The 141523-nt window shown below is 44.4% G+C and overlaps 9 protein-coding genes across 9 annotated transcripts; 4 read left to right on the forward strand and 5 right to left on the reverse strand.

Moving 5' to 3' along the window:
* Nucleotides 1-6587: 6587 nt before the first annotated feature.
* Nucleotides 6588-16744, forward strand: LOC119653693 (GDP-fucose protein O-fucosyltransferase 1). Its single transcript, XM_038058563.1, has 3 exons — nucleotides 6588-7124; nucleotides 7190-7311; nucleotides 15719-16744. Exons 1-3 carry the CDS (start codon nucleotides 7010-7012, stop codon nucleotides 16682-16684), a joined length of 1203 nt encoding a protein of 400 aa, XP_037914491.1. The 5' UTR covers nucleotides 6588-7009; the 3' UTR covers nucleotides 16685-16744.
* Nucleotides 16739-17881, reverse strand: LOC119653694 (N-terminal Xaa-Pro-Lys N-methyltransferase 1-B). The gene is made up of 2 exons (XM_038058564.1): nucleotides 17729-17881; nucleotides 16739-17673 (listed from the first exon to the last, which is right to left on the reverse strand). Exon 2 carries the CDS (start codon nucleotides 17669-17671, stop codon nucleotides 16874-16876), a length of 798 nt encoding a protein of 265 aa, XP_037914492.1. The 5' UTR covers nucleotides 17672-17673; nucleotides 17729-17881; the 3' UTR covers nucleotides 16739-16873.
* Nucleotides 17882-17945: 64 nt separating this feature from the next.
* LOC119653692 (golgin subfamily A member 2) lies at nucleotides 17946-29455 on the forward strand. The gene is made up of 5 exons (XM_038058562.1): nucleotides 17946-18123; nucleotides 18247-19023; nucleotides 27461-27694; nucleotides 27751-28369; nucleotides 28430-29455. Exons 1-5 carry the CDS (start codon nucleotides 18076-18078, stop codon nucleotides 29269-29271), a joined length of 2520 nt encoding a protein of 839 aa, XP_037914490.1. The 5' UTR covers nucleotides 17946-18075; the 3' UTR covers nucleotides 29272-29455.
* A 12908-nt stretch (nucleotides 29456-42363) lies between these two features.
* LOC119653455 lies at nucleotides 42364-74323 on the reverse strand. The gene is made up of 11 exons (XM_038058064.1): nucleotides 73815-74323; nucleotides 68111-68606; nucleotides 67579-67883; nucleotides 66993-67517; nucleotides 58168-58354; nucleotides 57053-57525; nucleotides 56674-56853; nucleotides 43619-43751; nucleotides 43452-43552; nucleotides 43256-43386; nucleotides 42364-43187 (listed from the first exon to the last, which is right to left on the reverse strand). The coding sequence occupies exons 1-11, from the start codon at nucleotides 74148-74150 to the stop codon at nucleotides 42581-42583; spliced, it is 3474 nt and encodes a 1157-aa protein (XP_037913992.1). The 5' UTR covers nucleotides 74151-74323; the 3' UTR covers nucleotides 42364-42580.
* An 86-nt stretch (nucleotides 74324-74409) lies between these two features.
* On the forward strand, nucleotides 74410-110334 carry LOC119653454 (sterol regulatory element-binding protein cleavage-activating protein). Its single transcript, XM_038058063.1, has 8 exons — nucleotides 74410-75162; nucleotides 75225-75560; nucleotides 90791-90965; nucleotides 91025-93145; nucleotides 93200-93368; nucleotides 93434-93621; nucleotides 93677-94031; nucleotides 109877-110334. Exons 1-8 carry the CDS (start codon nucleotides 74975-74977, stop codon nucleotides 110053-110055), a joined length of 3711 nt encoding a protein of 1236 aa, XP_037913991.1. The 5' UTR covers nucleotides 74410-74974; the 3' UTR covers nucleotides 110056-110334.
* An 8688-nt stretch (nucleotides 110335-119022) lies between these two features.
* Nucleotides 119023-120183, reverse strand: LOC119654146. The gene has a single exon (XM_038059308.1). It carries the CDS (start codon nucleotides 120181-120183, stop codon nucleotides 119023-119025), a length of 1161 nt encoding a protein of 386 aa, XP_037915236.1.
* Nucleotides 120184-121424: 1241 nt separating this feature from the next.
* Nucleotides 121425-130482, reverse strand: LOC119655017 (UPF0587 protein GA18326). Its single transcript, XM_038060689.1, has 2 exons — nucleotides 130230-130482; nucleotides 121425-121682 (listed from the first exon to the last, which is right to left on the reverse strand). Exons 1-2 carry the CDS (start codon nucleotides 130480-130482, stop codon nucleotides 121444-121446), a joined length of 492 nt encoding a protein of 163 aa, XP_037916617.1. The 3' UTR covers nucleotides 121425-121443.
* Nucleotides 130483-130673: 191 nt separating this feature from the next.
* On the forward strand, nucleotides 130674-131276 carry LOC119655016 (39S ribosomal protein L41, mitochondrial). Its single transcript, XM_038060688.1, has one exon. It carries the CDS (start codon nucleotides 130699-130701, stop codon nucleotides 131209-131211), a length of 513 nt encoding a protein of 170 aa, XP_037916616.1. The 5' UTR covers nucleotides 130674-130698; the 3' UTR covers nucleotides 131212-131276.
* Nucleotides 131133-132233, reverse strand: LOC119655015 (probable splicing factor, arginine/serine-rich 7). Its single transcript, XM_038060687.1, has 2 exons — nucleotides 131504-132233; nucleotides 131133-131447 (listed from the first exon to the last, which is right to left on the reverse strand). Exons 1-2 carry the CDS (start codon nucleotides 132131-132133, stop codon nucleotides 131367-131369), a joined length of 711 nt encoding a protein of 236 aa, XP_037916615.1. The 5' UTR covers nucleotides 132134-132233; the 3' UTR covers nucleotides 131133-131366.
* Between the last annotated feature and the right edge of the window lie 9290 nt (nucleotides 132234-141523).

Genomic DNA, 141523 nt, shown 5'->3' on the forward strand with positions numbered 1-141523 from the left:
CATGGACATCGAAGGTGCCTTCAATTATGCCTCATTTGCGGCAATTTGTGATGCGGCAAGACAGCATGGAATCGAACCGCTGCTAATCAGTTGGATCCTTCACATGCTAGAGTGGAGAAAAATCCACATATCGGTCGGCCAGAAGTCTATTGAAGCAGGATGTCTCAGGGGCTGCCCACAGGGAGGGGTTCTCTCTCCACTGTTATGGCTCTTGGTGATGGATACCCTGCTGTGGCTCCTGGAGGACAAAAAAGTCTCCGCGCAAGTATTTGCGGACGACCTAGCCGTAATAATTACCGGCAAGTTTGCGGACACAGTATGTGACCGCTTGAATGCAACTCTGCATGTAATCCACAGCTGGTGCCTCCGCAATGGACTCACGGTGAACGCTAGAAAGACTGGACTAGTTATGTTCACTAAGAACGTCAGGTGGGGCAGCTATCGCTACCCACCTTAGCAGGGGCGGAAATCCAGCTGGCACAAACAGTCAAGTACTTAGGAGTACATTTCGACTCCAAGTTAACGTGGAAGCATCATATCCAGGAACAATATCAGAAATCCTGCAGATTGCTCTGGTGCTGTAGGAATGCGATAGGTAAGACCTGGGGACTTTCACCTAAACGGATATATTGGATGTATACATCCATAATAAAACCCATTTTGATGTATGCATGCATCGTCTGGTGGCCAAGACTGAACTTTGCTAACAGCAGGAAGCTGCTAACGCAGATTCAAAGACTTGGTTGCCTAAGTATTACTGGAGCAATGAGTACTACGCCGACTGCGGCACTTGAAGCCATCCTAAATTTACCCCCCATCCACTTGGAGGTGAAACGGAAAGCAGCCAATGACGCATATAGGCTCGATACCATTGGGGCGTGCAAAGGCGGCCAATCCAACGGGCATGCGTCTATATGGAAATTCCTTGAAAAACATCCGGTAGCCCTGATGCCGACCGATCATATGGTTTCCAGATTCGTCTTTGAAAAGACATACACTATCGTAATTACCGAAAGAGAAGAATGGTCGACAAGTGGCCATGACTCTTTTCAGATTACAGACCTAATAATCTCCACCGACGGGTCAGTCACGGAAGATGGATCGGGTGCAGGCGTGTTCTCGGAGAATCTGATTATAGAACTGGCCCGACCCCTCGGAAAAATGACGACCGTATTCCAGGCGGAGATATATGCCATTTCATTGGCAGTAGAAGAATGTCTGCGACAAAAATGGAGGGGTCGCACCATTAGAATCTGTTCCGACATTCGGGCGGCATTATCAGCACTAAATGGCAACAACATATCAAGCCAGTTGGTGTGGAGTTGTCATCAGGTGCTGCTGAAACTTGGCCGACTGAACGAAACATTCCTGATGTGGGTGCCGGGGCACTCTAACATCGCCGGTAATGAGGGGGCTGATAGACTGGCTCGCCGAGGGTCTGGATCCACAATGGTGGGGCCAGAACCAGCTCTTGGAATCCGACCATCTACTGTCAAGTCTACTCTGAAGGGTGAAATTGCAAGGATTCACGCAACCGAGTAGAGAAATTTGGACTCTTGCCGGCAAGCGAAAATCCTTGTGAAGGAGCCTAGGGCCACTAGAACGGCATTTTTGTTGTCCCTTAAGAAGTCGGACATGAAAACCCTAGTAGGGCTTTTGACGGGACACTACCCCTTAAACTACCATATGGAAAAGATTGGGGTAATGGTTTCGGCTGTGTGCAGCCAATGTGAGGAGGAGGAGGAGACAGCCCTGCACTTTTTATGCAGCTGCCCGGCATCCTCAGATCTCAGATGAAGACACCTTGGCAAGGTTTTCTTCAATGAAGAATCTGCACACTCTCTGCCTCTTGAGAATGTTCTCAGATTCGCTAAAGCCTGCGAACACCGTAGGCGGGAAGCCATTGAATAGGCAACTTACGGGGATAGTACAATGGGCCTAATAATGGCCTGAGTGCTCGGAGCTGCGGCTCCCTCCATTTAACTAAACTAAACTAAACTACACCAAGTGGTTCACCAACTTGTGCTCAAGGTATGGGACAGCGAATCAATGCCTGACGATTGGCAATGAGGCATAATCTGTCTCATACATAAAAAGGGAGATATCACACAGTGCAGCAATTATAGAGGTATCACGTTGCTGAGTACCATCTATAAGATATTCTCCACTATCTTGCTAGGCCGGATAGCCCCATACGCCCAGAACATCATTGGCCCATACCAAAGAGGCTTCACTCCAGGCAAATCAGCAACAGATCAGATTTTCTCTCTGCGGCAGGCGATGGAAAAACTGTTGGAATATGGACAACAGTTGCACCACCTGTTCATCGACTTTAAAGCCGCCTATGATAGCATAGCCAGGGTAAAACTGTACACGGCCATGAGAGAATTCGGTATCCCGACGAAATTAATAAGACTGACTAGGCTGACCCTGACCAATGTGCGAGGCCAGATAAAAGCAGCAGGATCACTCTCAAGACCATTCGACATCAACAACGGTCTACGACAAGGGGATGCGCTATCATGCGTCCTCTTTAACCTGGCCCTCGAGAAAGTGATCCGTGATGCTGAGGTAAATGCAAAAGGTACGATCCTCTTCAAGTCCACCCAACTACTGGCCTATGCTGACGATATCGACGTCATGGGAAGAACCACCCGAGATGTACAAACTGCCTTCATCCAGATCGAGCAGGCGTTGATTGGCGCGAGATCTTGGGCTGCACATCAATGAAGGCAAGACAAAATATATGGTGGCAACGTCAGCACCGAAGACGAATCAACCAACAATATCAAACAGCACTGGTCAAACACGAAGAAGAATAAGGATAGGAGAATACAACTTTGAGACCGTTGACAATTTCTCCTATCTAGGGTCGAAAATCACAACCGATAACAACTACGATGATGAAATCCGCGCACGGTTGTTGTCAGCCAACAGAGCCTATTTCAGCTTACAAAGACTGTTCCGCTCGAAACATCTCACCATAGGGTCAAAGCTCTTACTATACAAGACAATGATCTTGCCAGTCCTCATGTTTTCCTCGGAAACTTGGGTTCTTAGCAAGAAAAATTGCGAACTCTTGGCCGCGTTGGAGAGAAGAATCCTCCGAAGAATTTTTGGCCCCCTACATGAGGATGGACGATTCCGTAGCCTATACAATCAGGAAATCTATGAGGGATGCCATGACCGTCCGATTGTGGACAAAATCCGGCTCAATAGGTTACGGTGGGCGGGTCACTTAATCCGTATGGATGAGGATGATCCCGCCCGGAAAGTCTATAAGGGCAATATCTATGGTAGAAAAAGAAGACGAGGCAGACCCTGCCTAAGATGGAGCGATGGCGTGGGTCAGGACGCCAGACAGCTTTTAAGGATATCGAATTGGTGGACCTCGGCGCAAAACCGGGATGTCTGGAGTTCCTTATTAAGGCAGGCCTAGACCGGATACCGGTTGTTGCGCCGTTGATGATGATGATACAATTGTGCTTATACCTAATTAATTAATCTGTCTTAAACTACGTCTATTTCTAAGAGATTAGATTTTCGTATGCTACTTGTAGCGCAGCCCAAAATTAATAGGCAATAGGGAGCTTCGTCCAAACTACATTTTATTTTTGGTTGGTAAACGTAAATATATATTTCGGGAGCGGCTTACCCTCTTTATCAGTACAAAGCTACTAAAAACAATTGCAATTATAAGATTCTTTTATACTTATCCACTAATTACTAATTAATTTTATTTTGAAACAATTAAACTTACCTGTTAATTACCGCGGCGAGTCTTATTAATTTCCAGGGACAGTTACCTGAATCTGTATTTAATAATCGCGTCGCTTCTTCTCACAATTGAGAAGAGAATTTCGAATCTAAGCAAACCTTGCCAGGCTTTGCATGAATGAAAACTGTTTTACGTTTCGGGAAAGATTCTACAAAGCTTCCACGGGATTAGCGAAGGTGAACCCCCTCTCGCCGTTACTCATTGGAAAGTTCATGTCATCAATCGAAGAAGAAATTGATTCGTGGGGAATAATGCCTAGAGAATGGTGTAGGTATGTAGACGACGTATTTGCGATTGTTAGAAGAGACGATATCGGCATGGTCATCTCCTCTATTAACAAGATTCATCATCTAGGAGATTAGATATTTGTCTGCTCCTTGTAGTCTAGCCTAAAATTGATAGACCAGGGGTAGCTTTCTCCAAACTACAATTTTTAGTTTTAAATGGAAATATATATTTCGCGAGCGACTTTCCCCCTTCATCAGTACAAAGCTACTTAAGTAGCTAAGTAAGCTGATGAAGGGAGTAAGTCGCTCCCGAAATAAATATTTACATTTAAAACTAAAAATTGTACTATTTTAGGAGTTTGGGAGTCCTAAGTCCGCATCCACTTAATGCCAGACCGGACCAAATGGAGAGCAACTTACTCCCACTCTTGATGGTCGACGGACTTCTCTTTTTGGGTTTAACACCCAAGTTTCCAAAATTAACAGAGGGACGAAAACGGCTGCGGTTTCTTACCAGGGCAGAGGCAACTCTTCAGACGCTGCCTCACTTCTGCCCTGAGAGCGGCGTGACCGAAACGGCTTTCAGATGTTATACGCCCCCTTTTATGATTCGCAAAACACGATACGGGTGCAAATTATAATCAACGTAAATCCGCCTACAGTTCAGACCAAAGCTTGGCCGGAGGTAGACAACTTTTTTTAGGGAGTTGGGAGCCCTAAGTCCGCATTCACTTGATACCGGACCGGATCAAATGGATAGCAACTCACTCCCACTCTTGGTGTTAACTCCAAAAAGAGGAGTCCGTGAACCATCAAGAGTGGGAGTAAGTTGCTCTCCATTTAGTCCGGTCCAGCATCAAGGGGCTGTGAACGCTATTAAGAATGGGTATCATCCTCAGACTGTTGAGAAGCTGCTCATAAGGAACATCAAGTAACACAATAGGCATGCCTATACAACACTATTCTCCCATCATAAGGAGGTCACAACGAGGTGGATAAGTATCCCATATTCCTGCCTATTTAAGAACATCAGGAATTGAATAAAAAAGTCTCAATTGGAAGTCGTAATCGATCGTACACCTTACGGAATTTACTGGGAAGCGTCAAGGACCCTTTGGCAGTGGAGGAAAAAAGAGGAATCTACCGAATAATGTGCAGCGATTGTAGTACGATATACTTAGTAGTTTGTAATACGATACACATCAAGGAAGCGGTAAGTAGTGTCCAGAAACAAAAGTCGGGCATAAGATCATCAGTTGCAGGGCATATAGTCGAAGAAGGCCATACTATTCAACGGGAAAATCTTGAGCTCTGGCGTCATACAAACCGAACAACAACCTTGGACCCTTGGGAAAGTTTAAAAATTTTGAGGGAAGACGTGACGCGATTATTAAACACAGAATCAGTTAACTACCCCTCGAAATTAATAAAACTGGCCGCGGTAATTAGGTTGATAGTGTAAAAATTCATGTCAGGTACTCATCATTCCTCACATAGGGAAACACAAAACATTTTATACCTGAAACGTTTAGCTTTTGGTTTGCCAACTTGTTTTAATTTGTCTTTGGTAGAACCTAGCTTAGTCCTCAGTTGTCTGTATGCCTTTGTACTTACTCAGAGGTGGTGGTGAGGAAGACGGGGCGGCAACCCTGTCGGTTGAACCAAAACCAATGGGTTCTTCGGTTGGTATGCACGGGTATAAGGCTTTTACATCAAATGATGCCAGATAGTCGCTTTCCTCCAGGGTTTTGTGTGCAGAAAGCTTCTTCACGCTATTTTTTACTGGATACTTGCTATGGTAATTTTCGAAGGTGCTGATTTCTTTCATAAGCCACTTTGCAATTTTATAGGTTGGGGAGTTGGTGTTCACTATGATTTCTCGTGTCTCATTACCTTGCTTATGGATTTTTGGCTGGAAACTCATTCTCGGTAAAGACGGGTTTGACATCCTCAGGTCTGCAATGTTTCATAGTATTTTCCTACTTTCAGTGAGAGCCTTTTCTACTCTTTTTATTGAGTCGGGGAGAGGATTATATCTCAACTTCTAAATCCCTGTTTTATTCATTTCTGCCCATTATTCAATTCGAGTTTCCTTTGTCGATTTTCGTGTGGAAAACATCCTTTTCTCGTAATTTCTTAATTACCGGGTCATATCTGTATGTTTTCTCACTTTTGTTTTTCTTTCTTTTCCTTTTGTCCTGAATATGCCCCACTTCTTTACGGACGATTTCCTTTGCTTCGGGGTCTAGATGCCAAATGGCTCCTTCTGCGTAGATAACTACGTCTTCAATTCGTGGTTTCGCATCGATTGCGAAATTGAGTCCGTTGTTAAGTAGTTTCAGCTTGTAAAAATGCAAAATTTGCAGAATAAGGGAAAAAACCTAGTTGGTTCCTTAATCTAAGTTAAATCCTATCAATAAAAATTTTCTTGTGAATTGTCAGAAACAGGTCTAATTACGTATTACTTTTACTCTTCCCCAATAACCCTCAAATTTTGCATTTTTTTTCCGCTCATCAAAGGTAATTTTAAAAAGGTTCATGCTCAGAATGAATGCCAATTGTGTCTCGACTGTCCTATTAGATTCGCTGGAGACCCAGCCAGCTGTCATCAGGCCGGCGACAGTTCGTTCTGTTCTAATAGAACTGGTTTTTCCGCCCTCTGTTTTGTCCGCAGATTAATCTGTGCTCCCAGCGACTATGCATTATCCATGATACTCACCTTCCGGCTCCTTAAAATATTGCGAAATCACTAGAATTGATCTAAATGATATATTCAAATCCTTCGGCGCGAACTTTATCCAATATATCTGTAAAATGTCACTTGTCTCCCGGCATTGTCGTTTGTAAACAAAAACTCTTTGCTAGCGCTCATGAACACGCGCATGCCTGTGCCGGTAAAACGAGAGTAAATTGTGATTAGAGGAAAACATAAAAGTGAAAGTAGTTCATAAATTGCCTGTAATAAGTTATAAAAGTAGCGCAGTTTTGACTGAATCGCACCAAAATGTTGCGATTGTTTTCCATATTTTTGGTGTTGGCTTTGAGCTCTGTTGGGAGCATTCAAGGCGTGGTAACCGATCCAGATCCTGCAGGGTATATCGCTTATTGTCCCTGCATGGGTGAGCTTTTAATTTATTGTTCATTTAATTCATTTTTAAATTTTTACGAGTCAATTTTGATGCAGGCCGGTTCGGAAATCAAGCAGATCATCTCTTGGGAGCCCTGGCCTTCGCGAAGGCGCTTAACAGAACACTTATCTTACCACCTTGGGTTGAATATAGAAAAGGCGAAATAAAATCGATGCAGGTAAGTAGCACGTTATATCTGCTGTCGATAATTCTCAGAAGCGTGGTTTATAGATCCGGAGTGGGTATCCAAGGTGACTATAGTGACCGCGACCCACCATTCACAAAGATAGTAATTATCGGGGTTTCACTCTCTTTAATAATCCATGTAGTAGACTATTTGCGCACTTATTCCCTCCCCATTGTCAGGATTAGCGTTCAACGCTCTAATTCGGGAAATATGGGTTGTAATATAATTTTCCACAATAATACATACATTTCATCGTCGTACGTTGGGAACAATATGAGCACATTTTCTACATTGATAGATTACGTTTAAATAATAAATCCAAAAAGGTAGTCAACCCCCTTGCTCTGGGTATTTGCAGTAATTGATTAGCGTCTGCATTTCCATTATGGGGTGGTGCGACCTGTGCGTCATACATCAAATAGGTGCTTGCCACTAGATAGTCCCACAAATTACCATTCGCGCGCCTTATCCTTATTTTTAATGTCACCAAATCAATCGAAATAAAATCATTTATTAGCAATGTCTGAATTTGGGATTTGGCGAATATTCAGAATGTTAGGGGTTTAAGAACCAAGCTGGGGGCCTTCAATTTACACGTGCTGGCTCAGCAACACAATGCCATCTGTATTTCCGAAAACTGGCTGGATAATGCCATATTAAACTCCTAGCTCCCCAAGGGTACTCCACTTTCCGCTATAACAGGGGCATCGTAAGTCTACCGGCGGTGGGGTCCTAATTGCGATAAAAGATACGCTCCCCACCGAACTCGCCCTCTCCTCCTCTGGCTCTTCTTTTGACTGTGTTGCTTTTTGTGCCTTTCCACCCAGCTTCCTTCCGTTCATTATATCTTGTGTATAAGTCCTCTATGCTTGCCCTTCTCACCTATATGAAGAATTGCTTGACAGTTTGACTGAACTCCTTACTGTCAGATTTCCTTCCCTCCCTTCCTTTTTTCCTGTGCGGAGATCTTAACCTCCCCTTGCTCCACTGGCCAAGTCATCCTAGCCTTCCGAATCCTTTTAACAACTTCGCCCTTCTATTTTCTGCCTTTGTGAACACATGCTTTGCCCCGGATTTCAATACTACCGAAAACTCCTTGGATCGCACTCTCGATCTCTTCCTTTCCAACCTTCCCGAGCGGCATCTCTCTTTATTTCCTTGAACATCCCGGTATATTAAAACTGACGCTCATCACCCCGCTCCCTCGTTCAAACTCCAAAATCGAGCGTAAATCTTCTAAATCCCCCCTCCCTGCTTCAACGCCGCACCTTCCTTGATATGTGTACTTTTTCTAACTCTGCAATTGCCTGATGGACTGTTCTGCCAACTCGGATATTACTTTCCGCACCGCCTCTGATAACACACGTAGTGTGGACATTTTTTAAGTACCCTTACCGGAGCTCGAGATTTACTTTCACTCCCCAATCCCGAGGCTATGCCGGTCCTACTACGCTCTACAGCTTGGGTGCTTTGGGTCCTCTGTCTCCTTCTATAGTTTTAATCGTAAGGTAAGTCATTTACTTGCTCCTCCCTCTGAGGACAATATGTAATAAGAAATTTGCTTCCGGTATATTGTCTTCATTAAATAATTGTTGGCGCAACAATCCAATTCATGTTCTAACACACTTCAAGACCTGGATCAGGGCCTTGAAGTGCATTAGAACATTTCATTCAAGACTGTAGCGGTGCACTATAGTACATTGTCGGAGTCAACGCGGTCAGCATTGCGCTGGCCCGAGATTATTACCATAATTTGACTCAGGTACTCATTCACAGCTGAGCCGACTGGTATCCGGCGTCAAATTACTATACAAATTCCACTACCGCCAGTGAGATATGAACCGCGACCTTCCGTACTCTAACCACTCAGCTTTTTGGACACACATTGTCTTCAATAAATAAATAAACAAATTCATATCTTTAGTTTGCCGGAGAAAACACCGTACTCCAACTTACCTCCTACGTTCTCAAATCCGGCTTTCTTCACTAGCCAATTCCCCTTAGTTAGCACACTTTTCATGAACCAGCTAATCTTTCATGCTAAAGGTTTATGAGGATTACCCTTTTCTATTTGAGTTGAAACAAGCCAAGATAACACTCCTCGTTTTAACTTCAAGCGCTTTGAAACAGTAATCATCTAAAGAGCTCGCTTAGAACCGATTACTTTCGACTTCTTGCTTTTAAGACGTCTGAGTCTCGAACTTGCTGACCAGCTCCACCGGACCCTCGTCATTTAAGATGTCCGCATTCAGAATTCAGGTAAATTTGATCACCTTCCTGAACTTTGCGACTCGCAATATAGCCCCATCCCATAACGTGGCAAGCGATATTGTTATGTAGGTCATTATCAAGACGCGTCTGTCCAAACAGCGACTCACGAACTGACGCCCAAGAGAGAGTTAACACTTCTACAACTCAAGAAGGATATCTATTTTCAATGCCTTGGTTAGATCCGCGGTCATCTTCTCTTCTAAAACCTTTTTTTTTATCGTCATCCCCATTTTCAGAGAGTAATGCTTCCCTGAAGGTTTCTCCAAGTGCTGTTCATCCCTCTTTTTATTCATGGTGGGTATTTTTGCTTCTGCTTGATTCGAAGTATCGTTGACAACGTCTTTTGGATGGTTTCCTTCTTTTCCCTGTTCGTTATATAAATTTTTGTCGACTTTGGGCTCCATGTAGCTTGCGTATGGCTTAATAGGTGCAAACGTAACGATTTTAAAACTCCTGTATCCGGGGGGACCCTCCACCCAGCCTCCTCATTTCTCGAAGCAGCTGACTGGGGGTGCGGTCGCCCAGCGTCGGCTCGTTTAGCAAGTGATTCAGATTCGCTTATCGAAAGCCGGTGTATGAGCTGCTCCTTTAGCCGGTCGTAGGGGCAGTCCTCCAATATGTTCGCGACTAGCCCCCTTCATTGAGACCGATAAGCACGTGGCATCCGTTGTGTGCGGGCGCAAATTTTACTTCGTATTGGCGGAACCACGTCGCCGGATTGTACCGCCCAAAGGAGGGCACCCTGATTGCGACCGCTACCACAGGGGGATCGCGTCTCCCGCCGTTTTGTCTTCAAAAGACATGTTTAATCTGGGTCTATCAAGCGAGCTGAGTGGCGGTGGAACATCGGGTCGGAATTAGACCAACGAAGCAGCGACAAAGAAATCGACCCGAGCGGAGACCAGAGCAGAATCTTCCTCTTAAAAACCACGCACCGGTTTTTGCAGTAAGTGTACACTTTTATTTACGAATATTTATATCGACAAACCATCTTCTTCTTTTTTGAGCCTTTGTCCCGTTCACAAGCGGGGTCGGCTTGTCGTGATCGGTTTTGTCATTTGATTCTATCAAATGCCTGATCTGGATGCAATAGCGAGGCTTTTAAATCCCCGTCTAGCGTATGTTGAGGTGTGATGGTCTCATAGGGAACCGCTTAGCAATCAGTGACGGTGGTAGAATGTCGGTGTCTTATAAGAATATAGTCGATTTGCGTTTTACTATTTCCACTATAAAATGTAGGAATATGAGACAATTGCTTGATGAATCATGTATTCATAAGTATTATACAAGGTCATGGGTATCCGCAAAATCGATTATATGCTCACTACCCTCATTGCGCGCTCCAAACCCTTTTCCCCCATGGCACCTGGTTCTGTCTGCCTTTTCACTCACATGACCATTAAGGTTGCCGGCAATGATGATGTGCCTTGCCAGAAGGCATCTTTCTGGGCATCAAGTCGACCTGTCTGTGGTGCGTACGCGGTGAAGAATAGAAGAATAGTGTTATCAGCTGATGAGGTGAGCTTCATCAGTCGGTCATCAAATCGTTCGACTTCTGTAATGGCATCATGGAAAACCTATGAGATGGCATTGCCAATACCGTATTGTGTGTGTGGGCTACCAAAATAGAGAAGTTTATAGCCATTTTTATCGCGTTCGCGTTCTAAGTCGCAGGTTTTGACACCAGACCATCAGGTTTCTTGTAGAGCACAGATATCAACGCGCCTTTTCCGAAGGGCTCTTGCTTCCTTGGTCTTTCCAGTTAGGGTGTCACGTATTTGTTTTGCTCGGACTAATTTACTTACGTCCTGACGTCGTCCATGCGTGAAAACCCCTTACCCATTTCTCGACAGGACAGGGGTCCGTCCTACCGCGTTGACTGGAGGTGGACGCCCTGGCATTTTTCCGAGGCTTGTTACTCGATGGGAACATGTTGTTTCTAACGACATTGGATGCATTTTCTTGGTCCGCCTGTCACCAAGAGAGATCAGGTAGGATTTATCATAGTGGAATAACTCCAACTATACTTTATTTATCTTTTTTCCTGATCTCAGCATTTTATTTCTGTTTTACTGAGGATAGTACAAAGTACGTTGCCTCAAAGCCCTTTCCTTTACCTGGGCTTGGGCATGGCGGAGTTTATACGCACAATGTATGTTGCAAATATGCACATGCAAAGTAAATATTTGCGTACCACAACAAAAAATAAACTTTTCTGTTATTCTTAAAGTTAAAAAATGGTGTGTTCCTGACAGATTACGCCGGGGTGGTTGATCACGGTGGCTAAGACCGTGAAGTCAGCAGCTCCGCGTGGTGATCATGTGGTGCTGTTCGTCGAATTTTCCAATCGTTAAACCAGTCGTATTGTTGAGAATCTGAATAGCCGTCATCTACCTTTTCATTTTGTCATATTATTTGGTTCCCCGCCGTCCACGATTGATTTTGGCATCAAGCTGGAAAATTTCTATCACAAATGCAACAATACCATTGAAGATGCGCAGAACGCAACTGCGATCTTGATTGCCCAGCAGACGTCATCTCTTTTGTCCCATAAAAATTCAAAGCTTGCCTAGGCAGTTACTCCTCCCATATAAATCTCCTTGGTCCAGCCGTAGTATTCGGATAGAATTCGGTTTAGACAAAAGTTGGATCCAAGGTATCCGGATGGGTCATCTCAAGCCACATATCGGACACAGTATTGGTAACCCACATGCAATCTATGACGGAGACAGACTTCTTCAAGTACCTAGAAATTCTGCAAAAAACTCATGTTCGAATTGTTGATTTGAAGGATGCACTGCTGTCCGAATTTCGGCGACATGTGAAGATGGTGCTGGAATCGCGTCTCTCGGGGAAGTATAAAATAAGGCGAGTTCCTTGCATGCAGCCGTATGTAAGACAGATTGTAAGCTGACTTCGCTTAACTTGAGGATCGATCTTTCAATCCTTTGAGTGAGGCAGAATCAGACCAAAAGCGGACCGATGAATGAAACTGAAAGGCAATGCACGATAAACATGTGAGTTTTCTCTGGCAGCCGTTTGTCGAACAGATGGCTGAGGACCATGCCGCCAGACTCTACATACCCTACATTTTGCATTGCCGAAACTGTGGAGAAGAGGGGGAAACCTTCAAGCACTTCCTTTTCAACTGCTCAGCTCTAGCTAGAGTCAGGCTACGGACATTAGGTAAGCCATTCTTTAGGGACCTCAGAGAGAATTCTAGCTGCAAGGTGAGAGAGCTGCTTTCCTTTGTGAATGCTAGGAGCTGGCTTAGAAGATCGGAGCCGGTTGGACTCTACCTCCATACTCTCATACAGCATTCATGGTTTTAGGAGTTTGTGGCATCAAAACCGCGCACCACAGCGATAATTGGACTCCTATCTCACACAATCAAAATTGTATCATTCCGCAAAATTGCTCGATGTCGCGGGCGTTCTCGGTGAATTTCCTCATTTCGCACTTAGTGCTAGTATTAGGTCAAATCTGGAATCCTTCTCCGAAATTGAGAGACAACTAAGAATAAAGAAACATAAAACGAAATACATCAGTAATATGAAGGTGAGACGTTGACGTGTTTCAATTTCCGTGTGCTTTTAACATATTGAATTCATTATCGCTTGAAAGGTGAAGATTGCTTTGTAAAAAAGGAAACAATTACTTGTTTAACTTCTACAACAACCCTACAAATATCGGGCACGATAACTAGTCTAATCAACAAATTATTCTAATGGAGGTCGTGCAATTTTACTGACATGTTGATGTGGTAAGTGCTAATAGAAACCGCGCGGACCGTGAATATTGTTTTGATGTCCCCACGTTGAAAACACAAAGCAAATGTTGACTACAGACGAGCTGTGGCATACCTCTCAGTCCCTAGCTGAAGTATTTGGCAAAAGCCATTTTCCGATCAACTTGGATACCCCTTAGAGTCTCTCATTAGCTTAATCTGCTCACTCAGTAATCTGACGGCCTATCGTATGATGCAAAAGATATCAGATTTATGAGCAAAACTCATCTTTACGATGTTTCGCCACATAACGATTCGTTTTTCATCACAACAAATCAAAGTCGAACACTTAGCCACCGAGTCGGCTTGCTCGTTCAAGGCCTGCACCGAGACTCCACTTGCTTTGCACAATTAACTTAAAATTTCTCACTGGCCCACAACGGCCATCATTTCAGGTACCCTTCCTTCACGCTTGCAAAAATTGCCGCGCGACAACAAAAAAAAGTTTAAATGACAGTACGCGTTGCGCATTTCCAGAAACTTACATATACAAGAATTTCTCTATTGCCCGTATCGAATCTTTAGACAACTTGCATCTGGTGGCATGCAATTAGAAGAAAAAGTTTTAAAGTGAAATCATTTTATCTTTTGAGTCGGGATGGGAAACAGAGAATTGAATATGGAGAAATGACGTTAAAAAACAACTACAGGGTGCGGCAGCATAACTTCCTTTTTTCAAAACTCAATAAAAACTATTGTATGCATCGGAAAATATTTATTTATTTTTTATAATGTAGGTACATGTCTAAAGTTTTTATTTACATTGTTTTGAAGATCAAATCTGTTAGGTGACGTCCCCCATTCTCCATACATTGCGTAAACCGATTTCTGGCGTTTGTCATGACTCTTGTTAGCATAGCAGGTGTTATGTTGGCAATTTCTTCTTGGATGTTGGTCTTCAAATCTTGTAGGCTTCTTGGACGGTTCACATAAACACGGGATTTCAAAAAACCCCATAGAAAAAAATCACAAGGGGACAGATCGGGAGAGCGTGCCGGCCATTCCAAATCGCCTTTAATTGAGATAAGGCGCTTTGGAAAGTGTTCCCTCAAAACAGTCATCGATGCTCTTGAAGTGTGTGCTGTTGCACCGTCTTGTTGGAACCAAGTGTCCCCCAAATCCAAATTTTCTAGCCGTGGGAAAAAAAATTCTGTAGCATGTTTACATACCGGTCCGAATTCACTGTCACTGTAACCTCATTTTCCTCAAAAAACCAGGGACCAATAATTCCAGCTGAGGAAATTGCACACCACACTGTGACTTTGGGTGAATGCAAAGGCTTTTGATGCAATTCTCGAGGGTTGGTGTCAGCCCAGTAGCGCATGTTTTGTTTGTTAACCGACCCACACAAATGAAAATGGGCTTCATCGCTAAAAAAACAATAGCACCCTCGGGAACGACATCAAGAAGAAACTCACACGCGTTCATCCGAGAATTGAAGTCACGTTCTGAACGTTCCTGCACTATCGCCATCTTATAGGGATGAAAATGAAGATCATCACAAAGAATTCTTCTCACAGAACGATCGGATAGTTCAAGGGCAGATGCGTGTTTGCGCGCAGAACGCCGTGGCGATCGCAACATTGACGCTCTCACTGCTTCAATGTTCTCAGGTGATCTAACGGGCCGAGGGACACCAGTTCTTCCTTTTGTCGCACTTGCAGTTTGTCTGAATGTAGTGAGCCATGTAACAATTGATTTGCGGTCTGGGACGGGAGCCAACGGGGCTAAATTAAAGCGATTCCGAAATGCACGCTGTGTTGCAATAATCGAACATCCGCTTGAAAAGTAAACCTCAACGGCAAAGGCACGCTCCTCACTATTCCAACGCATGATGGCGACTGAACCGTGTCGGGACAAAACTTTACAGTATCCCTCTTGAACGAGACCACTAGCGCTCCGCTATGACATCAACTAACTGAGTGGCGCGCATTTTAAAAAAGGAAGTTATGCTGCCGCACCCTGTATAATAGGAGTTTGCTGCATAAATATGGTTATAATTGGTATTCGATGTGATTATTGTCCGTCATTGCCAAATAAGGTCAATCCCCTGTGGGAGGTGTGTCCAGGTACCGCAGACGCTTCCTTCGCGACATTATTTGCACATTGTGCCATTCACCCACTAGCACGGAACACATAAAACTTTGAGCTGGGTTTACCATTACTTTCCCGGAACACATCCCCTACTAGGTCCTCCGCTCTTTCCAATGCAGATAATCAGAGATTTGCTATTTTAGTCATTGCTTCCGTTGGAATTTGATTTGATTCTTTCACCACTACTCATCTTTACCAATTCACTCCATGATTTCTAATACTAATTCAGTTTCTTTCTGGTTTCAGGTGCCTTTTAATAAGTACTTCAAAGTAGAGCCAATACTGGAATATCATCGTGTTATTACCATGGAAGATTTCATGAATGAAACTGCCCGAAAAATTTGGCCTCTCCACAAACGAATCTCATTTTGTTACATGGAGCGCAAAAGCCTCGACCCAAAGAACACCAAAAAGGATTGTAATGCGAAGGAAGGGAACCCATTTGGATCATTCTGGGATACATTTCGCATTAATTTTGTTGCCTCTGAATTCTTCGGTCCATTGCACTACGACGTCCACCATAGCGACGTCGCCTCAAAATGGGCAGACAATTATAATCCGAAAGATTGGCCAGTTCTCGCTTACACCGGAGCTCCTGGAAGTTTTCCCGTCCAAGCGGAAAATCGTAAGTTGCAAAAATATATTCAATGGAGCGACACGTATGCCACGAAGGCTGAGAAGTTCATAAGGACGAAACTACCGAAAGGGGCGTTTATTGGTGTTCATCTGCGCAACGGAATCGATTGGGTGAGAGCTTGTGAACATGTTAAGTCGAGCACGAACCTCTTCGCGTCGCCACAATGTTTAGGTTATAAGAATGAACACGGAAAACTCTATGACGAGCTGTGCATGCCGTCCCGCAACATTATAGTGAACCAATTGAAACGGCTGATAAGAAAGGTCAAGTCGGAAAGCCCAACGAATCAGATCAAGTCAATCTTCGTGGCTTCGGATAACAATCACATGATCGAGGATCTAACGAGAGACTTAAGAGAGGTGGACGTCTCGATCCACAAGCTGGAAACGAATGATCCTCACCTGGATCTCGCAGTCCTGGGGACCGCAAATTATTTCATAGGCAACTGCATATCCTCGTACTCGGCCTTTGTGATCCGAGAGCGCGAAAGCAGAGGTTTTCCTTCATATTTCTGGGCTTTTCCCAAGGCTGATATTCAACTCGGCGATGAATTTGCAAAACATGACGAATTGTGATAATCATTCCATATATTGTAAGACCAACGTTAAATAAAACTTTGACGATTTTAGCTTAAATTTTGTTTTATTCAGACACGAACAGTTTAATGTTTTTCAAGATTTCTCTTGGGTTTTCTAGACAGCGCGTGTCAATTTTGGGGAGTTTTCCTAAAATCGATGATTATCCACGGTAATTGACGTTACACACTAGCTTTTCCTTACCGGCCTCAGAGCCATCATGTAGATTGGGTACAATCCCTTTGGGAGATCTGTCTGTCGAATTGTCTTCACGATCCGCAAATTTGCTGACTGTATAATATCTTGGAACTTTCTCAAAGGCCTCGTTATCGACGAGTCTGTAGTGTCTACCTCTATTTCTCCAGACGAAGTGACATTCTCCTTAAGGACAATTACACCATTTTTCGCGAGGCCTACGGACGCGCGCTCTAGAAATGCTTGCAGATCTTCGTCGGTTAAGTGGCTTAAAACCCACTGGCACCATATCACATCATATTTCCCAGGTTCTGGGGTGAAATTCTGTAGTCCTATATTGTATATGGTGCCAAGTTGTGATGCATTCCCGCCCAAATACTCGCGCGCGGAATTGGCGAAATTTTCGTCCTGCTCAACCATGTCAACCGTTTGGAACAGCGGGAATAGAAGCGATTTCGTGACACGACCAATACCTGCACCACAATCGACCGCCGTTCGCCTTTCTACAGTTGGTTTCATCTTAAATATGTCTTTGAGAAACGATGATGAGCCTTTGATATCGCGATAGCTTATACCGCCAAAACCTCCGAGCATGCCGTCGACAGTTGCTGGCACCTTTGACCAATATTTCTTGGCATCATCGTAGAAAGGAGATTCTTTGTTTGAATCTTTCGAATCGGTTGCTTCTTCTTTTACAGGTGAATCCTCAGCCAAATTATTAGTGGTCACTATTTTGATATCTTGGATTTGTTCTGATATGTCGTCTGTGCTCGACTCGCCCGCGTTCTCCATTCCTATGAGCCAGGGTAAAGTTATCTAAATGTAATCTTCATCTAATTCCATTCCTACCTTGGCAAGACGCTCTTCGCAGCTAATTTTGATTACAAACGGCTGCTCTACGCATTTGACAACTTCACTTAACCTGGTTCGCATGCTTTTCCGCAAACAATTCCTCGCAAAACACTGAAAACATCAAGCCAATGTACACCTTTGCTTGTCCCAATGTCCTAAACTGAAACTCGTGCTTGGCAATGATGTAGTTGGTTGGAGGAAGACTGGCTGGCAAACGTCATACGTATTTCTGTTGCTCAAATGATAAAAGTGACAATGACATTTGACTGACAACTCAGACTCTGGTTTTTGATATTTTGAGCGGAAACAATTGCGGAAGGGCTAGTATTAGGACGAATTAAGTGATGGCAGATGATATTAAAGCCAGGAAACTGGCGGCGGCCAGAAAGAAAGTACGTTGAAAGGTTCCAAGGTGAAAATAAAGTGTTTGGCATTTGACACGTCAGACGCAGTGTTCAATATGTTGCTTGGGATGTCGTTTTCTAATTGGTTGAATCTTATTGGACTATTTTCAGTTGAAAGAGTATCAAGCGAAGGAGAAGGTCGTGGGCGGAAGTAAATCAGACCATGAACAGCATGAGAAGTTGGATGCCCAGGAGGTGCGCCGGTTGGAGTCGACAGAAGCCATCGCTCCGGTGAATATGAAAACTTCGGCTCCCCCGAGCACTGATATTTCTGTAGCGTCGCTGTCAAAGTCTAACGCATCCAGTTTCGACAGTGAAACAGCTTCAATCAATGGAACCCACACGCAGCATCCTCAACCAATTGAGAACTTCCTGCCGGCTTCCAACGACCTGGTTCACTCCAACACAATCGAACTCTTGATCAATGAGAAAGCCTCCCTTTGCTCTGAACTCGCACATTACAAGGCTATCAGCAAGGAAAAGTCGTTGGAATTAGAGGAGGCGAATATAAGGATTCAGGATGCTTTGAAAAGGATTGAAAAGCTGGAGAAGGATTTACTGAGTGGCCAGACACAAAACGCTCAATTGCAGGCTAACATTGAGCGTCTGAATGCATCAGCTGTGCAGTCGGAAAACGAAGTGGATAAGTTGAGGCAGGAAAATGTAGAGCTGCGGGATCACGTCGAGGAGCTGAAGCAAACTCTTCAGAAGGGCAACGAACAGATGAAGGTTCTTGAAGATCGACTGAAGGAGAAGGAATGCGAATTGGAGTTGAATCGAATCAGAATCAATCAAATTTCGGATGTGGCTTCGGTGGAGAATGATTCCAAAGTCGAGGCTCTCACGCAAACGAAATTCATGCATGAACAGCAAATTCGCGATTTACAGGTGAGTCGGTTTCTGAGTATTTTCTGTTTCCTATTTTGTGTTTAGAGTTAAGGAGAATACAAATTTCGAGGGTGTGCATGCTGATACTGTAGCTCTAGGGCACAGATATGATTTCGAGATCTTTGAGGTATCGAAATGCGATCCAACGAATATTATTGGTGAGGTGGTCGCATAAGATAAGTGTGCTTGTACATTGGGAGCTCTGCGCATTATCTATAGATTAAGGCGCTTCACATAAGCCGAGGTTCAAGAGGAATTTTGCTGTGGGTTTCTTAGCCGGGGCAGAATGGAAGACCGGCGATATTTTGCAAGTTTTTGACAGTATTCTTCACCGATGGATCACAAATGATTTGTGGAGTTGGTGCGGGAGTTTTCTCGTATACGCCTAGTGCAGTCGAGTAATACTATCTTCTAAAATTCGCCAGTCTATTCCAAGCGGAGGTACTTCTGATTCTGGAAGCCTCTCGATGCCTGGAACATGATCTAAGCACCAAGAATAATGTAATCATTAACAATGGTGCGTCGTCCGGAAGCATTGTTTCTTAACCAGCAACGCAAAATCAAGTGGCAACATTAAACCCACTTTATTCTGAGGCTTTGGAAAGCATCTGTCTCGCTTTAATTGTGTGCAGCGAAGATCCTCCTCGGCGATTCGCCGCAAAGTTTTTTACTCACATCAAAAACCGACGACAATTTTCAGATCGACTGAATTTCATCATCATCATCATCAACGGCGCAACAACCGGCATCCGGTCTAGGCCTGCCTTAATAAGGAACTCCAGACATCCCGGTTTTGCTCTGAGGTCCATCAATTCGATATCCCTAAAAGCTGTCTGACGTCCTGACCTACGTCATCGCCCCATCTTAGGCAGGGTCTGCCAGGTCTTCTTTTTCTATCATAGATATTGCCTTGGTAGACTTTCCGAGTGAGATCATCCTCATCCATACGGATTAAGTGACCCGCCCACCGTTACCTATTTAGCCGGATTTTATCCACAAGCTGACGGTCATGGTACCGCTCAGAGATTTCGTCGTTATGTAGGCTCCGGAATCGTCCATCCTCATGTAGGGGGCCAAAAATTCTTCGGATGATTCTTCTCTCGAATGCGGGCTTAAGAACCCAAGTCTCCGAGGAATACATTAGGATTCGCAAGATCATTGTCTTGTACAGTAGTTTAGTTTAGTTAACTGGGGGGAGCCGCAGCTCCGAGCACTCAGGCCATTATTAGGCCCACTGTACTATCCCCGTAAGTTGCCTATTCAATGGCTTCCCGCCTAAGGTGTTCGCAGGCTTTAGCGAATCTGAGAACATTCTCAAGAGGCAGAGAGTGTGCAGATTCTTCATTGAAGAAAACCTTGCCAAGGTGTCTTCATCTGAGATCTGAGGATGCCGGGCAGCTGCATAAAAAGTGCAGGGCTGTCTCCTCCTCCTCCTCACATTGGCTGCACACAGCCGAAACCACTACCCCAATCTTTTCCATATGGTAGTTTAAGGGGCAGTGTCCCGTCAAAAGCCCTACTAAGGTTTTCATGTCCCTCTTCTTAAGGGACAACAAAAATGCCGCTCTAGTGGCCCTAGACTCCTTCACAAGGATTTTCGCTTGCCGGCAAGAGTCCAAATTTCTCCACTCGGTTGCGTGAATCCTTGTAATTTCACCCTTCAGAGTAGACTTGACAGTAGATGGTCGGATTCCAAGAGCTGGTTCTGGCCCCACCATTGTGGATCCAGACCCTCGGCGAGCCAGTCTATCAGCCTCCTCATTACCAGCGATGTTAGAGTGCCCCGGCACCCACATCAGGAATGTTTCGTTCAGTCGGCCAAGTTTCAGCAGCACCTGATGACAACTCCACACCAACTGGCTTGATATGTTGTTGCCATTCAGTGCTGATAATGCCGCCCGACTGTCGGAACAGATTCTAATGGTGCGACCCCTCCATTTTTGTCGCAGACATTCTTCTGCTGCCAATGAAATGGCATATATCTCCGCCTGGAATATGGTCGTCATTTTTCCGAGGGGTCGGGCCAGTTCTATAATCGGATTCTCCGAGAACACACCTGCACCCGATCCATCCTCCGTGACTGACCCGTCGGTGAAGATTATTAGGTCTGTAATCTGAAAAGACTCATGGCCACTTGTCGACCATTCTTCTCTTTCGGTGATTACGACAGTGTATGTCTTTTGAAAGACGAATCTGGGAAACATATGATCGGTCGGCATCAGGGCTACCGGATGTTTTTCAAGGAATTTCCAGATAGACGCATGCCCGTTGGATTGGCCGCCTTTCCACGCCCCAATGGTATCGAGCCTATATGCGTCGTTGGCTGCTTTCCGTTTCACCTCCAACTGAATGGGGGGTAAATTTAGGATAGCTTCAAGTGCCGCAGTCGGCGTAGTACTCATTGCTCCAGTAATACTTAGGCAACCAAGTCTCTGAATCTGCGTTAGCAGCTTCCTGCTGTTAGCAAAGTTAAGTCTTGACCACCAGACGATGCATGCATACATCAAAATGGGTTTTATTATGGATGTATACATCCAATATATCCGTTTAGGTGAAAGTCCCCAGGTCTTACCTATCGCATTCCTACAGCACCAGAGCAATCTGCAGGATTTCCGGTATTGTTTCTGGATATGATACTTCCACGTTAACTTGGAGTCGAAATGTACTCCTAAGTACTTGACTATTTGTGCCAGCTGGATTTCCGCCCCTGCTAAGGTGGGTAGCGTATAGCTGCCCCACCTGACGTTCCTAGTGAACATAACTAGTCCAGTCTTCCTAGCGTTCACCGTGAGTCCATTGCGGAGGCACCAGCTGTGGATTACATGCAGAGTTGCATTCAAGCGGTCACATACTGTGTCCGCAAACTTGCCGGTAATTATTACGGATAGGTCGTCCGCAAATGCTTGCGCGAAGACTTTTTTGTCCTCCAGGAGCCACAGCAGGGTATCCATCACCAAGAGCCATAACAGTGGAGAGAGAACCCCTCCCTGTGGGCAGGCCCTGAGACATCCTGGTTCAATAGACTTCTGGCCGACCGATATGTGAATATTTCTCCACTCTAGCATGTGAAGGATCCAACTGATTAGCAGCGGTTCGATTTCATGCTGTCTTGCCGCATCACAAATTGCCGCAAATGAGGCATAATTGAAGGCACCTTCGATGTCCATGAATGCGCCTAAGGTGTATTCTTTATCGGACATCGCCTTTTCAATTTTTGCCGTAAGTTCATGGAGTGCTGTCTCCGTAGATTTGCCTTTTTGATAGGCGTGTTGCCTATGGTGAAGTGGCCATTTAGGAATGTGTGTATCCTTTATGAACCGATCTACTAATCTTTCTAGTCCTTTTAGCAGAAAGGACGTTAGGTGTAAGTGGGTTTTCCTGGTTTGGGAATGAACAACACCTTCACATCCCGCCATTTAATTGGAATATAAGCGTGTGTAAGGCATGCACGATATATATTCCGAATGTGTAGACCCAGGGCATCCATTCCTTCTATTACTAGCGCAGGCATGATGCCATCCGGACCTGCAGACTTGTATCTATGGAACGTGTTGAATGTCCATTTCACTCGCTCCAGTGATACCACTTTGCATGCCAGATTCCAGTCTCTCGGTTGAGGGCTGTATGCACCTGTTGGCTCTGAGATTAGATTTTGGATGCTGCCTGGGAAGTGTACTTCAAGCAAATGATTTGCCGTTTCTTCATCGCTTTCTGTGTACTTCCCATTCTGTAAACGTAAATAACCCAGTTTCTGGCTACGTTCTTTGACCAGAATCCGCTTCAGCTTTGAGGTTGCCTCAAGAGAGTTAGTCTCTTCGCAAAAGCGTCTCCAAGATGATCGTTTAACCGATCTTATGCTCTTCTTTAGAGCCTTCTGTGCCTCTTTATAGCGATTCCAGCTAGTGCTTGATTCACCCTTCAGAGCACCATTAAGGAGCATCCTTGTCGTTCTCCTCTGTTTTGCCAAATCCGAGTTCTACCATGGTGTTTTACCCTTCTTTGGCATCTTGAGTGGACAGCTTTCTTCGAAAGCTTCTCTCATGCTAGTTGTGATCATCTGGGTTGTCTTCTCAATTCCAGCAACGGATTTGGGCGCTCAATTCTGTTCGATACATTACCCAACCTGTCTTCCTCGGATTCCGAAATGGAGTGGGTGCAGGTAGATCCATGCCCATAACGAAATCAATGCGTCTGTGATCCGAGAGTGTGATATCGTTTAATACTCTCCACTCTCCGATCAGAGCCGCGATGTCAGGAGATGCCACCGTGATTTCGATGACCTCTCGCCTGACCACGTTGAAGAAAGTGGGTTCATTACCCACATTTAGGATCTGCAAATCGGTTCCTACTAGATACTCCGGTAGTCTCGATCCTCTTGTATTGATGTTCGAACTGCCCCAGCGTATCTGGTGAGCGTTGACAACACATCCTGCTATTACCCCCATGCCTCTACTTTTGGCATATTGGATAGCTCTGATGAATGTTTCACTGGGAACGTCTTATGCGTCGTAGGGGAAATATGCAGAGCACCATAGTATCGCTTTATCTCCCTGTTGACTTGTTATGGTTAGCTTAGCCGATGTGGTGTCACCATCACCTAGGTCGTTAACCAGGTTAGCCTGGAAGTCTTTGGAGACTACCATGCAGGCATACAATAGGTCAGCATGTTGGAAGTTTAGGCCCCTGACTGCCCCACCAACAACCCACGGTTCTTGTATGAGGTCTTGTACAGTAAGAGCGTTGATCCTATCGACTGCATTTGATCCTCAAAAATGAATCACAAAGGGCGTCCTGGAAATGGCTCCTTCAAGTATTTTTTCTTCACCAATGTTGCAAAAGTTTTGCGGGATTTCGTCAATTCAATGTATTTTACAATGACATTACACCCGGTCGGTCTCGGATACCTCAGGACCCGCATGATTTCTGTCTCCGAGCGGCCAGCGCGAACACTTTGGATTATTGCGGCTCTTTGACTATATTCCACCCTTGCTTTCAATATTTTGAGTGTTTCCAGATTAGGATAGCTTGTTTTTAATTACGCCCTTGTATCGATTGGTTATTGAGTCGACAGTCCTTGGTATCTTAATATCATCGTTTTTAACAAGAATGCGGTCAGGTGATTGCGATGATCACTTTTAACAATTTCCCCTCAAACAGATTTTTTGTTTGTATGGTATGTTTGGAGTAATTGTCTTGCTGGAAGGCCCATTTTATGGGCATTTCCTCATTGACACAACACAGCATGACGTTTTCCAGTATAACCACATGAATATTTTGATCCATTGTTGTTTTGATTCAATGTATGTGCAGTTGTTTTCTTTCTATATTGTATAGAAAGAAAACAACTGCACACCATAATGCCACCCGGAATTCGATCCTATTCATTGCATTTCTTGTCGTTAAGCGAAACCTGATTTCCATTTACATAAAGTTTTTGCTTATGCTTCCGAACGTCAATCAAGTGAAGGAAATGAGTTTGCGTAACATGTGGAAGTGTCTGGTTATTCTTTAAAACGGAGTTTGTGAGGATATTTTTTACACTCATCGCCTCGGGATCAAGTTTAATTCAGGCCTTCGTGCCCACTGTCTGTTTCTCGGATAAACATAAAATCTCTTCACCCAAGAAGGCGAAGAAAAATGCATCTATCCATCGGTCGGTCGCGGCTACAACACACAAGTTTCAGAGCAAAACATCAAATTGAGGTCATCCGGCCGAAACTCCCACGCTGACAGATTTGCCATAAATTTCGTTAATTGCCAAAATTTTATGTTCAAACTGAATTAACTCGTTTCCAGAATGATTACTGCAATCACACCACCACCAGCACTGGTTTTCTTTTAGGAAATTTGGGAAAAAGGTCGCCACTGACAGCGCCAACTAACACTTCCTGAAAGCCTTATATATTGACAATCTGTTCCTCAGTTCCCGGTTCAGCTGTTCTGCTGTCAATCGATCAGCCGGTCCCGCTAATTCCCACGCAAAATGCAATTTCACTTGCCTCAATCAGATCAATCGTTATATATGAACCGGTCAAGTTTAAATGCAAGGTTTATATTCCCTTTTGATCGTGTAGTAGTCAGAAAATTCATCTGAGCAATCGGATGATTCCGACGTAGTTCTTTGGCGACGAAATCCTTTGACGGAATCGGCGGAGGACTCAAGTCGATTACTTCGTTTATAGCTTGTCTCGTTTTAGTTGAATCTGTAGGGACATGGAGCGGAAAGTTTTTCTTGGAAAAAAGAAAAGAGTACTTTAATTAAAGGTTATCGGTGATACTTGCCGACCGATAAAAAGCAGTCAGCTAACTGCGGGCGGTGGCAGTAGCTAGATCTCTGGATTCTTGTCTCGCTGTGCGTTTCGACTGAACTGGATCTGTGAACTGTGACTGGCAAGTTAAACATTTTTGTAACTTGCGTTAATTCATTCAATGTATATCGACGGTATTGAATGGTACGCGAACGAGTGGAAACATTTCACTCGTGGCTAGATATCACCATGCAGTTCAACATGGATTTACTTCCAAACGGTCAATCTTTATCTATTCTTTCAAATCAGAATATGCACAACAGAACAGCCGAAAAGTTAAGAGTCATTATTCTAATGTTATAAGGAGGGGAAGCTATATGTTTGATATGAAAACCTTGTGCCACAATTAAGTTCATTCTCTTCGTTGCTTGTGAGAAATAATCCTTCAGCCAGGTACATCAAGCTATAGTCATAATAGGCAAGTTGTCTACGTGGAAGAGAAATAATAAGGAAGTTGTCTACGTAGAGAGAGAGTGAAGAAGAGAAAAGAGGACTACGAAACACTCTGCTGCTGTCAGGTATTGACGTTAAAGCCTCGAATAAATGGGTAATTGATGGGTTACAGAGGGGTTTCTTATTTTATTCTGGAATGCCTAGCTCCAAACAAAAAAAATACAAACGGTACATTTTTCATGTCTTCTCAGTTACCAACTCCAATTGCAAGCCATGCAACTAATTCAGGCAGGATGTTGAGAAGGGTCACATATACTAGCCGTCATAATTTCGCCTGCAAGATTTCCCATCAAGACCTCATAAGCTACTATTCTTATTATAACTGAGCAGAGAATCTTGGAAAATTATTTTTATTAATTGAAAATCTGACGGAATAATGAATAGATGACAGATCCATTTCTATAAAAGAAGGGGAGGCACACACTGACATTTTTGAAATTTTGTGACGAAAACTATATATTAGGTCATCAGGATCATAGGATGGCCACATAAACATATCTTGTGTTATACTTATCGCATCGGGTCATACTATACGGCGATTTGAAGACGACAATCTGGGCTACAGGTATCTCTTTGACAGTTTTATGATCGTACGTTTCAGTCTCAAGTTATAGCGCGTCAAAGATGGAGTCCACGAAGCAAGAAATTCGTCATATTTTACATTTTTACTACTTGAGAGGTAAAAATGCAACGAAGGCGGCCAAAAAAATGTGTGAAGTTTATGGGTCCGATACTGTAACGATTCGCACAGCACAGCGTTGGTTCGATCGATTTCGTTCTGGTGTAGTGGATGTCGAAGTTACACCCCGTACTGGTAGGCCAATCGTCGTAGACACCGATAAAATCGTCGAAATCATCCAAGTAGACCGGCATGTGAGCATTCGCTCGATTGGCCAGGAATTAGGTATAGACCATAAAACCGTTTGGGACCATTTGCAAAAGATTGGATTCCAAAAAAAGCTGGATGTTTGGGTGCCACACGAGTTGATGGAAAAAAATCTCTTGGACCGAATCAATGCCTGCGATGCACTACTGAAACGGAACGAATTCGACCCATTTTTGAAGCGGATGGTGACTGGTGATGAAAAGTGGATCACGTACGAAAATCTCAAGCGAAAAAGATCGTGGTCGAAGCGCGGCGAGCCGGCCCAAACCATCGCCAAGCCCGGATTGAATGCCAGGAAGGTTTTGCTTTGTGTTTTGTGGGATTGGAAGGGAATCATCCACTATGAGCTGCTCAACTATGGCCAGACCCTCAATTCGGTCCTCTACTGTGAGCAACTCGACCGTTTGAAGCAGGTAATTGGCCAGAAGAGGCCAGAATTTGTCAATAGGAATGGGGTTGTGTTCCACCAAGACAACGCTCGGCCTCACACATCTTTGATGACCCGCCACAAGCTACGGGAGCTCGGATGGGATGTCCTATCAGACCCACCGTATAGCCCGGACCTGGCACCAAGTCTCTTCCGGTCCATGCAAAACGCTCTTGGTGCTACTATGTTAGCCTCAAAAGAGAGTTGCGAAAACTGGCTGTTTGAGTTTTTTGCAAATAAGAAGGGGGGGAGGGTTTACAAGAGGGAAATTTCGATCACAAATACGACATTACTATTTCCCCAACATCATCTCTGAAATTCAGACATTTTTTACGTTCTTTTTGTTTTTCAAATCAATTCAAGGCGATGGTTCAGCAGTTGGAAACTGAACGTGAACAATCCAATCAGCAATATCAAAACTATGTCCAGCATCTTAACAAAGAGATCACGGCCTTCTCCGAGCGAAATTCAAAACTCACAGAAGAAAATACTAGGCTAGCCGAGCGAGAGCGTGGCTTAGTCGAGCATGTTGGTGAACTGGAGAAACAGTTGCAGCAAATTATAGCAAACCAGTCGAAGCAATCAGCCGTAGTTGAGGTAAGACGTAGAAAAATCCAAATTATTCACACCTTTAAAGCGATATATTCTTATAGCAACACGATAGTGATAAGAAAACAATTTCCGAAGAAGAAGTCGAACTTCGAACGAAGGAATTACTAAACGAAAAAAATGTGTTATCGGAAAAGGTCCAAGTTCAGGACGCTCAAATTGCCGATATGCAAAGACTGATGGATGAGAAACTTGAACTCATTCAACAACTTGAGGAACGAATCGAAAACTTCACATCAATACAATCGGATAGCACGAAATTACTAGCAAAAGTGGAAAGTAATAGCGTAGCTGCCTCGCGTGCAGTAGCGCAGAATGAAGAGTTGAAGAAACAGTTGGATGAAGTTCAAACGAAACTGATCCAGGTTACGAATGACAAAGTGGAACTGACGAATCTACTTGATGCTGAGCGATATGGAAATCGTGAAATTAGAGCGAATTATGAGACGATGGAGAATCAATTGACGACAATCACAGAGAAGTTGCACTTTAAAGATGAGGAAATGATTCGATTGACTAAAGAAAACACCGAGTTGAGTGAAACGATTGATAAATTAAAAGGAATAAGTCGTGAACGTGTGGATCATGATCATCACAATACACACAACGGAAAGCATGAACACGGAGATAGTTGTGATCATAGTCATGACCATATCGATGGAGGTGAGTACTTGACTGTAATATAACAAAAAAGGTAGCAAATAAATAAAAAATGTATTCCAGGACACGATGGGCATGATCATGATCATCACCACGGCCATGATCATCACCACGACCATGATCACCATCATGATCATCACCACGACCACGATCACGGATCTGATCATCACCACGACCATGACCACAGTCATAATCACGGTGCAGAGGATGACCATAATCACAGCCACGAACACCATAATCATGATAGCTGTCAAGCGACTAAACTAGACCGACCGGCAGACCAACAATCTTCGCCAGCCATTCCACAAAGCGAAGCTATGCAAAAACTAGAAGCCCGTTTCAAATCACTGATGAACGACGTAGCAAATTTAACGGATGAAAAACAACGACTTGAACATCTGGTTCTCCAGTTACAAGGCGAAACTGATACGATCGGCGAATACATTGCACTCTATCAAGCACAGAGGCGTGTTTTGAAGCAACGTGAAATTGAAAAGAACACACAACTACATAAGCTTAAATCGGAACGTGAAGAATTGCATAACAAAGTCACCCTCCTGAATCAACTGGTGAATAGTTTATCGCAACAAGTGGGTGCTCAAATGCTGAACAATAATATAAGCGTATTAGATCAACAGCAACCAAACGAACGGCAACAACTCCAAGGATCGGGACAGGATCATGAGAATGTACGATCCACGACTCCCAGTTCTGCATCAGAAGCTTCAGAAGGAAATCAAATAATTTTACCGAACACAAAACAACTCAATTCAAGTGAAATCATTCATGCAATCAAAAATATCGTGGCGGACATAAAAAACAGTGAAACGAATGATTTTGATTTAAGCGTTGTTCCAACGCTGGATCATTGTTCGTGTTGCTCGGGAAAATTCGAAACGATTTAGTAACCAATATCCGAATGTAATAATAAAATTTTAGAATATTTGCTTGTGATGTGAAAAGGGGACGAGTTGGTTTTGTGTTTTGTAAAACATGAGATATTGCCTTATATCAATTATAAAAAAAAACTTATTGTAAGGAAGACTATGTTTATTATGCGATATATAACCGATAAAAGTTTGTTTTCGTGTTTTTATTTTATATTCTCTTTTCAGTTGAGAAATATTCTATGTTAGGGCTTAGGGCAGGGCAAAGACTTAAAGACTTTCCAAGATTGTTGATTATTCACAGGAATCTCATAACGTTTTGGTTCGATGTTGATCCTGTTATATTTTCAAAACCTTATCTATTCAATTCTACGCCCAAACCACCAAAGGGATACATGTGGTGGGGCCTCAAGACACAGAATCTGGCAAACTTCTATTGAACCAACAGTTTCTTGCTACCAAATAATACCTTACGCGATGATTATTGAGATTATTTTTAAAGGGAAAACTACAGACGAAAAAGGACAACAACGAGTTTCCCCCGCCTGATATCAGGGAGTTGTTGTAAAGCTGACGGGCATGTCTAGAAAACTAGCCTTCTACATAAATAGACTACATACAGTGGAAGCAAATGGACGAAGGCGGCACGAAATGTTATTGTATATACGCAGGTTAGGTAGGAGGTATCTAACTGGCGCATGTGTCGATGACGTCTAGATGGTTTTCTTGTGTATGTTTTCCCATCTCATGCATCACATACACGCGGAAGTAATTGGAGACGGATCTTCAGTGTATAGTCTTCTTGTTTCCACAGAAGCAGCAACAATCCATATTGGATCAGGGCCTTGAAGTGTGTTAGAGCACTTCATTGAAGACCGTAACGGTACACTACAGTACAATGTAGGAGGCAATGTGGTGAGCATTGCGCTCGGAGAAGGGTACCTTGCAGTTATAAAAATCTCCCCTGGGGATTTCAATAGCAAAATAAAAGGCAAACGCATATTCAGACGACATGACGGAACCCATACCCTGAAGTACCTGGTTTTCACGGAAACAAATTCGAACACGCACGATAATCCCTATAAAGCGAACCACTTCCGGCCAAATTGAACACATGTTACTCGACCGCCGTCATTTCACCCTTGATAAATGTCGGAACATATGTGGGGCGAAAAGAGACTTGGATAACCATCCCATTGGCATGGGGCTACGGGCTCGAATAACGATACCATTTCAAATCACCTTTGATAATCAAGTGAGTAACTAAAACAATCCAGAACGGTGTCCTTCGTACCATCTACAAGGCGAGATGGAAGTTGCAATAGTTACAGCTTTCAGATGATAATTCTCTGTTCACTACCGCTCACTGTTCTCCTCTGTATCCTTCACTTGGTAAAGATCTTCATTGACAAACATGATATCAATACTGAACCTGGTCCTGACGAGCCTCCGAGCAGATCTTTTTTCCTCCAAGCATAATATTTAAAAGGAGCTTCTAAGAGTATTACTTCTCAATCTTTTGGATAGACGGACTTATTATTCCCATTCGTGGAGAATCTGCTTGTGTTGGAACCTAAGGTCCTCTTCGCTCTTTATGCAGACAGCGTTCTCATTATAGGAAAACATGGTTTCATGGAATAGCGGTCTACTGGTTATATTCTACTGGAGGCTACGAATTTTGTTCGTGTCAGGAGGTGTATGCCATTTACACCGGATTTCTAAAGTTACTAAACCAAACGTTTCCTTTCCCCCTCCGCCTTATTAATTATTATATTACCTCCTACGTTTCTAAATCAATCGTGGGCAGTGTCTTTTGATTGTTTCACATTTGGATCCTTTTCTTTCTCCTCTGGACTTGCTTAAGGTCCCATACTGGGGTTTTTTACCAATGACCTCCTTCATACCTGTGTTTGCTTTACACTCACTCACCAGGCTGTCATTGCCTGGAATCTAACTTATCGTATGGGCAAATCCCGGAATTTTTATTGAAAACGAGCGTTTTTTGGGGGGAGTTAGATTTATTTTTCAACATATCGTATCGTGTATCGCCCACACACTTGGTATAGCGAATTTCTAACATTTCGATGCCTTATCTGTAGTACGAAACGCCCAAGCTTTCAAAATACGACCTGGTTTCGGCAATGACATCCTTATTCGATGTAAATCTCTTTTATTGAAGTTACCGCTTCAAGTTGTGGTACAGGAAATACTCGCTGGGGGTCAAGTCTGGAGGAAATGGTGGGTGATCCAATTTGACGATGATCGGTACAGAATTTGTTTCTTTGTCATATGCGGCGTTTTTCTCTATTTGGTAGTTTAATTTCTCCAATAACATTGTATAATACTCTCATGTAACTCTATTTCCCTGCTGCAGATAGTCGTTGAGTATTATTGAATGCACGGAAACTAAAACCCTCTAGACTGAACGTTGGTTACTCGGCAATTTTGGTCAGCGTCCGTGGCTTCTCTCCTATGGTGTGGATCCACGTGTCGTCCATAGTCACAAACTCTTTTGGCCTTCCTTGGTGCTTGTATGACAAATTTTAAATAATTTACAAAACCATCAACAAACTGTTGTTCTCCCTCGCATTTACCTCAGCATCACGGATCACTTTCTCGAGGGCCAGGTTAAAGAGGACGCTTGATAGCGCATCCCCTTGTCGTAGACCGTTGTTGATGTCGAATGGTCTTGAGAATGATCCTGCTGCTTTTATCTGGCCTCGCACATTGGTCAGGGTCAGCCTAGTCAGTCTTATTAATTTCGTCGGGATACCGAATTCCCTCTTGGCCGTGTACAGTTTTACCCTGGCTACGCTATTATAGGCGGTTTTAAAGTCGATGAAAAAATGGTGCAACTGATGTCCATATTCCAACAGTTTTTCCATCGCCTGCCGCACAGAGAAAATCTGATCTGTCGCTGATTTGCCTGGAGTGAAGCCTCTTTGGTATGGGCCAATGATGTTCTGGGCGTATGGGGCTATCCGGCCTAGCAAGATAGTGGAGAATATCTTATAGATGGTACTCAGCAACGTGATACCTCTATAATTGCTGCACTGTGTGATATCTCCCTTTTTATGTATGAGACAGATAATGCCTCGTTGCCAATCGTCAGGCATTGATTCGCTGTCCCATACCTTGAGCACAAGTTGATGAACCACTTGGTGTAACTGGTCGCCTCCATATTTAACCAATTCGGCTGTAATTCCATCGGCTCCTGGCGACTTATGATTTTTAAGCCGATGAATTGCACAGACTGTTTCTCCTATACTTAGTGGTGGCAGTATTTGTCCGTCGTCTTCAGTTGGCGGGACCTCCAACTCGCCGATGTTCTCGTTGTTCAGTAGCTCATCAAAGTACTCAACCCATCGCTCTAATATGCCCATTCTGTCGGAAATCAGATTTCCCTCTTTGTCTCGGCAGGATGAGCATCGAGGTGTATAAGGCTTCATCCTGCTGACTTGTTAGTAAAACTTGCGCGCCTGGTGCGGTTGCTCCCTGTACTTTTCTAGTTCATAGATTTGTTGGTTCTCCAAGACTTCCTTTTTCCGTCTTTGAAGTCGCTTCTCCACTCGACGGAGTTCGTGATAAGTCTCTGCGCGTGCCCGCGTTCTTTGAGAATGCAACATTACTCGGTATGCGGAATTCTTCCGTTCCGTTGCTAGCTTACATTCATTGTCAAACCAGCCGTTCCGACTCCTTTTGCGGCTGGGGCCAAGTATGTTTGTGGCCGTATCCATGATAACGTTCTTCAGGTGGTTGTGAAGATCATTTGTTGATGCTTCATCTCCAGGTCCTCTGTTGACTGCGGTTATTGCGGCATCCATTTCCCTCTTATAGGTGTCGCGGAGGGTTGTGTTGTGGATGGCTTCAGTGTTCACTCTAGCCTGATTGTCAGAGGGGATTCTAGGTGGTATTGTTATTCGAGCTCGGAGCACCATGCCAACGAGATAGTGATCCGAGTCTATATTGGCTCCCCTATATGTTCTGACATTCATTAAGGCTGAGAGGTGGCGGCGTTCGATCAACACGTGGTCAATTTGCTTGAAAGTGGTCCCGTCTGGAGAGGCCCACGTATGTTTGTGGACCGCTTTCCGCGCAAACCAGGTACTTCCAACAACCATTTCGTGTGACACTGCTAATTGAATAGTCCGTTATCATTTGTATTTTCGTGTAAGCTATGGGAGCCAACGTATCGCCTGAATACGGGCTCCTTCGCTACTTGGCTGTTAAAATCCCCAAGTATGATTTTGATATCATATCTGGGACACGCTTTGAGGGTTCGTTCTACCGCCTTGTAGAAGGTATCCTTCTCCGACTCTGCAGTCTCCTCTGTAGGGGCGTGAACGTTTATGAGGTTTATATTTCTAAACTTGCCTCGCAAGCGCAGAGTGCATAGCCGTTCGCTTATGTTTTCAAAGCCGATAACAGCAGGTTTCATTTTTTGGCTGACTAAGAAACCTACTCCGAGTACTTGGTTTACTGGATGACCGCTATAATATATGGTGTAGTGGCTCTTCTCCAGGAAACCGGTCCCTGTCCATCGCATCTCTTGCAACGCTGTTATATCAGCCCTATATTGGGACAGGGTATTGGCTAGCTGCTCATCAGCTTCATCTCTGTACAGGGAGCGCACGTTCCATGAGAAAATGCGCAAATCGTTATTCCGTGTTCGTTGCCGGGTCCGTCGTTTTAAAATCCGTCCTATCCGAGGCTCCTGTTGTGACTTCGTAACAAGTTGTTTTCCGTGTAGGGTTGTCTGCCCTACCCAACCCCCAACCTGGAGGACCAGTTGGTACAATTTGTCCCGTTTTTAGCGCGGGAGACTCGCCTTCATCCTTCTCCGTCTGCAGCTTTTCGTTAAGAAAGAGCTCCCAGCGGTCACCACGTGGAGGTGGAGATAGGGTTTGGTAGTAGAGCTGTTGGTGTTGGTTCAGCAGGCATTTCCCAGGTTTTATGCTCCATCGTGGGTACCAATCCACGTTTCGCCCTGGGACCTACACTACCCTTTGACCACCGTGAGTGATCGGAGTGTTCAAAGGAGCTTCCCACATTCCCAAGCACGTGTCAACGGGACACTTCAATGGAGCTTCAATATTTACGAGCGGACATTCACAATCAATTTTTTAGGTTTTTAGGGGATTTTTCGGATAGCACTCCCCTTTTGGTCGTCTCCGGGTAGGCAGGATGATCTTTTGGCCATCGCCAATCTTATTTGGTTATTATAAATGACGCCCAGCGTGGGGAAAACATTTTCTGGGTTTTCAAGACCTGCTCAGGGAAAAACTGCTGAAGACCAGTGATGCAATCACTAGTATTAATAAGCTGGGTATCTGAGTCCTGTTAAAGGAAGGACAGCCGAAGATCCAGATTTTGGGCTAGACTTTGAGACCCTTCCCGTTATCGAAGCCCAGATTACGACCATCCATGTCTTCCAACTCGTAATGAACCGTTTCCACCCTAACAATGATCTTTGCTTTCTCGAATTTCCGATCCAGTTTCGCATTGTACCGGTTTTTCTGCATTGCTTAAATTGAAGAGACGCTTGTATATGATATCTCTGACCTGAAACTCACGGGCTCAGGATCGTAAGTTGCAACCCTTCTTCTGGGTCTCTCTAGCTTGCCCTAGAGCAAATTCAGAGCGTACATAGAAGACACAACATTCAAAGTGATAACTGACCACACTTCGCTCAAATGGCTGATGAACCAACCAGACCTCCACGGTAGGCTGGTCAAATGGGCATTGAAGCTTCAAGGATTCCTGTTCATCTTCAAACGCAGGAGAGGTTCGCAACATCTGCTGACTGATTGAGCGCATTAGGGAGAATTCCAACAAATTCCCTGATCTGCAGGTATGCTTCAAAAGATGAGCTGTAAAAGCAGCAGGCATGGACGCTTTGGATTCCGGAGGCGCTGACGATTAAGGTGATCACCCGCACCCATGACTATCCTTTAACTGCACATGAGGGGGGGAGGGTACAACCTTGGGTAGACTGCGGTTACGATTCCATTGGCCTAAAATGGCTTCACACATCAAGTACTACATCCGTAATTGTGAAACATGCAAGACGTCAAAGGTGCCCACTCAAACGCTCCAGTCTCTAATGGGAAAAGCGCTCACCTTCGACCAGGTGTTACAGCGCTTATATCGATCTGGTTGGCCCATATCCCAGAGGTCTTGCCGGAGACATTGGTGCAATAATCATTCTAGATCAACACCCTGCCTTGGGAACCTCAGGCCATTCCGGAGGATACTCATTTCGTCATTATAATTGGCGCCCAACGTGGGGCCCAATATTTTCTTAGTATCCGAATCAATGGAAGATACCCTATTCTGGCTCACAACTTCGTTTTGATGTGTCAGTTTCTCAACATTGTTCCCAGCTGGGCTCCATGGGCACTTGACTTCATCTTCGAAGTTGTAGGTTTTACGCCTTTTTTTTCTCTAAAAGCTAGTGCTCCTATGACTCATTTTCCCATCCCGCCTTGTGTAGTTGAGTTTCGTATCCTATGCTACCTTGAAATTTGATTCATTCAAGTGAGTGTGCTCCATTTTATTGAAAAGGATAAGGTGTTGATCTCATAAGGAAATCCTCTCAGGTATCGGTGGAGATGCGTCCAGGCCTCCTTATGTGCAAAAACCACGTATTTATTTGGAAAACGGCCGAAATAAGTGTTGTATAAAACAGAGAAGGGGCCAAAAAGAAACCCTTGGTCTTCATGTAAGGATAATATGACCAAGCATTGATCGTCAAATTGATTCAAGGCGAAGCCCGCATATGCCTAGAATATTATCGGAGCATGACAAAGACACTTCACTTCAAGTAGTCGATGGAAAAACTGTTGGAATATGACCATCACTTGTAGACATCTTTTCATTCAATTTAAGGTCGTCTATGATAGCATGGCAACGGTACAACTTTACTCTACCATCAGAAAAATCGGTTCTTGATAAAATTAGTAAGACTTACTAGGCTGGCCCTGACCAGGCCAAATCAAAGTGGCGGGATTCTTGTCATGTTAATTATCCATGCTAAGGCTACACGTATTCTCTTTGTCCTTTAGCCGAGAATTTAAAAAGTAGTCTGCAACACTGATTTGAGTGAGTAGTTATTTGTAAATTTAATGAAAGTGAAACGTGGTACATGGTGCCAACTTCAGTATCAAAAACAAAAACAACAACGCAGCAGCCAAAGGCACTGGTCAACTGCATACAATGAAAACAGTAGACTACCGCGTTGAGTGCTTAGAAATTTCTCCTATCTAGGGTTGAAAATCACAATTCATAACTGCTATGATCATGAAACCCGGACGTTGATTGTTAACCATTAGAGCCTACGTATTTCAATTTATAAAAACTCGAAATGCTTTACCAAAGACCTACCGTACAGGCATAACCGCAGAAAGAAAATCTTGATCCGGGGTGAAAATTATGCTTCCCCCTTATTATCCTTTCTTTTTTTTTCAAATTTCCATTCCGGGCCATCTAGAAAACTCTGGGACCGGGAAGAATCTCTTCCCTTCCAACCGTCCTCTCGTTAGGCCTGTGACTTGTCACTCATCATGTAACCTTGGGGGATTTGTATTCTTAGCAAGCAAAATGGTGCGCCATGTTCGAGAGGGAAGACCGCCCTAGCCTACATACTCGTAACGATGGTTTTCTTATGAAAAAAATCCGGCTGAACAGACCACGGCGGGCGGCCATTTGATCTGTACAGGTAAAAATAATCCAGCCTTAGATGGAGCAATTGCGAAGTCCAGGAAGTGACCCAGCTGTTGTAGTTAAAAAATGGAGTTTTCTTAATTAATTGACCATTGACCAACGCTACTATCGATTGGACTGAAAAATTCCCCCCATCATAGTATCAATAAGCAATCCTCGAGGAACTGATTCAATTTCTCTATTGAGATGGAATTTTCGTCATGTCAAGCTCCCTACGCATAGAGATGTCAATTCTCCATGTGAAAGAAGATAAATAGATGGTATTCCTTTGGCTGACTATATCCTGAAGATTCTGGACTACTAACCTCATTGTGTCCAGAGCCCTCCCTAGCGTACTTGGATTTTTTTTTGGGAGATTTAAGAGAGATCAACAAGGGTCACGTATGATACATATGGGGTTAACGTCTCCTTGCATCATGGTTATCCACGAGAAATGTTAGAGCTGGATGACCACCACTCAACGATTCCAAATGGAGCACTGTGGCTCCATGCATTGCGCGGCCACAAATCGCCTACCTCTGCCCTTATGCTTATGCTTATGATTCATCCAAATCTGCGAAACCGGACGACGACCTTGACCCAATCGACGCCGCCAACGAGCTGTTGGAGGAGATGACGATCGACGGTACGACGGGGGCTGACAAACCCCCCACGCAAGCAGATCATGTTGAGGGTAACGCAGATAAATCTGGAGCACTCGAAGTGCGCCTCGGCTAATCTGCTCGTCTTCCTCTTAGAGGAAGACATCGACATCGCATTAATACAGGAGCCCTGGGTCGGAAGCGACCGAACCATCAAAGGGCTCCAAAGGAAATATTTTAATTTATTCCACAGCACAGGAGACGCTGATCAGGATAGACCTAGAGCATGTATTCTTGCGAGGAAGAGTCTGCACGCTTTCCTGTGCCCGGACCTGAGTTCCAGTGACCTAGTTGTGGTCAAGCTGGAGCAGGAGGGGGCAGAGAACGTGTATATTTCCTCGGCGTACATGGCTCATGACCGATCAGCTCCGCCAGAAGAACTACATCTGACGAACACCATAACAACAAAGAAAGCCAAACTGCTGATAGGCTGCGACGCAAATGCAAGGCATACGCTTTGGGGCAGCTCCGAAATCAACGAAAGAGGTGAATCATTCTTTGATTTTATTATTACTTCAAATCTATCGGTGTGTAACAGGGGCAGTACACCAACCTTTTATTTCTCCTGCTCGGAGAACTGTGACGGTTGGGAGGAGGTCCTTGATATCACCCTAATAACAGACAACGGGATTCTTAGGGTGGAGGACTGGAGAGTGTCTGACCAGAGATCCTTCTCTGACCACACCACACCTCGCCGCAGAGGTTCCCAAGCCCTTTAGAGACCCCCGGAGGATCGACTGGACAAAGTTTGGTCAGGCAAATTAAGAACAAACTCTCCGGTGCGCAAATTGGTAGGATTGGCACGACAGACGAACTGGAGTCAAAGGTCGGGGCTCTGGAGAAGGCTTTTGATACCGCCTTCAAAGTCTTGTGCCCTGCTAAGTACAGCAAAAAGACCTTGCCACCGTGGTGGAACGAAGATCTCTCTAGTCTCAGGAAGCTGACCAGAGAAATCTTCAACATCTGCTACAGGCAAAAATACTGGCAGCCATATAAAGACTGCCTAAAGAAGTACAAGTCGGCCATCAGGACCGCCAAGAGGCGGTCTTAGCTAGACTATTGTCAGAACATTGAAAGCACTAGTGAATCCGCGAGGCCCAATAAGATTCTGTCCAAGGAACATAAGAGTCCATCCTTCCTTAAAAAGTCGAAAGGCTCCTGGACGGAATCTTCTAGTGAAACCTTGGAGCTGCTGGTGCAAACGCACTTTCCCTCCAGCGAGGAGGACTGTGAGTCAGAACCTCGCTTGGAGGGTTTGCGGCAACCCCAGCTGTGCGAGACTATCAAATCGGTAATTACCGGGGATAGGATCGGCTGGGCTATAAACAGCTTCTCCGCATACAAATCTCCAGGCCCAGATGGCATAATGCCAGTCATGCTACAGAAGCAGCAGGAAAGGGTTGTGCCGTGGCTTGTTGAGATTTACCGGAGCTGCATCACTTTAGGATACGTACCGCAGTCCTGGAAGCGCGCACGGGTGGTTTTCATACCGAAAGCCGGCAGGCGAGGTCATGAGTTCGCGAAGGACTTTCGGCCAATCAGCCTGACCTCTTTCGTGCTGAAGACCCTAGAACGCGTCCTGGACATTCACTTATGGAGAGAACGCCTTTCTCTAAGTCCCAGCATGCCTACCTCAAAGGAAAATCCACAGAAAGCACCCTCCACGAGGTAATTGGCACGGTGGAGCGGTCGCTGCAGTACAAACAGTATACCCTTGTTGCCTTCTTGGATATAGAAGGAGCTTTCAACAACGTCAGTACCAACGCCATCAAGGAAGCCTTGACCGGTATTGGATTGAAGGGGTTTCTCACGCATTGGATTATATCCATGCTGAGAACCAGGATAATCCAGTCCGATCTGGGAGGCAACCACTTGACCAGAGCGGTGAACAGAGGCACGCCTCAGGGTGGTGCTATCTCACCGGTGCTCTGGTTAATAGTAATGGACAAAATTTTACGTACATTGGACAGCAGCGGGGTGAAGGTAGTGGCGTATGCCGACGACTTGGTGATATTAGTATCAGGGATGTTTCTGTCCAGTATGAGCGACATCATGGAAGGAGCGTTGCGAAAGGTGTGCCTGTGGGCCGTAAGATGCGGACTCAGCATAAACCCAACCAAAACACAACTGATGCTATTCACCACCAAGACAAGGATACCTGAATTCCATCTACCACGGCTGAATGAACAAAGATTGGTTCTTTCCTCTAATGTAAAGTATCTGGGTGTAATCCTGGATCCTAAGCTAAATTGGAGGTTGAACCTTCTATGCCTGTAAGAGAACCTTTGCGAAGAAATGGGGTCTCGGGCCGAGAATGGTTCTCTGGATGTACACCGCTGTAGTGCGTCCGATCCTCACGTACGGATCTATTGTATGGTGGCAGGCTTTGAAGAAGAAATACAATAGAACGAAGCTTAATAGGATTCAGAGAGCCGCGTGTGCAGGTGCTACGGGGGCTCTGCAGTCCTGCCCGGCAGATGCTCTCAATGTACTCCTGCATCTCCTCCCCCTAGACCACCACATCAGATATGTTGCAGCATGCAGTGCCGTCAGACTACGTGAGTCCGGATGCTGGGCAGCGAAGTCCTACGGCCACAGCAACATTCTAGATGAAATACCTCGAGAAATCTGGGCATCCCCCACGGACTATGTCACATGCAAGCTGAATTTCACGAGAAACTTTGCTGTGGACCTTCCAACCAGGGCAAAGTGGAAAACCGGGGCCGTGTTGCAAGACTATGACACGGTATTCTTTACGGACGGATCAAAGATGGCCTATGGAGTCGGCGCGGGGGTTTTCTCGAATACACACGGTGTATCCAAGTCGTATGGTCTCCCAGGTTTCACCAGTGTATTCCAGGCGGAAGTACTGGCGATATTGGAAGTCTGTCGATGGCTGGAGCGTGATTCGAGCCCCAAGCGTAACATAGCCATTCTGACCGACAGCCAAGCGGCCATCAAGGCCTTGTACTCAACGACGACATCTTCCCGGTTGGTGGGGCAGTGCAGAGACATGCTCAACCATCTGGGCGGCACGCTCAAGATCACTCTCCTCTGGGTTCCCGGGCATAGGAACATAGAGGGGAATGAGCGGGCTGACGGATTTGCCAGGCAAGGCTCTGCTCTTGGCAGCCCCTCGGGGAATACAGTCGGTGTTCCGCTGGCGGCTGTCGGGGATCGAGTCTACTCGCACTACCTAGCAGCCGCGGGCCTGAGATGGCGAAGGCTTACAAGCTGTGCCAAATCAAGGAGAATTTGGCCCGCTTAGAACTTAGCCCGATCACGAGAGCTCCTGTGCCAGACGCGTGCAAATGCATTCAAGATTACGGCGGTCTGCACGGGGCACTGGCCCATAGGGGACCATGCCGCTAGGCTCGGCTTACCCTACAACTCGCATTTCCGAAGCTGCGGAGAAGGAAGGGAAACCCTCATGCACTTTCTCTGCGATTGCCCAGCTCTGGCTCGAGTCAGGCTGCGGACACTGGGTAAACCATTCTTTGGGGACCTCAGTGAGATTTGCAGCTGCAGGGTCGGAGAGTTGCTTTCCTTCGTGAATGCTACGGGCTGGCTCTGAAGATCCGAGCCAGCTGGACTCTGCTTCCCTGTTCCTATAACAACAGTCACGGTCTTAGGAGTTTGTGGCATCAAAACGGCGCACCAATGCGCTAATTGGACTCCTCGGAGCGGCCACTGATACCTACCTACCTACCCACGTATGATACATATGGGGTTAACGTCTCCTTGCATCATGGTTATCCACGAGAAATGTCATGGCCACCACTCAACGATTCCAAATGGAGCACTGTGGCTCCATGCATTGCGCGCCCACAAATCGCCTACCTCTGCCCTTATGATTATGCTTATGATTCATCCAAATCTTCATCCCCCCATTCCTCACTAACCCCCGCGCGCTATGTCCACAGCATGCTCTGAATGATTTCCAAATCAATCAACTCCTGACAGAATCTCGTTTGGGGTCCATTCTCCGTCTGTCTTTGGATGATGTCCGATAGGCGCTATGCATGAGGGTCACATTATTTTCAGGGACATACACTAAATCCGCGGGCGCCGGAAGATCCATATCTGTTGGGTATCAGAGATCCCTTGCCAATCCGGGACAAGGCGGGACTGCAAACCAGAATTCCAGATTCCTGAGAAGCTTAACTACCACCAAACAAAAAGATTGCGCCGCTAAAATAACTATTGCATTACTAAGCTCTTTTCCCGTTTTGAGCGCGTACATAATGAAGAAATTTACTTATTTGACGGTCGGGATTTGACCCGATTTGAGGGGCCATTATATTTGTACTAAATGTACTGCATAGTCCGGAGTCCTTGCACGGAATCCCATCTAAATCGTTAATTCGTCTGATACCTGACAAGGATACGACAAGTCAACGGAAATTTAGACAAGATACCATGCAAGGAGTCCGGACTAGGTAGTATATTTCGCCAAACTAAAGATCTTACACCAATTTCAGAATCCTTAAACAGATTAGGAACTAGTGAAATTTGTCCAAAAACGGGTGTCCCATATCGGTCGTTGATAATTCTTCTTCCTTATTCTCGTGGAAAGTTTTGGGTACATTGTCGGGGTGTGTCTGAGTCTGTGTCTGGGCAATTACGTCGCTTAGGTAGTGATGAATTTTGTGAAGATCGTCTTAAATGATTGCCGGCACCACTAACTCCCTCCTTTTAGGATCCTAGGGAATTAAAGTAGAAAACAACAAGATATAAGACTGTAATCTAAGATGTATTGAGATATTATAATTCACATAAAAGGATGGAAAGTGATGATGTATATTATGAAACTGCCATCAAAGTTCGTTGCATCATCTCGTCCTTCGTCATATTCATATAAAAAACGATTTGTGCATACATTTTCAAGAAATAATTGAAGCAAAATTAAAACCGAAATCCAAATCTCAACTGGATAATGTTGATCATCAGCAATATGATTAAATCTATGTTGTTTCCATTGGCTCTATTTGTAGGCTGCCAAATTCAGTAGTTCCTTCTGATTGCACTTGAAATTCAGTGGTTCCACTCATCTCTGGTGGACGCGCTGCATCTGATGGATTCTCATTTACATTATCACTCACAGCAGTTGAATCCTCTTGTAATGATGGGGTTTCACCAATTTGACCTGTATCTGAACTTGATTCAAGAATACTTTGTTGACCTTCGACGGTAGATCCTTCTGCTTTCGATTGTTCACTCATTTGAACGTCGCTCTCATTTGCCTGTTCTTCTGGATTGCCACTTGCAATATCATCGGATTCACCCGGTCGTCGCATCAACCCTAACATATCCAGCATGTTACGTTTAACAGTGTTCTCCTGAGCTGACTCTACAGATGGGTATGCACTTTTATGGTCGCATGTAGCTAAATGACGTGCCATAGAATTGCCATCGCAGTTTGAGAATCCACACACGCAATGCATTTCCGTGTCGAGTTCAATGTGAACATTGCTTTCAGGATTGACTCCCGTTTGACATGATGAGCTGTGATCAAGCATTGCGCGTACACAACACGTTTGATATCGACACTTCTGGCATTTCAGGAAGCCTCTGAAATAAAAGAAATGTAGTTGATCTGATGGAAGGACTACACTCTTTGAAGTGTGGCTGTAGCTTACATCAGATGGTTTTCTTCTTCGAACGCTGCATCGCATTCAATACATGCTTTGCCTGGTGTAAGACATTGGGTCACATCGTTGAAATCTTTCAGAGATGTATAAGCCGATGTAGGTTTTTGTGTAGTTTTAAGCTGGAATTGCAAATAAGTTAGAAAATGCTTACCTCGAAGGAAAATAGTGACAGAGTATCTATTACCTTAGCCATCGTAGCATAGATAGTGTTCGGTATTAATGGCTTCACTCCTCCAACACCGGCAAAACTTTGATGATCGAATAAGAGATGGGTTTTCAATGAACCTGAAAGTTGAATGGGGTCGTAAAAATTAGCTTGGCGAATGTGTGACTGTTAATATTAAAACGAACCTCTATTCAGGAAGGATAGTGCACATTTTGAGCATTTCTTAGCCAATGTTTTAACGAAGTGCTGCTGAATATGTTCGACATACTTGCTTACGGGCTCTAGGAGAGGACCCTCGTTTCCGTAGACTTGGAAAACCTAGGGAATGGCAAATTTGTGAATATTAAAAATTGTACACTCTTTTGCTTATGGCTCAATAAAACGACACCAATCTTTTCAAAAAAAAACTTAAACTTAGAAAACTATCAAAATTCTCGTCATTCCCCATATCCGCCAAGCAAGTCTCCCGCAGTACTTCTACTTGAAGGACGAGATTCACGATCTCGATACTTCAATCCGCGAAAGAATACTCACCCTGTATACCACCCACCTTCATAACAACCTGTCCAATATAGAATTAAACCGCAAAATCCATAAAATCATCCCTTAACTAAAAAAACTACCAACGTAGCGGTAAACCACTCCAAAGTAGTTCCCTTCCTGGAAAAGCAAACGTCTCTACTAGCCATTTTTTCAAAGCTTACCACTCCACCCTCCACATGCCTCACCAAGGCTCTGAAGCCGAAGTCAATCGATCAATCCTCTCCCTTAAATCTAATCTACCGTGGTCTCAGGCACAAGCCAAACTGGATTATTCCAGCACACATTCCTCCCAACCAGACCTCCTGGGTTGATTTTCCCAACTAACTTCGTCAAGCCCGAAACGGTCGCAAATTCCGTTCATCATCATCAACGACGCAACAACCGGTATCCGGTCTAGGCCTGCCTTAATAAGCAACTCCAGATATCCCGGATTTGTGCCGAGGTCCACCAATTCGGTATCTCTAAAAGCTGTCTGGCGTCCTGACCTACGCCATCGCTCCATCTTAGGCAGGGTCTGCCTCGTCTTCTTCTCCTACCATAGATATTGCCCTTATAAAAAGTTATCGAAGGAAGATTAGACCGGAGGTGATTTTCATTTCCAAATGGGACGAAGGGTCATACGCCGACATTCTCAGGAAAGTGAAGGCAGACCCCGAACTCACCAATTTGGGAGACAACGTCAGCCGCATTAGACGGTCCCAGAAGGGAGATCTTATGTTGGAACTTAAGAAATCCAAGGATGTAACCGCGGACAAATTCTTAAACCAAATCAGGAAGACTTTAGGGCAGGAAGCCGACATAAGAGCTAGCAGGCCGGATATCACTATAATCTGCAAAGATTTAGATGAAATCACGACGAAGGGGGAGGTTCGCGAAGCGTTGGAGAAACAGTTCGATCTTGCCGGACTACAAGAGTCAGTGGTGAAAACGCTAAGGAAAGCCTATGGGGGAACACAAACCGCCATTATCAGCCTACCAGTGGAGAACGCACTCAATTTGTTAGCAGCAGGGAGAGTGAGAATAGGCTGGGTTATGTGTCGCCTTAGGGAACAGGTGGCGTTAAAACGGTGCTTTAGATGCCTTGGCTTTGGTCACATTGCGAAGGCATGCACTAACCCAAATGACAGGTCAAAGCAATGCAGGAGATGCGGAGTGGAAGGCCATATCAGCAAGGATTGCGGAGCTGACCCAAACTGTCTACTGTGCAAAGGAAAGGAGGGTGTGGACCATCGGCACATTGCGGGCAGCAGCAGGTGCCCGGAATACAGGAGATGAGGTTGATACAAATCAATCTCAACCACTGCGAGGAGGCGCAGGATCTACTCGCGCAAACCATCCGCGAGAAAAACATCGATGTGGCCATACTAAGTGAACCATACTGAAACCGCGGTGGTAGCGTTTGGGTCAAAGACCAAACGGGCCAAGCAGCGCTGTGGACTTGTGGAGAACAAGCCTTCCAGGAAATAATGGAGCACCCGGAGGAGGGCTTCATCAAAGCGAAGGTGAAGGGCATCCACATCTACAGCTGCTATGCTCCACCCAGCGCTACACTCGTCGAGTATGATCGGATGCTTGCTGCTCTTGTTTTGGATGCAAGAGGACGTTGGCCGATCATAATAGGAGGCGATTTCAATGCGTGGGCTCTTGAATGGGGCAGCCGAATAACTAATGTCAGGGGACGTGTTCTCCTCCAAGCATTCGCGGAGCTGGACGTGGTACTGGCGAATGTTGGGTCTTCGTATACTTTCCGGGGAAGGGGCCTGGGGTCTATAGTGGACCTGACATACGTGAGTGCCACTTTAGCCAGTAGACTCGCTTGGCATGTCAGTGAGGACTATACTCACAGCGACCACCAGGGAATCTGCATAGAGATCAAGGACGGATCGAGCTCGAAAAAGAGTTTTCGCAGAATGCCGGGTGGTATGCTTGGCTGGACAGTGAAAGCTTTCGAGAGGAACACGTTTTCCGCGGTGCTCAAATCCGACATATCCCTGAATGGTACGGCTGGAGAGAAAGCCACCCAGATCACTCGATGGGTGACGGAAGCATGCGATGCTACTATGCCCAGAAGGCGATTGCTCCCTAGTAGGCAACCCAATTACTGGTGGAACAACGAAATCGCAAGTTTGCGATCCGCATGTTTTCGGGCAAGGAGGCTTTGCCAGAGGCTCAGGGGAAAACCCGGTGGCGACGGTCGAGAGAAGGCATACAAGCAATTGCGTGGTCGCCTAAAGGAAGCCATTTGGAGGAGCAAAAGGAACTGCTTCAAACAGCTGTGCGACCATGCCGACATAAACCCTTGGGGCGAGGCTTACAGAGTGGTGATGAAAAGGCTGCGGAAATCACCCCAGGTGACCTGTCCGCGCCTCCTGAAACAGATTGTTACCACTCTGTTCCCTCACCACGAAAATAGGGGAAGGCAAATTTTTGTCCAGCTAAATGACGGCATAAAACCGCCTGTAACTGTGGAGGAGCTGCGGGAAATATGTGGTAGGTTCGGTGACAACAAGGCCCAAGGTTTGGATGGCATCCCCAACCGAGCTTTGAAACTGGCAGTGAAGACTAGGCCCGACCTTTTCGCCAACCCCTTCGAGGCATGCCTAAAAGAAGGAATATTCCCTGCCCAGTGGAAAAATCAAAAGTTGGTGTTGCTTCCGAAGCCTGGCAAGCCACCTGGAAAACGTCGTATCGTCCTATCTGCCTGTTGGATACAATGGGGAAGATGATGGAGAGAGTCATCTGCAACAGACTCCTGCCCATCGTCGAAGCCAACAATGGTTTGTCGGAACGCCAGTTTGGTTTCCGACGTGCCCACTCTACGGTGGACGCAATTGGCATGGTGGTAAACCTGGCAAAAGGTGCACTGATTTCTGGCGGCTGCTGTGCCGTGGTGGCGTTGGATGTCAAAAACGCATTGAACTCGGCCAACTGGAATAGAATTAAAGGGGCGTTGGCTGACATAGGTGTCCCCGGATACTTAGCGAATTTGGTGGAAAAGTACCTCTCAGAGAGGACTCTCTGGTACGGGACGGATGAGGGCCCCAAAGAGCACATTGTCACAGCCGGGGTACCACAGGGATCGGTACTTGGTCCCCTGTTGTGGATTATCATGTATAATGGGGTGCTTGCTCTTCCCGTCCCAGAGGGGACTACGATTGTCGGCTTTGCTAATGACCTAGCTGTGGTTGTTGCAGCAAAACACCCAGAAGATGTGGAGGTTTACGCAACGGAAATAGTGAGAGCGGTAAAATCCTGGCTAGAAAAGGCCGGGCTGACCTTGGCGGACGCGAAAACGGAAGCGGTCTTAATAACGAAATGCAGGAAAAATAATACTGTAAAAGTGGAGGTCGGTGGACATACGGTCGTATCAAAGCCGGCTATCAAATACCTGGGGGTAATGATTGATACCAAATTGAGTTTTAGGGAACACCTAGAGTATGCATGCCAAAAGACAGCCAGTGCCACCACGGCGCTTGCAAAAATGTTGCCAAATATTGGTGGACCGAAACACTGCCGGAGGTTGGTGCTAGCCGGAGTGGTGCGCTCCATCCTGTTCTACTCGTCGCCTGTGTGGGCTAATTCTTAGCTTCCACGATGGGCAGCATTCCCAGGTAAAAGTTCAACAACAGCTGTCCACAACATATAGTAGTTCTGCTGGCATCCCGCAAGGCTCCGTCGTCCCCGCAACACTTTTTCGCTATTTATGGCTAACATTCCTAAGCCCTTGACTTGATTTCTGGGGGCCCGAATGGGTTTTCATATGACATTTGTGATGATCCGTGTCCGGATAGCTGAGTGGTTAGAGCACAAGGATGTCGTGCGGAAGGTCGTGGTTCAAATCTCATTGGTGGCAGTGGGATTTGTATCATGATTTGACGTCGGATACCAGTCGACTCAGCTGTGAATGAGAACCTGAGCCAAATCGGGGTAATAATCTCGGGCGAGCGCAATGCTGACCACATTTCTTCCTACAGTGTACTGTAGTGTACCGTTACGGTCTTGAATGAAGTGCTCTAACACACTTCAAGGCCCTGTTCCAATATGGATTGTTGCGCCAACGATTATTATTTTCCCGAGTTATCACAATCTCGGCAGATGCCGGATTTTACCTAATACTAGCACTAAGTGCCAAGCATTTAGGCTCGGACGATCCTACCTAGTTAAAAACTAAAGGGGCACTGGTGGTGGTGGCCGATGGTAGGTCAGTGGGAGAATCTGTCGAGTACTCCCCGCAACATCGAGCACGTATGCAGAATGGTGTACTTCTGCATGGTTTGAACCAGACTGTGCGAAAGTCCCAGGACATCAAGGGAAGCCGTGAGGGATTTAGGTACAATACCTGTAGCTGACAATATTATGGGAACTACAACCACCCGCTCGAGACGCCAAATTTCCTTGATTTCCCGAGCCAATGGCTCATAGTTCACCTTCTTCTCCACGTATTTCCGTTCAATGTTGCTATTATGGGGGATAGCAACATCAATAATATACGCGGAGCGACCCGTCTTGTCAACTAACAGTACGTCAGGCTTGTTGTGTGCGGTATGGCGATCAGTCAGAACTTGCCGGTCCCAATACATACTGTAAGCAGAACTATCAAGTACTGCTTGCGGCTCATATCGGTAAACCGGACATGTCCCCGTGATCAGCCCATGCTTGTATGCAAGATTTTGATGGATAACCTTACATACAGCATTATGCCTGGTGATGTATTGCACCGGTGCCATAACAGTACAGCCAGAAATGAGATGGTCCAACGTCTCCACCCGTTCTTTCATGATGAGCTTTTTATAAGCTCGGGTGGCGACCACACCATCCTGAATTGCACACATGAACCCCTCCGTCTCAGCAAAGAGCTCCACAGCACACAGCCATCTGTTCGGCAGATGCAAATCGACAAATGGCTGCCAAAGACAATTCACGTGTTTACCGTGCATTGCCTTCGACTTCCATTCATCGATCCACTCCTGGTCCGACTTCACCCCACTCAGAGGATTGAAAGATCGATCCTTCAAGTTAAGTGGAGTCAGTCCACAGTCTGCCTTACAGACAGCCGCATGCAAGAGACTCGCCTGCTCTCTACTGTAAAAATAAGCGCGCAGCGAGTCGACTTGGCGATGATGTTGTGCCGCCACGTCAACCACGCCCCTACCTCCGATGTCACGAGGCAGGTTCATCCGCTCCACGATAGACTTTGGGTGATGCATTCGGAATTTGGACATAGTTGTCCGTATCCGCCGCTGGACGTTTTCCAGGTCGGTCTTCGTCCACGGCAATATTCCGAATGCATAAGCCAGTGAAGGGATAGCGAATACATTCAACGCGCTTATTTTATTCTTCCCCGAGAGATGCGATTTCAGCACCAGCTTTACACGTCGCAGGAATTATTCGGACAGCAGAGCTTCTTTCAGATCACCAACTCGAGCATGGGTTCCTTGCAGAATTCCTAGGTACTTGTAGAAGTCTGTCTCGGTCATAGCTTCGATGTGGAGGTCACCAATGCTATGTCCGGCATGTGGCTCGTGATGACCTTTGCGGATGGCTTGGATTCGACATTTGTCTAATCCAAACTCCATCCGAATATCACGGCTGAACATGTCTATTATTCGCAACAGACTTCTAAGATGGTCGTCAGTACCAGCATACAGCTTGATGTCATCTAAGTACATCAAGCGTGTCAGTTCGCACTTAGCACGTAGGCCATACTTTATTGCAAAACTATGCCCTCTAGCATCATTCAGTAGCCATGAAAGGGGGTTCAATGCCATACAAAACCAAAGGGGACTCAATGAATCCCCCTGGAAGATGCCCCTCCGTATGCGGATGGGCTCTGAGGTATTAGCACCCTCAGATGTACGGACTGATAAGGTGGTATGCCACCCTTCCATGAATGTCGCCAAAAACTTTATTAGTTTCGGATCAATGCGATACAGATGTAGGATATCAATTAGCCAGGTATGCGGAACGCTGTCGAAAGCCTTGGCATAATCGATATAGCAACTGAAGAGGTTTCTTTGGCCTCTAGTTGCTTGTCCTACAACTACCGAGTCGATAATGAGTTGCTCTTTGCAACCCCTTGACCCAACTCGGCAGCCCTTCTGCTCCTCGGACAGAATGTTGTTGGTCTCGAGGTGCGCATTGATCCTTCCACTAATAATGGACGTGATGAATTTGTAGAGAGTTGGTAAGCAAGTGATCGGTCTTGTGTCTGCGGGGTCCTGCACCGTGTCCTTCTTAGGGATAAGGTAGGTAATCCCCGCAGTGAGGAAAGGTGAAAATTCCTCCGGCCGACTCATGACCTCATTTATACTGCGTGCCAACCGACTGTGTACGCTGGTAAATTTCTTATACCAGAAATTCTGCACCCGATCCAGACCTGGGCCCCTCCAGTTCTTCGAGCTGTTTATGGCTCGTCGAACTTCCTCTTCGGTAACATCCGCGAAATTCATGCCAGGTGTATTGGCATGGCGGGTGCCTTCGGCGGTGATCCACTCAGCACGCTCAGCATGCCGGGCAGGTAACCCCCAAAATCCACCCCAATACTCTTTCGCTTCCGTCACCGAGAACTATATTGTCTGGGCGCTCTGTTGGGATTCGTTGAGAGATCTGAAAAAGCTCCGCTGGTTCCTCGCGTATGTTGCATTCTGGACACGTCTGGAATAACTTTCGCCATACCGTCGTAACCGACTGCATATGACAGAAAGTCCAGAATTTCAACAACAGGTGTCTCACAGGGGATGGCATAGTTCCGGCAAACCCTCTGCACTTTATTTCTCACCCGTCGGCTGGCACTGCCAGTGCTGATCTGAATCAGTCTAGCAATGTCCTGCCGCGTTCCAGACGAATTTTCCATGGTGGATCCCTTTTGTCACTCAAACCAATAATATTATTATTATTATTTGTGGTGATCCACTTCACCTCATTTCAAGTTGCGCATCTTCGTGGATGTGGAGTGGACCTTTAATGTCCTTGTCCGAACCACTGATCACCTGTTAGTTCTGTCGTGATGCGGTATACGGTACTGAAGGTATTATTATTTGCGGCAGCTTCTACTTCAATGATTTGTATGCATGGCGTCTACATATTTTATTAAGATTTTGTGTAAAACTGTACATTTTTTTCACCAAATATAGTATAAAAGGTGCAGGCAGTGCTCTTTCTTTCTTTACGGCACCCATTCTCAGAAATTACCCAACCGAAAAATCTGAAAAAAAAAATCAAAAGCCTGCCACTATATGGTGCCTAGGTTTGCTCCGAAATACTTCTTCTTTTTCTTCAGCCTTTGTCCCGTTCACAAGCGGGGTCGGCACGTCGTGATCGGCTTTGCCATTTGGCTCTATCGAATGCCTGATCTGGGTGCAATCTCGAGGCTTTCAAATCCCCATCCAGCGTATCAAGCCACTTAGGTCGGCCTTTTGGTCGTTTACCATCGACTTCGATGTTCAGATCAATCTTTGCAAGTGAATTCTCGTTTGCACGAATTGCGTGACCAGACGCCTCTCTCGCAACTTTTCCACGATTGGTGCAACCCCATAACGATCGCGGATATCCTCATTTCGGATGTGATCTAAACGTGTGACGCCACTAGTCCAACGTAGCATCTTCGTCTCCATTACCGCAAGATGCCGTTCATTGTCTTTTATGGTCGGCCAACACTCAGAGCCATAGAGAGCGACTGGACGGACGACATTGCGGTAAATTTTAGATTTGAGACGTTCGTTGATACGTCCATCACAAAGGACACCAGTTGTGGAACGCCACTTCATCCAGGTTGCGTTAATGCGTGAAGCAATTTCATAACGCAGTTCTTCATTGGCTGATAGCGTTGACCCGAGGTATTTAAATCGCTCAGTTCTGGGCAGATCACTGCCGCTGACAGTGATTCAGCCTGTTTCATGGGGATCTGTCGTCAAAAATTCAGTTTTGTTTAAATTCAATCTGAGACCGTGTTGCATGAGGCGATCATTCCATTTTTGAACAAGTTGCTCGAGATCATTTTTGCTATCAGATGCTAGGAAAACATCATCTGCATAAAGCAGTGTGTAGGGCGCCGGACGTTGGATATCTCGTGTGACGGTGTCCATAACAAGGACAAAGAGGAGTGGTGAGAGGGCACTTCCTTGATGAACTCCAACAGAGACACGAAGCGGTTTTGATACACCCGCCATACTTCGAACTTTACTTTTCGGATCGTGGTAGAGCAATTGAACCCACCGCACGAGTTCTTCTGGCACGAAGTGTTGTCGTAAAGCATACCAGATGAGTTCGTGTGGTACACGGTCAAACGCTTTCTCTAGATCCAGAAAGGCAATGTAAAGAGGGCGATGCTTCTCACGGTGTTTCTCCATGAGTAACCGCGCAGCGTGTATTGCGTCAGTAGTTCCGCAGTTCTTGACAGATCCGGCTTGATTCACGGTCATTTCAACGATTCCGCGAATACAGTTGTCAAGAATGCGTTCAAAAATCTTCATGGTATGGGAAAGTAACCGGATCGGACGGTAATTTGAACATTCTGCTGGGCTACCTTTCTTTTTCCATATTGGAACAGTGGTACTTTCTTGCCAGTCAGATGGTGTTCTTCCTTCCTGAATAACCCGGTTAAAGAATTCACTGAGCCACAGTGTTGGGTCCCAGCTCTTCGCTTTCCAGAGCTCAGATGCGATGTCGTCAGGTCCTGTTGCTTTCCCCGATTTCATTTGTTTTATTGCCTCCTCGAGTTCAGTTGCGCTGACTGGTGGAACTGCTCCAAATGTGGGCAATGATTGTGGAAGTGGAGGATGAGCAAATTCTTCAGTTGAAATCTGCTCGAAGTATTCTCGCCATCTATCCGTTGCGGCTCGACGGTTGGTAAGCAAAGTACCGTTCTTATCATTAACACAACAAAAGTGTTCGATATCCTGTCTGCGTTCATCACGGCTTTTAGCAAGTCGATACAGATCTCTCTGGCCATCCCGAGTGTCCGAATAAAGTTAATAATTGTGTATTACTATAATTTTTAGTAATTGCTTGCAAAGTTCATCCTAAAACAACGAATTTGCAGCAATGTAGGCACTACCCCCTCAACCGTCATCAGTGACCTGCTCAATGATAAATTTTCTTTTATTACGGCGCATACCCTGACAATTGTACCAGTACTGGAGCTCAACTGCACCACGTTCGATTTTACTTAATCGCAGCAGCAACAAAAGAGAGTCGATCTGCTTAACCTTCACATGTTTTTGTTGTCGTTTGCTGTAGTTGATGATTTGGCGTGGTAGGGACTTCTAATAGATACAAACTGACAATGGTTCGCGATTACATTCCCCTTAACCGGCATCGTGTTTGATCATAGAAAGTTTGGACTGACTGTACCTGAACTAAATTAAGGACTGTCGGCCAGCCAAATAATTGGCGATGATGATGAAATGATTATTTCATCCCGAAGTTGTGTGAACTGACGGTATCAAGAGTCGCAAGTATCGGATGTGGTAGACTTTGTTAGACTTTCATTCCTTGGCATATCTCTTGAAACACAAGAAAGAGTATTGCATTTTGACTTATATCGGAAACCAATTACTCCTAAACCAATTAACGTCTATAATGGCAATATCTATGGTAGAAATTGCAAATGTGGCAGGCCCTGACTCAGGAAAAACATTGTGAATTGAGGGAGCCCTGAGTGCGTCATACATGTAAAAGGGGGCGTACAATTTTTTTTTTCACCTAATATAGACAGATACAAGATGAGTACTTCCCGAAGCTAGTCTTAGTTTTGACGTTCGTTAGAAAGGGGGGAGCATGAGTGGGCAAAAGTAATGAGGGCCTATTCCAGAAACTAGCAAATCGACGATCACGAAGCTGCCTTTATATTGTTGTCCAGGCCTCAAAATGCTCTCCATACCGATATTTGCTCAAATTAAGTAAATAATAGTATATAACTATCCGTAACCCGTATGGATGAGGATGATCCCCCCCGGAAAGTCTATAAGAGCAATCTCTATGGTAGAAAAAGAAGACGAGGCAGACCCTGCCTAAGATGGAGCGATGGCGTAGGTCAGGACGTCAGACAGCTTTTAGGGATATCGAATTGGTGGACCTCGGCGCAAAACCGGGATGTCTGGAGTTCCTTATTAAGGCAGGCCTAGACCGTAATGCATCTCTAAATTTGATCAAAATCATACTATTACTAACAAAGTTACAGCAGCGCAAAGTTGTCTTTTTCGTGTAAATTTACTGCAACCCAAAATACAAAATATCAATATCACATTCAAGTGAGTAGTTTGACATGCTAAATATACAGATGCATTACGGGCTACATAACTGCAGCGTCTAGCTTCCGGTTTCCCGACTTGCCTTTTATTGTGGGCAATAAACACGAGTCACACAATGACCAACTCCCCGGCGGTGGTAAAACAGTGAGTTTCATTGCATAGCATAGCCAGCAATAGAGCTGCTACCCTTTCTTAATGTGTCTATGGGGTACCTGGCTCGTACGCAGACGAAATTCTTCATTGATTATTGGTTCAAGCCAGAATACCTTGATGACACGAAATATTGTATTTCCAGATTTTGGTCACAATAGCGAACGAATTAGACCTGTTAATTCTTCGCCAGACAAAAAGTTCGGTGCCTCCGTTGGCAGACATTGCGCTAGCTAGATATACAAATTGTTCGATGCTTTTGATGTTCATTAATACAAATAGGACTATACTACCTTTGGTTTTGCTGACTTGGCTTTTCTTGGCACCTTTTTCAAGTCAAGAGCCATTTAGCCAATGTCCATGACTCGCTAAGAAAGCACACAGATACCATGTGTTTCAGCTCTCCCACGACTTTCTGGGAAGCTTACACTGTTCCTCCATTCTTTGGCTTCATTGCATGGCATACTCCGATATGAGGTTATCACACTTTTCCAATGCTTGTAATATCAAATGCCTTATCCTGCTTTTGAACACTACGTCTATAAATAACTAGTTCGTACGCTGATGAGGTATTTTGGTATTGTCACGAGTCCATGAAAGCTTGGAGTTTTTGAGTAAAAATGGGCATCCTTTCCATATGCTGTCTTAACTTGGCGTGGCGTTGAGATAGCCGTATCTCCAGATTGCGAACAAAACAGCAAAAGCGAAAGGTCTCAGATTCCCCGGACTTAAGACAAGTGCAGCAATTGCAAATAACAGGTCTGCGAGGTAATCCGTATCCGCATGTTACGGTGGCTTGTCATACCATCCGCAAGAGGTGGAGCTTTACCAGATGTTATACGATTGAAAATCGTAGTGACGGGTTTTTTGTACCTTTTCAGCTGCCCATCATCGTGGATGATGGGCCCACCGTTACCCTCACAGTATCATCAAATCGTTACGATTGCTCGATACGTTACATTGCAGTTCATCACTGTAACGAAACTCTCTTGCGTTGGGCTCACCTCCGCTTGCAGCGATCAACAGAGCTTCCGCATTCATCGATCCGTCTCCACATCTTCGTAGTCAGCCAGGTCTAATGGCATCCTTTCGAGACACCCGAAATACAGACACTTTGGAGTGATATTAGTGCTCATCAATATTCTCAGGTAGGTTGTTCAAATCTTTGTCATTTATTATTCCTGTAGGAGGCATCCGGTGCTTTGGAGTCCTAGTTTGGTGTAAATAGTATCCAGTTGCTTCGTCTGGCTGTAGAATAGAAAGAAAGCTATTCCGTTCCAAGCTAGTAGGCGCCTTATTGACCATAATCTTATCCGTTTTTTTAAATGATTTGTGAAAAAGAACATAAATGCCTATCGTGGTTTTCTTATGCCGCACATAGCTGGTGTTCCTACTGATGAAAGTATTCTGTCGTGCATTCTTCTTCTGTGTACTTTGACTCTAATTTCATCATACATCTGAGTATTTCTGCCCCAATTACTTTAGATCGTTGTTAGTTGGACCCTGAGCCCCTTAGGACAATTGCGAGTTTTCCTTTAATTCTTTTCACATCGCTATTTATGGAAAAAAAAATAACAAAATATTGGAAAATAATAAGGTTTTGTGTTTACACAAAAATGATGAATTGCCTCTGCCCTGGACGGAACCGTCAGTCACCCAAGAAGAGAAATCCGTGGACCACAAGGAAGGAAGTAAGTTGCTCCTTAAGTGGTCCGGACCGGTCATCAAGTGGATGCGAACTAAGGACTCCCAGCATTTTCAATAAAAAAATATTGAAAGTTCCACACTCACTCCGGAGCAGCCCTTTCAGCGTAAGTATCTGGATATGATTGATCCATTCTCAAGTCGTCATCTTCCAATCGGGACCTATGTTAAGCTAAAAACAACCTGCTTGGGGGAAAGAATTTTGCATACGGCAGCATGTGCGCCCTTCTGACTGAACTGAATATTCTGTTAAAGGTACATTTAAATGTGCGATTTGACGGCGGTTCCTTCTCCTTTTTAGACGCTCAAGTGAAAGTGTTGGCATTCCAAAGCTCAACAACAGTCAAGTGGATCCTTTTCAAATAAGCATTTGCTCATTTGGAGTCAACATGGTAGATTTTGCCTTCTCCATGTAAAGGGGAGAATTTAGCTTCTGAATGGATATTTTTGTAAACATTTCCTATATCTCTTTCCATCTGCATTGGAGCAAATGTTGATATTATTGCCAAAGCTGCAATTCATCCTTGACTACTATTTAAGTTAATTTAAGTCTTCACGGCAGCCAGCCATTATATTATTTGTTTGAAACTCACCAACAAACAGAAATTGCACTGCAAAACCCCAACTCTATTATGAGATTGATGGAAATGCTCGATAACTTTTCGTCGTGATGAGCATCGATAGTCGCAAACACCGCAACGATATGGCATATCGAGGACGCAATGAGTCTTCTGCGTGTGGCCGCTCAACATTGGAATTGAATTGAAACGAGCCTGAAACGAGAGAAGAAGTCAGTCTTAACAAACGGCCGGAAACATAAATATTAGTTAAACAAGGCAAGCGCGAATTCACATAGAACCTTCCAGTTCATGTGTAATATGAGATTATTTGTAATCCCAATTTCTTTCATGAGAATTAAAACTGTTTCTGTTTCGCCTTTGGAATGTATTCATATTCAAAAGTGTCTCTCACCTCACAGATTATGCAGTTATATGTTTGCGCAGGATTTTTCGTAATCAAGGCATGAATGAAGTCTTGATGCTTTTTCAATTTTTCTTCATTTTCGAATCTTTCCAAGCAACAAATGCATTGCAATGGATTTTGCGCATCGGAGACGAGATGATCGAATATGTGAGTTTGTAATTTGATGTTGTTGTCAAATGTTTGCTTACAATCCGGACATTGTACCGAGAAGGTCTCTACGATTGGGAACTTGTGATCTTCCGAACTCAAGCCGTTGAGAACTCCATAGAATGTCTCTTCAAAGAGTACCGACTCATCGTCCTTATCTTTATCGCCATCATCTTTCGCAGCCTTGATAGCTTGTTTCCGGCGAGGTTCTGTAGGCGGTGCTACAACTGGTGACTTCTCTTTTTTCTTTTCTTTCTTCTCTCTTTCTGGTGAAATTGAGGCGGCGGCTCGTTTTGTGTTTTGCTTTTGATTGGCTGTAAGAAATTAGTTTGAATATTATCTTGAATGTAGTTGGTTTTTTTATCAGGAAAATTCGAACGTAAAAGGAAGAACAGATAAGTCTACAAAGTATTTGTTCTTGTAAGAAGCAGGAAATTTTTTTATTGTGTTTTTTTGATTGGTTAGGATGTTTAAGAAATATGTTTCCTGCCTTAGAAATTTTCCGAAGAACGGAAAATGTTTATGTCATCACCTAACAATTTGGGTTCACTTTTTTGAGCCCCCGACAACATGACGAGCAATCATCATAAGCTGGAGGCAGAGGCATTTTACATGTACACCAAGAAGATTTTACGAATAAATCGAATTCGAAGATTAGCATATCAAACAGAGATCCACTTCCGCAAATGTCCACAGAGCAATAACAAAAATGAATCATTTTCAATTTCAATTTCGAATTTATTTGCAAACGATTTATTCCTAAAATAGCTTGTTTTCTGCTGAATTATCGAACAAAAAATAACGCAAGACGTAAAGAGTTTTATCTTTAAAATAATATTTTTTTTTTTTTGGCATAACTGTTAAATATCTCAAAACTTAATTAGATTAACATGTGGGTTTTTGGGAGAAAACTAGAGTTTTTAACTTGATTCATTTTTTAATAATTGTGTACTAACATTGCTTATTTGTAGAGCCTGGTTTGCGGCCACGTCGTGATGGTGTGTGCGCTGGGGGCTCTTCCTTCTTAACAACAACTGGAATTTTCTTCAATGCGCCGGATTTTAAAATCGAAGGCGGTGACGTGGATGACATCGGTTCTGGGGTTGTGTTGATTTGTGCACAATTGAAAGGGTTGGTAGCGACCTGAAAATACATAAATAAGTGTTCAAGTTTGTGTTTCCTTGGTTCTAACCTGAAATGTTTCTATATATGGAAAACCCAGTACAAGACAGATGGAAGAATAAACACTAACTCCTGAGTACGTTTTGATCCGGAAGGTACCGATAACTACCAATTTACAGCTTCTCAGATGTTTCTGCACTTCTCTACAGCAGGGCTATCATTTTTCGTGCTAACGTATTAGGTTGTGAGTAGCTCCCCTAGGAGAGGTTAAAAGACCGGAGAAGCCGCAAGCATTCCAGTTTGATATTTTATGTTCATTGTACTGTCACTAAAACGCCTATACAGCTGCCCGTCTGTCGCTCTTGTCTGCGTCTGAGAAAGACCTCAGATTTTTCCTTTTCGTTGAAGAATATCCTCGCGAGTTATTTAAGTTCTGAGGAGACCCAGTGGCTGCATAAGAAATGCAGGATCTTTGCTCCCCTTCTTTAAACTAGCTTCATATAGTTGAGAACACTACTTCCGTTTTTCCGTGTGGTAATTTAGGGCGAAGGTGTTCGTTAAAAATCCTACTCGGGTTTCATATTCCCTTTTTTCAGGGACAACAAAAGCGTCCTCTTTCCTCCCAGGGTTTCCGCCAGCCAGCATGAAATCAAATTTCTCCATTCTGCTGCGCGGAAACTTCCAACTATCCTCTTCAGAGCAGACTTGTCAGTAGATAGCTTAAAGTGAAAGAGTCAGAACCTTGGTGAGCCAATTTGTCAATCACCTCACTGTTAGCGATAGTCAAGTGCCATGATATTCGCGTCAAGAAACATACTTGATAGTGGGTGGCTTAGCGCAAAATAGTCAGATCCTCGGGAAGCCAATTTTCCAACCCCTCACTGTTAGCGATATTTGCACGCCATGGCATCTGCGTCAAGAAACAGACTCGTGGCGGAGCGAGCAGGTGTGAATCGTGGTAGCCAGATTCAGTGACGGATCGAAGCTTCAGAAAAGCTAACTGAAGGCAGCTCAGCGAAGGATGTCGCTAACCATCAGCAACATCGACATCGCCACGGATTTCGTGGGCCAGCCAACACGGAAAATTGTCCGGACCAAGAATTAATTTAAGCATAATTTAAAGTTTTTTAATGAATTATTGTGATTTAAAGTTGTTTATTAATTAGATAAAACTAAAACCCGTTAGGCCGCAAGAGTCGGCGCTACCTCTTTCTCTTAAAAAAAAACACCGCAAAAGGCGGCGCAGGACCATTTTCTTCTTTGCTCTGCTCCTTTCTGTACTCGTTCCACTGGTGCTCAAAGGTGGCGGTGAGGAAGACGGGGCGGCAACCCTGTCGGCCAAACCAAAACCAAATGGTCGAGGAGAACCTTCATAGAGGTGGCACCGGGAGACGCTGTACTCACTTTGGTTTGCCGGCCGTGATGCAGTAGGAGAATGCTCCAAAGGCCTAATCAGGGCGATCAGACCCGAGTCTGCACGGGGACTCATCTGAAGTGACAACTGGCCACGAAACCTTACCAGGGGTATACTGGTACCATGGGAACCGGGATAGCTCCTGGACTCTCATATTTAGGATGAACTCCCGTTGTATGTGAGTACAGCTCGGTTATTTGCGGTAGGCCCCCTAATGGGAGTTTCATGGGGGTTATGCTCAAGCGAGAAGAGACCTTCGGGCCTCGGCGTAGTGTTGCGTTTCAACACGGGTGCCGGACTCCTTAGTTCGGTAGAGAATTAGGTATGTCTTGCATCCACCAGTATGAATGCTAAGCCATGCACTTGGCATAGACTGGTACCGTTGTTGCTTGTCTCAGCGGGGCTCTGATTGTGGTCACAAAATCAATCCATGTCTTAAGAAGACCGTGGGATTAAGTCGCAAGACAGGTGCTGACGTTAAACCCTCAAGGACTTAACTGTACTCGTTCCACTGACGTGTTTTTTCTCTTGTGGGTTCGCTTTCGCTCACGATGTCTCCGTCGGAATACAGGCAAGTTCCTCGGTAACTACAGTGGCCGTACGGGTTCGCGCGTAGCAGCCCAGCAGCGTGCTTGCTCCAACTCGAGGAGGCCCAATTTTGCTTTGGCCGGCGTCACAACGGATGCCGTTCGCTTCAATCACGCGCTGGTTGAGCTAGACGACAAGGCAGTTAAGCTTGTCTCCGACGTTCTCGAGGACTGTTCTTATAAACGACTAAAAGAGCAGCTCATAAAAGGCCTGTCAGTAAGTGAGCCGGCTAAACTTAACCACTAACTGACAGAACTAACGTTAGGTTACTGTGCGCCAAGCCAACTGCTGTGTGAAATGAAGCAGTTGGGTGATTACAAAGTCGGCACCGAGCTGCTACAGTCTTTGTGACTGCAGAGGTGGCATGTGCGGATTCGGGGTCTTTCGATACGTTGACCGCCATCGCGGATAAAATTCATGAGATGATCTGTCTCGCGACAACTCAAGCCAGATGTTGCCATTTTTCGTGATAACAGACTTTGCTCGGGTGAAGTCGACAGATTTTCAAATCACCAACTAGCATATGAAGCCATCGTTGTTTCCTCCGGCTTTTTGGTCCTTGTGTCCGGTTGGCGCTAAGTTATCACAGCGGAAAGTCGCGGAGTTCCAATCTCATTAGTAAGAGAGAGGGCTTTGTGTCGTGATGGGATGTCGGATACGTCTAATGAGTACCTGACTCCAATAGGAGTAATAATCACGGGCGAGCGCAGTGATGACCATATTGCCTTTCATAGAGCACTATTACGAGATAGCCGTGTCTCTTGCAATTTTTTCACGATTGAAGCAACCCCATATCGATTGCGAATGTCTTTATTTCAAACCTGATTATAGCGTGTGACGGCACTGATCTGACGCAATGTCGTCGTTTTCATTACCGCGGTCATATCCAAAATGCATCTCACTCACAAAAATAATTTTCAAATTGATGGCTATTGCTTCTATGCCACTAAGCATCGGGAAGGGAAAGCCTCCCCGAGACACTAGACTTGACATCATCCCACCTGGATAGCCCACTTATTGATTAGCAGATCAACGAAAAATCCCGGACCTGATTGGCTTTGTTGTTTGCTCTAACATTGCCGCGCGTACGGCTAGGGGAAATCTGGCGACACCGCCTTTTTCGCTGGTTCCCCGCCACCAATCCTAACCACAATCGCCCGTCTGCGTCGATTAATACCGACGTGACAGCCATCTATGGTGAAGCCCGTCATCACCGTCACCACCAGGTGTGAAATAATGTTCGAAGATCGGCGAATGACTGTTGGAATTCTTGAAGCTTTAATTGACAGAATTTTGAAAGAAAAGTTAGGCTACCTCAAGGTGTATGCCTAGAGCGACCATAATAAACTCAACAAGTTATTGCGAGACCTTGAAAAAACTCAGATGGGCAATCCAAAATCGTCATAGGAGAAAAATCACCAAAAGCGTAAGACTGCACCACGACAATGCGCGTCCGCATGTCTTGCAACAAACAAAAGACTTAATCGAGGGTTTTGGCTGGGAATTCATTGTCCATCCGCTCTACAGCCATGACATCGTACCCAGCGATTTCCATCTGTTTCCGAAGTTGAAGGAGCACCTAGGCGGTCAACGATTCGCGACGGACGACGAGTTGCAAGACTCAGTTTCCAGGTTTCTTAATGGGTTGGTGGCGGACTTGTTTGAGGTGGGAATGCAAAAGGGGATTCATCATCATCATCATCAACGGCGCAACAACCGGTATCCGGTCTAGGCCTGCCTTAATAAGGAACTCCAGACATCCCGGTTTTACGCCGAGGTCCACCAATTCGATATCCCTAAAAGCTGTCTGGCGTCCTAACCCACCCATCTTAGGCAGGGTCTGCCTCGTCTTCTTTTTCTACCATAGATATTGCCCTTATAGACTTTCCGGGTGGGATCATCCTTATCCATACGGATTAAGTGACCCGCCCACCTATTGAGCCGGATTTTATCCACAACCGGACGGTCATGGTATCGCTCATAAATTTCGTCATTGTATAGGCTACGGAATCGTCCATTCTCATGTAGAGGGCCAAAAATTCTTCGGAGGATTCTTCTCTCGAACGCGGCCAAGAGTTCGCAAGTTGCCGACAAATATAGAGACTGCAAAAACCATAAGATCAGCATCTCTACCTGTATGTGGACCTTTTTACCTTTTACAATTTGTGCCCACATATGCATCTTTGACTTTTAAAAAAATTTTTTACTTTGACACTTAGGGTTATCATAATAGATCCGTTTTTTATCGCCAGTGACGATGCAACGCAGAAAACCTTTTCTTTTGTGCCGTTCAAGGAGTATCACGCACGCCTCCTACCAACAAGACGATCTCACAATGTACAACTTTAATGATATTCTGGACAAGCACAAATCACCAACAGCTCCTGGGACCGAAAGAATTCTGTACTGAACTGGTTAACTGACAGCAACAGACTTCACCTCTCTAACTCATTTACTAAAATTTGGAAAAGACTTCAGCCACCTCTGGAATGGAAGAATATAAAAATTGTACCGGTTCACAAGAAAGACAAAGATCCCTCGGACATAGTAAATTACTGTGTTTATGGAAACTGAGGGTACCCTCTCAGAACACTGCTATGCCTACAGAAAAGCTAGGTCTACGTCTACTTTGACCACATCGTGCATAAATGAGTTTCTGCTGAGTCAAGGAAAAAAAAGTGAAGGCTGGTACAATGGAAACCAGGTTTATGAGGGAGTTGACCTCAGAACCTTGGCCAATATTATGAGAAGGAATGAAATTAGGCACCTGATGATGGGCGAATGGTCTGAAACAGTTAGAAATGGCTTACCCCAGGGAAGCGTTCTGAGCCCAGCACTCTTCAACTTATACACAACCACTTTCCATAACAAATTACATGAATCAGTACATATCTACCAATATGCTGATGAGTTTCTGTTACTAGCAGCATATAAAGATATTCAGGGTGTCGAAAAACTTCTACAGGACCAAATCAACATCTTCCTTAACGTATGTGGTGCGCTTAGCTTACCGGTTAATCTTAACAAGTCCAGCGTAATCACTTTCAAAAAAAGCAGAATCGCACTATGTCACATTTTGGTCAATCGAACGACGAAAACAAGTCGAGAAACCGGAAGCTGGACGCTTCAGGTACGAAAGGTTTTGTGTATTTCTTAGTACGTAGCACGTAATATATCCATATATTATGTGAGAGTATCCACTTTCGGGTGATATTGACATTCATAGTCTTCAATTTTCAAAGAAGCGACAAATTTGAGGTACTATAACTTTGTTAGTAATAGTGCGATTTCCACCAAACTTGGTAAGATCATGCTCTATATTATAGCCTATATCACTGCAAAATTTCATGGTACTAGGATAAACTTAAGGGGGGTTTCTAACCAATTACAAAAAATTGTAGTAATATACTATTATTAACTTTATTTAAACAGTTATCGGTATGGAAGGTATTTCGGAGCCCAGGCACCATATAGTGGCAGCCTCTTGATTTTTTTCAGATTTTTCGGTTTGGTAGTTTCTGAGAATGGCCCCCTTAAAGAAGTGATCACTTTCAACCCCCCGCGCTCCCCACCCTTCCAACGAATTTCAAAACTAAGATTGGCTTTGAAAAGTACTAATCGAGACCTTTAATTTGATACCCCACGTGACTATATTTGATGAAAACAAATTTTACACCCCCCTTTTGCATGTATGGGGACCCCCCCCCCTTAAATTCGATGTAAAAGGATGTAATTCACTGTATGCGTGAGCGTTCACAGTTCCCACCTTTCTACCAAATTTGGTGTCAATCGCTATAACCGTCTCCGAGAAAAATGCGTGTGACGGACGGACAGACAGACAGACAGTAAACCGATTTTAATAAGGTTTTGTGTTTACACAAAACCTTAAAAACGAAATCACTTTTCTGGGTAGGACAATAACTGCTTCTCTGTCAATTGAAAATCACACCACTAATATGATCGGAAACGCAATAAGAGCGGCAAAAAGCGGTTAAACTGTTTCCAGCAACTATTAGACCAGTTTTCAATTACGCTGCCGCTTTTACTGTTAGATCACTCCAATATCTAGACAATAAAGTAGCTCAAAAGGTGCCTGGGGCTAACCAAAACAGCACCCTTCCACCTTGTACATGCCCTTATTAATGAGCCCCCACACAAATTTAGAACAAACTTCCTAGCAGCCAAAGATTTGATTAGGCTTAAAGGAACTCTACCATCGTCTTACAAACTAGTGACAGAAAATCTGGCCTCTCGAAAGTATCAGGGGTACAAGCTTAAATTTGCTGTTTGCTCACAGATGTCATGCCACATTTTTTTTTGTAGTACGACATTTATCAACAAGTGTCAGTCCATATCATCAGCAATTTTATGCAAAAACATTTTTTTTCTCTTCAATTGTCATGTCCAGTTTTGTTCCCGGAAAAAAGGATTTGCGGGAAGCTATTTTTTTTTTGCGTTAATTTGAAGAAATCAGCCGCTGAATAGCATCAAATGCTTGTGGAGGCCTGCGGCGACAATGCTCTATCGGAAACTGAGACTGTTTCCGTCGATTCAAAGATGGCGATTTCAATCTAAGCGACAACGATCGTAAAAATCGGCCTAGGAAAGTTAAGGAACACGAATTGGAGGCTCTTCTGGACAAGGACGATACTCAAACGTTGAAAATGCTCTCTAAGCAATTAGGTGTTTCTCAACAAGCCGTTTCCATGCGGCTACGTGCAATGAGTAAGATTCAAAAGATCGGAAGATGGGTGTCTCATGAATTGAACGATAGGCATATGGAGCGGTGCCAAAACACATGCGAAATCTTGCTTGCCAGACACGGAAGAAAGACTTTTTACATCGGATTGTGACTGGCGACGAATTTTCGAGAATCCTAAACGAAAAAAATCGTGGGTTGACGCCGGCCAACCAGCGATATCTTCTGCAAGGCCAAATCGCTCCGGACGGAAGACGATGCTGTGCATGTGGTGGGATCAGCGGGGTATTGTCTAATATGAACTGTTGAAACTTGGTTCAACTGTCGATGCCCATCGTTATCACCAACGACTCATCAAATTGCATCGTGCTCTGACTGAAAAACGGTCGGAATGTCAGCAAAGACATGAAAAGTTGATTTTCATCCATGATAATAATCCATCGCGCACATCGAAAAAATTTCGAAACTACTTAGAAACACTCAACTGGGGGATACTACCACACTTCGCTTATTCACCAGACGTGGTTCCATCCGACTATCATCTGTTTTCGTCGATGGGGCACTCGCTCGCTCAGCAGCACTTCGATTCTTACGTAGACGTCCAAAAATGGATTGATGAGTAGTTTGCCTCGAGAGATCAACAATTTTATTGGCATGGTATCCATAAATTACCCGAGAGAGATGGAAAAAATGTATTTTAAATAATTTTTTTTTGGTTCCTATAAAAAAATGTTTTTCTTGAAAAAAAAAAAAAAAACAGCGGATTTAAGCTTGTGCACCTGGTATATAATTGTTTCAGGGAAGTTTTCGACCTCAGGGTATCTCACGAGGGTCATTGCTCGAATGGAATGCCGAACAGGACAGTTGGGGAAACCAAACAAGAATGGATGGTAAAAGTCCAAAACAAATTAAACTGATCCGGAAGAAATGGTTTCGCGGTTTATGCCACCGATGCAGCAACAACAAAAGAAGCCACGAGTTGTGCTGTGGTCTCAGCATCTTCCCGTATAAAGGTAGACTATAGAATGAGAGCGATGACGGTCCTCGCTGCGGAACTCATGGGCATGAAACAGGCTACACTGCTGGCCAAAGACGGAGTCGATAGAAAATAGTAGTATAACGGGCTCTTAAAAAGCCTATACACTGCTCAAAAACCAAAAGTCCAACCATCCAATTATATGGGAGATCTTCAGCGAAATTGAGAATTCTAACATCCAAGAGATAAAAGTCATATTGCTAGCTTCATTCCAACACTGCCTGTGAAACTACCAGAATTCATTGATTCGCAAACAGCTCCCACAATCAAGACCCTCAAAAGACTCTATTCGGGTCATGTATACTCCAAGTTTTTTCTCTTAAGAATTGGTAAACTAAGCAATCACTTTTGTCACACCTGCGGCGTCCCAGAGATAGTTGATCACATATTCTTCTCATGTCAGATCTTTGCCGCTTTTAGGAAGAATTATAGTTGAATCAATCCAGATGAAAGATTTAATAGATTTTATTAAGAAATCCGGAGTCAAACTTTTAAAAACAGTTATATTCTCACTGCCTTAACGTTTCAAATTAGCAATTATCGCACACAGAAAATAGTTTTCATACGGTCAGTCAACCGCCTGTTGATTGACGGAGTTAATCAATTTCCATGCCTTTGAAGAAAAAAATCGAAACCAATAGAAAAACCTTTCTCCGTTGGGTTTATGTTACACAATCAACTTTTAGCATTGAGTGGAGGCTATTCATAACAGTTTCCTCTGAATCCTTTATGTCGGCGGAAAACCTTCCAAGGATTCCAAAGGAAATTTTCATGTGAAATGTCTTTTGCCGTTTTTCATTTGAGAGTTAATTGAATTAACTTGAATTTAGCAAAAAATCCCAAAAACTTAAGTCTACGTCAAATAAATTTTTTGCAAAAGATTGTCACAGAAACTAGAACTTGAAAATCCAACAACACTCACCTTATTCAATCGAGTGATAAGACTTTCCATTGAATCCACTCGAGTTTGTTCCGAGATATGTTTCGTTATATTGTTGAATGTCTCCAATGGGGATGTTCCGTATTGTTCACGCCAAACCAACTCATCTAAAAATTGTTGAATCATTTCTCGCGATAACAACGATAATGTGTTCTGGAACATCCGCGGCACAATTCGTCTCAGATAGTCCATAACATGAGCATTTGAATGTTTAGCTGTTTTGTCAGCTGCTGGAATTTGAATGATATTTTTGAAGCCCATTCCAACCAACACACCCTTGTCGATGGTCAAGTCAATGGTTAAATTGCTCTCCTTCAGTACCCAGTCCTTTAACGGTTCTAATATTTTAACAAATCGCTTTTTGTAGCTAACTTCCTTTTCGTTTATTGGTTCAATAGCACGCAGACGAATTACTTTTGTGAATGGATCGAAGACTCCAAGAACTTCGACTTTGACTTGTCTTTGTTGACCGTCTTGTGTTGTTGTTCCCAAAGAAATCACACCAACCTGCGGGAAGATGCTCAATGAATAGGATGTTCTGCTTACAATGCAATTCTGATGGATGTACCTCGATATATTTTCCAATCCCGCCCATTGGCTTCAAGTGTTGATAAATTGCTATACTGCAGATGGCTCGAAGCCATGTGTAAACTGTCTTCACATAAAAACTATCTACTTTAACCCATTGGATCACATTCTGGATGCTCGTTTGGCATGACCAATGGTAAACTAATTTGAGAATGCATGACGGCGGGTGAGGAGCCCCCTCGAAAATTGAACCATTGAAAACAGAAATGAATCGAACCGGCCGACAGTCACTGATCCATACGTAGCCTCCTGAATATGGAAACTTCGATACGTCTGAGTAGACACCTAGAAGTTTGGCATAAAAAAATCGTGAATGTCTAATCGTGAATGGTCTAATTTAAAGGATGTGGTCTAAGTATCTGCTGTGATTACTGGGAGGGACGTTTTTTTTTAATAATTTTATTTGAAAATTGGAAGTTTAATGGACAATATTGAGATTTTAAGAAAAAAGGTCACTAAATTTTCTTATTGCATGTACTCATGACAATATTTTTCCAAGACTAATTACTCACCTAACTTCAGATCATTCTTCCTATGCTTCAAACATTTCTGCTCCGACCTCAACAGACCCTGCTGTATAAGCCATTCTGTGAATTTGGCTGGAGTAAGTATCAGTACCACTTTCACTTTCGAATCCAGTTCCGGTCGATTGGTTGTTGTTATCGCATTGACGCGGAGTGATGGTCTGGCAACAACAACCAGTGATGGGAATGTTTTCCCTTGTATTTTGCTGAAAGTAAGCTCCTTGGAATCAGGTCCAGTTAGAACATTTTTCTTTGCAACGTTGCCAATAGTAAGACCGCCCATTGCTGAAGACTCGACTGGACGACATAAAGCTTCATCGACTTCTTTTTCTTTCGGTGAGGATTTATGATGATGATGATGAGATTTCTTTGATTTGCCCTCGGATTCTTGTTTTTTCAACTTGGCTTCTTTCTTGATGTTGGCGATACGTTTGGCAAGTGGAACGTCATCTTCGTCGTCGTCGTCATCATCTATTATGATAGGCTGGAATGAAAGAAAAAACAGGTTAAAAAGAATTAATTAGTGGTTCACATAATTATTCTTGAAATGACTGCTTGTGAACGATTGTGGAAAAATAATTAGTCTAAGAATGAGCAAAAGGCGAGTATTACCAAATAATCACTGACTAGAAAATATTTATTGGAATATTGTAAAAGACGAAAAAGATGTCTTTTAATCATATACCGATAAAACAGTGTGAGGAACGCAGTGACCCGCTGCGCATTACATGGTGGCGATTTTGTAAGAACAAAGAAGAAATGACTTAACATTCGTGATTAACAACTATTACGAATGTGGAAAAATAGTGGAACCAAGTTAAAGACACGATCCACAAAGCGGCTTATGCAACCCTCGGGGTGACCAAGCCAGGTAAGCGGTTCATCAACTGAGATACTTGGCTTTGGAATGACCATGTTGAAATGAAAGTCCGTGAAAAGAAACGCCTCTATTACAAGTTTTTCGACGATGAAACGCTCGCCAATTGGAAAAATTTACAAGAATGCCAATCGGAAATAAAGCGATTGCTGTCACCCGAGTGATCCATTACAAAGAACTTTACGATAAACTGGACACTCGGGATGGCGAGAGAGAGCTGTATTGACTTGTCAAAAGCCGACACTAACGCACACAGCGTATCAAACACTTCTGAGGCGTTAATAACAAAAACGGTACTTTGCTTACCACCGACGGACCGCGATTTTGCACGCAAATTTCGATAAAAGTATTTGTTTGTACTTCAGTTCTACAGGCATTGCCAACGTTTAGAGCAATTCCATCTGTCAATACCACAGAAGTCGAGAAAGCAATAAATTAAATGAAATCGCGGAATGCAACAGGACCTGACGAGATCGCATCTGAGCTCTGGAAAATGAAGAGAAGGGACCCAGTCCTCAGTGAATTCTTCAATCGGATTATTGGGGAAGGTAGAACACCATCTAACTGGCAAGTTCGAAGTGTAGCGGGTGTATCAAAACCGCTTCGTGCCTCTATTGGTGTTCATGAAGGAAGCGCCCTCTCACTACTCCTCTTTGTTCTTGTTATGGGGAGTTATACGGGACATCCCACGTCCAGCTCTCTATGCACTGCTTTATGCAGACGCTATGAAAACACAGCGTTTAATAGCAAAAATGATCTCGAGCAACATGTGCAAAAATGGAAGGGAATTGCCTCAGTCTAACATTGAATCTGAATTTTTGCCGACCGATCTCCATAAAATAGGTACAATCACTGTCAGCGGCAATGCTACCAGCCAAGAACTGCGTTATAAGATTGCTTCTTGCGTTAGCGCAACCTGTATGAAGTGGCGTTCAACAACTGGTGTTCTTTGTGATGGACGTATCAACGAACGTCTCAAATCTAAAATGAATGGCATGTTGCAGTAATGGAGACGAAGATGTTCCGTTAGACTATTGGCGTGACACGCCTTGATCACATCAGAAATCAGGAATCTGCGATCGTGGAAAAATGTTAAAAGTGAGAATTCACTCTGCAGGGTTGGTGTTATAATCGAAGTCTATGATAAGCGACCAACAGGCGGGACGAAACAATGGTGGCTTGCAACGCTGTATGGGGAATTGAAAGCCTCGCGATTGCATCCAAATCAGGCATTTTATAGAACAAAACGATCGCAAACGATCACAACGAGCTGACCCCGCTTTGAACGGAACAAAGTCTAAAAACCAAGAAGAAGGTAATTTTGTTGATCCAGAGCTAGAAAGTTGAAAGAGGACAACAGATTAATCTGAAGTGCCCTAGGCTATTTAGGAAACGAAATCAAACGGATCTAGAGAGCTCTTTGGAGATATTTTTGCTATTTTTATCATTGCCCCCTCATTCATTTATGGTGGTTGCAGTTGACGTTCAAATGGATGGCAAAGCTTTTTACGATAACAATGCAGACAATTATGTATTATCATATATTTTGGGATTTGTTAATGCTGACCAATGACACTCATTTTGAATTGACTTAACACAATGAGTATGTCCTCTCCTCCAAATCCAATTTTCTCGCGCGGTAGTGTTGATAAAAATCATCGTCGCGCGATAGAGCAAGTCGGAAGGCGTATTTCTCGTTTTCGGGTCGTTGTCACATGCCAGCAACTGTTTTATCCGTTTTTCCTTAATTCTTTTCTGAACTTAGTGTAGTCAGGAGTTTTAACGTGACGATAGTTTGGTGTTCAACCTGCTATGTATCCACTTGCCGATCTACTTCTAGGCACCACAGATTTTTCAGAACGTTACAAGCTTGCCGTTTGCACGAAGAGGGCTAAAGAAATCTAGCGCCCATTGGCATGGATGATGAAAGTGTCTCTACTCTCTATTGTATCATTTTGGTTAGCTGTCAAGGAATTAGTGCCAGCAGAAATCCAATGAAATCTTTTCGGTAAATTTGATGTGTTTATTACATGAATACATCAGACTTGCTTTTCACTGTGATGTTCATATTGCGAGAGCTGTGAGTAGAATTCGTCAAGAAAGCGTAATCGTTGAACATACACCACCTCCGTGCTTGTTGGGTCGAGATCTTTGTCAAAAATGTACGCGTGCCTAGTAGCACGACAAGTAATACTTCCGTCGAACGGCTATTGGGACAGCGTATTGCGGTTTTGAGCTGACAATGAAAATGTTGGGCTAACAATTAGCTGCATAATGGTGTGCTATAGTTTTAATGTCAGTTGTGCCGGTCAGGTTGCAACGAACGGTTCAAAATGTCTTTCCTGATCTGAGGTGATCCGAATTGGTATGTCGAATTTGGTGATCCCTGTCAAGGTCTGATGTGACTTTCGGTCAACGTGAGAAACGATGCATCAGACTGGCGCAGTCATGACGAGTCACTTCTGACCGTTAGCAATTTATTTATTTATTTAATGAGGGCAATACACAGAAAACAAAATTCCTTATTACATATTGTCCTCAGAGGGAGGAGCAAATGAATGGCTTATTTTACGTTTAAAACTAGAGAAGGAAATAGAGTCAAAGGTTGCTGCAAGGAGGGGAAATTGAGGGTGCGGAGTCGTGACGGATGGTCAACCCGTGGAAGGTTCTTTTTGTAAAAGAGGGTCCGGGTAAATTTGTGTTGTTCAACTTCAAGAGTGCGGCAATCAAGAATGCGGAAGGCGGACCAGACTACACAGCAATATTCAAGGATGTTTCTGACAAAGGAATAGAAGAGGGCTAACTTGAGGTAAAGCCGGAGAAGGAACGTAGGATAAAACCAGACATTCTGGAAGCTCTATTGATGATGTTAACGAAGTACGAATTGAAGCGAGGTGAAAGGGGTTGTATACTGAGAAAGTAGGAAAAGGATGTTGGGGAGGGTTTAAGCGAATAGCGCATCCAGTGGCATTTGTTGACATTCAGTGTTAGCTTGTCGACCGAACACCAATGGACTAAATTATCAAGGTTTGACTGTAAGAGAGTACAGTCCAGAGGAGACGAGACAGAGAAATAATTTAATGTCGTCTGCGTAAAGCAAAAACGGGTAGGTGAGGATGGAGGCGAGGTCATTGATAAAAAACAGGAAGAGTAGCGGACCAAGAATAGAGCCTTGGGGAACACCAGAGGAAGAAGAGAAGGAACGAGATGAGTAACCATGAAAAGAAGCCAGGAGATGACTGAGGGAGGGAAGTCTAGTAATGAAAATTTAGGAAGGAGAATATTATGGTTAACGGTATCAAAGGCTTTGGAGAAATCGGTATAAATAGCATGTACTTCCTGTCGTGAATTAAAACATTTAGCAACAAAGTTGGTAAAGACCAGAAGGTTTGAAGTCGTAAATTTATGTTTCACGAAACCATGTTGCCCTTTGACAATGAGGTGACCGATGTGCGCGGTCAACCAGTCGTTGACGTATCTTTCCAGGATTTTGGAGCGAGGGGAGAGAAGGAAAATGGGGCGGTAGTTTATAGCAAGAGAAGGGTCTCTGTTCTTGAGGATAAGGGCCTCTTTCCAGAGATGGGGAAAGTAGCATTCTCTTAGACTTTTGTTGTAAATTATACTCAGGAGGAGGGAAATGTGCTTTCTACATTTAAGGAGGAAGAGGTTAGAAAGCGCATCGGGGCCAGGTCTGACATTGGTGTCAAGATTACCAATGAGGAACTCAACCAAGCTGGTGGGGATATGATTGTGCCAAGATTTTTGTCATGGTCGATCTGGCAATCGCGGAGGCGGAGAAGGATAACGCAGTTCTTCAGAGCATAAGGGCCAACTCTAAAAACACACTTAAGGGATTTCTCGCCTTTAGTTCAACGCAAAATATATACTGCGAAACCTCAGAAAAGATTTCCACAAGGAACGCTCTCCACGATTTTGCACACAGCTATTGTCATTGATATGTTAATGCGGTGGTCTGAGGCGATACTTCTGAAAGAAATTATTGCGCAATCTTGTATCGAAGCCCTCTGTCGAGAGTGTGCCGGTATTTATAAACACCGGCCAGGGAAAATAGTTCGAATCCTTCCTTTCCTCTGAGCTAGACAAATTTCTCGACTTCGAAGGCCATGCGACAACAGCGTACCACCCGCAATCCAATGGGATGCCAAAAGGCCACTATAATGCTGCCCGGGCAGCCAATCGCGAGGAATTTGTACAACCCTGCGGAGCTGGTGTATAGGGAGAACTTGATACTACCCGACGGTCAGCGGGCCCGGTAATCTGGATGGAAACTGATGCAGCCACCTTGCAAAGATCCCCACGAAGTCCTCGATCGAAGCCTCCCATCATTTCAAAGAGACACAGGACGAAATACGGTTGTAAGATTCGTTACCTCCGAGTATTCTACTGAGGTCCTCATGAGTGCTTGGCGTACTGCTTCGATCCCGTGTGGGCAGTTGCGGGAAACTAATTTGAACTGAGGCCTTGATAGTAGTTTCTCGATATTTTAGTTGGCGCCCTTATGGAAACGTTCTAATGCTCTTGCACCCTTTCGGAAGCGTCCAATCTCTGCCATTGTACGTGTCACTGTTACACAGATACAAGCTTGACAAAAGGGATTCCCACCAATGCCCAGGATAGAAATTTCAATAAAAAGAAGTGATAATAAGGTGGCTTGTACAATTTTGGATATTAAGGGTTTTTTTGCTGAAAGAGTTGGTGTTAAAACAGCCCTTCTTGTTGCCGCCTTTTTCACAAAAAAAAAAAAAAAACAAATTCGACCCTTTTAAACCTAACCGGACCTACAGCTAATCTTACCCGTTTCTTCAAGGTGCCGTCGCGATACCTCGAGTCACGTCTATACGTTGGTGGCGGCGTTGGGGGTTTTCGCCTTTCCCGTGATCCCGACGGCAACTTGCTAATCGGACCATCAACTTCAATAATTTTAAATTGCAACCCATTGAAAACCATTTTGCAGCTGTCCATTCCGACAATCTTATCCAGTTCGTTTTTGACGATTTTGTGTTCTTTTTCGAGTTGTTTATATGCGGCTTTCTGTTCAGGACTTAGCTCGTCCTCCCAGCACTCCATGTCAACCATCATCGGCGTTTCTTCTTCATCGTCCAGAATTTCCATTTTCCGAACCGATATCATTTCTAACAAATTCAACAAAACTCAATAATCAAAGAGAACTTCTCCCGAGGGAATTCGGCGGTAGAGCGGAGTCATAAAACACAAATATTTATTCACGATACAATCCACGAAAATAAATCGCGCAAACTTGTCTTCTTCTATGGAAGCGGTTTCGGAAGAGTTTGTTGGTAGTTTTCACCACTCTGGTCGGCTGTCAACATTGTTGGCCTACGCTTCGAGGCACCTGAAATACACACCAAACCACTTGGAAAGTGTCAAGTTCAAGCGGGAAGAAGATCGGCTGCCAATAAAAAACAAGTAGGGATTGGAAGATTAAATACGGACATCGAATTGTGGCGAAAAAAACACACGGTTCGCTGAGCGGTAGGAAAGGAACGTTTCTGATTAGCCAGATCTGAGTTTTAGATAATCACGAGCGGAGATTCATGCGGTAGCGACAGAGTTATCACCATTGTTGCGGGTGCCTCGAGGTCGCGGTAGCTTTCGGTATTGCGGAGTGAATCGTTTTCCCAATTTTTTTTGTGATATTTTGCGCCAAATGAGGTTATGAGCGGTCGGAAGGAACGAAGACGGCATCGACGACGGATATAATTGCCGCGACAGAATTGCGAACAAATTCGCAAGTGAAAACGTGAAGTGCAGGCGAATGCAAGACTGTTTATGTGAAAAGTGAGATTGTTTTGATTCGAGTGCGCGCCAACCCGGTCGATTCGTGTGAGTCGCAGTAAATGTTGAAAATGCGGTGGAACAGTGCATTGTTTTTACTGGATTTTGTATGATTTTGAAACGTTTAATTGCAACGGGAGATTCTCGAGTCTGATAAGATGTCGAACAACATCCCGAATCAGCCGGCGGGGGACCAACGTGCGGGAAGGAGTGCTCAGAGCAAGCGGGAACGACGGCGGGGACTGCCGGACTTGGTGGCGCAGTGGTTCTACAAGCACGGCCTGTTCCTCTCCAGCTACCCGACGTGCGCCTCCAGCATAGCCATAGTCGTCATCATTTTTTCATGGTGATTAATTTTCGTCCTTTGCCAAATGCAAGGCACAACACCAACTTGCATGTTTTTTCCAGCTATCCACTACTGAACATCCCACTTCCTGGCACGATACCGACCCGTGTTATTTTGCCATCGTCCACGGCCGAGAGCATGGCTTACGGGTCATTTTCGGGGGAGCAGAACAAGAACTTTTCTCTAGTCAAGAACCTCTTGAGCATGAACAACTTGACCTTGGATACCCCATTCCCGTGGGCTCAGAGCAGTCCGTTCATATATGTTCAGCAAATCATCATGAAATCGAGCGTGCACCCGTGGAAGGACGAGTTGCGGATGATGGATGCATTTCGGGGACCAATTTATCAAGTCTTCAAGCTGCTGGAAGTTGTGAGGAACCATGAGGATCCTAACAGGTAAATGGAAGTGCGATGTCAGTCTGGGCCTTTCTTGGTGGTTACACTGAGAACGCTGGAGTGACTGATATTGCAATTTTGCAGGAAAATATAAAATTTATCGACCTTTGAGTACTCCCTTCTGGCAAAGAAAAATCTTACTGAGAAGCACAATTTTTCCCATGGAAACCCAACGAGAAAACGGTTCCTTAGTTACGAAGTGCACTCTTAATTATGGGTGAAGTTTTATCAACAAATGAGGCCTTGACCTCCAGAACAAACATTTTTTTCGACCGGCGTTCGTTGCCTTTATCTCTTGATCTTCACTTTGAGTTAGCAAATCCCAAGATTGGCTTGTTGTCTGCTCTGCTCTGCGACTCCTCTGTATTTTTTCAACAATTTTTCTACATATTTCTGCTTTTGGGTGATCTAATTGTGTCTGCTGTGGCACGATTGGTCATACAGTTCTGGACATTCTTGTGGGAGTAGGTTTTTAGATGAAACGCATTGTCTTTATGTGGGCTAAGTGTCACTTTGCCTCGTTGAATCTTGGTCAAGATTATGTAATGAATTTGGCGATACAAGATGAGTTTGGCACAGCCAGCGCGTGGCGTGGCGCGCGATGAAATTGGTGAACTTTTTAGGAAGTCAATAACTAGGTTATCACTGCTTTTTTTCCGTAGAACTTTGATCAATGTTCTGTTGTTGGTTTGGTTCGGTTATATCCGAAACTTGTAAGAATGGGTTTGTTCAATAGCGACGCATATTGACAACACATCCGGCAAGTTGTATCTAATATCCTGTGAGCAGCTTTGCTCATAATGCTGTAAATTTTCAGTTACTCTAACAAAATGCTTTCTAGAAACAGTGGCATAACGATAACTTTCAACAGAAATCGATACAAACTAAATCTGTCCCTTGTATAACATTGTAGAAACAGCTCCGTTTCCTGGGGGAATGATGTACCTTCTTCTTCTTCTTTTTCTTCAGCCTTTGTCCCGTTCCCAAGCGGGGTCGGCTCGTCGTGATCGGCTTCGCCATTTGGCTCTATCGAATGCCTGATCTGGGTGCAATCTCGAGGCTTTCAAATCTCCATCCAGCGTATCAAGCCACCGTTGCTTAGGTCTGCCTTTTGGTCGTTTACCATCGACTTCGATGTTCAGACCAATCTTTGCAAGTGAATTCTCGTTTGCACGAATTGCGTGACCATACCATCGAAGACGTCTCTCTCGCAACTTTTCCACGATCGGTGCAACCAAATAACGATCGCGGATATCCTCATTTCGGATGTGATCTAAACGTGTGACGCCACTAGTCCAACGTAGCATCTTCGTCTCCATTACCGCGAGACGCCGTTCATTGTCTTTTATAGTCGGCCAACACTCAGAACAATAGAGAGCGACTGGACGGACGACATTGCGATAAATTTTAGATTTGAGACGTTCGTTGATACGTCGATCACAAAGAACTCCAGTTGTGGAACGCCACTTCATCCAGGTTGCGTTAATGCGTGAAGCAATTTCATAACGCAGTTCTCCATTGGCTGATAGCGTTGACCCGAGGTATTTAAATCGCTCAGTTCTGGGCAGATCACTGCCGCTGATAGTGATTGTGCCTGTTTCATGGGGATCGGTCGTCAAAAATTCAGTTTTGTTTAAATTCAATCTGAGACCGTGTTGCATGAGGCGATCATTCCATTTTTGAACAAGTTGCTCCAGATCATTTTTGCTATCAGATGCTAGGAAAACATCGTCTGTATAAAGCAGTGTGTAGGGCGCTGGACGTTGGATATCCCGTGTGACGGTGTCCATAACAAGAACAAAGAGGAGTGGTGAGAGGGCACTTCCTTGATGAATTCCAACAGAGACACGAAGCGGTTTTGATACACCCGCCATACTTCGAACTTTACTTTTCGGATCGTGGTAGAGCAATTGAACTCAGCGCACGAGTTCTTCTGGCACGAAGTGTTGTCGTAAAGCATATCAGATGAGTTCGTGTGGTACACGGTCAAACGCTTTCTCTAAATCCAGAAAGACGATGTAAAGAGGGCGTTGCTTCTCACGGTGTTTCTCCATGAGTAACCGCGCAGCGTGTATTGCGTCAGCAGTTCCGCAGTTCTTGACAAATCCGGCTTGATTCACGGTTATTTCAACGATTTCGCGAATACGGTTGTCAAGAATACGTTCAAAAACCTTCATGGTATGGGAATGTAACCGGATCGGACGGTAATTTGAACATTCTGCTGGACTACCTTTCTTTTTCCATATTGGAACAGTGGTACTTTCTTGCCAGTCAGATGGTGTTCTTCCTTCCTGAATAACCCGGTTAAAGAATTCACTGAGCCACAGTGTTGGGTCCCAGCTCTTCGCATTCCAGAGCTCAGATGCGATGTCGTCAGGTCCTGTTGCTTTCCCCGATTTCATTTGTTTTATTGCCTCCTCGACTTCAGTTGCGCTGACTGGTGGAACTGCTCCAAATGTCGGCAATGATTGTGGAAGTGGAGGATGAGCAAATTGAAAGCTGCTCGAAGTATTCTCGCCATCTATCCATTGCGGCTCGACGGTTGGTAAGCAAAGTACCATTCTTGTCATTAACACAACAGAAGTGTTCGATATCCTGTGTGCGTTCATTACGGCTTTTAGCAAGTCAATACAGATCTCTCTCGCCATCCCGAGTGTCCAGTTTATCGTAAAGATTTTTGAAATGGTTCGCTCGGGTGACAGCGACCGCTTTCTTTGCTTCCCGGTTGGCATTCTTATAAATTTGCCAATTAGCAGGCGTTTTATCGTCGAGAAATTTGTGGTAGAGGCGTTTCTTTTCACGGACCTTCATTTCAACATCATCATTCCAAAGCCAAGTATCTCGGTTGATGTACCGCTTACCCGGCTTGGTGACTCCGAGGGTTGCAGAGGCCGCTTTGTGGATCGTGTCTTTCATTTGGTTCCATGATTCTTCCACATTCGTAATGGTTGGCAATCGTATGAGTGAGACCGTTTCTTCTTTCTTCTCACCAAATCGCCACCATTTAATGCGCGGCGGGCCAGTGCGTTCCTCACGCCGTTTTATCGGTGGCTTAATTCGCAGGACGGCAATCAACGGCCGATGTTGAGGTGCGATGGTCTCATAGGGAACGACTTTGCAATCAGTGATAGTGGTAAAATGTTGGCGTCTTATGAGAATATAGTCGATTTGCGTTTTATTGTTCCCACTATAAAATGTGGGAAGATGAGACAATCGTTTGATGAACCATGTATTCATAAGTACAAGGTCATGGGTGTCCGCAAAATCGATTATACGCTCGCCACCTTCGTTGCGCGCTCCGAACCCCTTTCCCCCATGGCACCTGTTACCGTCTGCCTTTTCACCCACATGACCATTAAGGTCGCCGGCAATGATTATGTAATCGTCAGCAGGCACGTGACAAGTCTTTTCATCGAGAAGTTGCCAGAAGGCATCTTTCTCGGCATCAGGTCGGCCTGTCTGTGGTGCATACGCGGTGAAGAAGTGAATAGTGCGATCAGTTGATATAATGGTGAGCTTCATCAGCCGATCATCAAATCGTTCGACTTCTTTAATGGCATCACGGAAACCCTCTGAGATGGCAATGCCAACACCATATTGAGTGTGTGGGTCACCAAAATAGAGAAGTTTGTAGCCATTTTTACCGCGTTCGCGTTCAATGTCGCAGCTTTTGGAACCAGACCATCGGGTTTCTTGCAGAGCGCAGATGTCAATGCACCTTTTCCGAAGGGCTCTTGCGAGTTCCTCCGTCTTTCCAGTTAGGGTACCAACATTTAGCGTGCAGACACGTATTTGTTTTGTTCGTTGTGTGCGGACTAACTTGCTTACGTCCTGACGCCGTCCATGTGTCAAGAACCCTTGCCCATTTCTCGACAGGACCGGGGCCCGTCCTGCCGCGTCGACTGAGGTGGACGCCCTAGCATTTCTCCGAAGCCTGTGACTTAATCCGATCATCATGTTTGTGACGACATTCTATGCATTTTCTTGGTCGACCTGTCGCGGGGCCTGTCACCAAGAGAGATCAGGTAGGGTTTAGCATAGTAGAATAACTCCAACTATACTCTATTTATCTCTTTCCCTGATCTCAGCATTTTATTTTTGTTTTACTGAGGATAGTACAGAGTACGTTGCCTCAAACTCTCCTCCTTTACCTGGGCTTGGGACATAATGCGCAATACGATTTCAGCTGCCAACGCTTTTCAGCATCTCTCTCACAATGTTGTCTGGAGAGAGCTCCTATGTGTCTGCATAAAGCTGTTGACGAAAGCCGTCCCACCTCTCGCAAGAGTTCCGCGTCATCCGCCACTCCATTGCGATCGCGTCTTCCCAATCCTGTGCAGGTAAGACTGAAAACCTCCATGCCCGCTTAGAAATTGGGTAAGGAAGTAATCAATCTCACTGTGGGTTCGGTTCACCCACGGGTCTAAATTCTCGGGAGTTTTATCGAATACGCACAGTGCAGTAGAGTAATACGATCATCTGAAATTCGCCAGTGTATTCCAAGCGGAGGTATTTGTGATTCCAGGAGCCTGTCGATGCCTGGGGCATGGTCTGAGCCCCAAGAATAATGTAATCATTAACAGTGGTGACATCCCCCGGTTGGGACACGATGAACAGTCTAAGCAGCCCTGCTAAAATAATTCTCTGGTCATAGAAAATGGGATGAACGAGCGAAAGGATTTTCAGGCGGTGTTCCTTGGTGGGGGCAGTGTCCTGCTGCGGGGTGTGAAGGGTGGAATCTAATCGCAGTACTTAACAACCGCTGAATTTAGATGGCAAAGGCTACCTGCACCAAATCGAGGATGATCGGAAGGGTTTTTGGGCCAGACACTTGGAAATTCTCCTGGATTGCGGTGGCTTGTTCGGAGCACTGGCCGCTAGATTTGGTATACTCTACAATTCGCATTGCCGAGGTTGCGGAGAAACCCTCAGGTACTTCTTTTGCGATCATTCAGCTATAGCTAGAGAAAACTTCAAACCCTAAGTAAACAATTCTTAGGGATCTCTGGTTGTAGAGTGAAGCAACTGCTATCTTTCCGCTATGATTTGCTCTGAAAATCTGAGTCGACTGGATTCTGTTCCTCTTGCCTTTCTCACAGCAGTAATGGTTTTACGAGCTTGTTGCGACTGATGCCTACCCACTTACCTAACTCTTCAAATGTTCCCCTTTAGTAGCGGGGGAAAGAAATAGAGAAGATTCAATTAAAGTCTTTTGATAGAATCCCAGAGACATGAAGACAATATCCACCACCGTGGAGAATCGCTGAACAATACCAGGATAGCTCTTTGCCTTTACAAGTGTGGATGATTATGCCGTTATCCACCAAGAACGAAATATCTAAGCATCGTATGGTTTGAACAAACCAATTGAATGAATTCATGGTCCGCGCATACTATCGTGTCATAAATTTAGAGTGGAACCACGCAGGATAGAGACATCAACTCCATGAGATGTTTATCTCCTGGAACTTAGTCATGTTTCCGAACGAACTGTTATTAATCAATACCATAGGAAATTTTTCATGAAGTTTGAATTGAAATTGAAAGGCTAGCCAAATGAGCAATTGAATTTTCCCTTGATAGGGCGACTCATACATCCAATAGCCAGGAGAAGCTTAGCAACTGGGGAAGTGAACTTAATTTATAATGAGCCCTTGGCCGCACTCCATGTCGAGTTCATAGTTTATGCTGAAAGGCCATCGGATGCAAGACCAAAAATCCTAAACTTCTTCTTTTTCTTCAGCCTTTGTCCCGTTCACAAGCGGGGTCGGCTCGTCGTGATCGGTTTCGCCATTTGGCTATATTGAATGCCTGATCTGGGTGCAATCTCGAGGCTTTTAACTCCCCATCCAGCATATCAAGCCACCGTTGTTTCGGCCTGCCTTTTGGTCGTTTACCATCGACTTCGATGTTCAAACCAATCTTGGTAAGTGAATTCTCGTTAGCACGAATTGCGTGATCATGCCATCGAAGACGCCTCTCTCGTAATTTTTCCACGATCGGTGCAATCCCATATCGATCGCGGATATCCTCATTTCGGATGTGATCAAAACGTGTCACGCCACTAGGCCAACGCAATATGTTCGTATCCATTACCGCAACACGCCGTTCATTGTCTTTTATAATCGGCCAACACTCAGAACCAGAGAGGGCGACAAGACGGACGACATTGCGGTAAATTTTAGATTTGAGACGTTCGTTGATATATCGATCACAAAGAACACTAGTTGTGGAACGCCACTTCATCCAGGTTGCGTTAATGCGTGAAGCAATTTCATAACGCAGCTCTCCATTGGCTGATAGCGTTGACCCGAGGTATTTAAATCGCTCAGTTCTGGGCAGATCACTGCCGCTGACAGTGATTGGCCATGTTTCATGGAGATCGGTCGTCAAAAATTCAGTTTTGTTTAAATTCAATCTGAGACCGTGTTGCATGAGGCGATCATTCCATTTTTGAATAAGTTGCTCGAGATCATTTTTGCTATCAGATGCTAGGAAAACATCATCTGCATAAAGCAGCGTGTAGGGCGCCGGACGTTGGATATCCCGTGTGACGGTGTCCATAACAAGGACAAAGAGGAGTGGTGAGAGGGCGCTTTCTTGATAAACACCAACAAAAACACGAAGCGGTTTTGATACACCCGCCATACTTCGAACTTTACTTTTCGGATCATGGTAGAGCAATTGAACTCAGCGCACGAGTTCTTCTGGCACGAAGTGTTGTCGTAAAGCATACCAGATGAGTTCGTGTGATACACGGTCAAACGCTTTCTCTAGATCCAGAAAGGCAATGTAAAGAGGTCGATGCTTCTCACGGTGTTTCTCCATGAGTAACCGCGCAGCGTTTATTGCTTTTAATCTTCAGTTATTCTACCAAAATGTTTTCCAGAAACAATGGCATCACGATAACTTCCAACAGAAATCGATACAAACTAAAAGTGAAGGGAATGATAATAGCTCGGGTGTTTTCTTAAAGGACCCTCTGCTTTCCAATGCTAGCGACTGAGGAACGCATAAACCATTTTGCGGATTAATCAAGTTTTCTCTCATCTTTCCTTTCTTGTTTCAACTTGGTATTCGAACTGGACAACAAGAGTCTGAATGTGCTCAAGAGAAGTCACCATATAGAGCTCCACTTTCCCCTGTTTAGACTGAAATTCAGTCATATCATGAAACTGTAAAGCAACATCTTTATTTTGAGAGTGAAGAAAAATGATGGTCTGATGGTGAAAGTTCTTGCATATCCGTGATCTGGGCTGCGTCCCCTTTTAAACAAGGTATCGCCCACGGAAATCCAAGGATTTTGTATTTTTCGCCATTTGGAAAAGTTTAATTTTCTAGGATTTCGGCCAGTCCCTCCGGCGACCTATATTCCATCATATTCCGTCTTCCCGCCATCGTAGCGTGAAAATTCTTGCATATCCGTGATCTGGGCTGCGTCCCCTTTCGAACAATATATCGCCCACGGAAATCCAACGATTTTGCATTTTTTGCCATTTTGTCGACCCGGGGGTCGTCAGAATTTTCAATTTTCTAGAATTTCGACCAGCCTCTCCGGCGGCCTATTTTCGGCCATATCTCGCCTTGCCGCAATCGAAGCATGAAAATTCTTGCATATCCATGATCTGGGGTGCGTCCCCTTTTGAACAAGGTGTCGCCCACAGAAATCCAAGGATTTTGCATTTTTCGCCATTTTGTCGGGGGTCGTGGAAATTTTCAATTTTCTAGGATTTCGTCCAGCCCCTCCGTCGGCTTATTTTCCGCCATCGTAGCGTAAAAATTCTTGCATATCCGTGATCTAGGCTGGGTCCCCTTTGGAACAAGGTTTCGCCCACGGCTTAGCGACATCAACGATAAGTTCAAGCTCAATCCTAAATCTTGAAGGAGTGTCTCAAAAAATCTTATCCTGGCATGCAAATTCGATAAACCAAACTCTAAATTTTCTTCGGTTAGTTTAGTCTCAGATAACGCCAAATCATGGGAGTTTTTTTGCGAAGTGTAGCAGATGTAGCACCTTTGGGTAGATATATTGTCTGATGCAGCATTGCATACTTTACCATCTACCATTGCCATCAGCAATTGGTGCTTCGTAAAAACATGTCGATTTTTTTCCAATCACTTTTTTCGGCTCCAGTTGGCTTATTTTATTTTTGAATTAATTTATTTCTTCATTCGTCATGTCTTTTGTTTCATGCACAAATCTGATCCTCATTGGTCTATAATAACTTGGTGAAGACGGCGTCAGATTCTGCCAAATTACTTTTTGATTGGTAGGCTAGCTGTTGCAAAGAAAGTGTTCGATACTCTCATGAAACAGGGTATTTGTAAGCCTTCCAATAGCTGTTGGTCATCTCCATTCCATATTGTCCATAAGCCAAATGGCTAATGGAGGCCTTGTGGTTGTTACAGACTTATATAATTGGATCAGGGCTTTGAAGTGTGTTAGAGCATTTCATTCAAGACCATAATCTATTGTCAACAATTTTTCAAGAAGTAGCCGACCCTCGGATTCGCGCGCTTCTTCAAAAATACAATATAACTACCGAAAGTAATCTCTCGCAGCCAGCTAAGCATGATGTATACTGTATATTGGCTCTCATATTTTCTCGAAAGTGCGTCCATTACCACCATAGAAGCTCGCAGTTGCTAAGAAAGAATTCGACACAGGTATTTGGAGACCATCAAATAGCTGCTGGCCTTCTCTACTACACCTGTTCGCAAAGGTCAACGACGAATGGAAACCATGTGGATATTGCAGACGTCTGAATGCTCGAAATCATTCCAGATCACTATCCTATACCACTCATCCACAACTTTGCGCACAACCTCGCCAACTGGCGTATTTTCTTGACCTTGAACTTAGCCATCAAATACCTGTAGCTCCGGACTCTTCGAGTTCATACGGATGCCTTTTTATCTGTGCAAACTTTGCAGAGGCTCATTAATTCTGTCCTGCGAAACTTAAACTTCTGTTTCGTCTATATGGATGATGTTTTGGTCGCCACTTCTTCCGAATCTGAGCATATGGACCATCTCGAGAGCATTTTTCAACGTCTCCTTGAGGCCGGGCTCGTCCTAAACGTTGAAAAATGCAAATTCATACAGAAGCAGGTGAAACTTCTCGGCCACGTGATCACTTCTGACGAAATTTAACCAGACCCATACAAAGTTGAAGAGATCAAAAACTTTCCCTTGTCAACCACGGTGAAGGATCTGCGAAGGTTCTTGAGCATGTTAAATTTCTATTGTCGTTTCTTCAAGGCTTACTTGTCTGGGTCCAAAACAAGAGGGTCCCGCGAGGTTGCGTCCAGGCGTTTGAAACTGTCAAACAACAGCCTGTTGATGCTACTCTTCTGTCATTTCATTGGTCAGATGCACTCCTAGCCGTGTTATTTAATACCTCAGATACAGCGGTAGTTGCCGGTCTTTACCAACGGGTGAACCAAATTTGGTAACCGTTGAGCTTCTTTGCGAAACAACTCGACCAACCTCAGCATAATTACAGCGTCTACATTCCCTCTGTCGACCAAGTGCTTCCACATTATTCTCCTCGACATCATTGACCCTTTGCAGGATTCGCACAGATACAAGTATTACCTTACAATAATTGAGAGGTTTATGCGGTGGCCTGAAGCCATACTTCTGACTGATATTACTGCATAATCATACGCTGAAACCCTCTTTCGAGAATCGATCCCGCGCTTTGGTGTACCAGCCATAATCATCACAGACCAGGGAATGCAATTTGAGTCTGGTCTTTTCTCGGAGTTAGGTAAACTCCTAGGTTTCAAACATCATAGGATTACTGCATACCATCCGCAGCCCAATGGTATGTTGGAACGCTGGCACCGGATGCTAAAGGCCATCTTAATGGCTCGAAACGATCCTTCGTGATTGCAATCCTTGCCTTTTGTCCTTCTCGGTCTTCGCACAACTCAACGAGAGGAGTTCACAGGCGCCGCAGAGATGGTGTACGGGGAGAGTCTTGCGGCTTCCCGCCGACCCTGTGCTGGATATCAGGGCAGGGTTAAGCGACTCCAGCATGCTGCGTCTGGCCACGGATGTGGTTTCGGAACTGTGGCCGTCTCTATCTTCCCGACATAAGACGTCAGAGGTCGACACTATCAGGGACCTCGAGACATGCTCGTAGGTCCTCATTAGGGTGGATTCTCTTCGGAGGACGGTGTTATATTTCTTGAAACACTCAAAACACTATCTAAAAAGTGCAAATGTGTATTTTGATTTTGAACAAAGTAAAAATCAAGCAGAGGTCATCTTGTATCTTCGGTAATTCTGCAAGCAATGCTTCAATCATAGCTCCTAAAAAGTTGGAAGAGAGATAACTTTGAATGGATTTTTTTCACTTTCTAACTGCAATTCTTCTAGAATATACTTTTTATTAAGGTTTTGTGTAAAACAAAACCTTATTAAAACCGATTCAATGTTTGTCTGCCACACGCACTTTTCTCCAAAACGGCTAAACCGACCCGAACGAAATTTGGTGGATAGATGGGAACTATGAAATCCTACGCATACAGCGAGTGGGATAAATTTAGGTGGAGTTTAAAGGAGGGCTCCCCATACATGCAAATAGGGGATTCAAAAAATTTTTTCACCGGATATAGTCGTGTAAGGCATCAAATGAAAGGTCTCGATTTGTACTTTCTGAGACTGATATTAGTTTCGGCGTGAATTGCAAAGTGCGTGAGTAAGCAGTCAAAATGTACCCACATAAGGTGAGACAGGACTCATTTTCGGAAAATACCCAACCTAAAAATCCGAAAAAAAATCATGGTGGTGCACTTCGATGAAATCTAGGCCTCAAAATATGTCCCACTCCGATATCTGCTCAAATAAACTAACTAATAGTATATTACTAACTTTTAGAAATTTACTGGAAAATCCCCCTAAAATTCATCCTAGGACTTCCGAATTTTGCACCAGCATAGAGGATAATATTTCCTATATACGTGCTAAATTTCATGGAAATCTAGCCGATAACGCCAAAGTTATAGCAGTTCAAACTTAGCAATTTCGCGCGAATTAACTGCTTCCAAAGCCATGCAAATAAGATGCTGACGTCATAATTAACGGGAATAATTGACATTCAAGTGAAATATTGAAATTTCATTCAAGAATAATCTAATTCTCTCCAGCCCTTTTTCTATCTCATGTAGGTTAAATTCTTCGCATTTGCTAATAATATTAAGCTCAGAGCGTGAAGCGTATAAGGTTGACTATTATCAATACTATTTATTTAAATCGCTTTTTAAAAAATAGAGGACAATGGAATTTTTAGCTATGCGACACGTAGATGCTGTGCACTCGTCGCTCCTCATATCTTCTTCTTTTTCTTCAGCCTTTGTCCCGTTCACAAACGGGATCGGCTCGTCGTGATCAGTTTCGCTACTTTATTTCATCAAATGCCTGATCAGGATGTAATCGCGAGGCCTTTAAATCCCCATACATTTTATCAAGCCACCGTGGTTTCAGCCGGCTTTTTGGTTGCTTACCACTGATTTCGATCATCATCATCAACGGCGCAACAACCGGTATCCGGTCTAGGTCTGCCTTAATAAGGAACTCCAGACATCCCGGTTTCAAGCCGAGGTCCACCAATTCGATATCCCTAAAAGCTGTCTGGCGTCCTGACCCACGCCATCGCTCCATCTTAGGCAGGGTCTGCCTCGTCTTCTTTTTCTACCATAGATATTGCCCTTATAGACTTTCTGGGTGGGATCATCATCCATACGGATTAAGTGACCCGCCCACCGTAACCTATTGAGACGGATTTTATCCACAACCGGACGGTCATGGTATCGCTCATAGATTTCGTCATTGTGTAGGCTACGGAATCGTCCATCCTCATGTAGGGGGCGAAAAATTCTTCGGAGGATTCTTCTCTCGAACGCGGCCAAGAGTCCGCAATTTTTCTTGCTAAGAACCCAAGTTTCCGAGGAATACATGAGGGCTGGCAAGATCATAGTCTGGTACAGTAAGAGCTTTGACCCTATGGTGAGACGTTTCGAGCGGAACAGTCTTTGTAAGCTGAAATAGGCTCTGTTGGCTGACAACAACCGTGCGCGGATTTCATCATCGTAGTTGTTATCGGTTGTGATTTTCGACCCTAGATAGGAGAAATTGTCAACGGTCTCAAAGTTGTATTCTCCTATCCTTATTCTTGTTCGTGTTTGTGTTTGACCAGTGCGGTTTGATGTTGTTGGTTGATTTGTCTTCGGTGCTGACGTTGCCACCATATATTTTTTCTTGCCTTCATTGATGTGCAGCCCAAGATCTCGCGCCAATTACCGCCTGCTCGATCTGGATGATGCCGATATCGTAAGCATAGGCCTGTAGTTGTGTGGACTTGAAGAGGATCGTACCTCTTGCATTTACCTAAGCATCACGGATCACTTTCTCGACGGCCAGGTTAAAGAGGACGCATGATAGCGCATCCCCTTGTCGTAGACCGTTGTCGATGTCGAATGGTCTTGAGAGTGATCCTGCTGCTTTTATCTGGCCTCGCACATTGGTCAGAGTCAGCCTAGTCAGTCTTATTAATTTCGTCGGGATACCGAATTCTCTCATGGCCGTGTACAGTTTTACCCTGGCTATGCTATCATAGGCTGCTTTAAAGTCGATGAACAGATGGTGCAACTGTTGTCCATATTCCAACAGTTTTTCCATCGCTTGCCGCAGAGAGAAAATCTGATCTGTTGCTGATTTGCCTGGAGTGAAGCCTCTTTGGTATGGGCCAATGATGTTCTGGGCGTATGGGGCTATCCGATCTAGCAAGATAGTGGAGAATATCTTATAGATGGTACTCAACAGCGTGATACCTCTATAATTGCTGCACTGTGTGATATCTCCCTTTTTATGTATGAGACAGATAATGCCTCGTTGCCAATCGTCAGGCATTGATTCGCTGTCCCATACCTTGAGCACAAGTTGATGAACCACTTGGTGTAACTGGTCGCCTCCATATTTAACTAATTCGGCTGTAATTCCATCGGCTCCTGGCGACATGACTTTTTAGCCGATGAATTGCACGGACTGTTTCTCCTAAACTTGTGGTGGCAGTATTTGTCCGTCGTCTTCAGTTGGCGGGACCTCCAACTCGCCGATGTTCTGGTTGTTCAGTAGCTCATCAAAGTACTCAACCCATCGCTCTAATATGCTCATTCTGTCGGAAATCAGATTTCCCTCTTTGTCTCGGCAGGATGAGCATCGAGGTGTATAAGGTTTCATCCTGCTGACTTGTTGGTAAAACTTCCGCGCCTGGTGCGGTTGCTCCCTGTACATTTCTAGTTCACAGACTTGTTGGTTCTCCCAGGCTTCCTTTTTCCGTGTGTGAAGTCGCTTCTCCGCTCGACGGAGTTCGTGATAAGTCTCTGCGCGTGCCCGCGTTCTTTGAGAATGCAACATTATTCGGTATGCAGCATTCTTCCATTCCGTTGCTAGCTTACATTCATCGTCAAACCAGCCGTTCCGACTCCTTTTGCGGCTGGGGCCAAGCATGTTTGTGGCCGTGTCCATGATAACGTTCTTCAGGTGATTGTGAAGATCATTTGTTGATGCTTCATCTCCAGGTCCTCTGTTGACTGCGGTTATTGCGGCATCCATTTCCCTCTTATAGGTGTCGCGGAGGGTTGTGTTGTGGATGGCTTCAGTGTTCACTCTCATCTGATTGTCAGAGGGGATTCTAGGTGGTATTGTTATTCGAGCTCGGAGCACCATGCCAACGAGATAGTGATCCGAGTCTATATTGGCCCCCCTATATGTTCTGACATTCATCAAGGCTGAGAGGTGGCGGCGTTCGATCAACACGTGGTCAATTTGGTTGAAAGTGGTCCCGTCTGGAGAGGCCCACGTATGTTTGTGGACCGCTTTCCGCGCAAACCAGGTACTTCCAACAACCATTTCGTGTGACCCTGCTAATTGAATAGTCCGCAGTCCGTTATTATTTGTATTTTCATGTAAGCTATGGGAGCCAACGTATCGCCTGAATACGGGCTCCTTCCCTACTTGGCTGTTAAAATCCCCAAGTATGATTTTGATATCATATCTGGGACAGGCTTCGAGGGTTCGTTCTACTGCCTCGTAGAAGGTATCCTTCTCCGACTCTGCAGTCTCCTCTGTAGGGGCGTGAACGTTTATGAGGCTTATATTTCTAAACTTGCCTCGCAAGCGCAGAGTGCATAGCCGTTCGCTTATGTTTTCAAAGCCGATAACAGCAGGTTTCATTTTTTGGCTGACTAAGAAACCTACTCCGAGCGCATGGTTTACTGGATGACCGCTATAATATATGGTGTAGTGGCTCTTCTCCAGGAAACCGGTCCCTGTCCATCGCATCTCTTGCAACGCTGTTATATCAGCCCTATATTGGGACAGGGTATCGGCTAGCTGCTTATCAGCTTCATCTCTGTACAGGGAGCGCACGTTCCATGAGAAAATGCACAAATCGTTATTCCGTTAAGAAAGAGCTCCCAGCGGTCACCACGTGGAGGTGGAGATAGGGTTTGGTAGTAGAGCTGTTGGTGTTGGTTCAGCAGGCATTTCCCAGATTTTATGCTCCATCGTGGGTACCAAGCCACGTTTCGCCCTGGGACCTATACTACCCTTTGACCACTGACTTCGATGTTCAGACCAATATTGGGAAGCGAATTCTCGTTAGAGTGAATTACGTGACCACACTATCGAAAACGCCTCACTTGCAGTTTTTATACGATCGGTACAACCCGATATCGATCGCGGATATTCTCATTTCGGACGTGAACAAAACGTGTCACGCCACCAGTGCAATGCAATATCTTTCTCCGTTACCGCAAGACGCCGTTCATTGTCTTTTATAGTCAGCCAACACTCAGAACTATAGAGAGTGGCAGACGGACGACATTGTAGTAAATTTTAGATTTGAGACGAGCGCTGATACGTCGATCACAAAGAATACCAGTTGTGGAATGTCACTTCATCCAGGTTGCGTTAATGCGTGAAGTAATTTCATTATGCAGTTCTCCATTGGCTGATAGCATTGACCCGAGATATTGAAATCGTTCAGTTCTGGGCAGGTTAGTGCCATTGGCAGAACTGAGCAATTTAAATATCTCCAGTCAATGGAGAATTGCGTTATGCTCCTCACATAGGGAAATACAAAACCTTTTATACCTTATGCATCAAGCTTCCCGTTTCCCGACTTGTTACGTATCTTAATGAATTCTATTTTTTTCCAGCAAAATCTCTTTGGACCACATCTGCTTACACGTGGAGAACGTGAAAAGATCAATGAAGGACGATATTTTCCCAGAATACAATTGTTTAGTCCTTTCGCCGGCCAATCTGTGGCGACAAAATGTCCAGAACTTCAGCAAGGATCCGAACATTCTCAACACCGTCTATCAATATCACGTAGGTTGTCTCCACTCCAGAATTTGATACGAACTTAACAAATTTCTCGACATTTACAGAATCTGCAAAAGACAAAAGTGTCTGTAGCTGAAATGTTATTTGGTCTACCAATGCAAGAGACAGGATTCAAGCGATATCCTATAAAGTCACGATCGCGTGTTATCCAATACGCACTCACGTTAATCTTAGTGAAAAACGATCAAAAATATTTGGATTCGTTAAGGGAGAAGCTTGCGTCGGAATTTCCTTTGTATCAAAATGAGGATCCGACTTCGGCAGCCAATGACAAGAGTAGTAGTAGTGGTAGCAGTAGTAGTAGTAGTAAATCCGTTATGTTTATTTATTATCCTGGTGAATTCAAATTGATGGAATTCGTACCAATCATCACAGCATTTATAATTCTCTTTATTTATATTAATTTTTCATTACGTAAAATCGAGATGGTCAAGTCTCGTATCATTCTGGCATCGTTTGCCGTCATCACGATTCTGGGGAGTCTGATGATGTCGTTAGGATTATGTTTCTTTTTCGGTTTAACCGTTACTCTACAGTCTAAGGGTATATTTCCGTATCTTGTAATTCTGGTCGGTCTAGAGAATTGTTTGGTTATTACGAAAAGTGTAGTGACGACTGATGAAACGTTTGATATAAAAATTCGTATGGCTCAGGGCCTGAGTAAGGAAGGCTGGCATATATCGAAAACTCTACTCACTGAGATTACAATCCTTACTATCGGTTTAGCGACCTTTGTGCCGGTTATACAGGAGTTTTGTATATTTGCCATTGTCGGGCTTATCTCGGATTTTTTTCTGCAAATGCTTTTGTTTTCGACGATTCTGGCCCTTGATATCAAGCGGATCGAATACACAGCCGAGGCGAAGTACATGCCAAAGATTATGAGTTTCGCGTTCAATGATATCGCTAAGCGGAATCAGAGGAAATACTATGATGCGAAACGGACTCACCCGGCAGGTTTTAGTCGATCCCAGTCACAACCAAAGTTGGGCACTATCGACTCGAAATTGATGCAAAATGTGGATGGAATGAATCATCGGGTGGTGCCCAATAAAATTCCGAAGCGGTTGAAGGTTGTAAATTTCTGGGCAAGGACAAGGTTTTTCCAGCGCGCCTTTATGATTTGGATGAGTGTGTGGATCCTGTCGATTATCTACAGTTCGGGTTTCCTGCAGAATTTACTGCTGGCAACAAACTCAAACGATTCAGACTCGAATATTGGAATAAAGTCAATTAATAAGAAATCCAGTAAAGAGAATCTATACACGTTGAATATCCCCAATACACAATCAACGGATCGGCAACCGATTGATGATAAAGTGGCGGAGCAATTGAAGAAGCTGCAACATGCGAACTACGAGATCAATTACTCTTTATCGAATTTTCATTGGTCGGCGATACTGAAACAATACAACATCTCGTTGAGTGGGAGATATGTGATGATTTTGCCGTCTATTAAACTGTCGTACGCAGTAAAGCCTGAAGTTGCTATTCATCTACGGCATCCCAATGAAAAGGATCTTCAGAATTTCCAATGGAAAGCTCTTGCAGCGGCACTTGATCCGCTAGACTTCAGTGACGACGATGAGCGGAAAGAATCTCATATAATACCGCCCGGAGGCATTCCGATGTTCCCAAAGAGCCCCATGGAAATATTCCTAGCAACTCTGCTTTGTGCGATTAGTGTGTCCGTCCTGACTTACGCATTGATTGTTTTTTATCGATGCGTTTGTACTCGAAACTATGCAGAATGGCGAGCCAGTTGGAATGAAGCTGACCCCGCGGCCAAGCAGACAGAGAGAATACTTGAAGGTGTTCCGGTTCAAGTGAAAGGTCATAGTCATAAGATTGAATGTTTGGTGTCGGATGGCCTGATTGTTGTGAGTTCATGTTTGAAAGGTCAAATTAAAGTGTGGGATTCGAAAACAGGAGAGTTGTTGACGGATATTGATCGTTGCCATATAATGAAGGAAATGGAGATGATGCAACAACACGAGATGAATCACGTGGACGAGGCTTCAATGCAACGAAAAATTGTCCCATTTAAAAAACGTCACACGTCTTCATCGCCTGTTTGGTGTTTGGATTATTTGGATAACTTAGTGGCAGTTGGGTGTGCCAATGGACGCTTAGAATTCTGGGAGGGTCCTACTGGGTTTTTGAAGGTTTGTTTATAGCAAATTCATAGAAAGAGTCGTTTTCATTGGAGATATTTTCAGTGTACTTATGAAGGAGATTATTCAAGGATGAATGGAGTAACACATATAAATTTGAACAGTGATCGAGTCATCGCTGCTAGACTTTGTGGTCGTCTAGATTTTTACAAGTTGGAGACATATTACAAAGGGGTCCAAATTGATTGGAATTTTACATCAGCATATCGAAGAAGTAAGTTTTTTCCTAAGCTCTTTTACGGTGCTTTTTGGTTATATATGATTTGTTTGTATAAATAGCGCATGTTCGAACAAGCTCGACTGGCAGTTTAGGTATAATTCCAAGCCGTAATCGATGCAGAACAAATGCAAAAGAAGAGATGAAATGCCTTCTGGAAAACTCTAGAATGGCACACCAACAGCCGGTGACATGTATGGAAGTAGTAAACGGAATAATATTTACTGGCAGCCAAGATCATACACTTAAGGTAAATTTCAATTCACAAGCTCGGTTACAATCAATCTTTCTAATATCAATTGAAGGTGTATCGCCTTGAAGACCTTGCAGTGGAGCATACTTTGCATGGTCATTGTGGTCCAATTACGTGCCTATTTGTTGATCATTGGCAACTCGGAACAGGTGGATCAGGTTCTCAGGATGGATTGTTGTGTATTTGGGATCTTTTTACGGGAGCATGTTTGTATTCCATCCAAGCTCATTACGGGTCTATTACATCACTTGCTTGCGCTCCCAGTTATATAATTTCAGCGGCAACTGATGAGAGAGTTTGCGTTTGGGAACGTTTTCAGGGTAATCTATTGTGTACTATCAATGTTACAAATGCATATACAAATCTACTTATGCTGACGCCGTCGTTATTAGTAACAAATAAAATGGGTAAGTGGATAATTCCGGTGCTGCGTATGTTGAATATTTTATTAGGTTGTTGCAAATGAAATGGCCGTTTTGGTACTAAAATTTTAAAAGAACTGTAAAGCTTACAAAAATTTATTTAATTAATCAAAATAGATGCCAGTCTCCCAGCGAGACTCAAGAGCATGCATGCCAGTTTCGTAGAAGTCCAATTGTCGGGTGTTGATTAACTCGTCGAAGGCAATTTTGGCACCCTCTTCGTTCCTAAATTGTTTTTCCGCTAAAAAAAAATTATCCAAATGCTTAAAAAGCTGGTAGTCGGTTGGCGAAAGGTCCAGTGAATAAATTAAAATAAAATTCAATTTGAGTCCGTTTGGGAAGGATCGTACGACCGTTTTATTTAAATTCCAAATTTTGACTAACCACTACTTACAATATTTCTTACAAAGTAACCTATCTTGTAAACATTATCCTATCTTTATCATGTGTCGCGCACATGTCCATATTGCATTTTACAATGCGCAGGTCAAAGTGTCTTCTTTAACGACCACACATTTCTTACGAAATAGGGAACAAGCAATATAAATAACATTATGCTTGTACCATTTTTATTATCAGGCCCGTTCACACATGTTACAAAACAAGATGCGTTCTTCGAACAAGGTCCTGTTATTATCTTAAGATAAGAATATGTCAGTGGAGAACTACAACTATGGTACAGGCAATATAAAATACATTATGCCTGCACCCAATAATATTTATTCTATATGTATACCCTAAATATTCATATTGTGCTATTACTACCCTCCCCTTAAGCTGATTCGTCCCGAATCTGTTTGTGATCGGCGATGTAGCGTACGATACGTTCGATTTCATTTTCGACGTCGAAATTCATAGGTCGTCTGATCGTCGGCTTACCACGGCATTTTCTACGCATTACTATAATACCAGCCGGAATCACTGTTGCCACGACGAGGGCAAATGCATACCATGCATACTCATTGTTGTTGACTTTGTCGGCATCAAATTGTCGGATCTTCTCCAAATTGCGGAGATGTACCTTATGCAGGTACGGCAATGTCAGCTGTGTCGAATGTGCTGACACATTAAGCTGGAACTGCTTTGAAATTTGCGGAACCACTGATGACACCTTACCTGTAACTTTGTACAGTGTGTCGTTGACGAGAATATCCTCTTCAAACTGTACGAGGAATGTACCCGTAACAGTCACCGAGTGATTTTTCTCTACTATTGTGGCTGTTGCATCATTAATGATCAATGCATCAACATCAACCCTTTCGATTGGTGAGATGTGATATGAAGTGACCGTTTTACACGTTGCGACGTTTCCATTGAAGATCATTGCAAGGCATTTATCAAAACGATCGTGCTTGCAGACTGCTTTACCCTTACCTTCCTTACAATTAACCAGTGGCAGTGTGTTTTTTTTTGCACTCGGCAACATACCTATTACTTAAATCTAATATGGTATTGTTATGAATTACAGGGTACATAACTATGAGAGAACAAATAGTAATTATATTTGGTACTTTAACTAAATATTTAAACACATTATTACTAATACTTATATATTTTAACAGTAGAAGATGAAGTCAATTCACTTATAGTAATGGGCATTTCTTCCTGTTTTACGATTGAGAGGACCCCTTGGTCTGTTAAAATGACAGGATTAACAATGTTTAATTGAGCAAGGGTAACCGAGTAGACAGCGTTCGTTAATAAGGATATTACTCTTTGATTTCTAATGGTAATAATTTGAAATAACTCAGGAAATCTTGGTTCGCTGATATCATAATACTCTTTTTTTATTAAATTTATGCGCTCTGTCAATTCATTAATTTTCTCAGTTAGCTCAGAATTAATTTCTACCTGCTGATTTTGTGCGCCTACTAGCCTAGACTGTCGTTCTCCTAACAAAACAAAGTCATCGTGATCAGGTGTATCCGCAATAAATTTGATAGCAGAACCAAGGAAGTCAATTGATCGTCTATGCCTGCGTTCACCAAGCTTTAGAGACGACAATAATCTAGACATTTCATTCGCATCTGCGTCCAGTGATTCCTTCTGTTCCGATATTGAAAACATTTTTCTTAAATCACGAATATCTCCTATTATACTTTCAAATTCAGTTAAATTTATATTATGAATAAGGTATATATAATCTTCGTACAGTCCCACGTCCCCTTTTCGTAATGATATATAATTAGATGAACTATAGTCAAAGATTTTACCGGCGACGGTGGTGACCAATGTTAATCTGGATAGAGAAACATTAACGAATATTATCTTTGTGCACCTCTTTACCATCTACTAGTACCGCAGTACCTAAATCTTTCTGCACATTTTTCCTATCATACTTATTCGAAAGCTTATTCCCACAACGTTTATTCCTTTTGACAAATATTTCTTGCCCCTTTTTAAATTTTCTATTGACCCTTTTTTTGTTGTGATAATTATTTTGAGCTTTTTGGGCATTTAACAAAAGTTTTTCCGTATTAAGTTTATTTGAATCAGAAATGTTCCAAAGTAAGTCAATAGGTCTTGCTTTTGTTACAGAGTGTATAGAATTGTTATACTTTATTAAAGCTAATTGGATAATTTCACTAAGATCTGTAAGTTGCATATCCTTTTTTATCGCTCTCGATATTTCTGCTAGAGTTGAATGGAATCTCTCGACTTGTCCATTGCTTGTACTGTGCATAGCTGGAACTTTATGGTGAGACATACCAAAGTGGTCCCTAATAAGGGATTGTATAACATTTGAACAGAGTGATGGCTCATTATCCGTAACTAATATTTTCGGATTTTTGAAGAAACCAATTATTTTCGTAAGAGGAATTTTAATATCTACAATTGAACGTGAATCAATTTGTTCCACTAGAGCATATTTTGAAAATTTGTCTATGCACGTAAGGAAGTAGTTATTCTGAGTACTGTAAATATACATATGCAGGATTTCACCAGGATATTTGGGTAATGGCGTACGCTTCATAATTTGCCTTTTCGGATGTCTTTGGTATTTAGACTCTACGCAAATTTTACAATTACTAACGAATTTTTTTATTTCCTTACGAAGTCCAGGAAAAAAGTATGTATCCAGAATTTGGTCATAGTTCTCCTTCGCTGAACGATGCGCTCTATTGTGTTCCATTGCAATAGTTTCCAGCTGATCATTTTCATTTATTAAATCCATCACAACCTTTTCGGTATGCTTAAAACGAACCGAGGGAAACAGATTGATAATATCATTCTGTATTTTTCCAAGAATTTCCAAAGAACAGTGGACTACATTAACTACCTTCGCGTCAGCTATCTCCTCTAACTTTGAATATAGACTTTCGTTGTTCGAAAAATCAATTTCGTGACGTAGGTACCCATTAAACAATCTAATTGTTGTTACTTTTAGATCCTTGCCCACCGAAAGAATAATCTGACTTTTAAAGCAATTTATAGGCGTTGACACTGTCCTTATGACCTGAGATAGGGATACCTCACTGTTATAGCAATTTCCGCTAGATTCACCATTTCCAGTAAGATTCTGAATATACTGGCGAGATAGCGCGTCTGCGACAACATTTTGAGACCCAGGCTTATAATGAAAAGTCGGTGTGAATTCTTCGATAAAGCTTTTCCAACGCTTTAGCTTGGTGTTAGGATTTCGATCAGATATCGCGAATGTTAGTGGTTGATGATCGGTATAAATGTGAAGATTGTTTACTCCATAGAGATAATTTCTAAGAGACTGCAATGCCCATACTATGGCAAGCATTTCTCTCTCATTGGTCGCATAGTTTTGCTCAGTCGCACTAAGCGTTCGTGATACGAAAGTAATCGGATGTTTGTCCTGAGATAACACAGCACCAATTGCTACCGATGAGGCATCAGTTGTGAGCTCGAATGGTCTGCTGAAATCCGGAAAACGTAAAGTAACGTCCTCTGATACTAAAATCTGCTTTAACTTGTTGAAGGCATCTTGAGCATCCTTCAACAATGTAATTTTCTTTTTTTCTGACTTTTTTGCACTAACATTACCATTTTCTCCTCGCAATAATTGAGTCAAAGGTTTTGCAATTTTTGCATAATCACGTATAAACCGTCGATAGTAACCCGATAATCCTAAGAAGGATCTAAGGCCCTTAATAGTAGTTGGCACTTTGAAATTAAGAATAGCACTTACTTTGCTATCTGCAGTTTTTAAACCATTTTCAGATACAACGAAACCCAAGAACTCGAGTTGCGTTTTGAAAAAATTACATTTTCCCAATGAAATGCGCATATTCGCATCTCGAAGCTTTTTTATTACTATTTCAATATCTTTTAAATGACTCTGAATATCGGAAGAAAAAATTATAACGTCATCAATGTAGACGTGGCAACGGACTCCTATGTCGTCCCTTAATACATCATCGATCGCTCTCTGAAAGATACTCGGAGCATTTTTCAGACCAAATGGCATTCGACAATATTCGTATTTGCCATTATTAACGGAAAACGCCGTTTTCTTACGATCTTTTTCTGACAACAAGATTTGATGAAAACTTGACTTTAAATCTAAAGTAGAATAATACTTGGATTTTCCTAAATTCGACAATATAACTGAAGTTTCTGGAATAGGATATTTATCCGAAACAGTTTTCGCATTGAGTTTTCGAAAATCAATTACCAGACGTAGTTTAGGATTTCCCATTTCATCTACACCCTTTTTATTAACTACCCAAATTGGGTTATTATAAGGAGAAGAACTCTTTCTGATTATACCATCACGTAGCATAGTTTCAACCTCAGAATTTACAAATTTAGTTGCCGTCATCTGGTATGGGTAACTCCTTGAATATATTGCTTCGTCAGTGGTAGTTTTAATCGTAGCCACAATGTTAGTATTATAAGGCAATGCTTCATTTGGATCAGCAAATGCTTTTTGATTTTCCGTAACGATTTTCTTAAACCCGTCTACACCTTCCTCAGGAATAGAATTGTAATCTAAATCATGTAATAGATTTATTTGTGTGCTATTAGAAGGAAAAACCTCTTGAATTCCACCTATAGAATAAAGTTTACTACCAGTGACATCAATCATTGCATTGATTTCCTTTAGAAATCTGTAACCTATAATTCCATCCATATCATTTATTTCAGACAATACATAAAAATCAGAAGTACGTCCCATAATGCTTATCTGACATTTCGCGGTGATACGTGTTTCCCCATGAATGGAATGTACATCAAATTCATCGTTTTTTAATTTAGATACACCAACTAGAAATGGAAGATTTTTCACATAGTTTCTTTCGGCACCTGTGTCCAAAAGAAGTTTAATTTTCTCACCGTTTAACAAAGTGTGTTGAACGTATGGAAGACATGCTTTTGATTGTAAAATGTCTACAACAGAACTATCCTTTAATTTCTCTACCCGGAATGTGTTCAATTGATGTCTTTTTGAAAAATTATTGTTTGATGATTTCGAACGAAAATTATTATTTTTTCCCGAATTTTGTCTAAATCGAGACGTTGATGGATCTACATCCATTGGTTCAGGTGGAGATTGAGCTTCATCTCGGGTAGTTTTGTTAACCACTTTATAATGTGGACTTTTACCCAAATTACTCGTATGTTCCCTATCAGAGTTCGAATTAGGAAAAGCAGCGGCGAAATTATAGCGTTGTCTGTTAGACTCTAGTTCCTGTGCGAGAGCCAAGACAGATGGTAAATCCTTTGGTTGACTCGCAAAGAGAGTATCACCGATAGGTCTTTTAATACCAGAAATGAAAATATGCAATGCGTCGTCTCTATACTTTTCATTCAAGGATTTCAAAACTACGCTTTTATCGCCATATTGCATAATAGCTTTATTGGTTATTAAAGTCAATTGTTTTTCTACCATATCATAAAATTGTGGAATAGAAAAACGACCTTGTCTAAGAGTAGACAATTCCTGCTGGAGTAAATACAGTGGTCTCTTATCGGAATACGTATGGTCCAATCTAGCCAATATAGCGTCAAAATTCAGTGGTGTACTGAACGACGATAAAACCATATCAGCAGAACCAGTAATTTTGTTGCGGATAATAGCAACAGCTTGATAATATATGTCAGAACCAACATATGGTTGATACGGCTTTATTGCAGCTTTGGCTGACTGTCGCCATGATGGATACTTATCCATAACACCGCTAAACTCGTGCATTGATTTTGGTAAGTCAAGCCTCATATTACCACCAACAACCCTACTTGTGATGGCAATTTCCTCATACCTCTGTACAGAAGGACCCGGTGTCTTCAGTTGCTGCAAAGAAGACTGAAATTCTTCCCTTAATTGCGAAACAACCACATTAATATCACTCTGATTTTCAACAGGTGGTGCTGACGCTCGCAGTTCCTGTATGGTAGAATGAAATTCCTGCCTTAACTGAGAAACAACACTGTGAATGTCACTCCCTTGAGTTGACGGACCTGGCCGAGATTTCAATTCCGCAATTGCGTCTTGAAATTCCTTCCTAAGCTGAACAGCTAATGAAAGGTTAACCCTTTCAATCATATTCGAAATAGCTTCGGCAGATAAAGACATTTCTATTACTTTTTTTCTAAGAGATTTAAAAAATTTAAACTGTCGATTCGGTTAACCCTGTAATCGGCCTTTTTTAAGCTTAAATTTCTCAATTTAATATGTTAGGATGTTTTTAAATTAATTGTACATACATAATACTCGTACAGATATTCATATCTCTTTGCAAGTTAGACACACGCCACCAGTTGATTCGATTCGCTTTGATTAGATATCTCGTTCACCCAGTCACAGTCACTTGTTGCAATATGTAGGTACGTCTGAAAACTCCGCTGCCAGCCGCTTCACTCGATTATTGTTTCGTTTTAAATTCGCACGATCGTGAACATTTATATAACTAAATTTTCACACACTTTTTTACGAAATTAATACCGACTCCTTATACAAGGATTAAAGATTGTGGTTTAAACCACGTTGGGCGCCAATTAAAATAAAATTCAATTTGAGTCCGTTTGGGAAGGATCGTACGACCGTTTTATTTAAATTCCAAATTTTGACTAACCACTACTTACAATATTTCTTACAAAGTAACCTATCTTGTAAACATTATCCTATCTTTATCATGTGTCGCGCACATGTCCATATTGCATTTTACAATGCGCAGGTCAAAGTGTCTTCTTTAACGACCACACATTTCTTACGAAATAGGGAACAAGCAATATAAATAACATTATGCTTGTACCATTTTTATTATCAGGCCCGTTCACACATGTTACAAAACAAGATGCGTTCTTCGAACAAGGTCCTGTTATTATCTTAAGATAAGAATATGTCAGTGGAGAACTACAACTATGGTACAGGCAATATAAAATACATTATGCCTGCACCCAATAATATTTATTCTATATGTATGTCCTAAATATTCATATTGTGCTATTACTAATATGGTGGATGAAGCAGAGTCTCATACCCGAATTCATTTAAGGGGATCATCCCGAGTGAAGGCCGTTTTTTTTGCCTTTTTTTTTGAAAAATTATTTTGGAGGACTCGATAAAGATAGAAACGTGATTTTTTCACCATATGTTTATTGATATCTCTAGTATATGTGATAAATTTTTCAGTTTGATATCGTGGCCAGTTTTTGGAATACGTGTCAATTTATACACCCAAATCCAAAAAAAAGGTGTCTTTTTGCTGTCACGCTGGAGGGCCATGTGTTCATCTGAGGAAAAAAAACTAAACGGCATTTTAATGTGGACAATATTCCACGGTCCACAAACTAGGATAATTAGAAAATATTAAAAGGTAAATTTTTGGTGGGCTTTTAAACTTAATTTTTTGGATTTTGATGTTTTTTTACGGCTTTTTTTATGAATAAAAAAAACGACCCGTCCGACTGCAATTATCCTAGTTTGCGGACCGTAGAAATATGTATTAAAGAAGCCGTGAAAATTTCAAAGAATTTGGTTGGATAGATTTTGAGCTATGGTGGCAGCCGATTTTCAAGATGCAGTTTCAAGAAAAACCCATTTGAAAATTTAAATGTGATTATCAACAGTAAAATTTTAACTCACCATTAATCTGCTATACGTGGTCCATAAAGAGCACCCTTTGTTTCTTCAAAAAAGTCTTGTAAGGCCGATTTTTGCTCTCTGGTTTCAATTCTGGCTCTTTTAGCGAGGTCAGGCGATCGTCGTTCGTATCGCCAAATTCGCGCTTCATTACGGCGGTCGACATAAACCTGACATATGTGACTAACTTGACATCCCATTGTCACTAGGATTTTGAGAATGCCATTGAATGCCATTGAACTTTGAATGAAGGTGCTTAGGATCGAAAGTCCAGACCAATGCATTTAACGACTCATTGTTATTCTGGGTCTCTGCTCCTAAACATCTGTTCAACAGATCATCTCGTGACAAATCTTCGTAGATTGGTTTGAAGACTGTTTGAACTTCTTCAGTCAAAGGTGCCTTCTCGTGGTGAAAACTATCCAGTTCTCCTTTAGCTTCCGCTTTGCACCATTTGCACCAACTGTCCTCGCCTGCTGGACAATTTTGATGCTGAGGATTTTCGTCTGTAGAACATTTATGGAAGAAAGTTGCCCAAATTTCTTGGTTCATTCCTTCTATCGAATTTGGGGGTCGACGAATAGCTAGCCCAGAAAATGTAGTGAGGTCCTTATCAGTAAGTTTTCCAGCCCCTTTTCCACCAATGCCTTTGTGATTCTTCTTTGCATTTCTAAGTCGCGTTCCCATTCTTTTCTCGACATGTCCTATGCATTCCTTTTTTACTACTACGTATATTTTATTATTTGCAGAAATTTGCAGAAATACCGGAGAAAACTCCAGCAAAATCCAATATACAATATACAAAACTTGTCGCAATTGGAACATCCATGTTCATGCTTGCTAAAACTTTCTTTGCTGATGTTGATGCGAAGTCCTTTTTCTTCTCTGATAACTATCGATTCCCATGAAATACTCGTTTTTTAGTGTGAGCATGACGTTGAAAGTTAAAGCGATCTCCCTTCGTACGATCTATTTAAAAAAATCACTGAACACACAAACAGCACAATACTTACAATAAAATAAAACTCTAGACTGGATTATCCTTTTTATTCCAAACAGCAAATAAGTTTAGACAATTGATTGGTTTTTCATCTTTTTATATTTATACCTGTGTTCAAATTCATAAGGCTCAGGTGAAAAACTAACGGGTAAAAACAAATTCGATGCTCTTTCTCATCGAGTACTCTAGCCGCGGCTGCAAACTCCTTACCTGTTTAACCCTGTAATTTCTGAAGGACTCGGAATATCGGAAAATCCCTTTGCCCACATATTCTCCACTATATATAGATACAATTCATGCAAAAAAAAAATCGATTTCTCCAACCCGACACACGGGATGATCCCCTTAAATCACAGACGGGCCTGCCCAGAAAACCAACTTTCTATACTAAAAGACTACATACAGAAAGAGCACATGGACTTGGTATAGGTACGAGGTAACTAGCTGTCGCGTCTGTCGATAACGCCTAGATAGTTTTCTTGTGTACATTTTCCCATTCAATGCATCACATACACGACACCAACCGCATCAAAAATATACGCAAAAATCTTCACGTGCAACTGATTGAACAACGTCGAACATGGGCAATGCTTTTCTTCCACCACACAAATTCAAGCAATGCGGCGGGAGGTGAATCTCCTGTATACAGTCTCCTTGCTTCTACAGAAGGAGCCTTGGAGCTCGAATTAAAATGTTGGCGTGATGACACGTGAGTGATCGGAGTGTTCAAAGGAGCTCCCTACATTCCCAAGCACGTGTCGACGGAACACTTCGATGGAGCTTCAATATTTACGAGCGGACATTCACAATCAATTTTTTAGATTTTTAGGGAATTTTTCGGATAACACTCCCCTCTTGGTCATCTCCGGGTAGGCAGGATGATCTTTTGGTCATCGCTAATCTTATTTGGTTATTATAAATGGCGCCCAGCGTGGGGAAAACATTTTCTGGGTTTTCAAGGCCTGCTCAAGAAAGGACAGCTGAAGACCAGTGATGCAATCACTGCTATTAAACGGCTGGGTATCTGAGTCCTGTTAAAGGAAAGGCAGCGGAAGATCCAGATGTTGGGCTAGACTTTAAGATCCTTCGCATGATCGACTTCCAGATCATGACCGTCCATGTCTTTCAATTCGTATCGAATCCTTTCCCATCCTACCAACAACCTTTGCTTTCACGAACTGCTGATCCAGTTAGGCATTACACCGGTTTGCTGCACTCCTTAAATTGAAAAACCGCTTATATATGATATCTCTGACCTGAAACTCACGAGTTCGGGATCGTAAGTTGCAACCGTTCTCCTGTGACTCTCTAGCTAGCTCTAGCGCAAATTCAGAGCGTACATAGAAGACACAACGTTCAAAGTGGTAACTGACCACATTTCGCTCAAATGGCTGATAAACCAACCAGACCTCTATGGTAGGCTGGTCAAATGGGCATCGAAGCTTCAAGGATTCCTGTTCATCTTCAAACGTAGGAGAAGCTTGCAACATCTGGTGGTTGATTGAGCGCATTAGGGAGAATTCCAACAAACTCCCTGATCTGCAGGTATACTTCAAAAAATGAGCTGTAAGAGCAGCAGGCTTGGAAGCTTTGGATTCCGGAGGAGCTGATGATTGAGGTGATCACCCGCACCCATGACTATCCTTTAACTGCACATGAGGGGGGTATAACATTCTGTAGACTGCGGTTACGATTCTATTGGCCTAAAATGGTTTCATACATCAAGTACTACATCCGTAATTGTGAAACATGCAAGACGTCAAAGGTGCCCACCCAAACGCTCCAGTCTCTAATGGGAAAAGCGCTCACCTTCGACCAGGTGTTACAGCGCTTATATCGATCTGGTTGGCCCATATCCCAGATGTCTTGCCGGAGACATTGGTGCATTTATAAGAATGCCAACCGGGAAGCAAAGAAAGCGGTCGCTGTCACCCGAGCGAACCATTTCAAAAATCTTTACGATAAACTGGACACTCGGGATGGCGAGAGAGATCTGTATCGACAAGAACGGTACTTTGCTTACAAACCGTCGAGCCGAAACGGATTGATGGCGAGAATACTTCGAGCAGATTTCAACTGAAGAATTTGCTCATCCTCCACTTCCACAATCATTGCCGACATTTGGAGCAGTTCCACCAGTCAGCGCAACTGAAGTCGAGGAGGCAATAAAACAAATGAAATCGGGGAAAGCAACAGGACCTGACGACATCGCATCTGAACTCTGGAAAGCGAAGAGCTGGGACCCAACACTGTGGCTCAGTGAATTCTTTAACCGGGTTATTCAGGAAGGAAGAACACCATCTGACTGGCAAGAAAGTACCACTGTTCCAATATGGAAAAAGAAAGGTAGTCCAGCAGAATGTTCAAATTACCGTCCGATCCGGTTACTTTCCCATACCATGAAGATTTTTGAACGCATTCTTGACAACCGTATTCGCGAAATCGTTGAAATAACCGTGAATCAAGCCGGATTTGTCAAGAACTTTGGAACTACTGACGCAATACACGCTGCGCGGTTACTCATGGAGAAACACCGTGAGAAGCATCGCCCTCTTTACATTGCCTTTCTGGATCTAGAGAAAGCGTTTGACCGTGTACCACACGAACTCATCTGGTATGCTTTACGACAACACTTGTTCATAAATGGAATGATCGCCTCATGCAACACGGTCTCAGATTGAATTTAAATAAAACTGAATTTTTGACAACCGATTCCCATGAAACAGGCACAATCACTGTCAGCGGCAGTGATCTGCCCATAACTGAGCGATTTAAATACCTCGAGTCAACGCTATCAGTCAATGGAGAACTGCGTTATGAAATTGCTTCACGCATTAACGCAACCTGGTTGAAGTGGCGTTCCACAACTGGTGTCCTTTGTGATCGACGTATCAACGAACGTCTCAAATCTAAAATTTACCGCAATCTCGTCCGTCCAGTCGCTCTCTATGGTTCTGAGTGTTGGCCGACCATAAAAGACAATGAACAGCGTCTTGCGGTAATGGAGACGAAGATGCTAAGTTGGACTAGTGGCGTCACACGTTTAGATCACATTCGAAATGAGGATATCCGCGATCGTTATGGGGTTGCACCGATCGTGGAAAAGTTGCGAGAGAGGCGTCTTCGATGGTATGGTCACGCAATTCGTGCAAACGAAAATTCACTTGTCAAGATTGGTCTGAACATCGAAGTCGATGGTAAACGACCAAAAGGCAGACCTAAGCAACGGTGGCTTGATACGCTGGATGGGGATTTGAAAGCCTCGAGATTGCACCCAGATCAGGCATTCGATAGAGCCAAATGGCGAAGCCGATCACGACGAGCCGACCCCGCTTGTGAACGGGACAAAGGCTGAAGAAAAAGAAGAAGTGCATTGCCGTGAAGGAGTATCCCACCAACAGAGATGCTGTTGGCTAATCTCGGCCGTTAAATACTCAATTTTTGGTCCATTTCCTCGAATTGGGCGCATTATTTCTGTGCATTTATCGTTCTCCAGGTGCCCAAAAAGAATGGTGGATAATTCCAGCTGTAGATCACCAAACAGTCACCATTACCTTCTTCGGATGGAAGCTCGGTTTCGGGATATGCTTTGGTGGCTCATCAGCATCTAGCCATTGTGCTGATCGGCGACGATTGTCGTATAATATCCACTTTTCATCACATCACTACGTACTCAAGGAGGGCGATCAGACCCGAGTCTGCAAGGGACTCATCTGAAGTGGCTCTGCCACGAAACCTCACCGCAGGTTATCTGATACCATGGGAACCGGGACGGCCCTCTGAGAGCATATGCTCCAGGAGAATTCCTGGAGGATGTGTTCTCGGCCCGATTATTTGCGGTTGGCCCCCTAGTGGGAGTTTCATGGTGGTTGTGGTTATGCCTACATCGCGGGCAGAGTTCCTCGGAGCTCAAGCGGGGAGTTGCGCTATACAACTCCGGTGCCGTACCCCTTAGTTACGGCAGAGGTGTTAGATAGGCCTCGCATCCACTGGTATGAATGCTGAGCCTGCACTCAGTATAAACCAGGACCGCTGTGCTTGCATGGCGGCGTTCTGATTGTGGTCCCAAAATCAATCCGTGTCCAGAGATGGGATTATGCCTACACGGCAGGTACTCACGTTAAACCCCCAGGACTTTCATCACATGTCACTATTCTGTGAAAAAAAAAAGGATCGCTTCTATTGCGGGTGAGTAAAGACCAGCAAATTTCCATTCGAAGCACTATCCTTTGTTCCGTAAGGGCATGCGGATCCTATTTTTCAAGCTTTTTCACCTTTTCAAATTGTTTCAAGTGCCGGGAAACTGTCGAATAGTGCACGCCCAGTTTCTCTGCAATGTCTCTCACAGACTGACGTGTGTCGGATTCAACTAGCAAATGCAGCTCGCCGTTGTCAATCGGTGGTCCTGGATGTCCACGTGGCTCACTTTGAAGGTTTACGTAGCCTGACCGGAATTTTTCGAACCACCGCCGTATTGTGTAAACACAAAACCTTATTAAAATCGGTTTACCGTCTGTCTGTCTGTCCGTCACACGCATTTTCCTCGGAGACGGTTATAGCGATTGACACCAAATTTGGTAGAAAGGTGGGAACTGTGAACGCTCACACATACAGTGAGTTACATCCTTTTACGTTGAATTTAAGGGGGGTCTCCATACATGCAAAATTGAAGACTATGAATGTCAATATCACCCGAAAGTATAAGAAATACACAAAACCTTTCGTACCTGAAGCGTCCAGCTTATGAAATTAATACTAGGCTTATCTCTAACAGCTTAACTTTACTTAGAGACTAACATTTTGCTTAATATTAGACTTAATTTACGGTGGATCTAATTTATCCTAGGACTAATGCTATAGAGGGGAAAGTCAGGAAAAACCCTTCTTATATTGTTGTTTGATCGGCGGGATAGTTGTGGTACATGGGTGGATGGGGGAAGGATACATATAGGGGACGGTGGTGTTATTGGGCGAGGGAGTAGACGAGGCCAGGGCGATGCCTATCGTGTGGGCGGTTGAATAAGATCAGCTTACCGTCGCGATAACTGCTGTTTTGGGAGGAGAGGGTTAGGAGGTCAGAAGGGGGGGATGGTGGCGGTATGATTGGTCCGTGATATGACTGCGTGTGTGGGAGTAGAATTGGATGAGGTTATTTTCGTGGATTAGGCATTTGTTGAGGAATTTGGTCAACGAAGTAAGGAGGATCTGGTCTATGCGGGAGCACTTTATCTCGTCATAGACGGCTTGGTTTGGGTGGAGCCTGGATTGAGAGAGGGACAGGCGGAAGAACCTCCTTTCACGTACCCGTAGACGTTCCATCTGGACTGAGGAGACGTCACACCATGCGACGAGTCCATACGTGATTATCGGTCGGATCAACTGCTTATAGCAGAAGAGTTTGACTTTTGGAAGGATGGCGGAGTCTCTCTTGAGGATGGGCCATAGGGTTTTTAGGCCTGTTACGGTCTTTGAAAGGATGGAGTTTACCTGGGGCATGGGTGACAGGCGAGAGTTTATGGTTATTCCCAGGTATCTAGTGGATTGGACGGCGGGAATGGCGGATGGCCCGATCTTGATCGTGAGATTGCGGGCGTCGGCCAGCATCTTACGGGTAAAGGTGGCTCTACCGCGGAAGACGATGGCTTCGCATTTGCAGGGGTTGAGTAGGAGTTTCCAGGATTGGAGGAATTTGTTGAGGGTTCGGATTGTGGTATTGATGCGGTTTTGGGCGGATTGTATGCTCCGGGACGAGGTGTAGAGGATCAATTCGCCGGCGTATTGGATGGTTTTAACTGCTTGGGAGGAGTTGGTAGGGTGCTAGAGTGGGATATCGGCGGTGTATAGGGAGAAGAGGGTTGCTGACAGAACTGAGCCTTGGGGGATGCCTGCGGGAGGACTGTAAGGGTCGGATAGGGTATCGTGGATACGGACTAAGGATTGGCGATCAGAAAGGATGAGTTTGCATAATTGTGGGTGGAATTTGAAAGTGTGGGAGAGTTTGTAGGTGAGGCCGTCGTGCCAGACCGCGTCGAAGGCTTTCTGGATATCGAGGAGGTAAGCTGTGGTGGGGATGTTGTTGTTTAGTTGGGATAGGATGTCAGTTTTGAGAGCTAGGAGGGCATGTGAGGTGCCGTGGCCGCGGCTGTTGGCAAACTGGAAGGGGGGGATAATGGCGTGGTCAGTGATGTGTTGGAGCATGATATCGTGGATGACGTGTTCGAAAATTTTCGATGTCACGTTGAGATGGGAGATGGGGCGGTAGCTGCCCGGGGACGCTGAAGGCTGGTCCTTTTTTAGGATTGGGACAATGTGGGATCGTTTCCATGGGGTGGGAAAGTGTGCAGAGAGGAGGCATAGATTGAAGAGTTGGGCGAGGAAGAGGCTTAGTGTTTTGGCGCATTTTTTAGGATGATGATGGGGATGTGGTCGGGCCCGGTTGATTTTTTATTATTTCAGGAGAGGATGATGGATTCAACTGTTTGGGGTGTGACGGCTTGTATTGGTAAGCAGTGGGGTGTTGAAGGTTCGGGTGGCGGGATCGGGAATTGGGAGAAATGACTCCTTGATTAAATGTAGGAGTATTTATACTTCATTATCCGACACCAGCAGCGGCAACTGGTGGTGGTTTGATACAGCAAAATCGCAACTAACTTCACTTGATTGCCAAATCGGCTATTTCATGTGCAACAACCTAATACCTTTGAACATTTTCAGTTTGTTTTGAATGCGATTTATAACTGACAAATGAACCAATCCAATTTCTTCACTTCTCAGGATCTCTCATCGTTTGGGACGTACGCACGGGTGAGCCCACAAAAGAAGTCAAACTCGATTGTTCGATCTCACAGCTATGTCCAAAATTCATGATTTTAGTGAGTAATTCAGTTATATGTGATTATGGCAATGAATTGAGAATAGTTAAATTCCCAATGGTTGCTGATAAGTCTAATTAAGTATTATATGATAATCATATTCCGTTGTGTTGGTGAAATTTAAAAAAAAGGAACAAAAAATCCGCGAAACCTGAACAAGTGATCAGAACCTCCCTCACTATCATGTTTCCAATTTATTTCTTATTAGAGTAATGGAGAGCAACAAAACCGAAAATTTGATTATAATCTGATGAGAGCAACTGTCCTAAAGTTTTTCTATTTTTTAGATCTAAATATTAAATTAAATTTAATACTAAAGTGTAGATACTAAGATTTTTAATAATAGAAAATGTGGAAAAATCAATTGGTTTCATTTGATGAAGGCAAGGCAAAACCATCAACGATCAACCTGGATACTTCCCCATCTGAAGACTTTGTATGTCTACACAGGTAAGATGGAAGAGATACTTGTACAGTTATTGCAATTGAAGTTTCAAAGATCATTTGTCTCCGAAGTAAAGGGTTCACTGTTAGTTGGATGTTAAAGCTGACGTTATCGGCACAAGGTGCTACGAGGTTAGACAATTAAGTAATGAGACTGATTTTATTGCCGCGCTTGTGGTAAACCTGCAACCTTCCCCTTCCCCGGCATCCTTCCCCTCTCCATTGATATATTCACCATCGCCCTAGCTTGTTTAGTTCGCCTGTTGTGTCGTGTTGAGTAGACGTGTGTTGGTGGCGCTAGTCACCAAAATGGAGAAATGAAATCTAGAGCAACGCGTCGCCATAAAATTTTGCGCCAGATTGAGCGAAACAGCTTCGGAAACGTACGCTAAAATTGTAAAAGTGCATGGTGATAGTGCTCTTAGTCGTGCCCGGGTGTTACGGTGGCATAAAGAGTTTAAGGAAGGGCGTGAAAGCGTGGAAAACGAGGCGCGGAGTGGGAGACCAGTCGAGGTATGGACTGACGCGAATGCGCAGCGTGTGCGTGCCCTAATCCGTGAAGATCGGCGTTTAGCAGTTTGAATGTTGGCCTCGGAACTGGGTATGAACCGTGAAACAGTCAGACAAATTTTAACAGACGATTTCGGGATGAAAAAGTTGTGCGCGAAGATGATTCCAAAGAGCCTTTCTGAGGAGCAAAAGCAGCATCGAATGACCGTCGGAGAAGACTGTTTGGAACAAGTGGAAAACGATCCCACGCTGCTCGATCGAGTTATTACAGGCGAGAGCTGGTTTTTTCAATACGACCCGGAAACCCAACGCCAAAGCTCACAATGGTTGCCTCCGCACGCGCCTAGTCCGAAAAAACTCCCATGAGGAAATCGAAGGTGAAAACGATGATTCTTACCTTCTCTGATAGCCGTGAAATCGTCTACAAAGAATTTGTTCCACCGGGGCAAACCGTAAATCAAGTCTACTATCGCCAAGTACTCGGAAGATTACGAAAACGAGTCAACAGGGTGCGTGCAGACATCACTCGTAACTGGATCCTTTATCACGACAACGCACTGGGCCACACCGTCCTCAGCGTGTGTATTTAACCTCTGAAGGAATCGCTGTGTTGCAACAGCCGCCTTATTCGCTCTGACTTTTTTTGTTCCCTAGAACAAAATCGATGGTCAAAGTAACCCATTTTGAGTTAATTGCGGACATCAAAGCGACCGTGACGAGGGTACTCGCGGACATCCCAGTCGAAGCGTTCCAGAAATGTTACGAAGAGTGGAAAACGCGCAGGAATCGCTGTATAGCTGCCCAAGGGGACTACTTTGAAGGGGATGGCAAAGTTGTAGAATAACTTTTAAATATACGGTTTTTTTGGAATCAGTCTCGTTACTTAATTGTCTAACTTCGTGTGACTTCGAATCGGAAATTTCGGATTGCATTTAATGGAACTTATTAGACACGACTCCCGGTTTCGTGCGTTGTGGTGTAAATTCAATCGTTTCGTTATTTTAGGGGAGCACTTTGTCATTCAACGCTGAATGGTTTTGATGGCTTTAATAGGTCGTACTGGTTCGAGGGAAGTTATCCTATTCTGAAGCGTTGAATTTGTTCAACGTTCAATTTAATGCTAGACTAAGACCAGGGAAAAGTTCGCTTGTATTTGCCAAAGCGAATGTTCCGTTCTGTCGATTGGTCTTGTCGGAGCTTGTATCGTTGCCAAGTTTCCTGATATCGTTATTCAGTTGTTTAGCTGGCTTAATGGTAAGCCAGTGATAGTTGGAGATTTAGCCTTTAGCCTTACTCGATAACAAAGTGAAATCGGAATAAGCCTTGGACCGCGAGTGGAACACACCCTTACTACAGGTGCGCTAAACCACAGCGGAACCAGCATACACCACCGTCGCCCATGGACAGCTCACTTCAACATCACCATACAACTCCTTCGCCCGGCCGCCCGTTACAGCCGAAGACACGATTAATGACGACTGCTATCCCATAATGATGAACGACGAGCAGAGCTTCCCTCTTGGGGACCAGCTGGACTCTCGGAATGGTGAAGAAAATTCCTCAATTAATTACATTTAAGGACTTCAAAATGAATTCAAACTTGCCTTAGGTAAGGCTCCCTTCAAGCGAAAATAAACGGCTTTGGGCGTCTCGGACAACGAGGCCTCAGCGAACACACAAACCGCTACCATCTTCGCTTAGATAACGAACGTCGCCCCGAAGCGATTCATGCACGTCCCGGGGCTTCGAAATCTGCCGATTCGGCCAGCCCGCCGGTAGCTAGGGATGGTACTAGAATTCATTTTCTCCCGTCGATATTCCTGTACGACTTGACTTCCAGAGCGCTGGGCCTAGTTACAGATGCCAACACAGTCTCTAAACTAAAAATCCTACCACACTAGCGGATCAGCTAGGAGAAACCCAGGAAAGGAGATGTCATTCAGTGCTATAACTGCCAACTTTTTTTAAATTGCGGCTACGACCCCAGATGTGTCAAGTGCACTGTTCGCATTCGTCTATGGACTGCCCTCGTTCGACTGTCCGAGACAACGCTGATAAGGAGTTGGCGGCGCTCTTGAAATGCCCAAATTGCGGCCACCTGGGTCACCCAATTTCTCCAAATATCCCCGCAGTATAGAATCAATACAACCTAAAGAGAGAGCTAAAAATATCTCGTATTGCCGCCCTGCTCCTCGAACGTTTCGCTCTTCACGAGTTCCTTGAGGAAACTGACCCTAATCACGCTGTCCTAGACGAAACCAGACTTGGGGAAGCCCCCGTGGGCAGAGGCACAACCATCCTAGTCAGATCGGGACTAAGACCAAGTACTAACCCATCGGTTGCACACTCCAACTGCTTGTTAGCAGTGGTCAGACTACCTGTTAGGGGCGGCATTATCCTCCTAGTCGTAATCGTCCCTTTCTACTTCCCCGGCGGTACAGGTCGCCACCTCACTCCCATTCTGTCCGAACTTTGGGAAATCGAGGCCAGTTTCGACACTTTCCTCCTCGGCGGTGACCTTAAGGTCAGACATGTAACTTGGGGCGACACAGTTAACAAAGAAAACGGCAAAGGCCTATTCTTTAGCGCGGACATTATCAACGCGGTAATACAATCCTTTCCTCGAGGGTCTTCTTCTTTAGACGACTTATAATCTCGTTCAATCTCTCAGCATGTGTCACTGGCGCTCACTCTGACCACCAAGATTCCACACTCTCTATGCATTTACAGCTAATTCTTCCCTCCTCTCTGACAAACTGGGACGATTTTCAATGCGACTTATCCAGCGCGCTGGGTCCTTTCAACTCTGCCTTCAAAACCAATTGACAATCATAATAATAATAATAATCGTTGGCGCAACAATCCACATTGGATTAGGACCTTGAAGGGTGTTAAAGCACTTCATTCAAGATCATAATGGTACACTTCCATTTAGTTCATGATAGAAACGGACTACTGCAGCGTAGAAAACGGCCATTTCACCTACTACAAAATAGATAAAATGCTGACTACTGTCTCCTCTCCTAGATCATTAAAAACCTGTCCAGCAATGTTAATGGAGCTATTATGTCCGAACTGAATGCATCCCACAAGAAACTTCTCAAACCTCTCAAATCTGGCCCCCAAGTTTTCTCAATAATTAATCGACTGGCTGGAAGGAAAAAATCTCATCTCAACGTCAATTACTCCTTGATAAAAATAGCAAACCTGCAGTCCCAATCCGCTGAGGAAAGGATATCTGCCTGCGTAGACTACTTCAGCCACTTATTCAGAGCCAAATCGCCCGCGGGGCTCATTCGGAGCTCGGTAGTCACCACTACTGTCAGCGAAAAGGGTCGAGCTTGGAAGTTGAGTTTGTCGTTTTTCTCCCATCCGATCCTACAATAAAAAATCATCGGGTCCTGACAGTATCTCCAATTTTATCCTGCAAAAGTGTGCGACCACCATCAGTGAACGTGTCGCCATCCTCTTCAATAATTGCCTGAATAACGGGCATTTCCCTGTATCCTGGAAACAAGCTCTCCTAATACCTATTCCTAAAAAGGGTTGCTCTGGCGATCTCGAAAAAATGAGGCCTACCTCTCCTCTATCCAATATTGGAACAATTTTCGAGCGTATCCTATTCACCTCAACAGGCACTACTTCTCTATCATTCTTCTTCGGCTTCGAAAACCTCAGATCCACCGAACAGGCAATCCTTTATCCGCAAGACCACCTCCTTAATCAAGAACGGAAAGAGGACCTGCTTTTGAAGCTAATCCAGATTAATTGCCCCCTTCCCTTATTTAGAATACTTGTAGACTTCATTTCCAACAGAACTTGTCACGTATGCTTCGACGGACTTCGCTCTATTGACTTCCCGTAGACTTAGGAGTCCCTCAGGGCTCCTCTAACGCTTCGAAATGATGATCATCAGGAAATGTACAGAAGGCCAAACCTAAAATTCCGCAAAAATTCTTTCCTGTACTGTCTCCTGCTGTTATTTGCGTTTATTTGAAAAATTTCAGGCCAACAAGAATAAGCACTATTTTGGCTGGGTTTTGTGGGAATGCGACACTTTTCATGCAGTAGCGAACAGTTTTCTAAACGTCTTTTCTAAGCCTATCTAGAATACGGATATGCCTGCTAATGTCTTCATTCGCGATAAGCGGAAATAAGCGCCCCAGGGTAGTGTACAGAATGATGTGCAGTTGTGTTGATGAACTCATTACTCTTTCGATCGAACTTTTGATAAGATGCGCGGTACTTTCGTCCGACGCGCCTTCCTACAAATGTTTGAATACGTCGAGAAGAAGCTCGTTCGTTGATTTGGTAATATGGTTGATAGTGACTGGTAACGTTTTAACACGAGATTTGTAGTGTTCGTGGCTTCGTTCTCTTTGTCCTGTGACGGGCGGGTGAAAACCTTCAACATATCCATTATCCGCCTTTCAACTTGTTTACCAAATGTTTCACCTTCGCACAAAACCCTAAATTTTCTATATTTCGAAAATGATCATTGACTTTTTTTGTTGTTGTTTGTATACAGATTTAATCATGCTGCATATTATGAAATGCAATCCTAACGCTTGTTTCTGGTTAAAGAGAAATATTGCAAATGCGATTGTTGGGATCTAGCTGCACCGTTGGCCGACTAGAGTCCTGTTTGATGTCGACAGCTTAAGAATAATCTTCAAAAGACACGTGTGCGCATTTGACAGCTATCGGACTATTAGTTTGTGGGATAGAGCATTTTGAGTGAACCACCTTTTGTTAGTATGGAAAAAATATGAATTGAAAGTGAAAGGTGTAGCCATTTTGATCATTGGCCCGGGATTGGTACCCCGAATTGAATCTTGGCCTTCTGCTGTAACGGGCATTTACTGTAATAACGGAGAAAATTGCAGGCTAATGAGAATCAGCATCGACGATGACGAAGAACATGTGGTTTTTGATGCCGTATGCTCTCACAGATATCTTGATGGAGCCTCCGAACCTCATCCCAGAATCGATGAATAGTGGACAATTTTACCTCATAAAATTGGCGAGGTTGGCCGATTTCTCGGCTGTCAATCCCATTTATGCGGTGTACTACTGATTGTGTAGTTATTCCATATCGCCTGATGAAGTCTTTTATGCATCGGTCGGCTGTACGGGAAATTCATTACCTCTGGTGATGTGGCTGGATTTTTGGCAAGTTGAATGTCATTTTTTAGCTCTGGTGATACAGCTGAAGGTGATGGTGCTCCCAGACTACGCAGAAGTTGTTGGATGTGTATTCCGCATTGACGTTAATGAAATAATGCTTCTGGAAGTATGGGTGAAGCGAATAGAGCACCGCATGAGGTTTCAGCCCACCAAGAACCTCTGGGTTCTTAGATACTTGTTTCATTGTTGGCTGCTGGTGTGGGATCGTACCAATTTGGTTCTTGGGTTTGAGATGGTTGCTGCGTCTTACAGAATGACTGGATGTTCTTTCTTATGAGTATTAGGATAAAGGTACTGGTTAAACCAATGACGATAATTAGGTTTATTGGAAAATTGAATATGTGGGAATGCAACTCCTTCCATGCCATGTTCTTGCTTAACTCCTGGTTCTTATATGCTTCTTGCACTATCGTGGAGAATGACCCTGTTGCTTCAAGGAGAGTTGGTCCATTGAGTATCGGCACTGTTTCGATTGCCACTGATGAGTTGATGTTGGCCGCAAAAAGCTTAAAATATACCTTCAGATTTACTGATAAGTCTCTTTGTTCGGAAAGAAGGATTATCTCTTTCGTTGTTAGGGAACAATCTGAAGTTAATTGGATGATCCCTTCCTCTTTCAGGACGATTTCGCTTCTTTGTCCGTTACACAGAGCGTACGCAACCGTCGGTGATGGTGTTGCATATATCCAGGTGTTCGGGGTGTACATTTTTTTCAAAATTATAGAGTGCATTTGAAAGTGTTGCGTGGAACAATTTTTTCCTTCGTAGCTATTGTACACTTGAGTGATGAGGCAATTCGGATGCATTTGTATATTGTAAAGTGCCCGTAATTGAATCATATAACTTGTCGTATTTAATGCGAAACTATTGTCAAGTTCTTCCCGGCTGATTTCGAAGTACAATTGCTCGTCATAATTTAGTCCGAGGATACCTTCATGAATTTCAGGTATAACAAACAGATTGTTGTTGAGTCGTTGTGGAATTGCAGATGCTTGTATAAGATCATAGTGATGTACGTCAAATATTGGCAAATATCCTTGTATCGTGATTTTTTGCTGGTCGTAACTGGTCTGGGTTGCTGCGTTGGGTTGATGATGAATCTGTAGCGATGGTGGTAGCAGCCTCATAGTGTGGTTCAATGTTGTAACTACTTCAGTTATGTGCGAACATTCCCAAATGGACGCTTGGTTTGATACAATTCGCCACAAGCAATCGTATTTAGCCAGTGCTTCATTCAAAAAATTCAAAGCCTGTTGGTATGTGTTCAGGAAATGAACATGGATTTTATTCTTGTCGATCGCAACATACCATTTTTTGAACTCATTGATTCGCTGTATGCACTCCTTTAGATGTATGTTGAAATGCTGAAGTTGGGTGGTGATTCGGTTATTAGTGTCATTTAGCATTTGAGTTGCTTTTAGCATGACCTTTCCTTGATGTTTTACTGTGTTCAATACTGATACACTTGATCGTTCACTCCAAAGACAGCGGTGAGTATTTTTCCCAGTATACCTCTCCTTTGTCGTGATCTTAGAAACTGAATTGATCTTGCTCGATGCTGAATATTATCATTCATGGTCACTAAATGCTGGTTAAGTCTCTCGCAGCTTATATCATAGCTCATCTGTTTACTATATTCACACAACCTCGTCATGTTTTGAATTACGTCATGAATTCTTATGTTGTCTGTGTGAATTTCACTCCAAGGTACATGGATGTTAAATTGGAATGTTCCCCTATTTATGACCGCATTTCCTAACTCTTCTAGGTAGAAACCTCCACTCGACTTTTTCACGCTCACGGTAGCCGTTACGTGTGATACGCAGAGTGATATTATAGTCGCTAACATTAATGTCCATGAGGGCGTAATAGAGTGGTTGGTTATTCCACGTCTTCGCTTCGAAGGAGGTGGTTCGTGGTGCTCGTCATTATCTGCCTCTTGTACAGGTTTAATGGCTTCTCGTGGGTATTTGTCGTTTATTGGCAAAGGACACAGTTTCACTACTGGTCGCTTTGTGATATGTCCATTCATTTTAATCGTTGCTACCCGCACCAATCCATCTTGTCCTGGATGTACGTCGATTATTCGTGCCAACGGCCACTTTGTGGGAGGAGTTTTTTCACTTTTCACCAATACCAGCATGCCCGGTTGTAAATTGGCGATTGGCTTTAACCATTTTGGACGTTCCTGTAATCTGGACAGGTATTCTTGATGCCATCGGTTCCAGAATTCGGTTGACAATTTTTGTGTTAGCTGCCACCGTCGTAGTTCCTTGACGTTGTCCGGTATTTTATCTGGTAGTGCAAACATAGAACTTCCGATTAGGAAGTGTGCAGGAGTGAGCGCATCTTCGTTGATCGCATCACTACTTAATGGTGCTAAAGGCCTGCTGTTTAAGCATGCTTCTACTTGAACAAGGGCGGTGTACATCTCTTCGATGTTTAGAAGGGATTCTCCGAAGGTTTTCAAGAGGTGTCGTTTCACCGATTTGACTCCGGCCTCCCATAATCCACCGAAATGGGGACTACTTGGTGGAATGTGATGCCACTCGATGCGGTCATTCGCCATCCACGCTTGCGTTTCTTGCGTCATAGTTTGAAACATGGTCCTTATTTCCTTTCCAGCTGCTATGAAATTTGTTCCACAATCGCTGTAGATGGCTTTACATTTTCCTCTTCCGGATACGAATCGTTTTACCGCTGCTATGCATGCTGCTGACGTGAGATCGCTGACTAACTCCAGATGCATAGCTTTCGTCGCAAGGCAGATGAATACCGCAATGTACGACTTGGCAGTCTTTGCTCCTCGACCGTTTGACCATTTAATCCTTAATGGTCCTGCAAAATCCAACCCAGTTTCCCAAAATGGTCGATTTAGTACCACTCTGGAGGATGGTAAGCTTCCCATCAATTGAGCTTGTGGTTGCGCGTTACTTTTGTAACAGATTTATGCATGCATCGTTTTACCATTTTCTGAGCGTTTAAAATCCAATATTCTTGCCGTAGAGTCGATAACATTAGTTGTGAGGTTCTGTGTAAAGTTTTATGATGACCATGCCGCACAATGATCTCAGTGAAATTGCATTTACCATCCAATATAATGGGATGTTTGTTGACGTTGTTGGCATTCTGTAGCCTTCCGCCCACCCTGAGGATACCGCAGGAATCAATAAATGGACGTAATTGGATGATTCGTGATTTACTATCGATCGACTGCCCTTTCTTTAATCTTTGGATCTCGGGTAAAAACGAATGAGTTTGCGCTATCTTAATGCACGCAGTTCTGGCTGTTCGCAGTTCTTCCGCGGTGAGATATCCACAGGATTGGTAACCATTACTACTCGGCAACAGTCGTCTGCAGTATGCAACTACACGGATTAGCCTCGTATAGTTGGAGAATTTATCGATCACTAGATCCTGTTCTTCTGCTCGTAACATGAGCAAGGTGTCTCTTTTCTCTAGCTCCATGGGTTCAATGCACCTCATTGTTGGGAAGCTAACAGTATCGGATGTGAGAATCTTTGGGCCATTCCACCATAACCCAAATTCGTTTAGCTGTGCTGGGGTCAATCCCCGTGTAGCGCAATCAGCAGGGTTTTCGTGCGTCCCCACATGATGCCACTGTTCCGGTGTGCTACTTGCATGAATTTCACTCACTCGATTTGCGACATAAGTTTTCCATCGAGCTGGATGGTCGGCTAACCAAGAGAGTACAATCGTTGAGTCTGTCCAGTAGTGGGTGGCAGTATCAATCCAACTGACAACTGAGGCCTTAACTTGATTCATTAGTTTGACCAGCAATACTGCGCTATTGAGCTCAAGTCGTGGTATGGTTTGTACAGCAAGCGGTGTTACCTTCGTTTTAGCCGTTAGTAGTCTAGCCTTGGGCTCCTCCGAGTGCTTAAGGATCCGAATGTAGATCACAGCAGCGATAGCCGTTCTCGATGGTGCCAAGTTTGTTCTTGGGTCAGCTTTGAGTGGGAGCTGCACTTCGAATCGTCCATCTTCCAATCGTTTGGTGGTCGCTTGATAGTGCGCTTCACATTCTTCTTCTTCTTTACTAAGCATTCCTCTTTTTGGGGATTTATTGCTTAAAAATAATATCGTCTAAATGTAGACCCTCGCGTTCTCGACATTCATTTAATCGAACAGTAAAATTACTTATGACGTCTCGGCAGGTAGACTCAGGGATGGCTGCCATTTCGTGACGGATATTTTCTTTCAAATGCGCCAGTGAAGTTGATTTATTGGCGTAAACTTTAGATTTAAGATAACCCCACAGGGGTTAAATCTGTACTGCGTGGAGGCCAATTTATGTCACCTCTCCGGGAGATCAATTTGCCTGAGAAAATTTCCCGAACACGTGGCAGAGACATATTGGACGTGTGTGAAGTTGCTCCATCCTGTTGGAACCATGTTCTTTGGTTATAACCAGGAAAGTTTTGCAGTTCAGGTACCAAGAAGTTGTCTAACATCTCCACATAACGCTCTGAATTCACTGTAACTGCACGCCCCCTTTCGTCTTCAAAATAATAAGCCGATAATTCCTCGCGCCGATATCGCAGCCCATACGGTCACTTTAGGCGAATGTAGGGGTTTCTGATGTTTGCGTTTCGGATTCGTTGCGCTCCAGTAGCGGCAGTTCTGCTTATTTACGTGGTCATTAAGATGAAAATGGGCTTCATCCGAAAACAAAATGTTAGTAGACGTTGAAAATCGCCCAATTATCTGATTTACGAAATTAAGCCTCTGACTGGCATCTTGGGGCTTTAATTCTTACACCAATTGAATTTTGTAGCGGTGCAGCTTTAGGTCTTTGTGCATAATGCGATGTAAAGCACTTGCGCGCTTCCGAATTGAAAGGTTCGAGTCGTCACGAACAGACTGATTGACATTCTTCACGTTTTCTACCGTTCTTGATGACCTAGGTCGCCCGGATTTTGATTTATCCAGCGTTGTACCAGTCTCTTCAAAGTTTTTAACCCAATGTCGAATGAGAGGGATGCTTGGCGCATCATTTAAGTGACGAAAACCTCGAATACTGCAGAATTTTCTTCGCGCTACAGTTGCCGAATCGCCGTTTTTGTAAAACTCTCGCACGCACAACGCGCGGTTTGCTCCCGAGAAACGCTCCATAGCGACTGAATTCCTAAGAGCCAGGCTACCGATTGACATAACCCCGCGCTTCTCGGATACGTTGCGTTCACGCAGTAAGCTAAATTAATATAAAATTTCTTTTGAGACACCTTGCAGTTAATAGTTTAGAGTATTTACTCCCCATTCATATGGAAAAATTATACGAAAGTCTATAAAATTATGTCAATATCTTTATTTCTTCAACTTTATAAAACTTGATTGGAATTCATAAATGCCAATGGAATTGTTATTTTTCTGATCGTACTCCACCCAGTCATCTTCAGATAGATCGACGTTATCAAATGTTTGTCCATTTTCCGAGGATTTAACAATCCAACCAGATCGTGGCGAAAAATCGGTAGGTTCGACGCCACGACAATCGAATGTTACAATTGTTTTCATTTTTCCAGCGTCGTCACTTGTATATGTAGCTGCAAATATGGATTCAACTATTAGTTTATGAATTTGAGAATAATGCGTTAATATACAAAGTGCGAGATACACAGAAGAAGAAGTTTGGGAGCCGGCTAGACTCTGCCTCCCTGCTTCCATAACAACAGTCACGGTCTTAGGAGTTTGTGGTATCAAAACGGCACATCAAAGCGCTAATTGGGCTCCTCGGAGGGGCCACTGATTTCCGTCCGTATTTCCGTCTAAGTACTCAGCTTATTTCGTTGTTTCCAGTCTTTAGGATATATTTTTTTCCCGCCCCATTCACGTAACTGACATAACTTCCCATAACGAAGTTGTGGCTTTGATACGGTGGTATAGGGACAGGGACATAATGGCGGCTCAGGCTTTAAGTAATATTTGGTTGTCATTTACCATTTCGTGCAGTATAGCGCGTCAAGCACACACACCTACGCGGCACCGTTCGTGGTTACCTCAAATTCACTTGCACTCCTTCTTTTCTGCTTTGCGCATTGAGGTAAATACATTTTCAGATTTTAGACAAGGTAGCGAAGGTGGACTTAGCGCTGTTAATGTGTCAGGAAACATCCAGTTTGGTGCCATCGTCGGGAGGAACCACGCTTCCTAGATATATAAAAATAGATCGACACCTTCGATGCAGATAAGGAAAGTGTGACGGCTTCTCACTGCAGTATTGTTCGCTGCTGCTTTGATTTGCTCAAAGAAGCTAATCTTTGAGTCAAAAGTCAAGGTACTTTACCGTTGATTGTAACTTGATCATCGACTCGCCGAACGATATGGGATGCAGAGTCGGAATTCTCTTTTAAGCCAGAATGACTACTTCAGTTTTTCCAGTGCAACGTTGAAACTATGAGCATCAATATGCCAAGTCTACTTTGCGCCTGTTCGACAGTGTGTCCGGCAATAAGCGCCACAACATCATCTGCATAACCGACCAGACGTGACTCTTCTGGCATATCGAGTTTAAGTAGACTATCATAGGAAGCGTTCCAGGGGTCCGGCTTTAGCATGGGTCTCTGCGCTACCTCCGATGTGGCCTCCATCCTCCTCTGATGCTAGCGTTTCTTAGAGCCGGGAGCGGTTCCTCAGATGGTCCCTCAATTTCTATAAGAGATAGTTCGGCACGTGGAAAGTATTGTCTAGTATGCCTAGAGTGTCTTCCCATCTTAAGGAATTAAAGATTGACATCAAGCGCTACGAGGAGCACTGCCCGTCGGGCTCAGCAGCTGTGCGCCTTAACGAACTGTAGATCTCATTGCTCTAAAGCCGAACTGCCGTGGGGATAAGTTTGCGGCAGCGGCACTTCAACGAGTCTACTTCTGATGATCATGAGCTTTTCCCGGGAATGGCAAGCATACAAAGTGGGCTGTAAGAAGACGGCAACTCAGGGACCGCGTCCTACCTATTTCCAGTTCTGCTCTGAAGGTTGAACGTCGCCCCGAGCCCGCAGTATGTGCAACGTTCTCATCAGACGCATTACGATCCCTGCATAGGATGCAACTCTCCTTTTCGTTGCGGTTGTTCGCTTGATGTTTGCGCATTTGCGGCAGGTTGCCTTCTGTCAATTCCCCGACAGATTGCAGACTTGCGCCCATAATCCAAACATCTGTTACATTTGATTGAGACGGCCCGGATTTTCCCGCTGATTAGAAGCTTCTTCTCGTATTGCTCCGCAACTTCCATCACAGCGTCTTTTTGGCTTCGGGAGTTCGCAGAGGTGATACCAATCCAGACACTGGCTACCTCCGGGCTTTCGCGTTTGATGGCCTCTTCTATCTCGCTTTTTGCTGTGAGGCAGTCAAGGTTTCGGATTTCCAGAGAGCAAGTGTGTTCCAGGTTAAAAACCAAAGTTTTTTCTCTCCAGAAGCCCCTTGACTGCTTCACAGAACGTACCTTCATTTGTTGCGCTCGGGTCTACTTCGGCTAGGACTCCACCACCCTTCGTTTTTCGAAGGGAAGATTCTTCTTCTCTGCTATCTTCGGGGTTGATCTTGTAACGGATTTCGCTGAGGACTTCCGCAAACTTCTGCTTAGTTTCTCCTCTTGCGTAGAGCGAGACTTAAACTCCGCGTATCGCTTTAAGATGATGTATGATGTTGATGTGTTCAATGCAGGAGGACCCGGAGCGGAAGTTAGTCTGTTTTCGGTTGATCAAGGTTTCGAGATGTTCTTTGCTGCGTTTCAGGATTATTTTGACCATTATCTTTGCGATGGCACGGAGCATGCAGATCCCTTCCCAACTGACACACTCATCTTTCGAATCTTAACGATCATCCCCTTATTTCACACTCTGGGAAAGGTTGCGGATTCTCAAGATTTCCGTACGATTGGAAGCAGCAAATCTGCATTAATTGCAAGTGCAGCGATAAATAACTCCGCGGAGAGGCCCAGGGTGCATTGATAGCTGAAATGATTTTCTTCTGCTTGGAGAAACAGTCCGTATCCACATGTAACGGTGACTAGCCATTTCATCCACAAGAGGAGGAGCCCCATCGGTTGTGGTACGTGTGAGAACCGTTATGAAGTGTCTTAGCACCTCTTCAGTTGCTCGTCCCTTCATAGGATCATCGAAAGATTTGCGACCATGTGCAAGCTCCTTCGTGATGCTTTATATCTTCTGAAATCATTGCGTTCTGCAGCATCTTCTGCTTCCATGACCGGCGCAATAGTAGATTCTCTTTTGTCACCGCACACACTACACTTAACTTCTTGGGATTTCATTCGGTATCGGAGTTAGAGCGCGTCACGCCCGCCATCGCTTGCAGCGCAACCCCTTCCGTTTATCGATTTGCTTCCACGATTCTGCAGTTGGCCAGATCTTATGACGCCCTTCAGGATGTGTGTGACGATCTGCGTAGCATCCGAGAAAAAATTGATAAGACTGACCCTAACCAATGTGCGGCAGCAGCGTGACCAAAAGTGCCAACAGGTGGAAAAACGCTCCCTTTTATCATGTGGACTTAGGATCCCGCATATCCTAAACAACTACCTAGCTTTAGCCTTAGTCTAGCTTAGACTAAAACAACTGACGTTTTAGTCCAATATAATTCGCAACCTTGTCGTGTTTTTGCGATGATAAAAGGGAGCGTTTTTTCCACCTGTTGGCACTTTCGGTCACGCTGCTCCCAGGGCAGAGGAGAGGCAGCGTCTGATGAGTTGCCTCTGTCCTGGACGAAACCGTCAGTCACTTTTTGATTTTTAGATTTTTAATGCTTGGGGTGCTATACTCCAAACTAGGGATCCTTGGACTAGAAAACGTGGGAGTAAGTTGCTCCTCATCTAGTCCGGTCCACCACCATGTGGACTTAGGATCCCGCATATCCTAAACAACTACCTAAGAATCTTAAATTTTCTCTCTATACACCTATTGAAAACTAGCGTCGGTCAACCTGGTCCCTCTCCCATTAAAAAGTATTGCATTTCCCTGGTCTGTTCCGCTTTTCGCACTTTATATTGGATATATTTAATCCTTACAGCTTACTAGCATTTTTCGCGTCAGACTATATATCTCTCCTTTCTTCGTTTCCGGCAATGCAGAGATGAAGCCCGTCATTACCCCATAAACCAAAGTATCAATCGGCATAATTCCCGAGATGAGAAAGTCTCTATCTTCGGCCTTGAAGGCCGAACAGGACTATTCTCTTGTACACTGCACTCGATGAACGAGCGTTGCATGGGATTTGTAATGCCGTCCCCGAAACCGGTGCTGCATAAAACATTATGGAACTCATCACCTTAGATATTAGTAGTCTACAGGTATACCAGGACCCTTCAACATTCGACTTGCCAGAGTCACACTCGTCGTGGATGTTTTGTCGCAAGTATATTTTGTATGTTGGTTAAAGCCCAGCTTCGCATCTATAATAAGTATTTGATGGCGGACTTGGAAGTGGTGATATGATTCCCAGCGAGTGTAATTTTTTATATTGCGCTTCATTTTTGCACCCAGAACTGTGTGCCACAACGTTGGCGTAACCCTCCTTCCCGAGAGGAAGGAAATTGAGAGAGCAAACAGATGTCATCACCGTAATCGAAGTGTTTGAGGAAAGATGTCATCCTCCATTGAAATGTCCACGTTCTCCGGACAAGACAGCATGAAGCACGGCGCCGACAACAAGAAAAAATAATATCGATCATCGGATGCAACTCTGAAATTTTACTTCGGTGCAGCACATGACATTTTGCGTCATTATATGTCGCTCTGATAATAGCTATTAATTTCTTCGAAATGCCCCTCCTGTGTAGAGCGAGAAATCTAAACTCAGCGCACTGCTTTAGGATGATCTGTATGGTGTTGATGTGGCCAACGCAGGACGATCCGGAGCGGAAACCAGTCTGCTCTCGGTCGATCCAGCTTCCGAGATGTTCTTTGATGCGCTTCAGGATTATTTTAGTCATTATCTTTGCGACGGCAGGGAACACGCACATATCCCTCCAATCGTCACACTCAAAGCGAGTGCCCTTTTTCGGAATCTTACGATCATCCCTTCTTTCACTCTCTGGGAAAGGTCTCGGATTCTCAAGAATGGAAGCAGCAGGTCTGCATTAACTGCAGATGCAGCGATAAATAACTCTGCAAGGAGGTCGTCAAACCTAGCGGTTTTACTCCGTTTGAGTGCATTGATGGTCGGAATGATTTCTCTTTTGCTTGGAAGAACAGTCCCTATCCGTATGTTACGGTGGCAAGTCATCTCATCCACGAGAAGAGGAACCTCATCCGATGTGGTACGGTTAAGAACCATTATGAAGTGTCTGTCACCTAATCAGTTGCTCGTCATCGTGGATGAGAATCCCTTCACAAGCTCTAAAATCATTGCGTTCTGCGGTATTTTCCGCTTCTCTGGAACTTCTTGGGATTTCGCTCGGTATTGGAGTTAGAGCGCCGTACGTCCGCCATCGCACGCAGCGAGCAATAGACCTTCAACCCTGTCCATTTATCGATCGATCTTACGACGCCCCTTCGGGATCATACAAGCGGTCGATGCTGAACTTGGCGGGTCGCAGCTCCCTACCCCGGCGAGAAGTGGCGGACGGAACGCGCAAGCGAACGCAAGTGACCATCTGATGGTGATCCATTTCGAGGCTGATGTCAGCGCCTCCTTTGTTACGGACATCACAAACCGATTCTGCATCAACTCAAACTAGCGGTGATAAACTCTTTAACTATATACACTTACAGTTACAGGCAAGTAGACGTAAGTCTGGGACTTGGACGAATGTTCTCATGGCGTTTTGTTGTAGTAGGTATCAGTAATCCCATATTAGGCGCAAACTTTCTAGACCACTGTGGATTGCTAGTGGATCTGCAGAATATGTCTCTTGTAGATCCCGTAACTTTGCTCATGTTTTCAGGAAAATTTGCCACTTCCTTTACTGTCAGTCTTTCCATCGTCTTTGAAGATTTGAAGAACCTCGCATTCGCGCGGTTCTTCAAAAATACAGCAACATAACTACCGAAAGTAGCCCCTCGCAGCCAGCAAAGCATGATGTGCAGCATCACAGAGCTTCATCCACTCTGTTCTGCAAAACCTTAACTTTTGTTTCGTGTACTTGGATGATGTTTTGGTCGCCTTTTTTTCAGTCTGGGCATTTGGAACATCTCGAATGCATTTTTCAACGTCTTCTTGAGGCCGGGCTTGTGCTTAACGTTGAAAACGGTCAAGGATCTCCGTAGATTTTTGGGCATGTAAAACTTTGATCGTCGTTTCTTGCCCAAAGTCGCATAACATTGAGCGATCCGCAATGTCTACTTGTCTGGACCCAAGACCAAAGACACACGCATGATTGCGTGGCCTACAGAGGCCGTCCAGGTTTTTGAGTTAGCATGCACCCCTAGCCGTATTCGTCATCAAAAGGTGAACCAACTGTGGCAGCCATTGAACTTCTTTTTCAAGAAATTGACTACAGCTCAACAGAACTACAGCACCTACGATCGTGAGCTATTAGGCGCGTATATGACCATAAAGTACCTCCGATACTCCCAAGAAGGCAATCCGTTCACAGTGGACACACGGACCACAAGCCTTGCTTTTAAGCAGAAGCCTGATAAAGTGTCTCCTTGCCAACTCCGGCACCTGAGCTGCATAAGCCTGTTTACTTCGGACATCCAGCGCGTGTCCGGCAAGGATAATGCAGTTGCCGATGCTTTGTGACGTATCATCCCTGCCACGATTGATTTTTCGGCAATCGCCGAGGCACATTTTCAAGGGCAATACAATCAAAGTTACGGGAGGGTGACCAGATCACGGAGCAATACTCGAGGGTATTCGTCACGAGCGAATTAAAGAGAGCTAAGGAGGGTTGGATGGAGTCAAAATCAGAGGAGGAGCGAAGTACAAAACCTGACAACTTTGCTGCTGGATTGGTGACTTCGAGGCAATGGGTGTCAAAGCGGAGCTTATTGTCGAAAGTGACTCCGAGGTCTTGAGTGGAATTTAAGCAGGATAAGGGATGTCCGTTAACAGTATAGAAGAAATAAGCGAGTGCGGATTTTAGGGAGTAGCAGAGAGATACTTTCTGGCGTTTAGCGCTAAACCATTAATCGAGCACAAACGAACCAGAGTGTCTAGGTTAGATTGAAGGGATATACAGTTCATAGGCGACGTTCTAGCGGAAAACAGCTTAAGGTTGTCTGCATAGAGCAAACAGGGACAAGTAAGGAGGGGAGGGAGGTCGTTAATAAAAAATAAAAATAACAAAGGACTCAGAATAGATCCCTGTGGGACGCCAGAAGAGGGGGAGAAGGAGCGGGAAGTGCAGCCGTCAAGGTAAGAGGCAAGCCATGAAACAAGTGGTACAGGAACGCTCAGAGACCAGAGTTTGGATAGAAGTATCTTGTGATTTCCAGTGTCGAAGGCTTTAGCGAAATCAGTGTAAATGGTATGTACTTCTTGCCGTGACATTTGATGAAAAAGTTGGTAAGGTCAAGCAGGTTGGAGGCAGTGGACTTACGCTTAATAAAGCCGTGTTTCTCTTTCACTATGTGGTGGCCAAGCTCGAAAAAGTGTCTCCTTGCCAACTCCGGCACCTGAGCTGGTCACAAGCAAATATTTTTGGCCCTCAATGAATAAGGATGTTAACTCCTGGGCCAGACAGTTCATCGCGTGCCAGAAGTGTAAAGTCATCAAGCACGTACAGAAAGAGTGAGGCTCATTGCCTTCGTCTACAAAGCGTTTTCACATGATCCACATCAACATTAATAGCCCCCTTGTGAGACTCGCACGGCTTCAAGTATTGCGTTACAATTATCGATAGATTCACGGGGTGGCCTGAAGCAATACCTCTGGCCGCCATTTCCGCACAATGGTGCGCTGAGGCCTTTTGTTGGGAATGGATTCCACGCTTTAGAGTTCCCCCCGAAGTCATTACTGAACTGGGAATGCAACTCGACTCTACCCTGTTCTCGGTGGACAAACTCCTGGGATTCAAACGCCACCCGACGACTGCGTACCACCCGCAATCCAACGGAATGCTGGAACGCTGCCATATGATTCCTCGTGATCGCAAATCCTGCCTTTCCTTTCCATCGTGACGAGTTTGCCGCCAGTTCCGCCGAGTTAGTATACGGGAACATTTTGAGACTTCCCAGTGACCCTAAGTTGATACCAGGTCAGCCCTTTCCAAAGCCAAGTGGTCTTTGCGCTTGCTCCGGGACACCGTGGCCAAATTAAAATCACCCCCGCCATCCCGTCATTCTGCGATGAAGACTAACACTTTCAAAGACCTGGACCTGCCGAAAGTCCTTGCAACCACCAAATGAGGGCCCTTATGAAGCGTTGAATAGGGGGGAGCACTTTTTTAGGTTTGACGTCGACGGTAGGTCAAAGAACATCTTCGTTTGCAGGCTAAAGCCTTTTCTCATGGGGGTGAGGTCTCGGAGAATAAAGGTGCACGGCTCGTGAGATTTGATCTCCGGCCCTTAAATTGGCGGGGCAGGAATCGGCTTTTGTCGCTGAATCCCAGTGTCAGCTGGGGGTGGGGTAGTATGGAGCCGCTTATCAGAGATTCGTCTGAGCTCCACGTCAGGTTAGTGAGACCCGCCATGGCTGGAAGCAGCAGTAAAGTTTTTAGCTTTTAGTCACTTCTTACGACAAGCAAGGAAGCCTTTGAATATATTCACAGGACAAAAGTGATGATATGAAAAATCCTAATTTGGGGCGCCAAGGGGGCATGACTGCCATGAGTTTTCACTGAGATTGTAGACGGGAGACCTCCATTTCCCCTCGGGGAATGGAGCTGAAAACTTAGCCTTTACCAAGTGAACAATTCAGTTTTGTTTGTGGAACTAATGGCTGATCCGTGGCGGAGCAGTTAGCAGCCCCTAGCGACTCCTGACACAATACCCCAATGGGTATCGAATGAACCAAGATAGAAATCATCGAATCTTGTATTACCAGCAACAGCCCCTCTTATCAATTGGTTCGGGAGTCATCATAAGCGATATCAGCGACCCATTGTTAGCTTGCCGGAGCTCCAGAAAGCAAACACAACACACGCCTAGGAAGCGTGAACGGTCGACGACGCCCATAAGCCCAAAATTCACTTACCATTGCTACCCTCAATGATGTCCATCGTGTTTTCGCGGCTGCACATTTTGCATTTCATATAGAAGTTGAATCCATCCGGGGTCCTCGAGCTCTGCTGCACGCGCTCGCTCTCCGTAATATCGTGCCATTTGTCCGATTCCTCGCCACAATTGGTGCATTTCAATTTCAGGAAGAACGAATAATCCGGATGGCATGTCTTGATCTCTTCGATGTTCTCGAGCGTCGCACTAATTTGCAACCCAACTTTGACCATTTTGCCAAGGTTATCCGTCCAGTGCACAAAAAAAGCCGGCACAAATCACACCGAATTGAGTATTGGAGGCGCAAATATAGCTTGAAATGACAATTTGACGTTCAATTTTCAGGAATTTTCTTATAAGAATGGACCGTGGTGAATATGAATGACAGTTGATGCTGTCATATTTGCGAAGGTTAGAACTCGCCGTAGTCCGTGACGAGTGCTGGAAAAATGATAAAAGTTAATGGCAAAAGTGTAACAAATCTTCTTCAGGGCAGCTTCCTGACGAACTATAGACAAATATCCACGTCAGCGCCACTAAATGGGAAAAGAAACTTCCGTAAATTCGTTGTCGCCAACAAGCGTGGGAGCAGACAGTTCAAGGAGATGCAACGCGGCCCGGAGCCTCTTCTTCCAATCGACAAGCGCGGCGTGCGGGACACAGGCATCACAATCAAAGGCAGATACTTCGAAATTCCAGAAAAAATACCAGAGTTGATTGTTCCCGACCTCACAGACTGCAAGCTTAAACCGTACGTCTCGTACAAGACACCGGACATCGTGCAGTCCGAGTTCACGAGTCTGGACCTCTTCAATTCGGTCTACGCCAAGAAAATTGTTGAAGATTTCAACCAGGGGAAGCTGGATAGTCAGGGGATGCCGTTGGAACCATCAAAGGAAGAGAAACTCACACCTGAAGAGGCTGTTCAAAATGCGCGGAAAACGGGGTCGGATATTTTTTAGGAAATTCGTTTTAGAAATGCTTTAACGCTTAGAGTACGGTTTAATAAAGTTTATTGTTGAAAAAATCGCAGGAATTTTATTTAGGGGTTCAAAGAGAGTCGTAAGCTTGCTGTTAGGCTGGTATCTTGGCGAATTTGGCAAACTTCCTCTTAAGTCTACTCGTCAGAGTGCTTCTGCCGGTAAATGAAAAGTTTCCTGATCCATCTCTCCATTCGTTCCTCGTCGTTTCCCAAGAACTGGAAGTAAAAATCGACTAAAATCTGGTGCTTCCATTAAATTCGGGGCAACTTACATTTGGATGGATAATTTCGTCTTCGTCAGGCGCAGTCTTCTCCACCAGCGGCACGGAGATGGTATCTTTCTGCAGATCAATTATCACCTTGTCCGGCACCTTTTTGGTGCTTGTAAACGTTTTGGGGACGAAGCTATCCGCGTCGATTTCGTCGATCAGCAACTTTCGCTTTTCCTCGTTTGTTGACGATTCTAAATTGAAACTTGGAGCCGCAACTGGCTCATTGTTGACTGTAACCACTTCCGGGCTTGAGCTGCGCTTCTTTGAACGAGACTTTGATCGTGGCGAAGGCGACGAGCTGCTACTCGATGTACTGCTTTCGGAGGAAGAGCGGTTTCTACGATGCCGGGATTTCTTGTGATCAGAGCGAGATCGGTGGCGCGAGGAAGATCTCCTTTTGGAGCGGTGTGAGGATGTGCTGTGGTAAGAAGTTGGTGAACGGTCATAAGATGTTTTCCTCCGGTCTGGCGATATTGATCGCCGTCTTGAATAGGGTGAGTCGCGGCGACGACGACGGTCACGGTCCCTTGAGTCTTTTCGGTCTCGGGAAGGAGATCGTGATGGGTCTCTTGATTTATAGCGCTCTTTTCGTCGTCGGTCGCGGGGACTATCACTGTCGGAACGGGGCATATTTGTGAGAAAACTTATAATATTGATAGCTAAATGCACTTATTTATTTGCCTTGTGCAGATTGAAATGTTTTGGGAAATTTTAATGTGTCTTCTTCTTAGGTCGGATAAGATATTTCGTGTTCCTAGTCTGGGAAACCGCTGTATTTGAATATTAAGAAATTTGAATGTTCACACAAATCATATAAAACAATATGAGAATGAGAAATTTAACTTCAATTGAAATTATTATTATTATTTCCAAGTTGTCGCAATATTGTCTGATGTCGGCAGAGGTTTGGGGATCCTATCTATTTACCAGGGGTCAAGCAGTGCACTGCAGGATAGACTGATGCGGAACATAGCTCCCTGAGGCCAACCTATCTCTCTCTAAGGTTGAGTTGTCTCTCCTCTGGGACGCTGCGTGCCTTTTCAGGGGCCAAGCCTGTCGTCTACAAAGACCGTTAGTGAGTGGTGATAGCCACACCCTGTACGAGGTGACCCTACTATTAACAAAACGCTACGGATCTAGACTGGGGAGTCGAAAAATGCCTCCCCCAATCCAGGGTGTCATGTGAACCGTGCCCATTGGATAGTTTGCAGTCGGGGGTAACTGACTGTATTCGAACGGAGCCTCACTGATACCTTTTTTTTTTTTTGAGGAGGTGGAAATCTTCAAAAGACTCTGGCCTGGGCATGCCAGAGTGTGGGATTTTTACCCACTAAAACCACCCCCGACTACCATTCTTCGGACAAAATTTTCCGGTGATAGCACTTCACCTAGAGTTTCCTCCAGGTTCCTCCTTTCTTCCACGAACCTAGGACACTGGAAGAAAACGTGCGCCGGGTCCTCTGGGACTCCGCAGTTTGGACAATTAGGCGAGGTGTCCAATTTAAACCTTTGCTGGTATTGACGGTATCCTCCATGGCCGGTGAGAAACTGGGTGAGATTATAATTGATCTCCCCATGCTTTCTCTCCACCCACTCCCCGATGGAAGGGATCAACCTGTAAGTCCAACGACCCTTTTCTGACTGGTCCCATCGCTGTTGCCACCTGCTTATGGATCTCTCCCTTTCGGCTTTTTTCACCTGAGATAAGGGAGCGATGGACCTGGTGTTATAAATGTTCATCATTTCGGTTGCCAGGATGTCAATCGGCATCATTCCCGAGATGACGAACGCTGCATCGTCTGAGACGGTCCTGAAGGCAGAACACACCCTTAGAGATGTTCTTCTGTAGACCGCACTCAGTTTATGTGTATTGCCTAAAACCTGCAGTGCTTTTCCCCAAACTGGGACTGCATACAGCATGATAGAGCTCACCACCCTGGCTATGAGCAGCTTGCAAGTATGCCGCGGGCCTCCTACGTTCGGCATCATCCTTGCCAGAGAAATACTCGTGGTGGATGCTCGTTTACAAGTATGCTCTATGTGCTGCTTAAAATTAAGTCCTCCGTCTATGATCACCCCCAAGTATTTGATGGCCGGCTTGGAAGTGATGATACGATTCCCGATTCTAATGCAGGCGTAATTTCTTTTGCGGCGCTTAGTGATGAGGACCGCTTCCGTCTTTTCCTCCGCGAGTGCCAGTCCAGCACTCTCTAACCAAGCCTTAATAACACTGATTGCTTCGCTTGAGTACAACTCAGCATCCTCGAGATGCTTTGCAACCACAACCAGTGCTATATCATCGGCGTAACCCACCACCGTAGCCTCCTCCGGAACCGGAAGGTTGAGCACATCATTATACATGATGTTCCACAGTAGTGGGCCCAGTACAGAGCCCTGGGGGACACCCGCAGAGACAACGTACTCTTTGGATCCGTCATCGGTATCATACCAGAGTGTCCGCTCTTTCAAGTAGCTATCGATAATAGCGGCGAGGTAGGTGGGAACACCAATCGTCGCCAGAGACTTTCGTATAAGGTTCCAATTGGCCGAGTTAAATGCATTCCTCACATCTACGGTCACCACCATGCAATATTTGCTAGTACAACCCCTTCCGTGAATTGCATTTTCGGCCAAGCCAGTAACCATTTTGATGGCATCGATGGTTGATCTGGCTTTCCGGAACCCATACTGGCTATCTGAAAGGCCCCCTTGGCTCTCGACGACTGGAAGTAATCTATTATAAATGGCCCGCTCCAATAGTTTCCCCATAGTGTCTAGAAGACATATGGGTCTATAGGAGGACGGTTCACCTGGAGGTTTGCCAGCCTTAGGCAACAGTACCAGCTTCTGCCGCTTCCATGGTGCAGGAAAAATACCTTCCGACATGCACGTTTCAAACAGCTCCGCGAACATATCCGGTCTACTTTTGACGGCAAGTTTGAGAGCCTTATTTGGTATGCCGTCAAGACCCGGGGCTTTACTGTCGCCTATTCGACTGCAGATCTCTAGCAGCTCGTCCCTGGTGACTGGTGGAATCGGCGTCACATTCAGGGGGCGCTGGAAACTGTCAGCACCCCCCTCTTGCTGGGGAAATAACCCCTGGATTATTTTCAACAAGAGCATAGGGCACATGATCTGCGGAGACGATCGGCCTCTCAATCGTCCTGTCACGATTTTATAGGCGCTACCCCACGGATTTATGTCCGCTTCCGAACAGAGCCCCTTAAAACATTCCCTCTTACTCCGCTGGATGGCGAGCTTCCCTATAGGCATGCTCCTTTTGCCCCTGATCGATCCTACCTATTGCCCTCTGAGCCGTTCGTCTGGCTTTGTGGCAAATCGATCGAAGATTGGCAAGTTCACTATTCCACCAATAATTGGGTCTTCTAGTGGGGAATGAACATCTCCTAGGCATCGACGCGTCACATGCTTTAGAGATGCTCTGTGTGACATGGAGAGCTCTATCCGTGGAGGTGCCTGCTTTGCTAGGCAAGTCTAGCCACACCTCCATGAATGTCTGCTCATCCATCGCTTTGGCAGACCATCCTGGTGTTCCTCTGGATTTCGGCTTCCGGGGTGCGGGTCTCCTGCCTTGTGGCTCCATCCTTAGTTCAAAGGTGATTGCCTGGTGGTCGCTGTACGTGAAGTCCTCACTAACTTGCCAGGATATGTCACGTGCTAACGCAGGGCTGATAAAAGTCAGATCTACAATTGACCCAGTTCCCCATTTCCGATAAGTGTTTATATCGCCTTCGTTGGCCAGAACCACATCCAACTGGGCGAATGCTTCTAATAAGCACCGCCCCCTTGCGTTAGTCTCTTTGCTGCCCCACTCGATAGCCCACGCATTAAAGTCACCGGTTATCACCTTTGGACTCCGTCCCTTTGCATCCTGAACAAGATCGTCTAACAGTTCTTCAAACTCGGGCAGTGTGAGGCTCGGTGGGGCGTAACAGCTATATATGAATATACCGCTTATTTTTGCCCACACAAAGCCTCTAGTCGCCTGACCCATGCTATATTGTATGGCTTCACGACCGCACGCCCATATCGCCGCTCCACCAGTCGAATCTGTGACCCATACAGCACCGTCAAGATTTCTGTACGGTTCACTAATGATAGCAATCTCCATTGCGGATTCGTAAGTGGTCTACGCAAGCAAATCTTGTGCGACCCTGCAATGATTAAGGTTTATTTGTATTAACCTCATTTTTTCACTGCAGTTAACGTCTTCCTAAATTCTGGGCATTTCCCACTTCCGGCAATATGCCGGTTATCCCTTCCCTCATTTTCTTCGCACAAAATGCATTTGGGGTCTCTATTGCACTTCTTGGCAATATGTCCTTTTCCCCCACATCTTCGACATCGATCGGACCGATCGATGCCGCTAGTGCATGCCTTCGCGAAGTGTCCAAACATTAGGCATTTGAAGCACCTTTTTAAGGAGATCTGTTCCCTTAGTCGGCAAACAACCCATCCAATCCGAACCTTCCCCACGGCCAACAACTTCTGCGCTGACTCCACTGGCAGTCGCATTGTAGCCGTTTGAGTACCGCCATAAGCCTTTCTTAGGCTCACGATGGATTCTTCCCTGAAATCCTCCAACTTGAATTGTTCCTTCAAGGCAGTGCAGATCTCTTCTCTGGATGTTACCTCATCGAGATCCTTGCATTTAATATAGATCTCATGTTTTTGGGAGCGAACCGCGGCATTCTCCCCAAGTGAGTTTAAAACTTGGTTACGAAAGTCGTCAGTTTTACCCACGCTGGATTTTTTCAGCTCAAACATGAGATCACCTTTCTGGGTCCTCCGGATTTTGCTAACATTTCCGCCTAGGTCTTTTAGGTCGGGGTCAGATTTCACCTTCTTCAGTATCTCCGCATATGTTAGATGTCCTCTGCTGGAGATTACAATTGCCTCCGGGCGAATTCGCACCTTTGGTTTCTTATTTCTTTTTCTATTCACGACCTTAGTCCAACCATCGTTCCTATTTTCTTTCAGTTTCGGTTCGCTAGCCGACTTTCCTAATTTTGGTACTTTGGGCTCTTCTGAACTTTCAGTTCCCTTTGTTGGACTGGTCAAGACCCCTTTTTTCCTTTTTGGGGCCTGTTGATTCGCCAAAGCTTCCCCCTCCTTGTCTCTCACTCTTTTACTTGAGCGAAGGTCGGCGACTTTGTGCTTGGGTGTCACTTGAGTCGCCTGTGACACTGTTGAGGCTGGGATGTCCGGCTTTTCCTTAGGCTTTCTTATTTCTTCCTGTGACCTATTATAAAGCACCCTGATGGCTCTCACCATGTTGTTAATGGCTTGGTGCACGTTGTGCTTGTCCTTGATGAATTCGGACAGCTCAACTATTTTAGTCCCAAGCTGCATAAAAGGTAGTTCTTCTGGGTCAGGGCTCTGTTCTCGGTGAGTCCTGGCCAGACTACTCCTTTTACTGACTCCTTCACCTTTTTCAGTTGCTGAGCTCCCATGAGCTTTCTCTTTTGCCGGCTTTGATATTGGAGGAGATCGTAAACTTGATGAGCTTCTCCTGAATGGATCTATTTGCTGCTGCTGGAGTACCTCTTGATCAGATCCGATGGGTGTCGAAATCGCCTTTTTTGGCCAGCTATCTCCTTTTAGCCCAGCCTCACTGATACCTGGTCGCCTCAGTGAGTAAGTTAGACCTTACCGTGCTACGGGGGGCTATGGCACGGCGGACCTCTTAACTCCCATACTCGTGGGAATCTAATGAGTACAAAACTAGAAAAAAAAAAACAAAAACCAAAAAAGCGGGGCCCTGTACCGCACGAAAACTGGTTAATCAGGCGGAGGCACGTCTCCGAATTACTGAGAACCAGGTGACTACACCCAAGAAGGGAGAAGTGGGACGTCAAGCAGGGGATCCAAGGTGAGCATCGGTATACTGCGTGGACTACAGCCAACGAACACCACTGCTCAAAGAGCAGGGACCAGCAAAAGCACGTCTGAGATAAATATAACAGACGTCAGGAAGGAGACAGGTCTCAGTGGCGCCGGGGTTAAATGGTACCTGCGCTATCTGAAGGAAGGCCTGGAACCAGAAGAAGCCCATAAGAAGGCTCAGGACAGACCTAAGCCATCTCTACCGGAGCCGAGAAAGCGGGGAGCAGCAGAGATCAGCCCGCATGAAAGGAGTGCTCCCAAAAACTCCAGACCTGAACCCAAGGGAGGAGAAAACCCGGGCAGGTCAGGAGTGAAGGCAGGACCCTGGAAGCCCGGCATTAGCTATGCTAGTGCGGTCAAGGGCATTCAATTGGCCATACTGCCAAAAAGGTTTCCCGAGCAAATACTCACTCGGGAGGAACAGGAAATCATTGAGGAACTTGTCGTCAAGTAGATGATCAAGGGTTGGACGTCGAAACTGGTGTTCACCGGGATACGCTTTCGACCAGACCTTATACTGGTGGACTGCGCGACGGAAGGCACCGCAGAATGGGTTAGAACCATAATTCCTAGATTGCCAGGCTGGAAAGGGGTAGAACTGTCAACATGTGCTGGGGATGATATACCAGAAGCCCACATGGTGACAGTTTTTCTGCCAAAGGCCGCGGCAATAGAAACAGAAGACCTTATGAGCCTCCTAATTGCTCAGAATGAAGATCTCCATACTCGACTATGAAGAGTCTTCAGAAGCAAGGTGGAGGGAAAGGGTAAACTCCTCACGATCGGGGTAGATGACCGATCCCTGGAGGCAATTAAACGTTGGAGTTGTCATATCAACTACCGATTTGGCAACATACCCGTGCATGTGCACAAGGAAAAGCCAAGGAAAGAGACCTCGGAGGAGGCAACGGATGGAAAACTTACCGAGGTCCTTGAAGAAGTTGCGGAAGTCATAGAGGCGGAAAGAACTGGATCAACCAGGGAAATAGACCTGCTGCCCAGTGAAGAGCAGAAGCTGGATGACCTAGACCTAGGACTCCTAGGGCTCGGGGTGGACAGCGAAGCGCAGGAAAGCGCCATGTCGGAGGAGGAGGGTGATACTCCGACAGTGGAGAAGAGCTCCAAACAATAACGGAGCCAATGGCCAGCACTAGGATAGCCCAGATAAACCTCCACCATGCGAGAGCTGCATCTGCACTGATTGCAAGGGCAAATTCCAAGGAGAACATTGGAATAGTGCTGGCTCAGGAGCCCTGGGTGTACCGGGGGCAGATTCGCGGTCTGCAAGGAGGAGACATGCAGGTAATTTGGGACTCCTCTTGTGAAAAACCAAGAGCTTGCATAATTCTCAAACGTAATCTAAAATACATATGTCTTTCAGAGTTCTTAACCGGGGACCTTGTGGTTATCCAAGTCTCATTGGAAACCGGGAGGAGCACTCGAGAGGTAGTTGTAGCATCGGGATACTTCCCAGGAGACGAGAGCCGGGCTCCACCGGAACAAGTCGCAAAGCTGACGGAGTATTGCGAGGAGAGGGCGTTACCACTTCTTCTCGGCTGCGATGCCAACGCCCACCACGAAGTGTGGGGAAGCAGCGACACTAATCGTAGAGGTGAGTACCTTCTCGAATTTATTCTTAGTAATAAGTTAGAAATATACAACGTAGGGAACACTCCAATATTTGTGACCAGCACCAGACAAGAGGTACTAGACAGCTCTAGGAAATACTCTAATGAACAGGATGGTCAGGAATTGGAGGGTGTCGGATGAACCCTCAATGTCTGATCACAGGATAATCAGATTCGACATTGAGGGTAACTCCGAAATAAAAAGAATAATAAGGAATCCCAAGAGAACGGATTGGGAATCCTACACAACGCACCTGAGCAACAACATTGCCCACCTTCAAGGGAGCGGTGACATCAGGAGCGAATTGGAATTAGAAACGGTGGTGGAAGACCTCAACACAATCGTCATTGACGCATATGAGGCCAGCTGTCCGGCCAAGACGGTCAAGTCATCAAGGGATGTACCATGGTGGAACAGGAAACTAGCCAGAATGAGAACGGAGGTACAAAAACTCTTTAACCGGGCAAAACAAACCGGGGACTGGTGGAGGTATAAAAATGCACTGACTGCGTATAGCAACGCGGTCAGGGAAGCGAAACGGAACAGCTTTAGGGAATTCTGCGAAGGGATTGAACAGATCACAGAAGCAACCAGGCTGTACAAGGCTGTAACCAAAGACGGGGGAATATCCTCTATCTGCTTGAAAAAGAAAGATGGGACATTCACCGAGAATGAGGAGGACAGGGTACACCTGCTTCTTAGAACTCATTTGCCGGGGTCCTACCCCTCGGCGGCAGGCGACAACAATCTGCCTGACACCCCAACAACGAATAAAAGGGGAAGGAAAGAGAGCTGGAAACTAGCAAAAGAAGTATGCTCAGAAGCTAGGCTAAGATGGGCAGTGGGAACTTTCAAACCAATGAAATCTCCCGAAGTAGATGGCATTTTCCCAGCACTTATCCAAAGAGGCCTAGGAAATATCTTAGAGTCTCTTCTGAGGATGGTAAGGGGGAGCATAGCACTGGGTTACATACCAAGGGCATGGAGACGGGCAAAAGTGGTCTTTATTCTGAAAGCGGGTAAAAAGGATCCTTTTCACCCTAAATCTTTCAGACCAATTTGCCTAACATCGTTCGTACTCAAAACGGTGGAGAAGGTCATAGACAACTATATGAGAACTAACGTTCTAAAGCGTGATCCCCTACATCACTGTCAACACGCTTACCGGGCAGGACGGTCAACTGAAACTGCTCTGTATCAGCTGGCAGAGGTACTACGGGACGCCATAGAAACAAAAGAAATTGCACTGTGCGCGTTTTTGGATATCGAAGGAGCATTCGATAACACATCGCACACAGAGATACAGGATGCCCTGAGCCGCAAAGGAGTGGGAAACATCATGGCACTCTGGATGGGCAAAATGCTAGAAAGCAGACAAATAGAGGTACAAACAGGTACAAATTCTATTATCATGAACACCACTCAAGGCTGTCCACAGGGCGGGGTACTATCGCCGCTGTTGTGGAGTGTGGTAGTGGACGAACTCCTGGACGTGTTAACAAGTCACCTGAGAGCCATAAGATTACATGATATGGAGGTGAAACGAGAAACAGAGGTCAAATATCTGGGAATTACGCTAGACCATAAAATTCTCTGGGAGACACATGTCGGAAACACTTGTCGGAAAGCCACGAGGGCTCTGATGACTTATAGGTCCATAGCAGGAAAAAAATGGAGTTGCAGCCCGAAGATAGTACTTTGGATATGTACTGCAATAGTAAGGCCAATGATGACCTATTGAGCGGTAATCTGGACAAAAAGAACCGAACTCAGCACACAAGCCAGGGAATTACAGAAGCTCCAAAGACTGGCTTGCGTGTGTATCAGTGGGGCAATAAGAACATGCCCAACGGCATCCCTGGAGGTCCTTCTGGGATTAACCCCTCTCCATCTGCACATAAAGATGCAGGCAAGGAGATCAATATTCAGGATGGCCGGTAGTATGAGTGAGGCGGGGAGCTCCTGAATTACTGATACCGAGGGACAACATGACAACGAGGTTTCACTTCGATAAGAAGTTTGAAACACGTTGGAGTAACAAGGCAAACTGGGAGAGCGTGGCTGCGACATACGGCTTAAACCAGCAACTGATTACTTGGTACACTGACGGATCCCTTACAGCAGAGGGAGCGGGTGCCGGTGTCATTGGTCCAAGGAATATGTACTTTGAGCCAATGGGCAGGTACACTAGCATATTCCAGGAGGAAATTTACGCCATAGACAAATGTGCCTCCTTTAATCTGCAAAGGAACTACAGGGGGCAGAACATAGCTATCCTCGCCGATAGCCAAGCAGCGATCAAGGCACTTAGGTCCAACTAGATGAACTCTAAACTGGTATGGGAATGCCTTGAGAAACTGAATACACTCGGCTCGTCCAACAAGGTCTGGATACTCTGGGTTCCAGCCGATGCGGGATGGAAGGCAACGAGGCAGCGGACGAACTAGCCAAGAAGGGAGCTGGGACGCCTTTACACGGGACAGA

The sequence above is a fragment of the Hermetia illucens genome, chromosome 4, assembly GCF_905115235.1.
Source record: "Hermetia illucens chromosome 4, iHerIll2.2.curated.20191125, whole genome shotgun sequence".
Lineage (NCBI taxonomy): Eukaryota > Metazoa > Arthropoda > Insecta > Diptera > Stratiomyidae > Hermetia > Hermetia illucens.

Coding starts and splice junctions, on each gene's coding strand:
- LOC119653693 (XM_038058563.1), top strand. CDS start 7,010: ATGTTGCGATTGTTTTCCATATTTTTGGTGTTGGCTTTGAGCTCTGTT. Junction 7,125..7,189: donor CGCTTATTGTCCCTGCATGG/GTGAGCTTTTAA, acceptor ATTTTGATGCAG/GCCGGTTCGGAAATCAAGCA. Junction 7,312..15,718: donor GCGAAATAAAATCGATGCAG/GTAAGTAGCACG, acceptor TTCTGGTTTCAG/GTGCCTTTTAATAAGTACTT.
- LOC119653694 (XM_038058564.1), bottom strand. CDS start 17,671: ATGGAGAACGCGGGCGAGTCGAGCACAGACGACATATCAGAACAAATC.
- LOC119653692 (XM_038058562.1), top strand. CDS start 18,076: ATGGCAGATGATATTAAAGCCAGGAAACTGGCGGCGGCCAGAAAGAAA. Junction 19,024..27,460: donor AGCAAATTCGCGATTTACAG/GTGAGTCGGTTT, acceptor AATCAATTCAAG/GCGATGGTTCAGCAGTTGGA. Junction 27,695..27,750: donor AGCAATCAGCCGTAGTTGAG/GTAAGACGTAGA, acceptor ATATTCTTATAG/CAACACGATAGTGATAAGAA.
- LOC119653455 (XM_038058064.1), bottom strand. CDS start 74,150: ATGATATCGGTTCGGAAAATGGAAATTCTGGACGATGAAGAAGAAACG. Junction 56,854..57,052: donor ATAACTGCATAATCTGTGAG/GTGAGAGACACT, acceptor CTCTCGTTTCAG/GCTCGTTTCAATTCAATTCC. Junction 43,188..43,255: donor GAAGAAGAAAACCATCTGAT/GTAAGCTACAGC, acceptor CTTTTATTTCAG/AGGCTTCCTGAAATGCCAGA.
- LOC119653454 (XM_038058063.1), top strand. CDS start 74,975: ATGTCGAACAACATCCCGAATCAGCCGGCGGGGGACCAACGTGCGGGA. Junction 75,561..90,790: donor AACCATGAGGATCCTAACAG/GTAAATGGAAGT, acceptor ATTTTTTTCCAG/CAAAATCTCTTTGGACCACA. Junction 93,146..93,199: donor GTCCTACTGGGTTTTTGAAG/GTTTGTTTATAG, acceptor AGATATTTTCAG/TGTACTTATGAAGGAGATTA.
- LOC119654146 (XM_038059308.1), bottom strand. CDS start 120,183: ATGCTTAGTAAAGAAGAAGAAGAATGTGAAGCGCACTATCAAGCGACC.
- LOC119655017 (XM_038060689.1), bottom strand. CDS start 130,482: ATGGTCAAAGTTGGGTTGCAAATTAGTGCGACGCTCGAGAACATCGAA. Junction 121,683..130,229: donor CATCATTGAGGGTAGCAATG/GTAAGTGAATTT, acceptor CCATATTTGCAG/CTACATATACAAGTGACGAC.
- LOC119655016 (XM_038060688.1), top strand. CDS start 130,699: ATGATAAAAGTTAATGGCAAAAGTGTAACAAATCTTCTTCAGGGCAGC.
- LOC119655015 (XM_038060687.1), bottom strand. CDS start 132,133: ATGCCCCGTTCCGACAGTGATAGTCCCCGCGACCGACGACGAAAAGAG. Junction 131,448..131,503: donor ACGAAATTATCCATCCAAAT/GTAAGTTGCCCC, acceptor TTTTACTTCCAG/TTCTTGGGAAACGACGAGGA.